This window comes from Pollicipes pollicipes, unplaced genomic scaffold (genome assembly GCF_011947565.3).
Source record: "Pollicipes pollicipes isolate AB1234 unplaced genomic scaffold, Ppol_2.1 Scaffold_2555;HRSCAF=2994_pilon_pilon_pilon, whole genome shotgun sequence".
NCBI classification, from domain to species: Eukaryota; Metazoa; Arthropoda; class Thecostraca; order Pollicipedomorpha; family Pollicipedidae; genus Pollicipes; species Pollicipes pollicipes.
The window spans coordinates 36,522,562-36,649,672 of record NW_023596136.1 but is presented as its reverse complement, the minus strand read 5'-3'; the positions used below and the strand labels follow the sequence as shown (position 1 = coordinate 36,649,672).

General features: G+C 48.7%; 2 protein-coding genes across 2 annotated transcripts; one reads left to right on the top strand and one right to left on the bottom strand.

Moving 5' to 3' along the window:
• The first annotated feature begins 52,978 nt into the window (after positions 1 to 52,978).
• LOC119100839 (nephrin-like) lies at positions 52,979 to 109,817 on the top strand. Its single transcript, XM_037224003.1, has 16 exons — positions 52,979 to 53,048; positions 69,903 to 70,032; positions 71,752 to 71,960; positions 75,703 to 75,816; positions 77,538 to 77,741; positions 79,084 to 79,380; positions 80,061 to 80,182; positions 83,395 to 83,584; positions 87,712 to 87,870; positions 88,116 to 88,287; positions 90,995 to 91,131; positions 91,582 to 91,709; positions 92,631 to 92,730; positions 93,491 to 93,580; positions 105,483 to 105,550; positions 109,500 to 109,817. Exons 1-16 carry the CDS (start codon positions 52,979 to 52,981, stop codon positions 109,815 to 109,817), a joined length of 2,508 nt encoding a protein of 835 aa, XP_037079898.1.
• A 15,123-nt stretch (positions 109,818 to 124,940) lies between these two features.
• On the bottom strand, positions 124,941 to 125,752 carry LOC119100831 (phenoloxidase-activating factor 2-like). Its single transcript, XM_037223991.1, has 3 exons — positions 125,663 to 125,752; positions 125,265 to 125,552; positions 124,941 to 125,114 (listed from the first exon to the last, which is right to left on the bottom strand). Exons 1-3 carry the CDS (start codon positions 125,750 to 125,752, stop codon positions 124,941 to 124,943), a joined length of 552 nt encoding a protein of 183 aa, XP_037079886.1.
• Positions 125,753 to 127,111: the final 1,359 nt, after the last annotated feature.

Here is a 127,111-nt window from a genome sequence, read left to right as displayed (position 1 = left end):
CATCTGCACTCCTGGTTACAGCGCTTTTCTCAAGTATTAAAGGGAATTAAGATTAAGATCCTCACACTAATTATGGCACTGACATCGCTAAGTAACTTATGTAATAAATGAATTTTCGGTCACAGACGTTAGTCATGGAATCAGAAAGTTCAGATATACGGCGGAAACCAGGTGGCAGCTAGTGTTGCCAGCCACCGGTTTTGGCCCGGCATACACGTTGTCAAATGGCACGCGTTTCCCTCACTTTGACCGAACGAATCGCAATATAGGACAGGTGATAAAGTACAATAACTTCGTACAATTAAAAGCTACATTATTTTCCAGTCAAAATTTTCGTTCTAGTAGGGGTTTAAGTTTGCATATATGATTTATTCACAAATTTTACGATGGGATGATTTTTAGATTTTTAGCCAAATTTTGACATCCAGAGATTTTCATTACGCCGAATCTTATCCTTTTGGTGTGCAGAAAGAAACTGATCGCCAAAGGCCAGTCTCAGGAGCTTTGCTTTTTGCGTCTAAGGCGTGTTCGTAAAACCATAGCCGAATGGGTCTGCTCGATTCGCCAACATGCGATATACTTTCACGCATACCCTCACATGTCGAACACGTTACACAATGCACCACCGCAAAACGAGAAGCGAGATCGGTTTTATCTTTACATTCGAAGCTTCATCCACATGCGGTAACATAAGATAGCCGTCCAGGTCTTGTTGGTGCTGATTTTGTCCCTGCTGATGTTGACAGTGTTGTTGTTGGTGTTGATGGTGATATTGCAGTTGTTTTTCGGCGTTGTTTATCCAGTCGATGTAAAAGTGTGGCTTCTTATTGAAGGCGACGCATAAGTTACCTGGAGCAGCCGTTTTCTTCGAAAAGGTTTTGCATTTTTGACATGAACGGTCCTTTGCAGTGGCATTTGAAGACACTTGCAGGGCTCGTCAAAATTCTGAATGGATGACGACCTTTTTGTCTACATGGATGGCTGATGGGCTAATTGATTGGCACTTTGGATTTGAACTTGTTGGACTCTGTAAGCACGGTTCGTGACCAAAAGCTCATAAAAATATAACCTACTTAACGAATATTACGTCTACAATTATTGTAAGGAGGTCATTTTAATTCTCCTTTAATACTTGCCATGCCTTACATTGTACTTGCACTGTACAGCAGCTACTATTACAGCTACAGCTATTACAGCTATTACAGCTAATACAGCTATTACAGCTATTACAGCTATTCTTAGCTTACTCAGCTTGCGGTCTCATGTCCGTCGTGACTAGCACCGTCCAAATGTTTGTATTATGTATCACAGCAGGCAGTTCGTGATTGGGGCTTCCATTCAACGCGTTCAACTGCTTGAAAGCCAACTGCGGCCCGCTGATGCGACGATTCGTCCTGACGCACTTCAGGCACGAATAAGTCAATCGTGATGTTTTTTGCCTTGAACGCCGTATGGTTATTGAGGAGGCGGAATTCGTGTGGCCTTTCCAAAAGCTTGCTTGTGACTGGCAACACGAAAGGATTTGGAGGATTTGTGACGCAAGAGGATTTAAAGTCTTAAAAAGGACATAACTGAGCTGCGGGTGGAATCTTGCAACTGTCTATGTCACCTCAAAACTCTACACAAATGTGTAACAGTCCCTAAAAAGCAATTTTCATCATTTAAAGATATTAAAGGAAGCATTATATGTGATAACATAAGCTCACTTATTACTGTCGGTATGCTTCTAAGAGAAAAAGGCTGCTCTGGACAACATCATTTCTGTAGCAAGCAATTGCGCTCCTCAATACGTGAATATTTGATTGCGTGATGAAACGTCTGTTTGACAATGAGGCGCTACCAAACTAGCCGTGCAAAACTGCCATCCTTGCACTAATTTGTAGTACTTCAAACTCGCCGAGAGGTAGCATTGTTGCGCCCGAAGTGCTCGCTGAGCCAAATATCGTTGTGAGGTCTTGTTTTGGCCCATTCTCGAGGTGTTCTTGCGTATCTATCCCGAGGTTTAAGAAGTTTGTTCGCATTTACATGGTCGGTTATGGCGCCACTCTTATGTTATTCCATAACAAGCCTGATTTTCGTAACAACTAGCAGTTAAGTCCAATTTCATATATTACATAGCAGAAAACGTGACTTGTAATTGAAACTTTTACGGATTGCTCGACACTGAATAGAAGCCAATCAACGTCCACTATGTCGGAGATTTGTCATCATGGACGCCAGATCTGAACGGCTCGACGATGATGTTCTTCCTGGCATTGACCGCCGCATGGTCTATGGGCTGACAGAATTTGAATGGCGCTGATGCGGTGTTATGCATGCCTAGATGGCATTGAAGTGGTTTGCGCGAAACTGCTGGAAAGCAAAACACGATACACGAAACGAAACGCTGTTCTTGAGCTTTGAGCTCTTGGCTTTGAGCTCCAAAAGGGGTATAGTGTCCATACCTCACTGGATTTTCACCTGAGTGTATTTTGACTAAACATATTCGCGCATGGGAGCCCGGGCCACAGGGCGCCTGCCAAGCAGCCGACACGCCGCGGAACCAATCACCGCCCGGGTCACAGCGCCCCGGCACCGCGACCTCTGACCGCCGAGCGGTCAGGACGCGCCGCGCGACCGGGACAGGGCGGCCAACACAAGCAACGTTGTTGCATACGACTAATACCTATTGTTCCCGCGCCCCTCCCGGACACTTAGGCTTTGGGAAAGAAGATTTTACGTGAGACATGTTAAGCTTATTGTTGTTCTTCTAAGCTGTCCGCATGCGCAGAAAACAGGTGGATCCATTATTATAAAAACGCAGCGACAAGACAAGACATCATTCTGTGCATCTCACAGCCCTGAACTTCTCAAGACCTCAACCGTTCTAGTTGATGAGTTACATGCCCGCAAAAATGTACAGACTATTCCAAAAAACTATTTCAACGCTACCCAGGTATTCATGGCGTCATAACAGCGCTATTCAAATCCTGCCATTTCATTGACCATGTGGCGATCAAAACTAAGAAAAATATTATAGCTGAGTTGTTCATATCTGGTGTTCGTGAGCACGATTTCCAAATATAGCGGTCTTCATTTGATTCTCCATCAGTGCTGTGCAAGGTACGATGACGTAATCAATCAATGAGGTGCTGAAGAGCATGTTAACGAAACTGAGAAATTGTGTTATCTCGAGAGGTCTTTTTCCACTTGAAGGCATACCCATAGTTATAAGTGAGATTATTTTATCATACCTGATGCTTGCTTTAGTATACTCAAATGTAGAGTGTTTCTTTGAACGTACGGGACTCATCATGGTCGATTATGTGAATGCAATAAGTGACTCGACGTGTGATGCGTGGTAGCTCAAAATCGTTAACATGCACGAGTGATATCTGACGCGTAATGCTCGATGCCTGTTTAATTGCAATCGTTTGCGTCCATACGTGATGCGCGATGCGTGATGCCTGTTTGCTTGAAGTCGCTTGCCTCCGTGAATGATACGTGATGCAAGATTGACGTTGTTTGTGTGTACATGCGTTTTTGAGCATTTTTATTCTTGATAAGATCTGCGTTGTATCATAGTACCGGCTGACAATTGCTCCTTATTTATTCTCCTGAATGTTGGTGACTTGTAAAAACCGTGGCTCGCCGTTAAAAAGCCGAGGAATTGGAAATGATTGGCAGGTTATTTTGAATTTGCTTCTAAAATTCGTTACGATCGAGACATGCAATCCAATTATCAATCCATCTAGCTCTCCATTCTCCCGGTTATTCTGCGAGGAATAAGTCTATTTGTGCTGTTTTGTATGTACATATACATACATATATATATATATATATATATACACGTATATATATATATGTATATATACATAAATATATATATATATGTATATATATAGCTAAGTGGATAAATAAATGAATATATATCTCTATATATGCTTAATGTTCTTCGCACATGCACTTGACATTGTTTGCGTAAATGGTCACAAAATGTCTGATTTACATGCTGCCGTTGAAGATGACACAATCTTACGCCCCATGTATGAAATGAATGTTCCACTAATTTTGTTTATGTGAAATATATATGTCTATCAACGCATAATTTCGATGAATGTTTTATACATCGTACAGGCTTACAGACATAGTTAATTAGCCGCGGCGTTTCTCCGTCGCGATTAACAGCCAACAGTGATGATTGATTTCCCATTCCTGGTTTCGAGCGCCCGACAGGCAAACTATCCCGCGTTACAGCGGGAGGCATCACACTTGTAGTGTGCGGGGCTGGAACGGGTAGCAGACAGGTACGTGCAGGCGGTGCCGTCGCTACATTCGCCACAGAATAGCTTCTTCCACTGACGTCATAGTTGCAAACAGCTCTTGATCACATCGATCGTAGCGTAGCTTGTAATCCTCGCTCTAATCATCAGCCCCCTCCCTGATAAAGGAAGGAAGCTGATGCGACCCCCAACCCTGATGCATTCCGAGGACGCCTTTCCGGCGCGTCGTCCAATCTGAGCCAGGTTTGAGAGCCTCTGATCCATTTATTGCGCGTACACTGACATCATAAACGTGCTCCTAACTTTTCTGGCTTGGGGGCGGCAGTCTTTGTTTTAGAAACATTGCACCACAGCCTACGGCCGGAGAAGGCGGCGGGCAGCAGCCGATGATTCCGCGGCTCGCCCGCGGTGGGCCCATATTGTTACATTAACGGAGAAACACAAAATAAATTGACGCTCAAAACACATCAAAAATTTATATCATTGTACCCAGTTTTGAACAAGAAACACGCCTGCCTAGCGTTGGTGTCACTACAAGGCATTTCCACCTACATATGAGTATGCACAACCGAAGAAGCTCGATTTTTTGGATAATTTGACCTTTTGCCCGGCATAGCGGGGTCAATTAATGACCTAGCAGCCAACCTATTACAGCCATTTGCAGGATATCGCTAAGACCGATTCACTGGTGTATTTTGCTAAGCTCAATCTTTCTTAGTTTGGAAACAACAGGCGACCCAAGGACCCCGTCCCTCTATCAGTCCCCGTTATGAAAAACAGAGAATCAGGGCGAGGGTTTAAACTCTTAAACCCTCAGAACATGTGTGGCGTCATTGCTTGTTTTGAAGCTATCATCGTGGGCAAAATAAGACTCATTCGTCGTGAGCAATAAATCTCAGCAGCTGAAGACCTTTGCTTGCAACGTTCGTCTGAGGAACGGCGCACTTTCGGTTTCATGTTCGCATCACAGCTGCCACCTCGGGTGGAAGCCCTTTCTCAATGACGCCCTGCTCTCTAAAGGCCTCATCACCTTATCCCTGACGACGGAAGGTGATAGACAGTGTACCGATGTACCGCTGCTGTACGCGACAGCTGAGCACGCGTTGCTCACGCTGCCGTCGGCATGATTCAGTCGTATTGTCACGGCACAGTAGCGGCCTTCCTTGAAATTACGAACTAAAGACGTCAGCAAGGAAAATTATTGGCTATGGCCTGATCGTAGCAACACATAAACTCCATGTGAATTGTAAAATACTGTAAAATCTTCGATTTACAGGCTTCATCTGAAAAGCTTTTAACAGAGGCGTTGCCTTGATCTGGTGACTGGGAACTTGTTGCCCACGGTAATGAGTTCACACGTGTTGCGTGAGATCATTGCATGTCAGGCAAGTCGCCATGACCTCTTGATGGATCATCTCAGGCTAAAGCTTTGCACCTTACATTCTAAGCCGTGTTATGTCTCCGCCTATACTGTGGTGAGGGATCAATCATCACTATAAGTATGCACCTTCTACTTCATTCGTCGAAGACTTTCAAGGACTAGGAGCAGCGGAATTATTCAAACCAGTAAAATAACTGAAAACCTGAGGCGAGCAAAGTAGCCAACTTCTCCAGCAGTTCAACTAGTTGGTTTGGATACCGGTGACATACTGGAGACATTTGGTTCGGCTTCATGTCACCAGTATGCTAGAAGTGACAAGGCCAATCTATCCGAAGCATGCTTAGAAGGTGACAACTATTGATTTCACAGCACATACGCCATTAATGATGAGATGTCTCGGATGTGTTCTTTGAGGTACTCGCCCATAACGACCACAACACAGACACACTTAGCCGATATCATTCTCCATGCGCACAAGTGGAGTATCTGGATGCAAAAGTACAGCGAATCGCCGCCAAGCAAACGTGAAACACTTCTAAGCTAACGTTTAAAGGCATCGACACCAGACATAAATAAGCCAGTGTTCCATGACCCTGCTGGTCAGTATCATCACCGAGCACGCTGCGAAGCGTTTGATCGATGAGTAAGCCCAGCTGGCCATAACAACATCGACGTCCGGTCGGATAGATGAGGCGAGCGGTAAAGCGTTTGATCCTGACAGCGGCTGATTGCCATTTCGGCAATTTATTGCCTGACAATTTTCGGCGTGAATTTGACACCAGCTGGCCAGCAATAGCGCTGAAATTAAAATCTGACCAGGGCCAATATCGGCGGCCAGATCGATGAGTGCCGCTCAGCGCGGAAGAAAGGCCCTCTGATCGGACGGAAACGCGGTGATGCGCCGTCATATTTGGGCCCTAATTAAGGCTGACGTTTTGGGTGGGTGACCACGAGCAACAGATGGGAATGGAAAGGTAAAAAGAGAGAGAGAGAGAGAGAGAGAGAGAGAGAGAGAGAGAGAGAGAGGAGAGCAGAGAGAGAGAGAGAGAGAGAGGAGAGAGAGAGAGAGAGAGAGAGAGAGAGAGAGAGAGAGAGAGAGAGGAGAGAGAGAGAAGAGAGAGAGAGAGAGAGAGAGACGAGAGAGAGAGAGAGAGAGAGAGAGAGAGAGAGAGAGAGAGAGAGAGAGAGAGAGAGAGAGAGAGAGAGAGAGAGAGAGAGAGAGAGAGAGAGAGAGAGAGGAGAGAGAGAGAGAGAGAGAGAGAGAGAGAGAGAGGAGAGAGAGAGAGAGAGAGAGAGAGAGAGAGAGAGAGAGAGAGAGAGGAGAGAGTCGAGAGAGAGGAGATGAGGGGAGCATGTTATGTTTGGACCTAAGGAACGTGGTAGCTTAATCCCCCTAATGTGTTTCCAGGAGAAAATTCTGAGCAATACGAGGTAGTGGTGCCAACATTTCTGTTAATAAAGACAGTTGAAAAAGGTATTCTTTGCAGAAAAATCACATTTTCCTCTTAAGGTAACTGACCCTCTAAGTTGAAAGTTGTATCATAGTGTCAACGAAAGCAAGTCATATGGAATCTTTCAAGTAAACTGGTAGAGAATCCTATACCGCTTCGAGATGGCTCCTCCGACGTCAACAAAGTCAAAATTGCAATCACAAATAATGCCATTACACTAGGTCTGGTGTGATGATCAGACCAATGTCAAAATCATAATTTGCTTTCGCTCGAAAACTCGTTTTATGCGATAGTTGTGAAGATGAGATGCTGAAGGTGCTGAAGATGCTAAAGATTAAATCCTCGAAGATGCTGTCTAGCAGGGTAGGTTGGCCTGTATGTGAGTTTACTTATGTCAAAATTTGAGGCTCCTAAGTAATGACCTTGTGGCCAAATAAGATAAAACAGGATCATGTCCAGATTGGTTTCCAAAGTGCGCCAGACCTCCTCATTCACCCGCTGTGGACTAAGATACTTGTTCCAAGCAAAAAGCCAATGATTTTCATTTAAGGTCACGGACTTTTTTGAGCTTGAAAAGGTCATGGTGACTAAACCTTCTACGAGGCTGTTTTGATTTTTTCATTTGAATATTCGTTAAGGATTACGCTACGCTATTCACTCATTGTAATTGCTGGGACGTGAAGCAGAGTTTCTTCACTTCGATTCAAGAGCTCCACAAATTGTCCTCCTCGGTTCGCTAAGCTGATAAAGCAGTGGAATCACAATCAAGAGGACCCTGGTTTGAATCCCAGGAACAATCCCAGGGAGAGAAGTTGGGCTGTGACTCGGAGGTGGCTGAAAGCCAAGCATCAGCCAGTCCTTCTCAGGAATTCGTAACACCTGACGACGGCCGAAGAGATAATCGGCTAAAATGCTGTGTAACTACCACACCAGATGAGAACAATAGTCCAAACTATCGTTTCAACCGTTGCATGGCATCATTGCGTCGCACGACTTTGAGTTAAATTGATCCTGTCCAGGCCTGACATTGACAAATGCCACTTCAACACCCTGTTATTGGAATGGGGCGGAGGAAGGCGCCAGTCCGTTTCACAAGTATGTTAAAGCTAAACGGTGGTGATTACCTCGAGATCGTCGGAGGACATCTTAAATCTTGCGGTATTTTGTAGCACCTGTGACGGTACCAGTGACGCTCCAGGACTGTTAGCCATCGTTTACATGACCTGAGACATTATTTGTCTGGTGCCAGGGACGAGTGATCATCCTATGGGTGACTGTGGGGCATAATGAGACCACTGTGTGTCCTCAGTAAATGAGTCAGAAAATGCGTTACTTTAAAAAATATTGAACGTCAAATTTTATCCTGAGTTAACGGGCAAAAGTCAAAATAGGCATCTGCCGGTCTCCCACAAAACTGACTTGGCTGGGCCAGTCTTCTTAAGATGATAATGTCCTAGTTAGAAAAAGGAACCTGGATCTGAGTTGTGCTGCTGGTTTATTTGTATGTGTAAACACATTCCACCTGCTACATGACATAAAACTTGTTCTATAACTTTTTGGCTAGCTACACTATATTTCATTCCTGTCAGGTGGTAAGCCTGCGATAATACCAAAGTGAGGAATAGTTTCAACGATTTCCCTGTACTGATATCACCGAAAAAGAGAGTGTGACAGAAAAGAACCACCCCCTGCTTTGTATACACAATACTCCCGTCATAAATTTTTCCTGTTCGTTCTGGGTACCAATATCATGTAAACAGTTCTCGCCAAATAATGCCTTAATGGCATGAACAAAGACATCATGTAAACACACGTGACGTGGCTTGCTTTTCGTGGGACTCGAGGCGAGTGGCAAGCTGACAGCAAGTGGCAAGTGACAAGCTGACAAACATGTGACAAGCTGACAGCAAGTGGCAAGTGGCAAGCTGACAAACATGTGACAAACTGACAGCAAGTGGCAAGTGGCAAGCTGACAGCACGCGGCAAGTGGCAAGCTGACAAACATGTCGCAAGCTGACAGCAAGTGGCAAGTGGCAAGCTGACATTAGCCACAGCTTGCGAATTGGGCACTTGCTGTTTCGAAGCAAATGTGACCAGGCCTTATGCAAAATTAGGAATATATGCGATTAAGAGTGGGTTTCACAGTAGGCTACTTTCCAAAACCAGCAACATTTGATCCCATTGTAGCATATTTGCCATGCGATGTATTAGGCTTTAAACATATATTGGGAGGTGTTGTGAGTTCAGGCATTACTGGGGTCCTAATATTGGGTTTGCCATTGTGTAGTGTATTCCCAAAAGTTACATGAATCTGTCCCAAAATGGAGCTTTACCCAGGCGCTATCACAATGTAATACTGTCAAATCCTACCAACTTTCCAGTGCCTGAACAAAGTAAATGGATTTCGTAGTGACGCCGTCTCCATATTGAGGCTTCATGTTAGAATTTACCCATCAGGTGTGAAACCTGCAGTGAACCGAACACCTTTCCGAAATGGAAGACTATATGCTCAGAATGCAGGGATATTCAGCGACATGACCCATTCCCAGCTACATACAGAGCAAAGATTGTTGGACAAACCCCTTTGCAAACTTGAACCCTGCAAACTTTGCACATCTTTACAAAATTTGCGAATGGGCAGACCAACATGCTTGGTCATCATAACCTTTTTCAGATTTCAGTCCTCGCCAGTGAATTAATTCTTCGTATCCACATCACAATCTACGACAAGATGAAAATGATAAATGAGCACTGGCGAAATACATCTCCCTGATGTTACATTCTAGTCTACCCGAACTTGTCACCTCCCTGCAATCCCTCTCGCAAAATGCACACGGGGATATGAGCCCATAGGGTTGCCAATGCCCAATGCTGTGATGACGCATTTTTACGTAACACCGCGTTACTTTTGCCAAGCATTAAGCTATGCACAGAGGCGATAGTGGCATCAATAGTGTTTAAGCCACTATCACTGCAACACGTAGTTCTTGCCACCAACAACATTTTTTTCAGGTTATGCTGACTGATTAATTATTTGCTTATTTGAATTCCCAATAAAAACAAAGCTGATGCCCAAACTCCGCTTAATAATCACATGACTTCATTGAAATGGTGAGTTTATATGACAGTAAACATCATTATCTTGCTTTTAGGAGACAACCCAGTAAGGACGAGGTGCATATTGAACTTGAACTGACATAACCCCCCAAAAACGGAAACAGTGCAATGTGCTCACGAAGTGCCCACGAGCTGCCTACCCACATTGCAGTCCCAAAAAAGTTACGGCCAGGTACGGAACATGCATCCCGTTTTCAGTGTTGCAATGCGCGTAATTTCATTGCATTCAACGTTTCGTGAAAACTTCCTTTCAAATAAAAAAATCCAAAGTTTTCAAAATTTTCAAAAACAAAAAGCAGCATTCTTTCGTGAAATAACATGTCAAACAGAACTCTGAAGCATGAGAGCTTTCACATCACTTTTTATCAAGTGCCAGCGGTTACATTTGTTGCCTGCGCCGTGGACGAGTGGACGCCTTTATACCTCGGCAGTATGAGTGCAAGTAATGGCGCAGACGATTGCGGCTCGCGGAAAAATGGTACCGGCTAGCCCTCTTCCCTTGCGACTGCCGTGAGCTAGATCTGTGCGGGGTGCTTCCAGAGTCATGGACAGACTGGAGGTGCGGAACACTGCGACCTTACATTACCCTGGACGTGCAAAGACAGATTCAGCGACTCACGAAGGCCCTGGTTAGGTTAGCGTAGGTTAGGTTGTTCAGTGTCTTGAACACCGGACACCGAGCACTACCGCGGTATCGAAGAATCATAAGGGTTGACCCTTTTCTGGTTTCGTTAAATTAAACCTATTCTCAGGCAACTCATAGCAACGATTGAATTTTGTCTATATTGTAAGCTGTTAAGTGCATTTGAAAGCAATACGATTACCATAGATAGCAATAGTCCCTCACAAAGCAGAAGTAATAGCCTTATTCCTCGGAGAAAAAAACAGGAGAATGGAAATATCTCCATTCTTTTGGGTTTTCTCCGGAAAATAAAGCTATCTATGTTGTTTTGCGAGGCATCTTTATTCTCTTGTTTTTTCGCAAAATAAAGCTATTACTGCTGTGTTATTTTGGCTTATTTTGCATTAGCTTGACACAAAGCGCTGCCCGGAAACGAAACCTTTGATGTTGATGAGCTGCTCACCTCGCTTGGTTTTGCGACAAGGCAAGGCTTTGTACCAAATAGCTTCTCTCCTTCGGTTGGCATCCTCATGAGTATGACCAAACCAAACATGGCGCTGCGCTATTCAGCTGACTAGCCCCCTCGGGGCTTCCGCGCGCCGCCCGCGAAAGAGAGCCGTCGCATTATCCGAGCGTGCGCCGCTGCGGCGTTCGGGCGTGTTTGCTCGAGCACGGCGCAACGCTCAGGGGCAAGTTAGCGGCCTTTGTCTGCTGGAAGTGCGATTGATCAATCTTTAAGCAAACTTATATCCAATTACTTTGTTTTCTTGCTGAGACGCGTCCGCGGCAGGAACATAGGGCGCACTATCGCAAGAAAATGATGCCCCTGCCAACCTGTCGCCTGAAGTCGTTGTGGGGGGCAAAACCACTAAGAACACGACAGACCCGTAGAGGTACAAGATCAACTAACTGAAGCGAGTGGCGCTAATCGATGATATGCAGCCGCCAATCTCGCGCATGTCGCTTGATAGGAAGATTCTTCAAAACCTCAAGCTGATGTGCCGCTCCTAGGCACAACGACAAATGATACCATCCTTCAGGAATGCACTTTGGGAGAGAACATCGTTTTTGGTGGCTTGTATCCGTCTGTGCGTCCAATAATGATAAATTTGATGCAAACGTAACATGTATGTGATAATGACTATGACTATGCAAAGATAGAGCAACAAAACTATTTTACACTAAAATTGCAGAACTTGTGTCTACCCGCACGTTTAGAAACATCAAACACCGTTGAAATCGACGCACACTTATTTCAATCAGCATTATTATCTGGTTGGACCAGGATCAGCCTGCTGAGGAAGTAATGGGAGGCGGAATCTGCTGTCTTGTTTTGCCGCAAAACCAATAAGAGCCAGGATCCAGTATTTTGTTTTGTATAAATATTCAATGGGAACCAGGATCCAGGACCTCATTATGTTGAAGGAACCGGCCGAAAACAGTTCAAGGTTTTGGTTTGTGGAGAGAGCGAGTTGGAGCCAAGATACAGGGTCTTATTTTGTCGAAAGAGCCAGTGGGAACCAGGAGCCAGTGATGGAAGTTAGGCATACCTCTGGCGTTTAGCCGTAACCACATCAGGCCTGTGAAGCCTTATTGTTCAGTAACTCACGTTCAAACATCTCAACCAGCTATCTTTGACTGCAAGAGGATGCATGGAGGCTGACTGTGGGAGCCTGGAGTAGTTGTAAGCCGCCAACTCCGCCGTGGCCACACACTGGCACTGGCCCACGGGAGGGTGCGAGATGACGAGCTGGAAACTCTGCCTGTGCTGTCTCATAAACGCAGTGGACTTTGAGCCCGTCGAACGGACCAGCAATGCGCCGCACGCGCCGCTGCCGCACTGAACGTGGCTAGAGGCACTTCACCTTCAGAGCGCCTGCGCCGTACTGCACACTCCTACCGAACGTGACGGAACGTTTCATTCAATCTTTTTTACCCTGCGCCGCAGCACCATCCGCGGGTGGCAGTGACGCTCACGTGAGGTAAATGGCTTCGCTGGGCACGGCTTTCGCGAACACTACTGTCAATGGCTTGTTTGTCCTTCGCGCGTGCACTGAGCCTCTGCGTCCAACACGAGTGGTCAACGAGAACTCGGGCTAGCCGTACTGCCGTAAAGATACGGCGAAACAGTTTGTTAAGCACCTTGTGCTTTGTAATAATTCAGGAGCTGGTTGAGGCTTTGAAGACATGAAGTATCCTAAACATTATGATAACTTTAAAAGTCTTATGCTGACGGTAACCGATCTTCAATGTAACAGGAGATACTGGTGAAACACCAAGCGAACGTTTGTTGTATTGTCCGTTTTCACGACGGATTACGGTGCAGCGCTTTTTAAAAAATGTAACCAATTTCTGCGTTTATGTTCTCATTATACACCTTTAATCAGTGATTTTTGGCTATAATTTTTTCAGAGTTTTCCATGCTTGTAAAAACGCATAATTTGATAAAATTGCGGTCAGCTGGCTACAAGTAAGATCATGCTTTTATGGACAGGTACGATACAAGTTTTCGTCGTACCGAAGCTTTTCAAATCTTAATAGAAACATTCAGTGGCAACTCTGACGTGCAAAACAGACTCATTCATTCTTTGTAACGTCCCCGTTCATGCGTATGCGGTACTTACAGAAGCTACCTTCAGTGCTTACAGAGCTTTTAGGGCTTACATACCTTGACATGATCTGAGATGAATGATCCTTGAATTAAATTATCCTCAAAGCCCGCTTTTCTCCACACAGCGCTGATTTAAACAACAATGGTGCAGCCGGCATCCAACACCCTTGAGCGATGCACATTGCTGATTACGAGGCCTATCTTCATAGAATTGGGATGGACTAAAGGCATGGACTGAAAAACATCCATGATGGGTCTCGATGAAAAACAATTATTGTTGATTGGATATACGTGATTTTCCTGTTGCATGCTGAGAGCAATGTTTCACGTTTGAAAATACTGAAAAAGCATCCACTATGATGGAGCAGGCTCAATTATAACTATTGGCATACATTTTAAGTGGAAAAGATTGCTCTAGACAACAAAACTGTTTAATACTGAGCATGCTCTTCAAGCCGCCATGGCTTCATCATGTCATTGTACCTTGCACGACATTGATCGAGAGCCAATTGACGGCCGTTAGGCCTGAAAATTGCGCTCACGAACGCAAGATTTGAACGCCTCGACATTTATATTTTGTCTGGCCTCGTTCGCTGTATGGCTCATGGAATAACAGAAGCTGAATGGCGTTATTATGACGCCATGCATGCCAAGATGACTTTGAAATATTCACCCCGATATCTTTCCCATTTCGCAGGCGTCTAGCTCAGAAACCGGGGGGGCTCAGGTCTTAACGAGAGCAGGATTGTGAACAGCACCGAAAGGTCTTCAAGATGGATATTTCAGTTCAAAACGCCATATAAATGTGGAACACTCCCTTTAATGGAATTGCACGAAAACAATCCTTTCCTTGACGGAGTGCGCAGTATATACTAAAACTTCAAGCAAGCAGTTTTAAAAATTTTAAGGAGTTTTCGTTGCATTTATTCACCATGAAAACGGCTCATGTCAAAACTCTACGTTCCAAGCTGGGCTCACCGTTAGCTGCTCCCAACACTGCGTAGAAAAGAACAGAAATCTGGCGGCAGCAAGGGGTCACCTTCGGTCTTCGCGGGTGTGGGGCCCAGCCCAGCCCAGCACGAGCAGCCAGCGAGTGGCTGTCTAGGCAAGCCCGCATATCACACAGGTACGACGGGACAGTCTACCAGGCGCCTAGAGGTTTAGCATCAGCGTGGAATGGGAGAATAATTTTTACGTTTCCGATCTGTCGGGCAACGTGGCGCAGATATGCGTCGCAGTCTATGACATGAGGAAAGGCCGAATTCACTGTGTTGCCGTGGGCGGGGAGAACCACAACATTACAGTTCATTCCATCTACCAATTTGAACGGGAACGTTGCTACTCTTCATGGGTACTCGCAGAGCACAGCGTGACCACGCGATGTGTTGCAATATTCGATCCCCCAGCCTGATACCAGTCAAGCCAGAACAGCAGAACCCGTTAAAGGTGGAACATGTAGTATTACTCTACACAAGCTGTTTTCATTTGGCGGCAATTCCCTACTCTATCAATGTTTTATTTCCCGGCAGCACGTCTCTCGAAAACTTAGCTACGTAACTAAAGCAGAGCATGTCGCGTTAGCTGCCGTCTGACAATCTCCAACCCCTGAACCGTCGCAGCTGCCAACCCTGAGTGCCGGCGTCTCCACCGGCTCCATTTAGGCCAGCGGAGACCACCCAGCTGTCAGCGACACCGCGCGCGTCACGACCGTCTGGCCCGCCCCTCCCCAGCCCCGAGGATTAGCGCCCGACCGTGAAACGTGGCTTGACTTGGAGTCCGGCCCGACGGACACCAGTCGCGGCCTGAGATGAAGCAGCGACGCGGGCGATGGGCCCGAACCGGGCCCCTCCGACGCCAGACAGGGCCCGGGGATCGTCCGGGGCTCGCCGTTGCGTGGCGTGGCCAGCCGCCCCGGCGGCTTCTCCAGTGTCAGGGTTGCATAAACATGACACCACTGCCAGCCGTGTATGAGGCAGGTGGGCCGTTTTCTGGAGTGAGGTTAAAGGGAATGTCCCACCTTTGGGGTTGATTTTGAAAACATACTCTAGTGAAATCTCAGGACCAGTTCCGTCTAATAAAAGCATTGGGTGGTGCCAATGCAGCACCGTCAATACATAATCAGGATATCGATTTCATTTTTTAAGTCCAAATTGCGATGTTAGAGGTTTTTAACAGCACGACGCTTCTTCCCTGCAGTCACGACCACTTTCATGCCGAAAACCGCCGTCGCACCTCTACTGTTGCGTATCTCTACACCCCTACCTCTACAAAAACGTTTGTGATTGGCCCAGCGGGCGGCAAGAGCCTGTTGCCGAGAAACGCACTGGTTGAAGTTTGAACCAGTGCCTTTTCTATGGACCATTTGATACTCCCATTTCCAAAGCCAAAGTGAGCCTCGAAAGAACCACTGTGGTAAACACCACAGAGAAGAGATCAAAGCCGTAGTGCAAAGTTTCTTTAAATTCATGGGATAATAGCCTCATGTTCGCATGTGTTGTTGCCTAAGCAGAGTGTTTCAAGCTTTTGTGTCATTTGTTACACGAACATTTTGACACATTAATATGTTGGACACATTACAGGACACGCACGTTCGAACGAGCAAGGCAAATGAAATGCATCACTTCCATAGCGGTGAGCACGGAGTTAAGTGAGAATTCTCCCGCAGGAGTGGCTGGTTCAAATCGAGGTCTTGAGCTATGCAGAAGGATTCCGAGGAAAATGGATCATCGTTTTATTTAAATTGCTGAACAAATCACACGCGTCTGATCTGACAACAGATGAAAAGTATAAAAAGATTGGATGCTCCCTTTAAACATGTATTTTGGGTGAGCATGCGTCACAGCTTAGGCAGCAGAGTGTGCTGGAGAGGTATAATCTATATGTAAGAACTCAATATGTGACTTGATGGATCAAATCCCTTTTCACCAGGCGAAGATCTTCACTTGAATACCAACCATGCATAATTCGGCGTCCAGCATCCCATAACCTTCGCTGCGTCACCCTCTTTGTCAGCTCCGTAATAACCTTCGGCGCCATTTTTGCTTTTTCAAGATCAGTTCCATAGATGCTATCAGATTAGCAGTTCTGGCGCTTGGCAATGCAGGCCATCACACTGATTTTAGCACGGAGGCCAACGTAAAATCATCATGACGCTTTCTGTTCCGGTCTAGGTGCGCCCAATTTGTTATAGAACGGTGAATGGCTATGTGCTATCTGTTTGATGACATTAGCTCACTGCAGTGGAATATCGGCTTTGAACCAGAAATAAACTGTTAACGCCTATATTTCTGTCATCGGCAAAGAGCTGCCCCTCATAATATGGTCACGATAATGAAACGCAATCTGGACTGTCTTCATGTTTGCGCTCGCCCCAACAGCCTTAGGACAAATGTGGAAAAATGTGGAAGCGATTTTGTTCGTGATGCACAGAATCAGTGAATCCCAGGCGAAATGGTAGTTGAGCGTAATCTTGCAGTCTATCTGAAGCTTAAGTTTCTCATCGGCTTCCGGTATATTGGCGTATTTTGGTGAATGTTTTGTCACTTTTCACTATCAAGTTCCTCAAACCATTTTGTGAAGCTTGACTCCCGCTAGGAAGGAATACGTATTACCACAAAGGAAAGTCTCAAGCTCGTGTCAACACGAGTGAGTGTGTCTTGGCATATTTAGTTTAAACATCGTGCCTGCATTCTTTATGGGTCGTTTTCTTTTAGCCTATCAAACCAAGCGAGCAAAATAAATGGGCTCATTCCTCCAGCTTGCTTCAAGTACAGTTTAGTCGTCAACAAGTGGTTCTGAAGTGCTCCGTTGCGGGAAGAGACCGCGCCGTTGGCACCAGTAGTGTCTCCTTCAGCCACGCAACAACACATTTCAAACCTGCTCAGTATGCATATAACCCACACAGAGCTTTGGAGTAACGTTTGCACATTCTCGGGACTTAAAATAAACTTGGGTGCATCGGTGGTCGCGCGAATGAAGGACCTCAATACGTGAATACTGGATCCATTACGGTAGAATTTAGGCCATTCAGCCATGTGCCAGTACAAAACATTCTCCCTGCTGGCAAGCGCTGTGACGGAAGCCAGTGGCTCGGGCAGACTCGATCTTATGCCGCGCCTCTACACGAGGATGAATAGATCGCGAATGTCAGTTCGCCACTATCCATTCCGCCGTCTGTGCTGTGCATGCAACTAGAATGAGGAAACATAACACAAGCGCACAGCTAGACAAGCTGGCATGCGCGAGTTCTTTAATTGGGGGCTCAGATATTTTTCTGACTTTGACAGCTTTAATTATGGGCTATCGTAGCTTGGCGTAGGCAAGAGTTGTGACGTCACACCATGGGCATATGCCCCTCGTGCTTGATAACCAAGTGCAAATGCTGACCTTACCTAGCACATTGAATGGACTTAATAGAAATGCCCACCATCTTTTCCAGCCACGGAATACAAATTTTGTCTCCGAAACGGAGCTCTTTAGACCAACAACTTCAACATTCCCAGAATACGACCGCTGTAACATTTCAATAAGCGGACCAGTTGCGGTATGGCTAAGGATGTTGTCAAGCTTGTGACTACCACTTTAGGTGATGCCATATTTGAAAATATCACTCCTATGTCATCAAGCTCAGCGTTCCATTTGAAATTTCGTGCACTTGATCCTGATCTTAGATCATTATATCATTTTTACCATCCGTGCATGCCTAAGGCGCGCACGGGCGGTAAAAATGGATGATATAGTACGGCAGACTCAATTTTCTAAGCCTTTAACGAAACAGAGACGTTTTCTAGTCGGGTCCTCCATTGAAAAACTCTGCCTTCTGGCGTAGCCTTAGCACTGAGAATGTTGGTAACTCTTTTATATATCAGGCTAATTACACTTCTCCACTCCAATAATTAACTGCCTTTGAAGACTTCACTCATGAAATAAATGGATCGCCCATTCGTATGTCATGTTGGCATGAACTGCCCTTATTCCAGCCGTATTTGCCTAAAAACATCCGCAATTGCATCACTTATATTAGCTTATTAGTGCTTTTATGCCTCGCCAGTGAGAAATAAATTTGGCCCGGCGTTCAGCCGTTTTCACCGCACCCAGTATGTTGAAAAAGGCCCTGGAATATGTACAGCATGCTTGAGGAAATGATAACAAGTTATACTGTTGGCGTACAGTGGTCGGTGTACAGTACCGTGCCAATGACGTCATCACTGTTCACGAACTGATGTTCCCGAAAGACCGCTCCCAAACTGTAAATCAGAAGCATAGACAGCGATTATTTGTTTAATCCCCACGAAATCCCTGAGTCCGTTTCTGAGACATTACGGGGCCAAATTACAATCTCTGCTGGCATCCCGGTCTTGAGCAGCCGCCCAGGATCACTGGTTAATCAGCGTCACTCTCCGAAGTTGCGGATCACGATTGGATTGCAAAGCTCCGGCAGCCTCGCTCTGAATTATCGAGTTGGAAGCGTCGCCTGTCAGCTGAGTTTCCATCACTTGTATGCTTGAATTCGTGCCTTGTCAACTGAGCTGGACTGCCTGCACAGTGTTGATTAGTTGGGCACGCCTTGCCTTTGACCGAATGTGCCGCGGTTAAGGACTCATTGACAAACTTTGTTAATCACTGGTAGCTCATACATAAAAGGAATGCCGAAACTTGCGTTGCAAACCCGGCCCCAGCACGGTTTTTGCTCAAGTTATCTTTTCCTAAGACTATTGCAGGTGAATGATATTGTATGATGGCATTACAACATTCCGCAACGGATGCGTTAGTATGCACATTGTGATATACGCAGTTTTTTTCAGTGGCCACAAACGTCAACAAACTATTGAAAATTTTGAGGAGCCCTTGCTGTTGCCTAACAGCGCAGCACCTTACATTCATGATAAACGCCAGTGCGAACCTGTGAGCTGTGTTTGTGTGCGAGCAGTGAAATATGACTTGTTGCCTGCAATTCTGTGGCGAAATAACAAAGAGTCACTTTGCACAGTGAGACAGCCACTCTGTAATTTCTCCTCGCAGCGCTCTAATGCACCAGCGCACATCGCGTGACCAATCGTCGGAAGCGCTGGCCGAAATGAACTGCCACTCGGACGGCGTTCATCTGGCAGAATTGGTCACGTCGCGGGTAAACACTAAACAGGCCCCGCAGGCCCGGGCCGGCACGCCAGACAGAAGAGCGTCCTGCTGTCGGTGCCAGCCGGGGTGGGGCGGTTATGAGGCAGGGGGTGCTCGGAGGCGATGTGTGCAGGGCTCCTGGAGAGACTTCCGGCGTTCTTGCGACAGCGTCTGGGTATGGCCAAGCACGGAAATAGGACTGTTAGCGCGGTAGGCTACCGGTTGGAGCAGTTCCAAGATGTGGCACGATTTCATTCAATTCTCTGAAAGCGCACTTGACGATGCCGAGGTGGCCTGCAGTCGTCACCACGTGGTCGGAACGCCGCTGGCGTCTATTTGCGGACACATTCTGGCCCGAATATCCAGACGGCTCTGTATGCTGTCTGGAGATGGTGCACTGTACCTTCCGTTGCCAGAAAGATGCTGAGCAATACTCAGTTGAGGTGGATCTAGCCAGTGACAGCGCCGATGATTGACTATCATGGCAGCTGGCGCCGAAGAGGATTGGAAACTGCAGCGTACAGCTGGGGAGGGGGGGGGGGATGAAGATGATGGAGGGTGTTTCGGGTTCATTCTCTCCTTGCAATGTTGCAGTCGTACTGAACAATTCGGGGGAATTTCTCAGGCAAGTCCCACTTCCGTGCCACGGCTCCGCGTATCTAGTCGCCTCTTGTAATGGAAAAACTTAACTTAGCATCGCCTCGCGGTCCATTACATTTTTAAAGATGAAGCTCTCCATCAACTTGCTGGCGGATTCTGAAGTCAGGCAGAGTCTCCAGCGGCTTCACGTCAACCTAAATTTTTCAGTGGACGTCTCCTGCATTAGCCATTCTGAGCTATGGCAGTGAGTCATACGTTTGCACCTGTAAAAGCAAAATTTTCGACTGGTGCATAATGCATCCGTTCTGATAGCGTAGTCTAAGAGCTCAGGTGTTGGCATACGCGAGTAACGCCCACAACGGGCTCAAGCAACGTCACCAAGTGGGTCTGATTACAGTTAAAGGTGCTCGTGTATCTTGGCAAGAATGGGAAAACTGTGCAAAAATCTTGTTTTACCTGAGTGCCTCATGTGTTCAGTTATTTCCTTGGGAATGCATTAGATAAGTTCCGATGATTTTCAGTGGCCAAAGCCTCGATCATAAATTTACGTTACCAGAGGCACAGATCCTCAATAAAATGCCCGGAAAACGACTTGTCGCCTCAAGGGACAATCTCAGCCCTACGCAGTACTGCGCCACCAAACATTCAGCAGCCTCTTCAAAACCTTACCTTAAAGACATCTTATATGAAGGGAACGAACTTTGCAATCCCAAACTTGAAGCGCATCATGACCTTGCAGGTACTCACAGATGCCCAGTGCCGTTCGGCTGCCAGGCTGGGGCAAATTCATCTCATAGTTGGAAACACTTGCAAAATGTAGTCTATGCCTGCGTGAAATGGTAGTTTGAAGTCAGCTTTCTCAAAATACCAGCCGCAACGTCACGCGGGGCACCTCTCGCCCGGATTCTGAGGACACCAGAAGACGTTTGGTCAAACTGCGCACATTGAGACATTTCATCTCCAGATTCAGAACGCCGGAATGGGCGTGCTCAACTTCCAGGCGATTGGGCTGATTGCTCGGGCCCTAGTACGTACTCCAGGCCTAAGAACCTTTCTGTTAGCTAAGTTTATCCGTAGTGCCGTAGAAGTCCCGAATTTCTCAGGGAGCGCTGTGATTAAGTAGCGCTTGGTCCGCTCGCTCATGACAGGCTGATTTATGACGACTTCTCGTCGGTACCGTGAGTTTATCTTTGTGGGTTCAGTGGGGCGAGTTCAAAGCCAGTGTAAAAAACAACAAATGTCATCCAACTCCTGGAATTCAGATCAGGCTTGCATTTCACCATTGATCTATAGCGTTATGGTTTTCGTTGTCTTGTTGGTGTTCGTTGTTTCGTTGCTTTCCTGTGAGTGGCAGCGACGGATGATCTTTGTGCAGTGGGCTTATTATGGCGTGGTGGCCCCAGGATACTGTGGCTTAGACTTGGTCGTTACGTAAAGTGCCCCGGGCATGTCAAGCGTCATTCGATTAAACTAATGTTGCTTACTGGCTAACTGGCTGTGCATTCATTTAGCTGTTTCGCAAACCAGTAAACACTTTCCGCGACAAGGGATGAGCAAAGCGATAAGATCTGCCTGAGTTGTCAGTTGTTATGATGTGGGCATGCTAAGACCAAAGCTAGAAAGCCCCATGCCATTAACAATCAATAACTTTAGCCTTGAAGAACTCTTTGCAAACGCTGCCTGTCATTAGACAGAATTTGATCAGACGCAAGTACGTTGTTTGATCATTCTTGCGCCAATTCAATCACAAAGTGAGGCTGGCGACATCGCTACCGAACGAACATATTCTTTGTTCGTGAGGAAGTGTATAAGACAACGTCATCGACGCTACACGAAGCAGCCAGGAAACCAGCTGCCATGAAACCGTTTTGACTCAAGGTCGTAAGGAGTGTGAGGTTTGAAATGATACCTTAAGCATTTGGCGCTCGACGTTACTTTAACGGGTTGAGCTAGGTAATAAATGCACCCCGAACATAAGAGCCAGTTATTTAATAGCTTAATTTAACTTGAGTTCATGGTATGTGAAATGGTATCTCTTTGGTGCTTGGCTAACCACCTTTTATCCAGACCGATAGATTTGCATTCTACATTGCGTGTCAGCTTACAACGGCGTGTCAGCTACGATGGACACAAAGTCACGTGTGCTTGCATAAAAATCATGATTTCTATGCGATACACTTTCCGGTCTGTGTTGAGCTTCCAAAGGCAAGATTGAACCATAGGAGCTCCGTCGGTGGGAGGCGGCGGCGGTGTGTCGTAGCGCGGCAATAGAGGCACGCGAGGCGGTGGTGGTGGCGATCATCCGTGACCGACAGTGGCGGTGACATGATGTGCTGCGACTGCGCCGGCATCTGAGCAGGCGTCGGTAGCTGTCGTCGTTGGGAGGTGACCGCAGAAAAGGGACGGCAGTGCGGAACTGGGACTGCACCGATAGCATTTTTTGACAGTGCGTAAATGGGGCTTTTAGTGATGCCCGTAAATCTTAAGCTGTCAGGAACGGCGACCGTCTACAGTGTTTGGTGGAAAAGAGCTGCAGGCGACACCGAGGTACGCCAGTAGTGTGACTCCACCATGTACTTCGGCGCTTAAGTCGAAAAAATTGCGATAGATTCATCAAAATTTTAATCAGAGCCCTGCATCCATTGATAAGTCTTTGGCACCGCTACCCCGCGGCATCGAGCAGCCACCGCCGCCTTCATCCCTTCCCATCCTCACTGGCGAGGGGTGGCGTGGAATACAGGCGCATCAGCGCTCTAGACGATGTGGAAGGGACAGCTGCATGCCGCTGGGCTCTATCTCGCACGCCAGGAGGTACGTCACGGTGTGGTGACCGGGCAGCGCGCTCGACGGCGCTCGTGTCTCTTGGCTCCGCTCGGAGCATTCAATGCAGGCGGGGACCCAATATGAGCAGCGCCAGGGGCGGATCCAGGACTTCTTTGAGGGGAGGGAGGGAGCACGCAAAATTTTAGGGCTCGCCTAGAGTTAAGGCCCCCTCTTTTAGACGGTATCGCTTTTCATAACGCAGACTGATGGAGGGTGGGGTTTGATGTTACCCCTTTTCCTTTGTGACCTGTATATAGACCCATGAAAATAAAAGACAGTAGATTAGTATTAACTAGGTCTCACGACTGGTGAGGAGTTTTATATTTAGATGTAAAAGATGTCAAGGGTCAAATTTTCATGAAATTCAAACATCTTTAGGTTTCAATGCTTTCATATACGAGCATATATCCAGTAGTGATACTTAATCTGAACAGTGTTTTTTCCTAATTGTGAATACAATGGCGTGTAGATCTATGTGTTTTGAACATAAATTTATCATGCAGGGCTCCGTTAACGTAACAACGTCGCTCCGACCCAGCAGTCTGTTCGTTACCATGCAGTGTTCCGAAAAATTTCGGTTAAAAAGGAACAGATTTGCTTCCAACAAGTTTTTCCCCTTCTCTCTATCAGTCTTCGTTATGAAAAACGGTGAACCAGGGTCGGAGTTATACGCTCTGCAGCTCGGCGCCAGTGCATCGGACACGCGGCTTCCTCCGAGCCTGACATTCGGCCTCTCCTGAGCCTGACACGCGACTTCTCCTGAGCCTGACACGCGGCTTCCCCTGAGCCTTACACACGACTTCTCCCGAGCCTGACACGCAGCAGCTCCAATGCCGGGCGAGCGCCCACCCCATTCTCGAGCATGCACCCTCTCCAGTGCTGAACCCATGGCCTCTCCTGTGTCAGACACGCAGCAGCTCCAGCGCCGAAGGCGCCCCCACTCCAGTGTTGAGAGGCCACTCCCGTGTCAGACACGCGGCCTCTCCTGCGCCGAGCACGCGGCCTCTGCTGCGCCGAACACGCGGCCTTTCCTGTGCCGAGAACACGGCCGCCCTAGTGCTGGATGGCTGCTATAACGGCGGACACACGGCCTTCCCAGCGCTTGACGGCAGCTACCGTCTCGGTCACGCCGTCCCTTCTGTGTCGGACACCCGGCCGCTCCTGCGTCGGACATTCGACAGTCCCAGTAATCGAAATAGCGATGCTCCATTGATTGGCTCACGGCCGTTGCAATGAGGTAGTGGCGCCGCACGCTCTACTAAGTCACAAAGCATTAGCATTGCACAGTGCAGGTTAATGCAATAAGCATTTCACGCTTTGGTACTGTTAGAGTTCGTGATACGTGACTATTGGGTCTTAGGTCCACACCTAGAAAATATAACGTGCTTTACGTGAATATGGCCGTAGCAGGAAGGCTGAGAAATGCTATGGGCAGTTGTAGCATGCACGCTGCCCAAAAGCTGCTTCTGAAAGTGTCGATTTTGGTCCATGAGCGACTCTGAAATCAGAATCACTGCTTAGCACTCAACAAGGTCGTCAGATAACTGAAAAGTCGCGGTGCCCCATATCTAGAATTATCAGCCGATCTCTCTAAGCGCGGCTCGTCACGAAGACATTGACTCTCCATCCTGGTAGCCCAGACCATGAAAAAGGTTACCCGGTGTTGGATTTCTGGTTGGTTTTCTAGATTCGGGAAAAGGTTTCTTAGACTTGGATTGCAAGTGCTAGAAATCCGAAGTTTGGACACTATTGGAAGCTATGGAATTTCATTTCAGACACTGCAGTAATAGACATAGGCCATAGCCGTGATGTGAAACAGCATAGCAGTTTTAAACCTAAGGTAACGCAGTTTGTAACATCAAAAAGAGCGTACGCTAACAGCAAAGCGGTGGGGGATGACTTTCATGAATGGATCAAAGCCTGTAAGATCTTTCCCCCCAACATGAATATTGCCCCAGTATGTCGTGAGATAGTGCAAGAGGGTTCTTTCTTACCTTTACCATTGTGATGCGCTGTCCAAACATATTCTTGCCTTTCTTTGTACAAGCGACGATTTGGTTTGAACAAAACCGACATTCTCACCAGCCTCAAAACCGCTGCGCCGGCCACTCATGCACTCAGACCTTACCCACCTTACCCACCTGCACCTTACCCACCGTGGCTTTTGGCATGGCCAGCAAATCATACTTAAGTGGAAATAAACCTTCAAAAAACGAAAATATTTATAATGTTTATGACCCATTGCACTTTAATTTATTTTCACTTTGGGTGGTTTATGGCTTTTATGGTTACATTGCGACGGTTTCTAAAATATCTCGCTCCGATTGAGGGCTTACGCTGTTCCAAACTTCGTCAGTAGCAAAAAAAAAACCTTTTCACTCGTGCACTGGCCCTCGCAGCGGTACACGGTAACCGATTATTCCACACAGCTAATTATGTGACCTCGGTAGGACCCAATTCTCAAGGATGTCTACCTGGACAGTAGTTTTGATAAAACCCGAGTGAACCTAAAGTGGGTAAGCCGTGCCCTGATCTGATGATAACCCGATCCACCCTGACAGATCCGGCGTCACATTCCCCTGTTTGCTTGTCTGCTTTAGTTTTCTGACATGCTGAAGTGCCTCGGCGCAGCTCAACATTGTCCTGAAGATTCCTGTTAACGACGTGCGAACAGTCTCGACACATGTCGCCTTCCCGCTATTTTAACAAGATTCTGTCGACGCCGCTGAGTGTTAGCGAAAGGCGTTGCAGCCGAACCTCTTCCAGCTCGAAGTCGGATTTTGTTCAAGGCGTTCCAGTGTCTTCAAGATTTCCTTCAGGATTGATGAGGGGGATCTAGCGTGCGTCAGTCGTTCTCTTCTTGGAACTCGCAGGTCCATTCACAACTGTCTCCTCTCGCCTCACGGATCCTCTCGTGTACTCTATTTCAAGTGCACATGCGAGGGCAATTTTCAGGAAAGTTGGCCTGATTTGCTTGGTAAATATTTGTATCATCTATTCTTGTGCTATCCTTAAATTAGTCACGCGACATCAGATCCCTGAACTCTACAGGTACGGACTTGTACGAGAGGTGCGCCAGGCTCTCAGTGGCATATGCCAGTCCTGGAAGAGCTTCCCTAGCACGTGTCATTCTAGTTCGGGACTGAACCTGAAGAGCCCCTTCCTTATGGACCACCCCAATAACTGGTTGAGCGCGGCGGTGAGTCTGGTAGAGCCCTGACACTATTCCTCGCGAACGTGACTAAACATTTTTGCAGCGGGTCCTTTCGGACTGGCGACCAAGAGCACGTCCATTTTTCAGTCCGCTCCTTGATTCTGACGCGCAGTGGCCTACGACGACGCGTAATACGCAGCCCAGGGTAGAGCGCCGTCAAACCCTTGTAGAATCAGTCAGTCTCCGGCACCCTGAGTGGCCTGTCATTCCGTGTGCCGCGGATGATCACAACCCGGCTGGTTCACATCACTGTCCCGCGGAATGTAGGCAGAGGCTGCGGGCGCTGCACAGAAGCCACGATGACACCAGTGAGGGTTTGAGTCCGTTCTTGAATGTGAGGCACCTGGTCCTTACACGCATTACGGGCACGCTCGCCATGCTCTTGTAGCTTGCTGTGTAGCAGGAAAGTTATCAGCTCACCCAGCTCACCCGGAGGATAGACTCTCTCTTCCTGTCCGTCAGCCTCCTGGTGATCCTCCCCCCCCCCCCCAATCATAAGCACTGTCGCAGTGCGAAAGGAGCGCTTAGGGAGGCATCATATCTTCTTCTGAGGCCAATGTCACGAACCTTGTCCACGAAGCTCCCAATGTCTGCTTGTTCTTTCCCAAGCTCAAACTGAATCCTAAACCTGGTCTATGCAGGCACATGCGCTTAGTCGACACATACCAACGGTGAAAACACCGCGAACATTCGCCGTCCAAATTGATGCTTCTCCATATTGATACAAGTGTATCGATCTATAATGCAGGCAACCCAACGATGAAAGACAACACGAAAGGGAGGAGTGAAATTGAGAGTAGAGCACCTCACCTGGCTGAATCCCGGCCCGGCCTGAACTCCCATCCCAGGGCTGCCCCTTGCTCTCTTTGGTCGCCGGCACCAGCCGCGCATGGCTGCTCGCGCACGTGGAAACCCACCAGAAGCGTTTTCCATCGACCGGACCATCCAAGTTTGGCTAAGACACCCTCAATCCTACAACCGCTGACTGACCGCTATTTGGCGCGCTATCGCACCAGCCAGACGAACTGGTGGAGAACTATCACGCAGAAGACAGGAGCATACGCTTAACCACGGTCAGCAAAAGAGGCGCGCACGTGAAACCGGCCGCGGGTGACGGGACGATAACGCGGGGTTTTAATGCTTTCATTTGTTCAGTGCATCTCGGTGGCAAAATTGAAAGTTATACGCCTGTACAGTTTTTATGGCCGAATCTATACCAGTCGAGGTCACAGTGTTAAGTATCGGACATATCCTTTATCTCTTCTGGTTGCCAAGATTTGACTCAAATCCTTAAAATTGCACCAACATGAACAGACACTTAGTTTGCGCATATGAGTCCGATACCATCTGCGTCACCAAATCACACGTTTGCACCAATCCAATCACCAATTGCACCAATCGAATCACACGTTTGGTAATCCGATCGTCATTTTTCTCCTTTGTTGCTATAAGCTGGTCCCTTGTCACGGCGTCACCAAATCGTCGCATCCGCACCCTGTTGATTTGCAGACGCGTACCACTCATCTTTTTGGTAATTTATAAAAGATAAATTTCATGTTCCCCATGTCAATCAATTAAGGAGGTAGGAGCATGGTAATATTGAAGTGTTACGTAAAACCCACCTGATGGAGACAGCTCGCATGCACAAAGCACATAACCAATGCACCACATAACCAATGCACATAACCAACGTAATGCTTAAAACGAGTGTTCTTTATCTGCATGGGGTGTTCAACTGAGATAAGGATTTTGAAGGTCATTCATTGCAGTTCACAGCCTTGTCCTTCTCTGGACTTGAAACCCTCTGGTTTCTGAGCTTGACACCCGCAACTCGTGCAGACTATGTGGCGCAGACTATTCTATATCGAGTCCGCTCCGGCATGCATGACGGAATAGAAACGTCACGCAGATGCTGGCACTTAACTGGCCATGTAGTGCTCAAGGCCAACACAGGTGTTATCAGGTTATTCGCGTCTAGCGTAATTCAATCCGATTTCTGGTATCAGCGGACATAAGATGGCCCCCAACCAATGTGATGTGTTTAGTGCAGCTTAAAAACACGAATGACCTTTTGCGCTATATGATGTAGGAATTTGGGAATGATACGAGTTATGATGGAAGCAAGACTGGGAATCAAATAACTAGAAAAGCACCATAACCAAGGATGTGAATGCAACAAAACAACATAAAGTTACAGACAAATAAGCAAGAACCACGAGAAAGGACAAAAACACGCGCACATAAAGATATTTGAGTTCCGAAACCACCGCACCAATGCGCACGACACCTCTCGACGAGTTGAAGCATGACAAGTGCGTTAGCCCTTTCGCCACTGTGGCAATTTCGCGCGGCCAGTTTGGCAGTAGCTCTGGCGTCTTACAAACGTCCCGTGACGCGATCAAGCGATCGCGTATTGAGACGCATATTTACTACACAGTGAAATTGTGCTGTCTGGAGCAGTTTTTTATATTTGAAGGCACATCAATAGTTACGAGTAGGCCCATTTTATCACATCTGATAACTGCCTAAATATCTTCAAATGTGCTAAATTCCCTTTGGGATTCAGGAGGCTTCCATTAGCTGAAATCCAAATATCTCCAGAATCAGTATTTACAAATATATTATCTTCTAGATTACGCGTCGACCTGGTCAGAACAGACATCTAAACCGAATTGAAAATGATTTCACAGTTCGTGGCAAAACATGTCCGCGGCCTCGCTCGTAACAAGGTCACACTTATGTTGTTTGCTCAACAGCTAATACCAAAGTTCAATGTGACCTTTTGACCTTCAATGTGACCTTCAAAGTTCAAAGTTCAATCCCTTTCAAGAGGCATCGACAAGACATCGCGTTTAAATCCATCCACCGCTACTGCAGACTCCCATCACCCAGCAGCAACGCGGCCAAGCGATTCAAAAACAGACAGTCCTCCGCGCAAATCCCGGCCCCCGGCGTGATCCACCGCTGCACCGATCGACCCAGCCGCGGCCGGGCCGCCCGACGCCGCTGCCGCCGGACGCCGTCGGGCCTCGAGCCGAGCTCCCGCGGACGGCCGGGCCGCTGACGGCTGGCCGTGCCGACTCAGCCGCCCTCGCCGTCCGACGGCCGGACGGTCCGATGCGCCCGCAGGTCGTCGACAGCGACGCAGCGGCGGAGTGACGGCGTCCCGTGAAACGAGGCACGCGCGGCGACGGTGACGAGGCTGCGGCCTGACAGCGGGACTGCAGGGCGGCGCGAGCGGGGCGCGCTTGGAAAGTGCCGCGTGGCCTCCGGTGACGTAACGCCATAACACGACCACTTCCGGTAAATGCAGACGAGCGTTCAGCATTACAAAGGCGTGAACTTACGGCGGATGAGGTTTGCTGCGTGCGTGCCCGATATTGGGTGGATTTGGCCTATATTGGTTTACCCGTTCAAAACAATCAAATGTCACTCGTCTACAATCTGGTAATGGTTCTGAAATGGTCGAAGTACGATACTTCATCACTACTTGTTTCATATTACTGCCAACATTTTCGCATGGAGCATTCCGGTCCAGCCATTTTTTCTCGCTTTCTAAAAGCTCATATCTTTCCAACCACTTACCCCAGGTTCACGATACAAAATCAAACTCCTTTGAAAGCTGCGCCGCATACGTTTGCATTTTCATGGAAATTGACCAGGCTGTTTTTATTCGCAAGACTGTAATGCCACTTATATTTCACATCCCTTTTCGAAAATAATGAAAAAATATAATTCTAAAACGGTGAACATACTGCAGAATGCGGATCAATACCACATCAAATCCAAGTCAAACAACTGGGTGTCACAGAGACATATGACTAAACTAACAAAACTAATGCTAACTGAGCAGAGCGCGGACAACTATAGTTGCAACATGTTAAGTCCAGAGGTGAAGAACAGGACGCCTAATCGTACGCAAAACACCTTCGTCCATTTATAAACATTTTTTATGGATTCATGTCAGATCTCGGCAAGCAGGGGAGATAAAGATGAGAAGGCAGCTGCACAGGGCAGGCAAGCCTTACACCAATACGCCCCAAAGACGTCCTACCCATAGACGCGTCAGAAATGTGGCAGGAGGTGACAAGGTCAACTTTTGTCCCAAACCGATTACATTCACAGTGCGCTGGGGCCTGAACCGAAAGAGTTTAGGCCACGCGCACGAAACAGTCGTCCAATACTAGTCACTGCAACCGACATGCAACATATTCCAATTTCGCAATAGCAGAATTACAATTTGCAGGATCAGCAGCCAGTGATATTTTATCAATTTCGTCGATCAAATTGCTGGGGCGCACCAAATTCCTAGCCGGAGGTTTAGCAAGTGCAGAGCGCAATGAACCTCCGTGTGTTAGAAACACGCGAAGAATGTTTTCCAAGCCATCATTTAAACCAGTCTGTATCAGTTACCGAATGTGTGTGGTACAATGGGTTTTTAGCATCAAGATGATCGCAGCTGACAGCTCTCACTTTTGTTATCGTCTCCTTCATACCGCGCCGCACGGAATGTCGTGCTGCTGAAATGAACGCAAGGATTGGCGCTTTCGTCCTGCTCGAAGAAAACCGAATGTTGTCCACATTTAGTGCACAATGCGCGACGAATCATGCGAATATTAGTTGCGATATAAACGTATCGCTAAACGGCGTAACGGGTGTAAAAGTCGATGGCTTTCAGGTAGCGTATCAAATAGCCCGCTGATTGGCGAATAAAACAGATGAAATTCACACCCAGATCGGTGCCTTTCCACAATGGCCTTACTCCCAGATCTGGTTCTCTGCAATGTCTTACCCTTCCTTAAAATCCCAAAATGAGCATTCATAATCAACACGCGTTTAAGGGGGAGGGGGGTCAAGCTTACCTCCTTCGAAGGTTTACCAAAATAACTTACTATAAAACTATCTTACTATAAAATAACTTGGGCGGCTTAGCCACCCTCAACTTTATTTAGCGGTAGGAAATTATATAGCCAGTTTTCTGATGCACAAATCGGGTTCACCTTGCAAGTTTTCTGACCCATGGCAGACTTGAGTCAGGCTATGGCTGAAAGCAAGGGCAATGCCGAGAGAATCGTTCAGTCTGATTGGACAGCGGAATGCCAGATGAGCCATACAGCATTGGGATGGTTTCGTAGACAATTAAACAATTGCATTTAGATTACAACTAATTCCATTGGCCTTCAGTAGGTGCGAGGGTCATACCCCGGTCAACATGCAACATTTTTTGACTTAATAATTTTATGTATTTGCCTTTATGGCTCTGTTTCTAGTTTGTGACGGCCATCTTGAATTTCCTGAGCAAAGGGACGTTCACAGATATCTTGTTTGAACTGTATGAGGTTCAGAGGCCACTGACATAGACCCACCCTAATCAGGCTGTTCTTTTGGGGAACATGTCGTCTAGCGGAAACTTTGATTTTTCTTTAAATTATACAATTAAAGCAATCTTGAAGGTTTTTGGTTATCGTGACTTTATGAAGCTCAAATTAGGCCATTAACCTGCAATGAACGGCAGGAACTTTTTGTTTAAAAGAGGTATGTGGGTTATAGGTGGTCGAGTGAGATCTGAGGGCACTGCGGACAACGATCTGGAACTTGACCTTATTTGACCTTATCTAATCCAAAGGTCTCACCGTAGGGATATAATAGGTTGACACAACCGAAGTATCGTACAGGGTTATGTACCATATCAATTCGGTGCATCTAGCTCTCTCAGTTTTTGAGATCTCAGGGTTCAAATTTCCTCCACCAAAGCGCGTCGGATTCAGCCGGCTTCTTGGGCGTGTGCTCCGGGCCACCGTTTTGACACCATGGTGAGGACCCAGCGTGAGTCACACATAGTGCCTAGAACGCTTTAAAGAACTCACCTTCAGTGAAGCTTCTCCGGCACGTCGGGAGCGCCGAGAGAGGTGGATCGCTGAGCTACATGACCATTTCGATGAGTGTGCCGCTCAAATTTTAGTCAAATGCGGCTACCGCTTTGTACTATCAAGTTGAAGTCTCATTTTTTTTTGCATTCCACTTCGTGCTTAAAGATCTTTCTTGTTGGATTCATGATCCATGTAATGCTGTTTTGTGCTTAGCTTTTCTAGCTTTGGTGGGCCAGAATGACCTGAGCGCTTTGCATCTCGGCGATATCGTTTGCTACAGGGAGCGGCAAATTTAAGACCATGCCATTCTGGCTGATCGAGGCCAGAATAGCTGAGAAAAATCACTACTTGCTCATGCTTCCAACTTGCTCGGCCGCTTTCGAGCTTCTGTTTTATTTTGATTCCCTCAGGTTTTCCTACTATTCTACTCTTTACTTCATTCACTACTACTACTACTGACAGTGCGATTAGCAAGAGGCGAGTCCCAGTCACTTGTCTGAAAAGTAAAACAAATTATACATTTAAGCGAAAAATTACTTGAGTCCGAAAACTGGCAGCATTCACCAATAACACTTGCGCTTCTCCAGTCTGTTACTGCTCTCGGCCATACGGAATTTGGTGTCGTAAAGACGTGCGAGAGCCTTTGAAAGATAGCAGATCCCCTTCTTTGACCTGCCACTAGGCGATTGGTTAACGTGATGTCGCTCAATGCTGCAAATAAATGACTCAGTTCTCTCTGTTCTCTTTGCATGTCGTGACAGCGATGACCTGGGCAAAGTACAATTTGGCTATGCCAGTCTTTTCTTACTTGCCTGTCACCCACAGACTTAGTGGAAAGTGAAGGTACCAGGAACCAGGATAGAGAGGGTGAAATGAAAAGTTCAGAGGCAACAGGAAAATAGCATTAGACCCGACCAAGCCCGCGAGGCAATTGAAATGGGGCAAGCAGAGAAGGCCTGAAACAAAAGGGAGAAATGACACTGCGCAGGAGACCTTGGGCTCTATTTGACAAATCATGTTGGAATATCTCAGACAAGTTTGAACGGAAGAAGTTTCAAATGACTGCCCGTGGTCGGAATTACTTTTTCATTCGGCCATAAACGTCAGAAAACATCAGCCGCACGAGTGGAGGCGGGCTAGAAGGAATGTGAACTTCTCGCTTCATCTCAATAGATGATTTGAATCTCCTAAGCTCTCCCGCGTCTGGATTCGCTGACAACATGGGGAGCCCAACATCATATATGGGAGCTAAGCTCAGATCATTGGGGATCCAATCTTGAAAGTCTGGAGTGCACAAAGAATATTCAACATTGACCAAGCCATCGCAATATAAATAGTGAGGTTTGCCCCACGTCACATTGGGATGATTGTGTCCAACTCTGTCAGTACCACGGACCAGTAGCGGAACACGAAGAACATACGATGTTTGAAGGGGCAAGTAAATAAGTCGAAGTGCACGTAAAAGAACGGTCTGTTCGAAATCGTAACGTAATTCTGAGTAAACCACTCTTTGTTTTGAACACCCAGCCTCCGGTCCTTTCCAGCCCGGCTAGTCCAGATTCAACCCGCTCGCCAATTTACTTTTCCCAGATTTTTTAAAACAAATCGGTCTCGTCCGCCCTTCCAGAGAACTTGATTAAATGGATGTGTGCCAAACCACTTCCTCATTAAAAAATTGTAATTTCAAACAGCATGCTTGTTTTATTTGAGTATTTTAAACTTAAAATTTTTATTGATTTTCATTAGAGAACAATAAGTAATAAGTTGCTATAAACTGGTTGGTGTGAAGATACTTATCGCAGCTTGCTGCCTGCTAGGCGTACTATTATGCATGACGATGAAAACAATCAAGGCTCACCTTATCATTAATCATATCGCAACTATTTTAGCCAACAATCACAAGCACCACCGCATCGCAGAAGCCAAAATCGCTTCGGGTTTCAGTAACTTAAGGGTATGAGCCTATTATCTAACATTTTTAGGCACCGGGTTACGTGCAATCTATCTTCACATACGGCTAGACAACTTCGATAGCAGCCAGTTCAAAGGTGCGGGATGATGCTCATCTAGCACACCTTATGAATAACTAGAACGACCATCTCACCTTATATACGCTACTTCAGGTGTGTATCCATTTTTAGAAACACCAAATAATGAAACGGCCCCAACTGCGAATATTCTGCTATGTTAGATTACCGGCTACGTCAACAGTATGATCAACGCGTGTGACTTTCCACCGCCTGGGGTACCTGCTCTTTCATAATGGGAATTTATTAGGGATTTGATCCGAACCCTTTGAATGGATGAATTTCTGGGATCAGAGCTACGCTAACAGCGCTTGCTGTGTGAGCCCTGACACCTACCATCCGATCGTGCAATTTCAGGCAACGGCAGACTTTAGTGGCGAAAGTACCACAATGCTCGGCATGGTCCGTCCGTCCTGCCTTCCGACGTAACTGACCTTTAGCGCGACCGCTGCCACCGGGCGCAGGCCATATCTGTTAAGGGTAAATAGCGAGTGCCTAAAGCGACTCGAACCTATCCCGCCAGGGGTAAATGAATCGAAAGCCAGGCGCTCTAACCACCCACGGGACGAACGGAGGAAAATAACAGGTGCGTCAATTCTGAATCCCATCGCTAAAATGTCATATGCTGCCAAATCATATTTCCATTTTTTGCTTATACTGCAGAAAAATGCGAACGCAAGTTACATTTATGATTGTGCATCACATAGCTGTAGGAATTCACAATTACGCAGTTAGAGACAATTTTTAACATGCATGTTAACAATAATACGTAACTCTGTGTTCGTTGTTTTGTTTTCAACGCACTTAGAGAGATACGCTTCATTCAATGCTGCAGCGGGCAACTCCTCTTATGCGCCGTGATTGCCTTAAACACAAATATAGTATCATCCTATGTCGCAGAATGTGGTATGAGAGTCAGGTGCTTGTTGATAATTGTCCGACATCTGTCATGATCGTTGATGCTTTGACGTCTCGTATACATACTAGCCACTTGCAAAGGACTTTGTTGCTCGCACACGATCCTCCAAATCTTACCAAATCTTTATTTGAGGTATAAATCGTGGTCTTGTTCTTACCAAGTTTTATTTGAGGCACAAATGGTAGTCTTGTTCTTACCAAATCCTCATTTGTAGAATGAGTGGCGGCCTTGTTCTTACTAAATTTTAATTTGAGGTATGAATGGCGATCTTGTTTTTCCAAATCTTCATTCGAGGCATGCGATCTCATCAAGACTTCATTTAAAGCATGAATGGACGAATGGCATGCTAATCAACGTTAATTTCCTGACTCTGTGTTAAGTGCGTTGGGCTTTCTAAATTATTACAAGCGAATCTCAGGCGTGCAAATGCATTGTTAACATCCAATCTGTGTGTAAGTTATGTACGTGGGAGCTGAACAGATAAGACATGAATCAATAAGTACACACCTAATATCAGGGTTTTTTGCTGGATGCAACGAGTACACAACTCACTTTTGGTGGAAAACTTACCTTTGGTCCACGGTTGTAGAGGACAACATGTTCATTCCTCGAGTACATTATTTGGGGAGAAGAGCTGGTGAACACATAATGGTGTGGGCGTATTTTTGATCCGGCAGATACCTGGAAATGATCGGTTGAAGCAGCATACTTAATTTGATGCTGGTGCTATGCTTATAAATGTGGCCGACTGACTAGGTAAACAGAAGCTGTACTAATGTCATGGAGTTAACCTGTTATTTTTCCTCAGACAGGGACTGGTATTTCAAAACTGTGTAGTGTTCTTTCTACCGACAAAACATGATCATGCCCTGTTTTTCAATTCTGCAACGCAGTGTCGCCAACTGGAATCAATGGGATTACTGACAGGATCGGGACGCATGGTAGCTATGCTATGATAAGGTAGGGCATTAGACCATCAGACATTTTATATACATTGAAATGAATGGAATGTCTAGTTATCCATAGCAGCATATTTGAGTGCCACTAATTCATATCAAAATGTCCGTGTAATCCGTTCATCAGAAAATTCGTTTGTGAAATATGTAGCTGACTTATATTCTCTGTACTCTACATGTGCATTGCTTGGAATTGACAAGATTGTACTTTACTGGTTGAGAGTTTATTTCCTGAGTGGATGTCTTCATTAAACATTTGAGTGACTATTAAGTGGTAATTTACATCGGTTTGGTTTTCAGTCGGTTCAAACTGTGCGAGCTGGCCAATTTAAGAATCTAGTCCGTTGCTAATCCATTGTTGTGTGCGTGATTAGTGCCCTCTGTCCTGCCAACGTCTTCATCATCCTGGTAGCGCGGTGGTTTACGGCGCGTGCGTTGTGAGCGCGTACGCGCTTCGTGTTGGGTTCGAATCTCATGGCCTTTCTTCTGTAAGGGGACCTTTTATTTTCGCGTCTGTCCTCGAGGCTACGTGGTCACGTGACCCGGCCAAACACAGGTCAGGGAGAAGGTCACGCCTGGGGTCGGGATCGGCAGTGGGTCAGTTGTAGTCCGGGCGGCGCTGGGGAAGGTAGTCAGCTCTCGTTGATATTCACGGCGTAGCTGGCTTCTCTCCCTCCGCTCCCTTTGACTCCGACTCCCGTTCTTCTACCCTCTGCTGTCGTTGACATACACGACGTCAGCATGTCCTTGCCAACATTGATATTCACGATGTTGACACATCTTTAGTGGCCGTTGTTGTTACCGACGACTGCTACCCACCATGGGGATTATAGTCACCGTGTGCTATTATCAAATATGTTCTAGCGATGTGGGAAATTCGGATGACTTCATGCTCATATCCTCCTGTGATTAATATACCCTATCTTGGTTAAAAAGGTCCATTTTGGTGTCCGAATAATGGCATGAATAGTTGACCTGAAAACCGTCTACTAGAGATTAAATCGAGCCCCCAACATAACACCATGTTTTGATGGAAATTTCTGACCCGGTCCAATCCGGGCCGCAGAGTGATCCACAATCCGTGGACTGATCTTATCCGTGAGGTTCTCTAATTTCCAGCAAGTGCACCTTTATGCCTTTCCCAGGAGCCGCCACTGCCAGCTCCACCATACGTGTCTGAAACACTGATGCCGAGGCACCGATAGTGTAGCGGTTACGCTGCGCGTTTGGGAAACCAGAGTACGCTGTACGATACCCCAGGGTGCCCGCTCTTCCTGTCAGGGTGAGAGACGGGCGGCGCCACATAACCTCAGCAGCTGAGGGGGTCGTAAAGCACCAATGGCTCACACCATTGGTGCGCTTGGAATCTGGCGCGCTACCAAAGAAGGCTAACGTATTATGCACTTCCTAGGAACTCTTTAAATTCATAGCTATCGCGTGAGGAAACACGCACGCGTTGTAGCACGGTAACAAACGTCGATCCAGCATGACACTAACCCCCTTGCGCACTTCCAGCATGCATGCACGGTAGTAAAAACTTTTATACGAGTGCTGAAAATTATTTTTTAGTATGCATTTCGTGAAATGAAGAGCTCGGTGTCCGAATGCAACACGTAATGTTGTGAAAAGGGAATGCTTGAGGCACGACAAGTACATGATGGTATAGCATGTTTGCTTGCAAAAAACATCTTCGCAAAACATTGTTCGCACCATCGAAAATATCACTGGCCAGAATTCAGGAATATGTTTCTCCAATTCTAAAGGTTTGGTGAGGATAGTTTGCTTGTGATTCAGTAATTTTCTTCTCTAAAATCACAAGATTACGTGGGAGCAATGTGACTCTGATGATGAGTATCGTCGATTTTCACGACACATGACACTTACCCTTACATCAAATTACGTCATGCTTCACATTTCCATAGGCTTGTGTTGCAGAGACGGGAGTCATCGACACTGGTAGGTGTAGTTTTTCAGTGTCCTTTTAGAAGGCATAGTCAAGGACAATGGAAACGATGACGAATCCAAATTTCTCGATTCCTGTGACCAAATGTTCCAGATATTTCCAGCCCGAGGCAAGCCAGTTTGTTTGCCATATTGCTGGAAAAGTAAGAGCGAGCACAAAACAAGTTCGCCTGTGCACGAGACACCCAGGACAAGGGATATTGAACCATAGTGATGTAACCTACGTGTACAGGCTGACAAAGGGAAAAGGTTCATTTAGAGAGGTTTTGGTATAACTTATGGAAATGCTGTGTTTCGTTCGTCACCTTGCTCGTTGCGCATCGCAGACGGCACCTTGCTCGCCTTTTCCGTGCGGAACTGGGGTTTCTACTTCGCTGCACATTGCCATCCAGTTAATTACGCCGCTACCATAATGCTAATTTGCATACGGTAACACGCACATCTGACGTCTAGGATAATCTCGGCCGGATCGGTGCTGGTCTCCGGACCGGTCTCATCTTTCCTTTGATCACCGACTTTGAGATGGTAATATCGACATTTTGCACCGCCTCGCCCGCTACCTGTAATTCCCGACCTGGCGAATCTGCGTCGCCTCGCAACAGCTGGCGGTGCGTTCCCCAGCAACCAATCAGAGCCGGGCTCGAGCGCCGATTATCTGCACCTTAGCAAATTGAATTGGCTTCATCTGAGCCGGGCTGTCGCTAGCGACGCACCGCCGTCCAGCGCGCGGCGCCTCCATGCGGCCTGCCACGTCTTGGGCTGTCAGGTGTCAGGTGTCTGTCTGTGTCTTTTGGGGCTGTCAGGTGTCTTGGGGCTGGCAGGTGCGAGTCGCGCCGCTGCAGGGGACGGTTGAGTCAAGTCCGCACGATCAGAGTCTGCGTGTCTTATGGTGGAAGTAGGGCGACACGGCAACGAACTTAGCTGCATGGGGCCGAGCTGAGCGGCATGGTGGGCGAGCTGAGCAGCATGGTCCCGAGATGAGCGGCATGGGACTGCGCTGAGCAGACTGGAGCCAAGCTGGGCAGCATGAGCCCGATATGAGCGGCATGGGACTGCGCTGAGCGGAATGGAGCCGAGCTGAGTGGCATGGGGCCGACCTGAGCGTCGTAGGGCGAGTGCTCACCGCGGGCCAGTTGGTGAGCAGTCGGCTTGTTTAGACCACTGGTGAGCGGGTGAACTCTGATGCGGGAAAACGTGAAAATGCCGAAACTGACATTGCCAGTGCAGTTGCCTGTGCTGTGCCGTAAGATCTAGAGGTAGGCTCGGCCGTTTGAATAAGTCCGGTCGGTTGAGCAATCAGCGCCGGAGAAATGCGGGCTGAATGAAAAACCCAGCCGATGGAAGGCGATAAATACTGGGGAAAATATGATATTCACAAGCCTGCGGTAGTAAGGGATACATGTCGAAAACGCTCAAAGATCCGCTGCTGAAAATGGTGACGGTGAACAATAGTCAGAGCTTTTGTAACATTCTTCAAGGGCATCTAACGGCTATTAAGACAATGGAGAATACGGATGCATCCGAAAAGAAAAAGCAGCAATAACAACAAAATATCGAAGAAACACTCTCATTGCAGTGAATGCTGCATTACGCTAACTTTGTTTGCCACAACGGTAAGTCGAGAGTAAATTGAATGCGCAATCAACACTGCCTGTAAACTGCTATGTAACAAGTTACGAGCATTAAAAGAAATGTTCCACCTTTACATGGATTTTGAACTGAAATAGCCATCCTAAGGAACTTTCGATGCAGTTTACGGCCATGCCCTTTTTAAGACCCTCAGGAACCCTCTGGTTCCTGAGTTATACGCCCCCAAAAGCGCGAAAAGGTTTATGGGGAGACCCCTTAAAAATCACCTTGGCATTGATGTCGTCATAGAAACGTCATGCAATCGCCGTAATATTACAGGCTGATTTCTGCTTATGGTCAAAACAGCATGGCTGCTGACATATATTCGCAAGAGCGGTGATGCGGCACGTATGATACAATCCGCGGAAGGTGATTTACTGTCACTAAGGTTTCGCTGCTGAATGCGTGTCGCGAACGTAAGCGTGAACACTTTCGGGTTGTGCGGCACTCGTCGCCAACGGGGCATTTTTCTTAATTCTAGACCATAGGTCAATGCTATAAAAAAACGCCACTGTCTGCAAACAAACGTACATCACCGAAAACAGGAACAGCGCTCTCCCGAATGTTTTAAAAAAGACGAGGCCACATATTTGCCTTCTTCTCCTGCTGGCGTTTTTTCCTCTACGGAGACATTTCTTACAGACAGCTCAGTTGGCGCCTTGTATACCAGAGCAAGGAACCTCGTACGGGTTTATGGGTTAGCAAAGCATTATAAGGTTAGGGAAATATTACAGTAATCTTAGATATATTTTACTTAATATCTAACACATGTTATAGAACAAATTTGAATTTGGAACACAAAAATTGTGTCCTTCAAGTACAACCTCTTGGGTTGCATTACCATGAAACCCCGTTGAGGACTTCGTTTTGAAGCGAGCTCACGGTGAAATGCGGTGTTATAACCGAAAACCTATGCGGAAATTGCGAGAAGACCTGCAGTTCGATAGTCCTGCGGGCTGTGCAAACATGGGATCACACTAATTTGATATTAGAGTGTGAGTCAGGCGCCTGAAATGGGTGCGATCGGTGCGACGGGTGCTGGTGGTGCGTGCCAGTGGCTTGTGTTGATCTTGATGTGATTGGGAACGTGTGTGCGAAGTTTATACTTTTGAGAGAAAACATTGTTGTGGTATTCTTTAAATCTCATGACTTCCAGTAAAATGTGATACATTGGTTCCTGCTTCTATCTTTAGGTTTGCATTTGAACATGACAGGATAGTGATGCCGACAAACTGAAACGCTGGCACCCGTGCTGCGGGTCTGTTCAAAGGCAATTTGCAACTTAACTATGATCTCGCCAAAATGTTAAACCTATTGAGGTATTACAGCATGTAATTAACCCATTGCATGTCATTATATTAGCGATCCATTTAGGCCGTAGGGACAGGTTGGCACAGCTCATTAATGCACATGCGTGGTATAAGGTCGCATGATACAGCTTTGCAAAACTGTCTTTCACGTAAGAATTCTGAAAATATAGCGTTTTATTATTATGGGCGCACATAATAGTGGCTTAACAAATTTTGTACACAGCCAAGCATTGCTTGTGAGCCATCATTGCCATGGTCGCTGCAACTTGTGTGGGATGCTGGGTGCTGAGAAAGGTGGAGAAGTATTGTTGTTGGTTTCTTGGATAGCACTTGATAATATTTTTATCATGAGCCTTACGTGTGGTGGCAGCTTCACCACTGCCTTGCATTTCGCCCATCTAACCACAACTACACGCACTTGTCATTTCTCCAGCGTTGTGCAATGTCAGCAGTTTTGCATTGTCGCTCTACATGTAATATTTTCCTGTTACACAGGTATTATTAATTGTGAACAATATTTTTCAGTGAAGCGACCTGATGCATAAATGTGGAAAGCAAAAGGCGTGTTTGCATCTTTGTCACCAAGTTTTGTGGATTCCCAAACAGGCTGAGCAAGTGATGTGACTTATTGGTTGTGTAGGCTGCTCAGTGATCTGCTTATTGTATCATGTGGTTTTGATCAGTCGTATGTCAGATGCGGAGTTAATACAAGGATGCAGGCTTGACCCAACTTTTCATGACGGAATTTGCCATGAAAGCAGCCGGGAATGCAGTACAAAAACCGTACCATTATTTATTATGCCATGCCAAAGTATAGCACTGTTGTAGTGCCACGTTGTAGTGCCACATTGGTTGAGTACTCTATTTCAAGCATATGAGAAAACAGCGTATAATCTATGAATGATTGGTAACAACTGATTTGACAACGCCAAAGGACTATCACCAGCGATAATGCCATTGCACCACTACGGTAAGATCAAGGTTCACTAGTAATTGCATAAATAATCCCAAACAAAACAAAAAAAATCATTGGTAGCTCAACCTTGCCATCTTTACCAGAGAAAAAATGATGCTTTGGCAGTTAATTCATAGCAATGTTAAAGATCGATTACTTTTTGCATGCGACTGCGTTTCCAGTTACAAATAATAAAGAAAGTAACTTCTGCGTACATCACATGATATCAGCGTCAGGACTACAGCACTGCAAGCAAGGATAAGTCGACAGAACATTATTCACATCCTCAACAGTCCTTGGTAGGTTTCGGTAAGAGATTCATGACGCTATGTGACAGTCTTCACAGCATATCGTGCTTTGATATTAATAATGTGCCCTAAACACTGGCGATCGCCACGTTGCGTACATCAAACAGCCCACCAAAGCTTCCCTTACGAACGGTACCAAGACCAAAAATCCCCAAGCAAGCCCTTCACCAATCCGCCACCCATCACAGCGCCCGCGATGTAGATGACTTGTTGGGTCAGCTTCCGTGTGTTTCGAGATATTCTCTAGGTCTGGCTGCCAGATGCTGCCAGATATTGTGTCACAAAACCATTTATGACGCCGTCAAACATTGGCCTAATGGGGCGCTTTTTACAAACTTTGAAATTTTGCTACTTGGGATCGTTTTTGAACATCAAAAGCTTACCAATGGTTACAAGTAAGTTTCTCGTACTATCTGATGCTTATCTCAATATCTTCAAATGTAAACATTCCCTTTAAAGGGAAAATTGGGCGTATGTGAATCACATCACAACCATACTGCCCGGCAGAAAAATGTACCGTATCGGGAAGGGTTCCCTCGAGCAGGGAAAGGCACCCGGAGCCTCCCATCCATCAGCAAACCATCCTTATGCATAACGGTCGTCTGCTTTGCATGTGATAGATGGACCGCGTTCGTATGCCCTCCATTAACGTCCCTAGACTGACCTTACTTTGTAAGCAATGAGCTCGGTGGGTGACGTGGTGGATCTGCTGCGTCGAGGATGCGCTGCCGACTCGGAATGTGAACTATGTTCAGCTTTCGGTGTTGGTGTGGTCATGCGAGTATCACCTACGCTTCGAAAAATGAGGTTTCCAAAATTTAGCTTAGGCGGTTGCTTTGGTGAGGAATTGTCATGCTCTGAAGATGCGCACGATAGTGCGTACCGGAACACGTGCGCTCAGACGTGCTGCCCAAATAGAACTGGTGATGCCATTTTACAGGCAAGGATTTCCTAACGGCATGAAGGAAAAAGTAGCTTGAGTACTTGCCAAATCATGTATAACATAAATGAACGCATAAATCGCCATCCCGCTGGGAACGTAAGCACCGTTACCACGCCTAAATGGTTTCATTACGTTGTGTACTTGGCATGATTCGGACCAGCCAGCACTGGTGAACTATTTAACAATGGTCTTTCGTGCCACTGTAAATTTACCGGCTAAGCCCTACCGGCGGGCCATTTTCAATGCTTTCAACCGGGAGATGGAGGGGGAGGGGGGGAGCAAGCCTGTTCTGCTTTGTCGGAAATTAAGCATGCTCGGACCACGTGTAAGACAAAGCCGGACAGCTCGCGCAACTCTGCATCATTTTCAAACATGACTTCGAGTAGACTGAGTAGACCCAACAGCAGGCCGGTGTGGTAAATGAGTGAATTTAGACCCCCTCCCCCTTCTCCAAACCTATACCAGCTGCGACAATGGGGAAAGGAGAAGTCCGCAGTCCTTCGCACACCGAGGCGTGCATTGCTATTAAAGCATCTTCTGGTGTCACCCGTGACTTGGCATGTCGAATCAAATCAGTACGAGTCAATCTTTTTATTCACCTGCCTCGCTCTGTTACTCCGATAACTGCGCCTCGCTGGGTAACGTAGCATACGAGGCTGAATAGGTCATGCCACCCAAGTAACCCATGTCACCCATGTCACAGCAACAGACGCCAATGGCATCACCCCCCAGTGCATCAGCACTCGGGACATGTGGACCACTCAGTGCATTATAACACTCCGGACGGCGATACCAGCCAGTGCATCAGCACACGGGGTAGTGGTACCACGTAGCGCACACAAGCAGACCTTGGGACAAGTGGAAGGACAGCCGCATTGCGCGCCAGGGTTATGAAAGTGAAGCCGTTCGAGCTTATCTGAATTCACCAAGCCATGATGGCAGTCAACTACCGTTTACAAAAGCTGGAAAGGTTTTCGTGTAAAGGTGGGACTCCTCGGTCTCCACCCAACGATTGTTTTAACTTTTTTTATAAATTTGGTCCGAATTCTTTGAATGGATGGATTTCTGGGATCAGCGCTCACGCTAAGCAGTGCTTGTTGTGTGAGCCCTGACCCCACCATCCGATCGCGCAGTTCCAGGCAACGGCAGAATTTAGTGGCGAAAGCTTAACGTGCCGCAATGCTCGGCACGGTCCGTCCTGCCCTCTGACGTCAACTGACCTTTAGCGCGACCGCTGCCACCGGCCGCAGGCCATACCTGCCAAGGGCAAATAGCGAGCGCCCTAAAGCGACTCGAACCCATCCCGCCACGGATGGGTGGCCCGGAATGCAGGCGCTCTAACCAACTGACCCACCGGGACGGACTTAACGGAACATATATTTCAGCACCAAGCAAATCTATGTGCCCCCGTCCCTGGACCATCACCCAACGCCCCCGTGGGTTCCTGGGGAATGAAGTTGGCGGCCAAGGGTCGAATCCGTTGGGATCTAGCATAAAAATAGAAATATATATATATATATATATATACATATTTGTATATACAACATGTATATATATATATATATATATATTAATGCCATTATTTATTTGATTCTTCCTGCAACTAAGTCATTTTTCCTTAGAGCGGCTCAGAGAAGAGATTGACGGTTTCCGTTTTTACGTATTATATTACTTTTTATCCTAGGTGTGATACCATATGTGCAGAACAGTACGTACAAAACCCTCGCGGTTTCTGCAGCAGAATTTGAAGCATGGAATAAAAACAGCAACTCGTTTCAATCCACGGCCCGTAACGTGCCTTCAGTATGTTATTTGGTGCGCCAACAACACAGCTCCGCTCTACTATCAAGCCACGTTTGTGTACAACACATCAACCCGCCATATTGCGCGTCTTTTAACGGTCTCGTGGGAGCAATGTGATTCGTCTAACACGCCATCCGATGCAGCAATTTCGCTCTCCTGCATAAACATCGACGCCAATGCACATAACAACGGTAGTTACGACCGTGGTTATAAATAGATGCTACCAGCATCTAGTTAGTGGCCTCGGTGTTATGTTCATTTTGTATGATCTGAATATCCTGTGTGTCGTCTCTGCTATGGGTTTGTCACTTGGGGGCGGAGCGGGGGGGGGGGGGGGATCTTGCCATCGAATTTCAAAATATGACCTTTTCATAGTTGTGTTGTGCCTGTGTGTGTGTGCACTATAGCTTTAGACAGTTTTAAAACCTACCAATAAAATGCATTATTTGCTTATGAAATGTTTTGACCCACAAGCGCCTGCTAAGCCTAACCCACAACCCAGTAAAGATCCCGCGGGCTCTTTCAGGTGAGATTGGGCGAAGTGACTTGTTGAAAAACTTGCTCTTCAGTAAGACATGTTTGGAAAATTCTAGGAAATTATGTGCGTTGGCAGCAAGGGTAAGCTGACTACCAAATCGGAGCATGGTATTTTAATTTCTCTGAAACGATGAATCAGGCAAACTTTTGCTGACACTTCCCATAGCGTTCACATGTCAAAAGCCTGCTTTTCCCAGAATTGTAGACCAAATTCTATCCCGCTAGATTTGGTAAATCCGGTACAAAAGAGTTCAAAGGGAATGTTTCGCATTTGAAGATATTAAAGCAAGTATCAGATATGATGAAACAAGCAGGCTTTTACCTATTGGTGTACTTTTTAAGTGTAAAAACTGTTCCGTACAGCACAATTCTCCGTTGAGTCGGACATGCGACAGCCCCAGTGTTCGAAATAGCAACGTTGCGGCGTGCGGCCCGCTGCTGCTGTTACGAGGTACTGGCACCGCACGCTCCGTCCAGACGCAAAACATTATAATGCCACAGTGCAGGCTAATGCAAGAAGCGTTTCACGCTTCGCTCCTTGTTACGTGTTCGCAATATGTGGTCATGAGGTCCTAGGCCCACAGCTGGAACATGTGGTGTGCTGCACGTGAATATGTCCATAGTGGGATAGCGGACAAGTGCTGTGGGCGGTATGCGCCCAAAGGCTACTGAAAAAAGTTGCGATCTTGTTCCACGACGGGGCTTAAATCAGCATTGCTCTAAAACGTAAGCAAGGTCGCTGTACGGCGAAAAAGTCTCAGCGCCTAAACTCTGAAATAATCAAGTAGCCTCGCTAAGCACAGTTCGTTACGTGAACATTGACCCACTATCCATGTAAATCGCACCATGAAATAGGTTATCCAGTGTTAGATTTCTGGTTGGTGGTTCTGGATTTGGGAGGAAGTATTTCCAAAGCGCGGACTATGAGGCCTAAAAATCTATTTAAGGAACAACAAAAAACTATGGAGCTCTATTTCAGGCATCGTAATATCACACACAGGTGATTGCTGTGTCTATAACAAAACAGTAATGCTCAAAGGACGATGGCGCAGTTTGTAACATAAAAAAGTGTGCAATGTAATAGCAAAACGATGAGAGTGCTAATGGAGGGACTTAACTCCGCAAAACTGACTTGCTCATTGCCCTCAAGCTCGCTGCCCCCGCCACTCGTGCACTAAGCCCTGTGTCCTAAACATCGGAACTTTTTGGCACGGCCAGCGAATGATACATTAGTGATGATACAACTCCCGAAACGAGAATGTCTCGTTTTTATAACGCACTGCACTTAAGTTATATTTGTTGTCTGTAGCTTATCGCATTTAGAGGTGTATTGCAATCGTTTCTGACAGACTTGGCTCCAGGTGACAATTATACGATGTCAAATTTTGTCGGCGACAGAACAGGCGCTTTCCACCCATGGTGGTCGCAGTTTAGCACATCACGTGATTGTGGCCATTACGCTTGTAAATATGACTGGTTACATGGATCGCTGCCTTTACAATAAGGTTTTCACTTTTGCACTGGCTAACACCCTCTTACGCTTGTTTTTGCCAGCTTAGTCACAAATTGATGGTTCAAATCATGACGTATCATTAGTAATTACTCACGAGCCCGCCTGTCGAAAGGATTTCCGGAGTTTTGTAAGAGGAAACAATGAAAATCCCGAGACCCCGAAAGACCCCGAAAGGCACTCGGGAATGGGATTCAGTGCAGTCGTGATGCAACGTTTCAACACATCCAGCAAAAAGCTGCGAATGCATAAATCAGCATTTTGCTTCACCTTGACATCCAGCCCACAAAATCTCATTGCATGTCACCAGGACACCTCCTTAAATTCACAGTTTGGTCGCAGTTTGGGTCGCAGTTTGCAGCATGAAGGTCTTGCAACTTTAAGAGCAGGTAAGCATTGGGAGATAGGGTGTTGGATGTGTTAGGAAGTTAACATAGCTCTACTCATGGCCAACCACACCAATCTCCATTTGGAATAACCGTCAGTTTCGGTACATTATTGCTGGTAAGTTATCAGCATGCATCAATTTCATGAGAAATTAGCTTTTCCTGGTCATGAATAATACAGTGGCATGGACAAGACCCGGTAATTTCCTGTCCCGTAGCTATGCAGTCTTGTCACTGCAATTTTCGTTTACTGCCTCGAATGTGCGAATACGTGGGTGTCATGAATTCCAAAGGTGGAGAATATTAGCGCCTGGCGACACAGGGCGCACTTCAAGCAGATTTATTGCCACATTTCGCGAAATAATAAAACTTGATTATCTACGGCTGTGACAAATGTACCAGACCCAAAACAATTATGCGACATGTTCTTGCTTAAGGGTAGCATGACACTATCGGAGCAGTTTAAAATGCAACGTTTGGCCCAGAGTTGCTATCGCGTGCGTTTCGCGCACCTATGGAATCTTCCTTCAACGAGGATTCTAAAGATTTTGTTTTGGTTTCTGCGTGAATCAGTCGCAAGCCTACACACGCAAATGGTCTTAGTGTGCGCTGTGTTCCCGTTTCAAGTATTTGACTGGATCGACAAAGAACTTCGTTTCGCAAACCTGGTTGACGCCTCGGGCTTGAGGCATAACGACACGATTTTTGTCTACTTACCAATCACCCACGAACGGGTGTCGAGAGATGCCCACCCCTGTCCAACGCGGCGCACCAAACCTTACGTTAAGGCCGGCATCGGTTGCTGCAAAGCTGAAGGTCGCGGCATTCCCAGCTAAGAAACGTACAACCTACCAAAACAAATAGGAATCAAGCAAAACCAATGAGGTCAGTAATTCGCCATTACTGCGGTCATGAAAGTACCTGCTAGTAAGAAATAATGAAGAGAGCGAGCTTACAGGACGAAAACTGGCAGGCCACTTACCTCTCTCTCTCTCTCTCTCTCTCTCTCTCTCTCTCTCTCTCTCTCTCTCTCTCCTCTCTCTCTCTCTCTCTCTCTCTCTCTCTCTCTCTCTCTCTCTCTCTCTCTCTCTCTCTCTCTCTCTCTCTCTCTCTCTCTCTCTCTCTCTCTCTCCTCTCTCTCTCTCTCTCTCTCTCTCTCTCTCTCTCCTCTCTCTCTCTCTCTCTCTCTCTCTCTCTCTCTCTCTCTCTCTCTCTCTCTCTCTCTCTCTCTCTCTCTCTCTCTCTCTCTCTCTCTCTCTCTCTCTCTCTCTCTCTCTCTCTCTCTCTCTCTCTCTCTCTCTCTCTCTCTCTCTCCTCCCTCCCCCTCTCTTCTGTCCTTATCCCTGTCCCTCTCTAATTCTCCCTCTCGGTCACACGTTCACGCACACGCACCCACACCCGCGTAGCACCCACGCACGCACATGTTCATGCTTTTCCTCTGATTCCTCATGCACATGAGTGGTTCTAGGGAACCAGGGACCCCACGCCACTAACCCAGTGGGGCCAGTCTCCAGGGCCCGTAAGGGGACGGGAAGAAACCCAGCGCCATCGGTCCCGTCGGGCCGTTCTGTAAGGCCCGTAATGGTTTTGAAACCAGCACCGAAAGGCTCGTTCTTTCCCAAGATATATACAGATAGACGGATCGGCAGGGAGACAGACTGATAGACTGCATGGAATATATATATAGGCTGATAATACCATGTGATGATGATGAAACATTTCCCATGTTTAGTCGTAAACACATTGCAGATATCCTTACTTAAGTTTGGATATGTTTCCCTTCCTGCACCACAAGTGTCCTTTTGAGCGTGGTCAGGAATATTAAAGACCTCTCTTGCCCCAATGTTTGCCGCAAAGTTACTCGATATCTGGAAAGCGCTGGCGTGACGCGACCAAAATCAGCGATTTGCACGTTCGGCTTCTTTGCGCTCTGCTCGCATCATGGTGAAATTAAAACACCAACAATGGGTGCAGCCAACGAAACCGGAGCGGATCTTTACGCTGAAATTAGGCAGCGTACTTTTAAGCTCAAATGCGACGACTCAGTGGGCCTGGAGCTGGCGCCTGGGGCGTCAGCTCATCCGAGCGCTCTGCGGCGCAATCTCCGCCGAGTTGCGGAAATCAGGTCATTTCTTTGCCGCTGCAAATGAGCTGCGCCTGAATGACGTCACCCCAATTGACTCATCCGGCGTGACGCCATTACGGGACAAAAACGGGATGTGCGACTAGCGCGGACCACTTCAGTAATGAATGCACGCGCGCTTATGTTCGAGTACGTTTTGCTGTGGGTGTATTGGACGATTTGTGAAAGAGGCAGAGTGCCTAGATTATCAGTGGTAGATCACAGTGTCGAAAAAGTATTGTGCTTGTCTGCTCATGCACGCATCGTGTGCGTGCGTGAGTTAACACAAACATATCGATTGACGGAAGTCTTTGCCGTGGAGCATGATAATTATAATCCAAACGTAAAATTCAAACTTAATCCATGCAAACGCTGCGCAAGATCTATTACATCCTTTACAAGATGGCGCCCAGATTTTACTCAGTGAAGAATTCGTCTGATCCGCTGCCTGCTTCCGGTCTGTGGGTGGGCCGTTCTTGGAGCTGCTTCCGGTCATCGATTGGTGTCGCTGCCTTTTCTGTCCGGCACAGACTGTCGAACCCGACCTTTCATCAACTCGGCGCCAACTAAAACACGTCAAGCCCACGTCAGACCCCGACACATGGAATTGCTGCAGGAATCACGGTCGCATTTAGCCATCCGGCAATACCTCGAACTGCACGTGCATAAGAGGTGAGGCGGTTCGCTATCATCTTGTTTTTTGGTCTAGCAGCGATAAGAGGAGTATAATTCACGACACCATCTCCATGCCAGAATGGGATGTGTTACCAGCATGTATGTCATAGCTACACACGGTTGACTGCTTGCAACGACCTGGTCGTACCATCTTAAAATTTCATGCAAAGATGAAACCTGATTTTCAACTGGTCATCTTCTGTCAATCACCTTCTTCTCCAAAGACCAGTGTCTTCACTGAGTGTCTATGCGTCCGTGTCCACACCATACCCGCCCGCCTGCTTTGGTATATAATCAACATGGGTTGGAAAAATGTTGCCAGACGGGCAGAACGTTGCATCGAACGGCTCGAGTGAACACAAAAGTATCTGAGAGCTGGGCGCGATGGCCGGAGAGCCGGTCGCGCTGGCATGAGAGCTGGTCACCATTGCCAGAGAGCTGGGCCCGCTGGCCCGAGAGCTGGGCCCGCTGGTCGGAGGGTTGGGCCCGCTGGCCCGAGAGCTGGGCCGGCTGGCCGGAGGGCTGGGCGTGCTGGCCCGAGGGCCGGGCGCGAGGCGTGAAATCATTCATCACTTCATCCCAGCCCGCGCCTATTCTCGCTGGCGGCGCGGGTGATTTGGCGCGAGATGCCGTGGCGCGAGACGGCCGTCGCGGGACCGGCGGGGTCGTAAAAGGCCGGAGGGCCGGCCAAACACCGACGCCAAGACAAGGAGACCATCGTCCGGCAGGCGGCTGGCCAGCCCTTGCGCGCCAGCCGGAGCTCGGCTGGAGCGTGTACTCGGGACAAAAGCTTGGCAAAGAACGTAGACAACGCTGACGTGCCCGTCCTGCCGACTCCAACGATAAGTCAATGTTTCAGCGCGTGGGTAAAATGCATTTTCAAGCGCACACACTCGCGATGCGTGCTAACCGGCTGTGAAAAACGCCTACGGCCTGCTGACAGCAGCCTGTCACAGACACGGCAGACAAAGCCACGCCCCCCCCCCGCCCCCCCCCCCCCTCAGGCTCTGCCTCCTCGGCGGTGCGTCCGACAGGTCACTGTCCGCTCAGACTGCACAGTTCCGTGTGGGCGGCCTGGATTGCAATCTCTTGCGGGCCCCGCGCCACTAGGTCGGGTGGCGTTGGACGAGTGTAAGCTTCCCAGATTCCACGGGTTATATAACCACTATGGGGCATAGCCCATATAACGGTGTCGTGGAGCTTGAACGCGCTGTGGCTTGGCGCATTGAGAGAGTCGGGTGATGTGCGAGTCTTTGACATTGCCTGAGGCGTGACAGCGATGCAATGCGCCTGCCTTCAATGCTCGATAGGTCATCATCAAGCGTGTGTTCGGAACAAGCTCCAGATCTCCCACGGTTCCGTTGTCTGAGACGTGCTCATTGTTGTACAGGACTTCTGGTCCAGAGCATCACGCCCCGCAACCCGCGCCTGCCCACGTCGGCAGGATGCGCCCCCGTCCGTGTCGTGGAGATGGCGTCACACCCACTCGACCGCGCGTGACGTGCCGCGCTGTGACGGGCGTCAGCGGCGCCTCCGCTCGACCCGACCGGCGGCGGGCGCATGCTGCACACGCGCCGCCCCTCCCCCTCTCCTCCCAGCGTCGGGTCAGACGCTCGCAGTCCGCGGCGGTGGTCGGGCGGGGCTGGGGCGGAGCGCCCGGAGGCGTCGGCGGCGGACGCGTGGGACGGGATCTGTGGCGCGCCACGGCTGACGGCACTGCGGCGCGCGAGACGTGAAGAGGACGAGCCGGAAGACGAGGCGTGAGGAGGACGAGACGGAAGACGAGGCGTGAGGAGGACGAGACGGAAGACGAGGCGTGAGGAGGACGTGACAGACGTGAGGAGGGTGAGACGGACGTGAGGAGGGCGAGGCGGACGTGAGGGGAGCGACACGGACGTGAGGGGGACGACACGGACGTGAGGGGGGTGAGACGGGCGTGGGGAAGGCGAGACGGACGTGAGGAGAGAGAGACGGACGTGGGGGGGCACACGGACGTGAGGGGGACGACACGGACGTGAGGATGGTGAGACGGACGTGAGGAGGGCGAGACGGACGTGAGGAGGTGAGACGGACGTGAGGAGGGCGACGCGGACGTGAGGGGGACGACACGGACGTGAGGATGGTGAGACGGACGTGAGGAGGGCGAGACGGACGTGAGAAGGGAGAGACGGACGTGAGGAGGGTGAGACGGACGTGAGGAGGGAGAGACGGACGTGAGGAGGGCGAGACGGACGTGAGGAGGGCGAGACGGACGTGAGGAGGGAGAGACGGACGTGGGGGAGCACACGGACGTGAGGGGGACGACACGGACGTGAGGAGGGTGAGACGGACGTGAGGAGGGAGAGACGGACGTGAGGAGGGCGAGACGGAAGAACGGCGCAGGGCGATACGGCGGAAGACGGCAGACGTTGGCTGATTCGGAGGGGTGCATGTGAAGTTGAGGGGCTTCACGTGTGTGGACACGTGTTACGAAATTGGCGGGGGCACGGAAAGGACATATACTCACTCGCGTGCCAGGAATAGCGCCGATTCGTCGTTGGGAGGTGGAAACGGAGCGCCGCCTGGTGCATCGCTTCTTGGACACAACGAGTTGCTGTGTATACGCGACGAGCGAAAGCGAGTGGTCACACTTTGTCGCAAGAGAAGGATTGCTTGTGGGATTTAATCCCGAGGAGAACGCTATACCGTGAGTGTGGACAATAAGAGAACTGACGGCTCCGGCAGATAGCAAGTGCGCGTCACGCCGCGACTCGTCTCACGCTCTCGGCGAGCGGAGACCGAGCCCGCGTGACACCGAGACGTCGACGAGCCGTCCGACCGTCACGGGGTGTGGAAGGCGTCCTTCGCAGCTCACGGACGAGGCGGATCATGCGGATCTTCACGCTTCTGCTCCTGGCGATGAATGCGTTCCTCGACGCGTCAGAAATCGATGATGAGAGTGAGTATCGGTTCGAGAGCGATGATCCCTTTTCTTTGGCGAGGCCGCTCTCCAGACGCATCGTAGAAGTGCTCAATCTTTGAGTCTGGCTGAGCACGGGTACTTTTCAGCAGCAACCAACCGGGGATATCACTTGGTAGATCCTGCGTAGGTTTGATGGTTTGCCTCACACGATTGATGTGTAGGTTGAGAAACAAATCGTTGAGTGCGGTAAATGCACCATTGGACACTTAGCATGAAATGCCTTTAACGCTTTCACATTTTTCACTTAAAGAATTACGAACTTCATGGGTCGCGTGCAGTGGCTTGGCGCTCATCGCTGTGAATTGTCTCAGCTGTTGGTAAGGAGCCTGACGAGAAACAATTGGTACTTAAAAAATAATTAAATCAACGTCGACAGAAGCTCCATAGGTAGTTGATGCTATGCATATTGGCGATTGTGATTAGATCTAGTCCAGCGAAGTTACACTCAATGCTGAGCTCTTTGAAAGCGATTAAGGTTCAAGGGAGTAAAGCTTATAATCATATTTAACTTGATCTCCAAGAGGAGAGAGAGAGGGGGGGGGGGGGAGAGCACGCGAACAGTTTGTTATACATTTGTTAGTTAGTTATAGTAGTTAATAGCATAGTTGGTCAGCTTGTAGTTAGTTAATTGGTTATACAACAAACTCTGAGAAATGTAGACTGCTGTGCATGTGATCCTCGAATGGCATACCTTTCACAGCATCTATCCAGTTTAGTCTTTGCATACTAAATGCAAGCTGCTCAGTAGTCGAACCATCGCAGATTAAAAGGACAGAAATTGCAACAGATACAAACCTTTGCTGCGACCCTACGCAAGCGTTTGTATCATTCACATGGACGCCGTATGACAACGCTCTACCGGCTGGGCGTATAACCGTGCGTTGGCGAGCGCCAGCTGGCAGCACACACACAGCGGCGCAGACCGCACACTCACAGACACTGGCCTGAACAGCGGCGGCAAACAAGCCGCGCCGCCGAGGACCCGCATGCAGGCATACGGGTGCTGCAGCAGCAGTAGTCTACTGCTGCCGGATCTGGAATCGTGGCTGTGATGAAATGATAGGCATTGCGCGGTGCAGCCGTGCCATGGAAGGTCTGAGCCTGGAGTGAGGGAGAATGGGCAACGGTGCATCGCTGTTGTAAAGGTGTAGTTTTATTATGATATGCTTCATTGTATGTTTCGTGATTTACGTTAAAAATCTGCCTTTTTCATGAGCGACCATGCCTTGTTTGAGATAATTAGGCTTTAAATAATATCTAGGGCAGAGTATCCCGAGCCGAGCTACAGATGTAATATATAACTTGCATTAGCGTGAAACAATCTAATAACTCAGTTGCTTTATGTAAGTTGTCAAGTGCATTTGCGAGGAACATCGTATGTATAACACGTTATTTATAGCCTTATCCCTGGTAGAATAACGAGGAGAATGGAGAGGTAGATGTGTTATTTCAGCTACGTGCCTTTTTGGGAACGAATATCAATATTAAATGCCAAGTAGTGGTTTGCCAATTTGCCACTCATGTCGTTTCGATAAATGCATGTAGACAAAATATCATATCTGTCTTTCCATTCTCCTGGTTAGCTTACGAGCAATAAGGCTATTGATACCACCGCATCTAAACCAAACAGGCTTCAATCAAGCCGAACGCATGTCCTCACCTCGTACAACATAAAATTGCAAATAAATTTGCAAGATAATCAGTGATTGCCTAAAGTATCACATGCACCAGGGAGCAATAACTCAGCTCCCTCGTAAACTCTTATCAACGCCATCTGGAATTTATCTTTCAGCTAGAAGCTAGGAGCGATGGATAGGATTCCCCAGTGGACAACTACAATAGCTAGGAAATGTAATGTAGCAGGCTGCTGATGGACAGCGAGGGCTACGCTTCCCAGCCGCATGGGTAAGATTTGCCAGTCAGAACGCCACAGACAGAGCAGACAGAACGCCCTTATGCACGCAGCGGAGTTCAATCCATTCGTATTTTGTAAGTTGGTCAGTGCATTGGCGAGAAACATTAGTCACACAGATTAGACGGTAGTGTTAGCTTTATTCCTCGGAAAACCAGGAAAATAGAGAAATAGGTTGATATTTTGTCAACATGCCTTTCTCGAAACAATAGCAGAAATGAATTTAAAAAATTGCCTGCCAATGTTCCTACTCCATTTTTCAGGTTTTTTTTTGGAAGAGCAAGCCATAGTTTTTACTGGACACCAACATTCAGGGTATTAAACAAAGAGCGATTGCCAGCCATTACCAAGATACAGTGCCTATCTAAGAATTAGAATGCCCGGACATATGTATACATGCAAACGAATTCAAGCAAATCAGCATCACGCATCACGCTTCATTCGAACATGCAAGCGAGCTGAAGTAAAGAAGCATCATACATCGCGCACCAATTGTGCTTGCAAACGATTTCAATCGAACATGCATCGCACATCAAGCGACTGACATCACTTACATATGGGCGTAAAATGACCCTAGAAGTCGACGCGCCCTAAAACCCCAATCGTCATCATCACTTACATATGTAAATGACTTCAAGCTAGCACACATCACACACAGAGGCACATATCACGTTCGCGTAGTGGGCCATAATGTGCCCTGCGTGTCAAGATTCGGTTGCCGACTTTTTATGAGAATAGATTCATTTATTCTACTGTCTGGGTGGTCCTGCGCTCTGTAGACGACTTGGAGTTCTAAAAGTGGCATAGGGTCCATACTTCCCTCGATTTCAGCTGAGCGTGTTTTGCCCAAAAAATGGTCACCGAAAGGAGCATTCCCTGTTTTGTTTTTAGCATCTCGCAGGTGTTCATTATATCTTAAACGAATAGGGCGCATGGACTCAGCAACATAGACTATGTCCCTTCCATGTTTGTCACACGGTTTATACTTGATTTCGTAAACCACTTTTTTTCCTCGTGCGAACCCATTGAAACCCAGAACTGCATAAACGATATTTGTTGCCTCACGGGCTTTTAGACGTTGAGATGGAAGATTTAGAGACTTTTTGAACTTCTTGTCGTTTTTCCAAGCCATGCGTACGTGCACTTTTGATTTTTTAACAATGTGTTTGGTTTTACAAAGCAAATGCTCATCTATGTAAGGTAGCGTCAAGAATCCGTCTTCCGATAGGACGTGTTCGCGTCTCCTATCACCCATCCCCGACGCGCTGTAAATTTGTTCACTTCTTCCAATGCTGTAACTAAAAGTCATGGAGAATATCCGTTACCCAACAGCAAAGCCCATATTTTGTTTGTGCTCTTTCTTTCCTTTTCACTACTTGATGGGTTGTTTAGAGCCCTATGAAACATGCCACGAATTATGTTGTGCTTAGTGAAAGTTGGATGCGCAGATTCGCACCACAGAATGATACCGGAGTTGGTGGGCTTGATAAGGAGCTCCGTTGGAAACGTTGTGCGGTTGTTCCTCCTTTCCACCGTCACTAGCGTACCCAAACAGGGGACCGCCTTCCCGCCCCCTGTATGCTCCATCGTAAAAGCTAGTTTTGGATGCTGGTTTGTCATGAACTCTAAAATCTCTTTAAGGGCGCGCTGTCCAATTATGGCCAATTATGACCAATTATGTAAACGTGATATGTGCCTCTATGTGTGATGTGTGCTAGATTAAAAAAAAACATTTACGTGTGTAAGTGATGCCTGTCGCGTGATGTGCGATGCCTTTCCAAATTAAATCGTTCGTATGCATAATTGGTGCGCGATGTGTGATGTCTGTTTACTTCAGCTCGCTTGCATGTTCGAATGAAGCGTGATACGTGATACCTATTTGTGTTGTATGTAAACATTTTAATTTAATATAAATTAATTCGTTTGCATGTAAACATATGTCCGAGCCTTATAATCCTTAGATAGGCACTATATATTGGTAATGGCTGGCAATCTTTTTTTGTTTGATCCTCTGAATGTTGGTGTCCAGTAAAAGCTGTGGCTTGTTTTTTGAAGGAGAACAAAAAGCCTGAAATATCGAGTAGGAACATCGACAGGCAATTTTTGAAATTATTTCTGCTATCGTTTTGAGAAAGGCATGTTGCCGAAATATCAACCTAGCTAAATTTCTGTTCTGGTTTTTCCGAAGAATAAGGCTAATGCTACTGTCTTATCTACATTCGTATTTTGTATTTAATGGTTATCAGATGTTGGCTGATGGTTCAATCGCGGCAGATATACTGACTGCAAGCATTGTCATCAAGAGCATGTTCCGATTCTGCCGTGTCGTGGAGAGAAAGGCTAAACGAAAAGTCATGCCCTGCAAAACAGCCGGAATGTCGAGCAATAATCGGCTCGTTCACGGCTGGCGCCTGGGTTGCGGCGTTTGTATTTTCGACATCGCGCGTTTGGAAACTGATCTTAAGAGCGGAGCAGACGATTGTGATCTGTAAATTACGCATGGGCTAAGTCGTTGAAACAGTTTTGCGTCAACTAGGTTTAAGCGGCACCATACTCAGGAGGTCACTTGAAGTGTGAAAAAACGCGGTTTATTTCCTGCATCGAGTCGAAAATAGGTAACTCCGCGCTGCAACATTCGTTTAGGCTGCATACTTGTATGGGGTGACGAACAGGTATAGGTGAACGTGACGTATGGGTCACTTAATGTGCGTTTTTGGTGGTCTAGTATTTGCAAAATGACCGTATAATGACGGTACTGTATCATGGCCACGTGAGGTACCGCCGCTTGCAGCGTTTTCCCTGCGCTTGACCCATCTGACCCGAGACGGGGGGGGGGGGGGGGCCCAGTATAAGCACTTCCCCAATGGATGGCCTATGTGATGAGTGGAGCGCACCCAGCATTTACGTCAGAGTTGCAGAGTTAGGAAGACTTCTGAGATGGGCGACCGAATCGAGTCTTATCTGGATATGCCACAAGACAAGGCAGAGAGCACTCTCGGCAGAGGCCGAGGGTAAGGCCGACTACGGAGGTCAGTTCATGTCTTGGAGAAATACACATGCTGGAACTGGCCGACGCATTTGTGATCTGATGAGTGCATCTTCTTTGCCGGACTGACTCTCAAAAGGAGATGAAAGAAAATGATAGCATTGTAAAGGATCGTTTCCTACGCGCTGTCGCTACGGCACTAGGTGTGGCACCAAAGCGACAAAGCGGCTAACCGCACTGGGCGTTCTAAGGCAATGCCAGATCAATATACGCGTGCATCCCCTTTGATATAGATATACATAAACCACATAATATGCGAACCTTTGCAGCTTGAGGCAGACTGTTTATTCATGTGGGAATCCGAGCGTTGCCATAATAGCCCCTTCGTCGTGGTGATTGCACGCATTTCAGTACTTGAGGGGATATGTTCACTGCGGCCACTTCACATGCAACTTAAGGCTGATAGGCTCGGCGCTCCGAACGTGTGACGCACGTGCTATTTCCGAAAATGTCGTCGTCTGGAGATATTAATTGGAGACAGTCACAGGGGGAGAGCACTTCTGGCAGATTACCGTATGTAGTATTTGCACTGCGTTAAATTAGTTGTTTTTGCCCCAAAAACTGTTGCCCAAAAAGCGGATGTTATTAGCTTCAAGGGAGCTGTTTTACAGCTACAAATAATGAGGCAAACATCAGATATGACGAAGAAGCTACCTGTAAATAAAGGTATGCTTTTTGTTGAAAGGGCTTCTCTAAACACAAAATTTATCTATCCTCATGAAACGTTTCTATGACGTTAGATGTGCTGCCAAAATGGCCGTGCAAAACTGCCACCCTAGCGCTCACTTAAAGTTCTTTGACTGAGAGATGGCGATGGCGGCGTCGGACGTGTGCACCGAATTAATGTACCGTTATGTGCCGAATGTACCGTTATGTGCCCCTGCTTTGGCGCTTCCTGTTGTGGTCTTTTATATCTGTCCATAAGTTTACACTGTTCACTTGCATCCATATGCTCAGGTATGGTGCTATTCCCAATTTATTTCATGAAAAGCTTGTTTCTCTGATGACTAGTAACGATGTCTAACTTCTTGTATTATATAGCACAAAACGGGACACGTAACGATTTACATTCATTCCATAGCACTGAAATGATCATTTCTAGTCGAAAGGACTCTAATAAAAAAACAATAAAAACCAACCAATCGTGTTTGAAGCTTTAACTGCCTGCTCAACATAGGTTGAGTTGCAGTTCAAATCCGTTACAATTGGAAGTCGCGTTCACGAATGTCAGACATGAACAACTAGGCAACCATATTCTTCTAAGCCCTAAACGCCGAATGGCCAGTAGGGGGAAGGGGGGGGAGTAATATTTAGCGACGTCTCTTTGGCGTCATGCATGTAACAGTGGCCTTGACAAATTGCGCGAAATAGTCCGCACATATTCGCGGGTACGTAGCTCGGAAACTAGAGGGATATAAGTCTTGAGAAAGGCAGGGCTGTGGACTCAATCGAATGATCTTCAAGATGGCCATTTCAGTTCAAAACCCCATGCAATTGTGGAGCACTCCCTCAGATCGCCGAGTGTAGTGCCCACCCTTATTGCTGAAATGGACCGAAGTTGTCCAGAAGATTTCAGACATAAGCCGAATTAAATTAAAGAAAAATTGAAACAGATGAAAGCACGTCAGATCCTAAAAGAGCTGAAAGAGAGAGCACTGAATCGAGTTTAAAGATTGAGGAAATTAATGAAATTGCACTGGATCAATGAATTTCCGTTTGTGAATCCCGTCTCCGAAAGGAAGTAAATGTTGACCATTCACATATCCTTCCAGCCACATTTCCCATACCCGTCTCCCTTCCATCGCCGTCAGCCACTGCAACCAGAATGGTAATACGCAACCTTATTCGCGGATGTGTTCACTGGCCAAAAGCAAGATCGGAAAGACTATACAACAGTATACGTTTAAAATCACTCCTCACTTGTTCACCCGTCCGGGTTGACCGGGTGAACCGGGTGAACAGCTGATTGCAGCGCATGTCTTTGCCTTCATCTTGCCGCGGTGGGGTGAGTTCGAGCCCGTTCAAGTGCTCGCTGTTTCCTTTAATGGTTTGCCACCGGTGGCAGCGGCCGCCGTAAAGGCCAGGTAATATCAAAGGGTGGGACGGACAGTGCCGGGTATTACAGCACGTTGAACTTTCGTCACAAAGTTTGCGTGTGACCCTGGAGTTTTCTAATCGGATGCGTTGTTGGGGCTTATGCAACAAACACTGATCAACGGGGGCCTCAATTCACAAAAATATATCCGATTGAAAGGTTCAGGATGAGTTTAAAAAAACACGCCTAGTATAGAGGCCTTAAGAGGAGGAACACGGCTGAATATTATGCACCCCTCATTTCGGAATCCTAGTGCCTGCTATGCATGTCTTCTTGGAAAGACTCTGGCCCCACCATCCCACTTCACGGACACATTGGTGTGTTTCAGGTCTTCGACACCATGGCAACGAGCTACAGGGAGGAAAAACCAACTTGTAGCCAAACCACCTTTTCAAGACCATTCTAAAGATCAGAGATTTTGTTTTAGACTGAAATTAAAAGCTCTACCGCAAAATGAGCATCAGGGATATATGATGGAAGCTACAACCATTTATTTTGCGAATTATTAACTTAGTTACGACCTAGCTGAATGTGCAGGACTCGCGTATAGAGCCACTCCACGGAAAGCCAGCTCTCAGAAAGTCGACCAACCAGCCTACAGTGCTGGAAGGCCTGAAGTCTGCCATTATTTTAACGGGTTTTCTCCACCCGCGTCTTCAATCGCTATGCAAGCCTGGCTGATCCTTTAATGTATTGCGCGCTTAAAGGACTGCTCCCGTGACAAAACTAATGAGGCCCGCTATGGGTGATGAATTCCCCGGTAAATAACCGACGAAGAGTTCACACGCTTGCTGCAATTCAGAAAGCTTTTCGACGGACCTGGAGATCAGAGGGTAAGCTTTAAAGTGGAATAAAAACTATGCTGGTTATCGATGCATGCAAACTTGTGTCACCTGCCTCACCAATGAGGGCAATATACGCTGCATTTTCCTTGCACGCAGACGAAAGCCGGTAAACCCGACGTTTTGCCCAATATAAGGTTTTCATTCACATTCTTTTCAAAAACCTGTGTTCACCACGTTTGGACAAAATATGTTACACATTTATTTGCGCTCATCCTAGTTCGGTTAAGCGGTGAGAATATCTCACTCAGACAGAGCAGCCTGTGCTGCCTACATGTTTATGATGTCTGTTGCCATATTAGTGTTGGGGATCAACACACTTCCGCGAGCATCTTTCACTGAAAACGGTCTTCCTTATGCATGCATATCTGGATGTAATCAATACCATTAGTGCATAAAGATTACCAGGCTTCCAAAGGCGTCTGACCTTGGCTTATGTTAACTTAGGCCGATTCCAAACTCACAAGGCAAAGTTCAGGTGATTCTGGAATCGATTCCGCCTTCAGGTGAAGGCAAGCACACGTCGCCTGTACCAGAACAATGTCCGTGTCAATCTCCAAAACTAGCAGCGTGCATGCACACATCACCATGTCAGCGTCCGTGCGCGCCTCGCGTTTTCCAGCCGGCCGCCTCTCGCTCCAGTGCTCCCGCAGTCGAGCTTCCTCAGCCATGCCGGCTCGGCTGCACCCAGGGCCGGGGCCGTGCGCCCGAATAATCCCGTTTCAAATGTAAATCAAACTCGGAGGCGCCGGGACCACACCGCGTCCCGCTGGGAAATTATTAGCCTAATGAAACCCGTCGGCGGCCGACGCGCAGGGTGGGTGAAGGGGCGGGCGGGGCGTGGGCTGGGGGCGAGGTGTGCGGACCGGGCTCTCTTGCAAAGTGTATCGGCCTCTTGGTGAATGGGGTAATGGCGAGGGCGACGGAGGATGGATGGCAATTCGGCGGTGAATGTGACCGTGGAATTAGTGAAGTAAATGTTACGACTGCTTTGGGGTTAGTCGGTTAATAAGGAGGGCTCTGCTGCACATCAACCTCTACTTAAAGGTAGTATTTCACGTAGGAAGATACTGAACCAAGCATCAAATATGATGAAAAAAGTCAGTTATAGCTACGGGCGTACTTCTAAATGAAAAAGAATGCTCTAGACAACACAATTTGTCTATTTAGCAAATATGCTCCTCAATGCATCGCTGTTTGCTTACGTCATCGTACCTTGCGCAACATTGATTAAGGGCCAAATGACGGTCATTATGTCTGGAAATCGTGCCCACGAACGTCATAAGTGAAGGACTCGAAAAAGTATCTATTTTGGCCTTGACCGGTAAATGGACACTGACGCGTCGAAATTTAACACGCTCTCGGCTGGGCGGGGGTTCAACCTGAGCCTCGAAGGTTTTTCCAGAATGGTTTCCGAACGGCTCGGTGTAGCCGTGCCAAATTTTGCATAGCTGCAGACAATTGAATAGCGGATCGTTTGACATAACAAATAATATATACCTTGTCAGGTCGCTGACCTATGGCAGGTCAAAGTCAGGCCATGGTTTCAGCGAAGGCAATTTCTAGGGAATCGTCCAATCTGATACCATAAGGGACAGTTTGACGAAGCCATACATCTCTGAGATGCTTTCTTATGCACCAAAAATATTTAATGAGCAAATTGCGTTGACTTAAGGCAGATATGAATGTCAGACCAAGGTCAAAACTAACCTGATTTGTTACTTTAGGGCTTGCTGTATGTGATTGTTTGTGGTGCTCATTTCAAATCTGTTGACAGCAGGAACCACATTGTAGTCTTCCATTGACTTCTTAGAGGTCAGAACAGATCATTGACCTAAGATGACCCGGGTCGTCATTTTGTTCTAGGAACATACTGCCTAGCGTAACCTTTGTCACTTATTCAACTGCAAAACTCAGAACGGTCTTGTATGATTTTGGTCACCATGACCTTCAAAAGGTCAAATAAGGTCACTGACTTTAAAGGGGCTTGTGAAATTTTGCGTAGAAACAGTTGCCTAGGATCTGGGGGCATTTTGGAGACCAACCTGTAATTGGATTTTGTTTGACCTTATTTAACCTGAAGGTCATGACTTATGAAGCTCAAACTTTGCTCTAAGTGAGTTCACGTACAGTTAAAGACACCCTGTAAATTTGATGTATCTAGCTCTCTTAGTTCTCGAGATTTCAGGAGGGTCAACTTGACCCCCACCCGAGCGAAGGGTATCTAGCCGGCCATCCGGGTGCGTGTTAAATGGCGCTATTATGACGTCATGTATTCTAAGGCGACTTTAGAATACTCTCTCATAAATGCTCTTCGACATCTCTGCGGTCTTTAACCTCAGGAACCGGAGGGTTTTGGGTCTTAAAAAGGGCATGTACGTGAGCTTCGTCAAAGGCCTTCAGTATGACCATTTCAGTTCAAAACCCTGTATAAATGTGAAACCTTTCTTTAACAAGATGCTCTTTTGGAAGTGCAGTGGCTGCTATTGCCATTTCGCTCTTTAAACATGCTTCATGGAGAATGACATTGAGGATCGTTCTCAGCATTGCTACGTCAGACTGTCGCATTGAAAGACGCCTAGCCTCACTAAGGGATCACTTCCTGTGTAACAGGTGTTAATGAAGCGAAGTTTGAGCTCGTTTCTCTCGGTGTTTGCCAGAACACCAGTTAGCTTCTTTATTTTCCGCAGATTTCTAGGAATGTTACATAGCTGCTTGTGAGGCGGCCAGGAAGCCTGTCAAGAAGACGGAAATGAGTTTGTAAGTTATATGGTGTTGACATGTGAAGAACACCAATAAAGCGTATGATCAGTCGCTGTAGTTAAGTGTACATTTGCAACACATTTTGCCTACACTGGCTGCCGAATTGTTGGCATTCATCTCTGCTTTTTATATCAGGATCAACGTAGGATTTCAAAAATGTGAACGGCAATAATTACCGGCATGTTGATGTAGAACTGCGTTGAGCACGCGCCTGTCACGTAATTGATGTCATACATCCTGGAAATAAATGACAAACATTCAAGGGCGTCTTACAACACTGTGACTGCAGCGCCAGCATTCATACTTCTATAAGTTCAAAACAGGATGAAAACAAAAGTTCCCTCTCTCTCTCTTTCTCTCACGTATATCTGATGAAGGAGAGTAAGAGAGAAGAGAGAGAGGAAGCTATAGAGAAGAGAGAGATAGAGAGAGGAGTAGATCTAGAAGAGATAGTGGACTAGAGGAGGAGATAGCGAGTATATCGCGATCCCTCTCGCTATGAGAGAGAGAGAGAGAGCTCTCTCTCGAGCGCTCTATACTCTCTCTCTCTCTCCTCTCTATCTCTCTCGCTCTCTCTTCTCTCTTCTCTCTTCTTCCTCTCCTCTCTATCTCTCTCGCTCTCTTTCTCTCTCTCTCTCTCTCTCTCTCTCTCTCTCTCTCTCTCTCTCTCTCTCTCTCTCTCTCTCTCTTTTCATCGTCAGGAACAGTGATGTTGACATCAAAGAACACCTGATATCAATATGACCGACTCGCAAAAAGTCAAGTTCAAGAGCAAGTCGGGTCAAGATCAGGTCAGCTTGTCACCGTCCATCTATCACTCACCAAGTCAAGCTCGTCGTACGAATAACTCCTGTATTAATTCGCTTGACCTAACGTCAGCTATAATAATATGGTCACCAGTCCTTAACTTTGAGAATGCGATAGGTTTCCTGACCGATTTGTCGCAGACAAAGATCATATGGTGACAAAGATCATATGGGTTAGACTGTTATAAATTTACGTGAAGCACTTTTGTTCGGTACGTGATACGAATTCGCATGTGAAGCTCGACCATGGCTGGAACGTAGTCAGACCAGTTAGTGTATTGCATAAAAACAAGCCAAACAGTATGGTTACCCATAGGCCTTTACAAAAAAGGTGCATGCCCGTGACTCGATAGCGCAATGAAATAATGAGTTGCCAAAACGTGGATGGGTTATGATCCAACAGCCGAAGTAGACATAATTTCTTTCAGCTTACGAAGGTGACTGAGCGATTCGTGTGTGAAAAATCCTATTTACAGCTCTGGTTTCTTTGTGAATGTGGGCTGGCTCGCGTACAAAGGCAGGGAAAACCTGGAGGAGAATTGGAAGGAGGTTTGCGCAATGCACAGCGCATGCTGTTAAAACTTTATTATGAGATGGGCAGAATCTTTATCTCAATGTTGTCAAAGAAGCTAACTAGTCCGCAACGTTGGTGATTCTCTAAGCTCAAGCATTAGCCTTGACGGTCCATTTCAATTGAAACAGCACGTTGACGAGAACATGACGTTCCGCCGCCGCCGTTTCCTTCGTCGACACCTTCCTGGCCAGACCAGCGCCCGGGACCCGGCCGGAGCTCCGTCGAGGCCCACCTAACAAATCAGCCGCACTCGGCAAGCGTAACGAGGTCGAACAACGATAACGACGGACCCGAGCGGCACTTTTCGTAATGGGCCCGCGGCGTCGCGCGCGCCGCCTCTACAGTCCGGCGGGAGGGGCCGGTGCGCCGCGGCGCCCTCTCAAACGGGCCGTTTTACGGGCGCCGCCGACGTAACGCCCCAGTCGGGGTCGACTGGGCGGCGCCAGCCGGGCGTGGGGCAGATGGGCGAGCAGCCGGCGGGCCCGCAGCTGACGTCCGCCCGGAGGTGGACGCCTCGGACCCGCCACGGCGCCCCCGAGCGGCGACGGAGCGCGCGCGCTGGCTGTTGCGCCTCCACGCGCGTCGCGGGCCTCCGTCGTGGGGCTGCATCGACGTGTTGAATGTTTGTCGGCTACGCAAACACTCCATAAAATGAGTGGCTGTCGTGAATGCGAACTTTCTGCGCTAGAGTTGCATGAAGCAGAGCGCTAACGAACTGGCATAAAGTTGTCGCATGTCCACGTGAAATTAAACTTTCTGCAGTGACGTAATAAAGAGTTACATGCAATGACGAAGTATATCAGTTGTGGGCACGTCAGCATAGTGATACAGCACAGCGCGGATGAGATAAACCTGCAAGCTGTGGACTTACATCCGGATCAAGTTAAATCGGATGATGAATGCTCACCACAACACGGATTACAGCCAGAGGAGATTAAAGTGGTCTCACACCGATTGAACCTATAAAAATCAATGGACGCAACCCATCACTAAATTATTCTTAAGATACCTAAAGAGGACATTAACTCAGATAAAATAACTCTGATCCACGAATAACTCTACAAAATGACTCACACGTACTTTCGTGGAACCGGAGAGGCTCAACATATTCATAGCAACTTATGCTGAACAACTTGCTTGACGAGCTTCTTTTACTATTGAGGTGAAGGATCCAGCCTCGCTAACTTGAAACAACATAACAGCAAATGCTAGGAGCAATCCACTTTGGACCCATTCTAAAGCTATTTTTTGTCATTTGTTTCCGCTTAAAGGAAATATCCCGCCTTTGGGGCATGTGTCACGAACATACCTAGGTGACACCTCAGAACCACTTAGGTATGATGAGAGCTATGTGTGGTGCCGCTGCAGCACTATCGAAATATGATAAGGGTACAATTCTGCATTGTTTTCGAGTCAAATTACATTGTCAACGTTTTTTAACTGCACTACACTTCTTTCTTTCTTGGAAGCCCCGGAGTGTGTCTCGAGTTCGCGACAACTGCAGTTGTCGCAACCGCCGCCGTTATAACGGCAGCAGAATCCGCTGAAGGCCGTTGCCAGCTGTTACGGGTTAGATGTACAACTTTTAAGTTGTTTATCGCTCACATTGCAGACCTGCGGACCCAACAGTGGCATATATACTGGTGTGAATGGCATCAGGACAAATGAACCTTGGTGTGACTGGCATAGCGAGCGGCAAGGGCAGTTACTGAGAGGCGCATTGGTTGAAATTTGAACCAGTGCTTCACCGCAGACCATGTCATACTCCATTTTCTAAAGCCGAAGTGCTCTCCGAAAGAGCCACGGTGGCAAACGCCATAGGGCGAAAATGAAAGCCAATGTATTACGTTTCGTTGAATTTGCTGCCTAATAGCCTCATGTTTGCATACTTTTTTCTCTAAAAAAGTATTTCAAGCTTTCGCAGCATTTTCTGCACAAACATTTGGACAAGCTCGTGTGTAATAACATAACAACACGCAAACGTTGAAAAAAACAGGCAAATTAAGTATATTACCTTCATTGCGTTGAGCAGGGAGTCCAATGAGATTGATCCCGCAGAAGCGGCAACTCACATCGGAATTCTGAGCTGCTCAAAAGGAATCCAAGAAAACTGGTATGACTGACCAAAGCGGGCGCGTCTGATCTGACAATAAGTGAAAAGTACAAGAAAGGTGGCCCCTCCCGTCAACCCCTCCCGCGGAACTTGGCTCGCGAAGCTCCACCTGATCCCTGCAAGCTGGGTTACAATGCTTCAGCGTTCCCTCACGGGCTTGCCGTTCTTACGGCTGTCATAGTGGATCCAATGTCACGGGGCAGCCTTGAAGGCAGCTATAGCTCAGCCGCACACACACACTCAGCCAAGGCTTTCCGCTTCGTATGTAATGCGATACGGCAGAAAATCATTACGGCGCCAATGTTCTTCACGATATCATTGGATCAATATGACTGCCTGCATGCAAGCAGTGAACTGATCGTGATCAAACACTGCGGAAAAGGCTGGTCAGCCGTGGTTGGTCCCGCTCAGAAACAGGTTTCTTTAGCCAGCCTCGGAGCTCGCGAGACGATTGGCTCTTACGCCGTTTATCAGAATTTTCACAGAACGGCCGGATGCAAAGTTTGCTCAACCTCTCGCCAATTAAAAGTTTGAGAATAGTCGGTCGCATCCCATCAGCTTAAGGAGAACGCCACAATACCTTTCGGGAACAAAAAAAGCTTTTCATAGGCGCCTGGTCGACGTTAAATAAAGGTTACAGGTAAGAGGTGGTGTGCACGTTAGTATTAGATATAATCATCGTGCTCTGATTGAAATAAGAGTTAAACCGTTATCAATAACATGCAGTTGAGCTGGTCAGGAGCGCTGATTCAAACGGAATACTAACGGGATTGGGTGCATCGCGAACGCTTTTTTGTATAACATATGCACGCAGCCTGGGCATGCTGTCCTTATTCAGCCAGTTTCAATATATGCTCGAGAATTTCCTCTCACACTACACTGTAAGAACTCTGTAACACTTTATCCTTGACCTGGGTCTAGTGGGAGAACAGTACCACATATTGCCGTGTCAATTATGGCGGTGTTTTAGCTCATTTTGGTACGGCCGAAGAAAAAACACACAGGGGGCAGCATTTCGGTTGATGGAGACTCTTTGGACCTGTAAAGCTGAGTTAAACATTTATTTTTAAGTCGGCGTAATCCCCGCAACAAGCAATAAAAGAGCGCAGGACGATTGTGTTCGTCGTCGATTTGCTTCGTCGTTTTGTTTTGAAGCCCGCTGCTCGGTCGGCTTGAACCTGGCCAACAATTGGCATTGACCCAATGTATGAGAGAGCTGGGCCAGTTGAGGGCACTTTGTTCCGGGGTTCCTTGTGCTGCCACGCGGGACCAACCAACTAACGTTTGGTGCAAGGCATGCACAGGGTGAGGTAACTGGATCATTCAGCGTTCTGCCTCGAAATTGCGCAGCTGGTGCCCCCTGGCCATCTCGTATGGCAGTATAGTTATTTGTTCCCAGTTTTGCAGTCGGTAGCATTAACACCAGTGTTATTAGTACGTGAAATGTGGAATGGTTGTAATGACATGCATGCAATGACATGCTATTCCAGGTCTGTACGGAAGGACAAAAAAAGGTAAGCCGCTACACAAATAAGGTGTTTAATCTCCTATCTCTTAAGCTAAACATTGTGAAAATATTGAGTGCTGCATGACAGATTTTACTCCAATTTTAGGGTGCCTTTTGATTAACGTAGGGGCTGCTTTAATTCGTTTGGTTTGTAACGCCATCACGACGCGGTGTAAGCCATCGTCTGTCAGAGTTTTCATCCCATGTAGCGGGAATTTGGTGCAGTCAGTGAACGAATAATGGCCGAAGGCTGACTCCTGCACTTGCACTGCACTGAAAACAGTGAAGTCACAACTTTATGAGCTGGTTTTATGACACCCAGTCTCTTTACACAGTTCCTCATTCTTCACCTTCATTTCCTTATCCCATAAAGCCCCCACATATGCTCATTCATCTCGATTGGACACGGAACTGCCACGCGTGAATGTAAATGCATTAATCGCTACAGTACAATGGTCATGGTTCCAGCGCAGCAGCGCAGACACAATCTCATGGTTTTCTATAGGGCAGCCTCACTCTCAGCTGATATTCGTGAAGCTTCCTTTTGTGTTTTGGGGACCATGGCCAGGGAGTTTCGAACATCTTAGAAGTGGTTAGGGCGTGGGTCGAAACTACCTTGGAAGCTCAGTTATTTCCACATGTCACTGCTAGCTTATGTTAAAGATTGACAAGTTCGGCGGGGGGGGGGGGGGTACACGACTTCTCAGTTTTCCCCACCTTCCCGGTTACGGACAATTCCATACTGACATACCTCCCAGAAAATGGCTAAAAACTCTGAAGCCGGCCGAAACTTGTGCTATTTTTTCAAAAATGTCTTTTAGCAGATAATACTGTAAAGCCCTGCCGCAGTGAGATTCCCCTCATTACAACCGTGCATATGGCAGCTGTTGTCCCTCGACGGATGCAGCCGCGGCGTTCCTCCGGCCACTGGTGTAGCCACCGAGGGGCTGTGGTAACACGTGCTATCTCGTGGTTACAAAATTTCGTCTTGCCCCCAGCCCAGCCTAAAGGATGTACGTTTTTTGCATTTTCCTCTTTCAAGCTGCCATTTTTAGGTAAGATTTTCCGCTCCCGAATTCAGTTTCATCCATCCCCAACATGCCTTGCTCCTCCGCCCCCCCCCCTCGATCTCAGACACGTGGTCATACCCATGCCACTGACTGTCCTCTCAGATCGAGTCAGCCATGTTTCGGCCGTGGAGGGCCAGCTGGCAGAGCTTCCTTGCGACATCGCAGAGAGCAACGAGGAGGCTGAACTGCGGCTGGTCCTGTGGTACTACGGCTCCGGAAGCACCATTTATACGTGAGTTGTGGCCGCGTAAGGATGAGGAACGTCGGCATGATTTGCCGTTACGATGGCAGTCATGGTTTATTTTGTCAAGTTTCCGCCAGCAGCAGTTTTGGTGCGCGAGGCATGGTGTAGGCCTCAGTGGTTCGGAAAACGGGAGGGATGACGGGGCCGTCATATAGATCAGTGTCGTCCTGTTCAGTTCACCGGGACCAGCCACTTCTTCATCCTGCATAATCCCAGCTCATCAGTCCTGACATGCCTGGTGAAGAAGTGGCAGGCTTAGTTCGTGGCAAGCAGCTCCAGCGCCGCCTCCTCCTTCCAGAGAAATGGCGGCCATTTTGGGCCGGGATTGCCCGCAGAAAAATGTGATAAGTTGGGAAAGTGAGAGCCCACCGCCCACCCGGTCGGCGACCATTTTCGATTACCCGGGGATGGTCTGAGTTACTTTTATACGGGGCTGCCTTTCGTGTGTCGCATGAACGAAGGGTGCTGCATGTATCTGAGCCAATGAATAGATGGTTCTCTTTTGCACTCATCAGCTGCCATGACGTAGATTGCTTCCTCAAGCTAAGCCCGCCTAGTCCTCAAGATGTGCACAAGTCCACACGCGCGTCATACACATGTGCGTCTTTTGCCAGCCAAATGAAAAGGCTTCTTTTTGGAAAACCGAACCGAGCACAACGTTTAATAAATGCTCACTTCTTACACACCGGCCGTGCGTTGCGCTCTTGGGGTTGAAAACAATTGTTGCGACAATTTGTAAAGTGAGAATGATAGCTGTAGGAGAGCCTATTCCGATGGTGCCACAATATTGTCGACACTCACGCATTTGCTCGGAATTTGCCGGTTGGCTTGTCAGCAATGGCCTTGAAACTTCAGTAGCTAGATTAGTTATCGACGTGTGTGAGGCGAGGCTTCGACGCGAACAACTTTTTACATTGGCTGTTGCAATGGAGTCCGATGAAATACAATATGAGGTGCTTCTTCAAAACTTGAGACCGCTTTGTCCGGTTCGAGCAGTTCGGATAAGAATTAATATCGCTCTACCATGTATATGGAGATCTACGTCGGCAGATTTTGGTGTTGCTACATATCTAGTTCGAACCTTGCCCTGATCAGGACGTCTTGACGTCCGGGTTTAACGACACATCCAGTAGCTAATGCAATTTCACGTCGAAATATCTCACACCAATTTACGCAGGGCCGATGAAAATCCTCCCTGGAGCCAGGCACGAACCCCGCGTCTTAAGGTTGTGAGGCGAATGCTCTTCCGGCTGAGTTATGTCCGCTCCCCTCCCCACCGCCGTGATGGAGACACCGGGACGGTAAAAGAAAACCCCAGACACGGAGATATTCAACGTGGATCTCAATCCAGATCAATAGCAGCGTCATCTGGGCGAGCTCACCCTTTCACTCGTACCGCATTCCCGTGGGCTCCCTTTTAATCGGCGACGACATGATGCAGCCACGGCCGCCGGAGCCGCCCCCGTACCTGACGGAGCACGCAAATCTGACCTGACCTCCCGTACCTGCCTCACCGGAGCACGAGTACCTGACCTGACCCTGTTGCTCGGCCCACAGGTGTCTGACCCGACCTCCCGTACCTGCAGTACCAGAACACGCGTACCTGACCTGACCCTTTTCCTCGGCCCACAGGTGTCTGACCTGACCTCTCGTACCTACCGCACCGGAGCACGCGTACCTGACCTGACCCCTTTCCTCGGCGGACAGGTACGACGCCCGCGGTGAGCGGAGCGAGGCGGGCTCGCACTGGGACAGCGGCCTGCTGGGCCGCAGTCGGCTGGAGTTCGAGCCTCACAGCCGTCCGGCCACGCTGCGCATCTCGGCGCTGAACAAGTCAGACGGCGGGGTGTACCGCTGCAGGGTGGACTACCTGCACGCGCCCACCAGGAACTGGCGCGTCAACCTCACCGTTATAGGTGGGTCGACGGGGCATTGGCGGGTCAACGCCGCGGAGGGTGGGTCAGCCGCACTGCCGTAGGTGGGCCAGACGCTGACTCGTGGGTCAAGCTCGCCGTCTGAGGTGAGCCGGCTGGGAGCTGATAGGTCAGCCTCACCGGATTGAATGGGTCACGTGACCGGCAGGTGTGTAGTAATGATAAGGACGCTTTACCGCCTTAGGTGCGTTGGGGAGGGCATTCCCATGGAGTTGCCTCGGCAGGTGCTGTTAGGGAGTGATTGGCTAGCACAACCGTCTCACTTGGGTTGAAAACGTAGTTGATGATTGATCGGCTTGGTAATTGGCTACGTTACGGTCTTCAGTAGTTGTAATCACCATCAGCTGGTCAGTAATGGATCGGCCCCATGTATCGCAAATAAAACTCATTTTGTATTTTCCGCGCCATTTGCGATCGTGCTTGTTCTGAGACCGGAACGGCATTACCGTCGACTGCAAAAATACTGCAGATAACGTGCCGCTCACTTGTTTTGAGCCTTGGCTTGCAACTTTGCGGTGTCATTAGCCGTGAGCGAACTCGCATATCGAAGTATCTGCGAACGATGCCAATTTCACGCCTTAAGTCCGTGAGCTTGAATTCAGTTTCACTTATGGCGTATTCTGAAATGCTCAGGTCATATACGTATGCCATGGTGGTCGCGTCTCAGTATACAGCACATGCTAGTTCGGTGTATTTCTACGTGTAGGCGCATGCATACCTGTCCTTTCGATGACAAGTGCAGTAGGAAGGAGAGACCTCTATGGGTACGATTTTCTTTACCTTATGCGCCCGCTAACCGTGATGCTGTGCCGATACGCACTTAATACGTGCCTTGCCTATACCACTCCAAATCAGTTGTAAGTACTCGTTACTCACCCGCTAGAAGTTTTACAGAATTTGAGTTTTAATTGTGGAATAGTGTCACGAAAGTCTATAACCAGCTTATCCTTTTGTGTTCATAGGTGCATATTTAATAGATAATCAACTAACGCTAAAAAGGCACCCAAGCCGGATCAACATGCGGTTTCTCTTGACACCATAAACCTGTCATTTCGTATGTGTCTTACCCATAACTGCACCCTTGCCCGTAATTCCACACATTTTACACCCAAACGAGCCCGGCACTGATCCCTCATGGATGCCCCTCGCACCTGCGTTTACCCAACCCGCGGAGTTCTGTGGTGGAGACTTATTGAAGGAAATGGTAGCTCCTTTAGCTGTCCATTTATTACACTGAAGAGGTCATTAGAGTTTCACAGCCGAGAAACAGTTAGGCAACATTTCCTCCAAGCTCTAACCAGCAGAGTGGCAAGGCTTGTTATTTGGCTGACTTTGCGGTTGCCGGCAGCACCAGAAGCAAATTAATTAGCCAGATCTGGTGCAGACAAACAGTGAAGCCGGTGAATTTCTCTGAGGTCGCGCATTACGTCCGTCCGCTTCAAAAGCTGAGTTGGCTAAAGGGTCTGTCTTCGGATCTGCTCACCCATGGCGGGGTGGACTCGAGTCGCTTTCGGCTCTCGCTATCGGCCTTGACTGGGATGGGCCGCGCCCGGCGGCAGCGGCCGTGTTAAAGGTCACGTGGTCGCTAGGGGAAGTATGAACCGTGCGGCGCATTGCGGCGTGTTGCAGCACTTTAATCTCTCGCCACCAAAGTCAGCTGTTGATCTGGGGCTGCACGGCCCGATGGTAGGAGTCAGGGCTCAGGCCACAGTGAGTGTCCAGTAGCCAGCAAGGAGGGCCTTAATTCCATGAATCCATCTCTTCAAGGGTTTGGGGTAAGAACCTTAAAAAAAACACCATGTTAAGATCTAGTCCGTGCTGAGACACCTGTGCACCTATGTGGTATTTGCAATGCTTTTCGAGGCGTTCATGCTTCCAATAATCTTTGAGGGTAGATTAGCTGGCATAGAGTGGCTGGTGCAATGTACGAGGCTGGAGATTAAACAAAGTGACATTAGCCCTTCGGCCTGATCGGCTTGAAGTCCGTGTTTTTGACTAACGGCATCCAATATGACTATCAATTTGGTGCCATATGATCCACTAGACTTTGAATGGCACGTTCGGAAATGGAGGTATCGAATAAACACAGGTGTGCTCTTAGCTGCGATGGCTGCGTTGCAATGTATCAGTTGAACTCGATGTGAGACAGGATATCTTAATCCAGTACCGCTCTTTTTCTGTTGATGGGTTACTTGGCACAGTAAATCAATGTTTAGTCCGTTGTCTATTCATTTTTACTTAATGTGTGTTCTAAAGCTTACTCAGCTCCAAATGTGCTCATCCACCCGCATGCTTTACTACCCTGGCGACCCGTCCACCGACATTGCCCCAGATTGTGAGCTTGAAATTGTGAGCCATAACATCGCCAGCAAACGCATATGTTTCAGCAGCGCGGTCGAGGTCAGACCGCTATGAAAAGTTTCTGATTGGGGGTAATTGAGTTGGTCGCCTTGTCAGCAGCCTGACGTAGGGTACAGCTCTGTCCCGGTCGACCGCCGTCCCTGATCACAAGTCCAGCTAGTTGTGCCCAGACAACGTCCAGACAACGGTCAGCATCGTCCCGCAGTTAATGGTGCGTAAGAAAACAGGCTCATCTGTCGCACACCAATCAGCTACGCAGCCAGAACAAACCGTCGCATCATATAACCGAAATGGGCGAGGCCTGCCGTGCTCATCTGGGAGCGTTTCCCCCAAACATGGGCTGTTTGCTGGCAAGATATGCCGGCAAGATTCCGCGCAATTTATGTAGATCGTGACCTAGAAGCGCTGAGGAAAACTTGAAACGTCCTCCCTCTGAGCTGCGCTTGAATCGTCGTATGTGAACCGCGGCTTTTTCCATGTCTGAATGGTTATATGCTGAACGGCCGTGTTTGGCATGCATGGTCCAAAGACCGACAATCAGTGCCATAGGCGAACAAGATGGATACTGAAATGAAGGCGGACATGCGGAGTGGAACGCGGCAAGCGAAAAGATGAGCACACGAAGCGGAAGAGGAGAGAGGAGAAGGGGATGCAGGTGGACTGAAAAGGACAGAGTTGGAGGCTGGGGTAGTAAAAAGTGGAGATGGAAAATATCTAGCAGGAAAGAGAAGGTGGAATGAAAAGAGACCGACCGCATCGCGATGTGACAATACAGGACAAGGCAGGACGGGTATAAAGCAAAATTGCAACGGAAGGGAAACCTAGGCATTTATTGGGCATGGAGATAAATAAGGAGCGGGGCGCACTGACATAGACGTGGACGAATTCAGTAGTGTGTGCTTTGAAGAGAGCGAAGTAAATCCATGGTTAATGCGCTTATGTAGGCATCTATCTATCTATAGCTATATAATCTATCTATCTATTTGTCCAAGCACCTAGGCATCTATGAAAAGAGAGAGAGAGAGAGGAAGAGAGAGAGTGAGAGAGAGAGAGAAAGAAAGAGAGAGAGAGAGAGGGAGGGGGAGGGAGGGAGAGCGAGGCATATATATATATATATATATATATATATATGACTGCATGAAATATATAGATATAAATATATATATATATATATATATGTAATATATATATATATATATATATATATATATATATATTACATGCGGTCGACTGGCAGCTCCACGCCATCCATTCTATCCGTTACACATTCCACCTGCACAGCATAATGTCTGTGACCCCTGACATTCGTTGTACCGCCAACCTTCAGCCGGCGACCTGACCTCCACTGGGGATTGCGTTCCAGTGCCCCCTCGCCGGCTGGTCATCTTCGACGAGCTCGGCCGGCAGACGGTGGACGGCAGGATCGGCCCGTACCAGGAGGGCCCGACAGTGAACGTCACGTGCGTCGCCTTCGACGGTGAGCTGGTGGTGAATGCAGGCTGGGCTCAGGGGCGGCGGAGGCTAGGCTGCGATGAGTCGATTAAGCCGAGTGGCGACGGCATTGTGCAGAGGAACACGTCCTGCGCACAACCTTAAGGGCCGTTGGTAAGGGGAAAGTGCGGGTGCAGGAATGATGAGTGAGAGAGGGAGGGGAAGGAAGTTAGGGGGCGACAGCCACACCTGTCATGCGTGTGGCGATGGTTTCTCAAGCAAGTGGAAAGCACTTAAATGTGTGCCGCTTTTGCTGGATTTCTTGCTGACATCACTTAACCTGGAGCTTGGTCGCCGAACCAAGCTTGCCGCTGCCGTGGCCCCATTCCGTATCAGCCCCCGGCGAGATCCATTAGTTTATATTTGGAACGCGTCAGCAAGGATCTAACCGTACTACGTTTAGAGAAGCTGCCGCGATGGAAGGATGTGAACGGTATCTAGCAGCTTCATGGAGAGACATATGGGCATGTGGTCCACTATAACACCGCGGTAAATGAAATGCGAAGGCAATTCTGGGTTTCCTGGTAAGCCCTGCAGTGCCGATTCACTGGACATTTGTTTCCAACGACAGCTCTTGTAATAAGCGACTTGAAGCGCACATATCCAGGTCAGTTGACACGCTCTTAAAGACCATAAACTCAAAACAGCATCTGTAGTACGGTGTAATTGACCGCTTAGGTCGGCAGGCTGTCTTGTGCGTTCTAATAAGCGATATGCGATATCTAGTATAGCGATATAATAATATAATAATAAGTGATATCTAATAAGCGATATGCTGTTCTTAGAAAAGTGATGAGTGGCGAATACCAGGCCAATTCTTTTAATGTAATGCACAGCTAACATCTTTACGGCTTAGGCGGCCATCTGAGTACTAATGTGCAGCCGCATAATCAGCAAGTTCGCCGCGAACTTGATGCAATAAGTGGTGTGGAAACGAGATTAATTGCATGGAAACGCACGACATCCTGGCGCTTTTTACGGCGCAGTTAACTTAAAGGCTGGTTACCACCACCACAAAACTTCCTCAATGGTTTTCGTGCCGGCAGCTTGTCCCAAAAGCAGTGCTCAACCCCGCATGCGAACTCAAAACTACTTGCCACTCACATCGCCTGAGGCAGCAGACATAGCTCGGTGCGTTATCGGAGCCACGGCCTGACGCGCCGTCGCCAGTCGCCTTCCCCGCCTCACTCAACAATGCCCTGTGGGCTTGCGGCTGTTCCCTGAGTGTGCCATCGTTATCCGCTTCCTTTTACCTCCAGCGCATGACTTATTCAAGTGGGCGAGACGGGTTTGTCTGTCACCATCCTCGCAGAATGAGACCCCAAATAGGCCGGCTGACACGTGTGCCGCCGCCACCCGGCTGGCTCTCCGTCTGCTCACGTGACCTGGTGGGTGTCATCGCCACCCGGCTGGCTCGCCGCCCCCTAATGTGACCTGGTGGGTGTCGCCGCCAACCGGCTCCGCCCCCTAACATGACCTGGTGGGTGCCGCCACCACTCGGCTGGCTCTCCGCCCCCCCCCCCCCCCCCCCAACGTGACATAGTGGGTGTCGCCGTCACCCGGCTGGCTCACCGCCCGCTAACGTGACCTGGTGGTTGTTGCAGTCACCTGGCTGGCTCTCCGCCTCCTAATGTGACCTGGTGGGTGTCGCCGCCAACCGACTCTTCCGCCTAACGTGACCTGGTGGGTGCCGCCACTTCCCGACAGGCTCACCACCCCCTAACGTGACCTGGTGGAGGGACGGCTCGCGCTTGGGCGGCGGCTGGTACACGACGGCCGACGGCTCGTCACGCAGCGTGCTCTCGCTAGGCCCACTGACTCGCGCTGACCTCGGGTCACGGGTCACGTGCGCGGCCACCTTCCACGAGTCCAGCGAGCCCCGGCTGGCCAGCACGGTGGTCGACATGACGTGTGAGTGGCGCGCGCGGTCGGCCACCGCGCCGGTGTGGAGAGACTGAGCCCGGTGCGACTCTCCGATGAGGCGAATTGTGCCGCGTGGGGAACGCAACTCAGTGTTAGGGCAAGAAATAAATGTTACGAGCTCGTCGTTTGTCGCAAAACAGCCTCGGGGAATACGCATGGGCGCGTTTTAATTAAAGCTGTTTAAAAGGCAAGGAACATATATGGCTTGGACGGATTTCTTTTCACACATCCCGTGCGAAAAATGGCAGGCTTGCTGTCGGTGGCAAACAGAATAGTGCTGCATAGAGCGATGCGAATAATTCAGATTTCTCTTGCCAGTTGTGATGACTTAGCAGACCACCCAATAATTCAAAACATGTTAATGTTTTCGATAACGCTTGCACACATGCTCACCCCACACAAACACCTATTCACACACAAACACGTGCCCAGGCATAGGTAGACGCTCTCACATATAGGCTGTTGCCTATATGGTATGCTTGGTGTTTATCCCGTGCTGTGTCGGTGGCAAAATGTTATTCTCTGGAGAGTAATTGCAGTGCAGCCAGCCGTAAATTGCAAGCAGCCTGTTTTGCATCTAGGCCAGGGAACGCCTCCTGGAACAAAGCAAAGTCGGCCCGCAAAAAGAGCTGATGAAATGCGATCGAACGGCTACGGTTTTTGCTCTGGCGTCGACGCTGGGGACGGCACTGCAATTTTGGTCGGCGCTTTGTTTACTTTATGGAAACATCACTGATTGGGCTGTTGGGTGCCACGTGATTGACTTCTTCGAACGAAATTGGGATAACAGCCTAAAAGAAAGGTCACGAACGCTCTGGCAGACTGTGCCAGCTATTGGCTTAGCGGACGTGATGCATGTAAGTGAAGAAAAGCGTGTGGTTCATCATCTTGTCTGCTCATGGATAGTGAAGTAGAGACAGGCGGTTGCATGCGATCGTGCTGAGTTCTTTGTTGTGATTGCCAGCTGCCCTCTATCGATCGGTGACACATTGTTCAACGGACAAGTTCCGGGTGCGCCCAGGCAGTACATTATGATGATTACATGTTGTTTTACAGTCACCGATAGAAATGCCTGCAGAAGTAGCGTTGGTGGAAGCTTAAAATGTTAAATGTCGACATTTTCCCATCGTGTCGTGTCTTTCCATAAGTGCCCTTGGAACCTTGCTCATCTCGACCTTTCCATCCAAGTCCAGATCATGTCCAGCTCACTCCGCAACCAACGGTGCGTTGCGAAGCTTGTGAAGATTTCCCGCGAAGGACCGGACTTCGAGCCGCGCCCGCTCTGTGCCGCGCCTCTTCCAATGGCTGACTGACTGTCGTCTTGTTCCAGTGCCGCCCCTGAGTGCAGAGCTGGTCGGAGACAACCCTCCGCTGCCGGCCGGCGAGAGGGCCACAGCGACCTGTCGGGTCACGGGGTCACGACCTGAGCCAAAGTTCACCTGGTGGCTGGGAGGCCTGCGCCTGTCCGAGGCGACGCAGGTCACCGGCCGCGACCCCAACGTGACCACGTCTACCGTGACCTTCGTTCCCCAAGTCAAGGACGCTGGGCTGCCTCTGCGGTGTCGCGCGTTCAGTCCAGAGCTTAGAAGACGGGTGGCAGAGGATGTTCGGCAAATCACTGTGCACTGTGAGTAGCACTTCTGCGACTGAACACCGTACCCGCTGGTGCTTCGCAGCGACATTGAAATTGCGAGTATTTTTGCAAGTAGTTTTCAACCAGGCGTGTACAAGCGGCTAACAAATTTTGTGGCGTTCAGTTTTTTTCTGAAGACGACATAGGTTTGATAAGTACTGCTGTCAAGCTTTTTCGTGGGTTTCAGTGAAGTTCGATGGCATTTTGCAATACAGCTAAAGCATCTAGTGATCCATTTCTTTCAGCAAGATATCCATCGTTTGGTTAGCTTTTAAAATTTGATTATCTTGTGGGACGCATTGATGAAATGCTGAGATTGCTCAGATCGGGATTTTTAATTATTCATTCGGCATTTAAACGCGGACTGTTCCTAATAGCTCGTGTTTCATGGGCGAGGATTTGGTTTTTACAAGAAATGTTTTATTTCACGGTATGCCAAAAGGTACCTGTCGTGGGCATTCACGAGTGCATCTGATTAAAACACTCGGAGTGCAAAAATGCTACCATGCCCATCGTGAACGAAACACGATTCCCCTGTGTTCATCTGTGGGGATCTATTCACCAAAGCCTTACCTGTTTCACGATGTCTTGTTGTCATTCGTGCCGCTTCCCAACGCCTCAAACATACCACGGTGGCCAGTCCGCACCGCATTGGTCTGTTAACGCTGCGCCAGACGCGCCGATCGTTACGCTGAACTACTGGCCGAGGGACAACAACTCGGCCGGCAGCACCGTCCACATGCGCTGCAACATCAGCGCCAACCCGCCCGTGACCAACATCACCTGGAGGCACAACGTGAGAGTTGGCTGCCGGCTGAGGCGTGGGGGGAGGGGGGGGGGGCGATGACACCGGCCGGTGGGTAGAATGGGGCCGGTGGGTGGACGGGGCCGGTGGGTGGACCGAGGTCGGTGGGTGAACTGAGGCCGATGGATGGACTGAGGCCGGTGGGTGGACCGAGGTCGGTGGGTGGGCCGAGGTCGTTGGATGGACTGAGGACAGTGGGTGGACTGAGGTCGGTGGGTGGACCGAGGTTGGTGGGTGAACCGAGTTTGGTGGGTGGACTGAGGCCGGTGGGTGGACTGAGGTGGACAGACATTCGATGCTCGTAGAGGGTTTGCGCGGGTACCTTTACAAGCTCACTGTTTTGTTGTTGTTGATTGGTGTTTTAGGGCGCGCCGACTGCGGTGGTCATTTGGCGCCCTTCAATGTTTGTTCAACGCGGCAAGTGGTCGGTTGTGTCTTGGTCTCGTCGCCGTGGAAAGAAATCTTGGTGATGTTTGCACAAGTGTTACTTGCTTCCTTGCGCGCGTGTTATTGCGCTGTTCGAGATGGGGGCAAGGGGCAGTGCCCGTACCAAGGTAACTTGCAGACAGTATTGCCAGATTTGTAAGATTGTTTTAAGATTGGCAGATTGTTCACAGATAGGTGAACGGTACGGCGGTTTGGCATAGTCTGCGAATTACGTTTCATACCAGGCCCTCCCTGAAAATAGGTCTGAAAATGCAATTTTTCATTTGGTCCACTGAAGCCTATCGTAGTAGCATGTACTCTTCACGGCAGTAATTTAGGACAGATTTGTATATGATTAATATGCCTTTGAGATGTTTCGGTGCATGTAGAGTTTCGTTCCTTTGGTGACCCCTTGTTTCATGGTGCGACATGCTTTTTCCACGTCGTTTCAGCATCTGGTAAATGGATTAGAGCATGTGCATTCTGGTTGTTAGACTTTTTAGAAGTCTTCAACTCGACCTCTGTCACCACACCGATGAGGGCACAAGTGACTTGAAACGCCTTTGAATCACCTTAAAAATCGTCTGACCACTTTTGGACCATGATCCACCGTGTAGCCTTAATATGGAACCAAGTGAGGTTGGTACCAATTATAATGATTAAATCTTCCCTAACAGTCACTCAACAGCTGCTAGGATTGAAGTCGACCCACCGAAGTAGCGTCAAATGTGTTCCTATATCACCGCAGAACCTACTGGTACCTACCAGCAGTCACAAGTTGACACTCCGGTCACTTGGGGACTTGCTTTCTCTTCGGTTCGGCTGCCTCGTGTACAACAGTCAAATCGGAAGACAGCATCAGAGTCAGCTATCTTTAAATAAATATCTTAGAGATCGCATTGAATAAGTGAAAGGCTGTGCCAATAAATGAAATGATGGTCCAACATACAACGCTGTTAACACTTCTTTTGTCACTTGAAGTTATCCAGGCGTTAGGCGATACTGTCGGGTCAAAATGTTATGTCAGGTCAAGGTCGTTGCAGTTCTGACCCATACGGAAATTTCTACACTTGATCGACCTGACATTTGCGCTACTAAGGCGAAGTATGGAAGATGCTATCAGTTATAACAATTAGAAGCTAAGTTATGCAAGTTTCTCTGGTGCCCAGGTTTAATTACGTGACACTCGCCCGGGTCGCTGGTTGGACACCCTTCCCTCTGATCTTTTGGTGTTGTACGTAAAGAAAAGAGTACTTACTCACATGGACAACCATTGTGTGACCACAAAGCACCTGCCTTTAACCTAGGTTATTACCTACCTCTACGGGTGTCTCCTGCGAAACATATCATTAGCTTAAAATTGGCAGTTCTGAGTGGTTAGTTTGGGCGCACAATTCGAATGTTCCACTGACAACATGTTATTATGCCATTCTAATGCATATTGAGGTCACAATAGGTCGCGTGAGAAAATGGAATGTCGTATGAGGTCATCTCAGGCCAATTACCTATGCTGTCTACAGCGGAGGGCTAGATGAGAGTGCGACACGTGTTACCACCTCGTGTTTTTGAACAAGATGGCGGATAATTGCATGTACCAACGTGCCTGTTCTCAGTGCATTACAAATACATTGCCAAAGGTCTAAGAGACTATGCATAAGGTATAAATGCCATGCTATCTTGAATGCGTGTAGATGTGCAACATACTATTTCTGACCACAGAAAAACATAATTCTGATCACTTACATCCGGCTTGCATTTAACTGAGTCTAGTTATTTAGTTAACTTAGTGTAGCGCAAGGCCAATTTTTGTTTCTTGGATACCTTTGTCCCACGGCTACATTTAATAAAATAAACTTGTAAGCACATTGTGAAAGAACATAAGGCCGCATCGCTCTTGTAGGCTCCTGGTAAACCAATTTTGAACGATGACCTGACCTGAGCTGACTCTTGTGGGGTAACAAAAGTGGTAGGAATGGACTCCCCACGGTCCTGACGCTTACTTCTGTGCCCTTGATATCCATCTTGACGTGTCAACGCGTGTTTTGACCAAAGGTCAAATATTTGGTGTGAAGGTCAGATATTTGGTGTGCATTCATGAGTTGATCAGGCACTCACCGCGGCATCTTTCTTTTTTCGTACGGCGTCTGAAAGGTGGACATCCTGTTCGGGGGGGGGGGGGGGGGGGGGGGGGGAGGAAATCAACCGCCTCCCCCGGCCGGGCGCGGTCGTTGCAGGTCCCCAGCCGGGCACAGGTTAATGCTGCACTACCGCGCTGGACACTGCCGCGTTTCTGGTTTCCAGTACAATATTTGTGTTATCGGAGCCAGCCAACTGCTATAACCTGACCTACAGCGTCGTTTATTACCCTTAATTGAACACAATTTAAAAGGGCTTGATAAAAGTGCTGGAGCTACCCATTGCGCCACGTAATTGTTCATTGGCCGCTAAGATAGAAAAGACGGTAGTCCTCCCCCCCCCCCCCATAAGTTGTGTGTTAAAGCACTCTCAGTGGAAACCATGTCAAGAATTACACGTTGCAAGACACCTCTTTGAATTAAGTCAACTGTATGGAGTGAACTCCGTCGCCGTGTGCCCGGTAAATAGTGCTTCGGATCAGTCCAGGCGCTCGGTAAGTTCGCTGTGCAGGCTTCTGATGCGGCGCTCCACAGCTGCGTGGCACTCTGCTTCCCGTTGACCTCTGCCCCTAATGAGCTTGCCGAACTTCTTGCGCGTCGTTTGTCCCGGAGCGCGCTTGACTCCAGCCGTCGGTGCCCCAGGGGGCGGCGGTGCGGCGGCGGTCGGCGGTGGGAGTGTTCGTCAGAAACGACACGGAGGTGGGAGTGTTCGTCAGAAACGACACGCTCCTGCTGCGTCCTCTGGAGGTGCGGGGCGGAGGCATCTACTCGTGCTCGGCCACCAACAGACAGGGCTCCGTCACGAGCAACGCCATCAGTCTCCAGGTTCACCGTGAGTGCTCCGAGTAGGGTCAACGTCAGGCATGAGAGTCAGAGGATGAACTGTGCGACTGGAACACTAGGCACGGCTGAAGGGCCTCAGGTTATTCACGGGTACGCCGTGAGCGCCAAGTATTCGAAGGCTGGGTGTAAATGTACGGAGTGCTCGGATGCTCAATGTGGGTGCCAATTTCCCAGGCGTCAGCCGTCAGTCCTCTCGCGCTTGGCTAGATTGCCTTGGGGCCAGGCGTAACTGGCGCGAACAGTAAAGCCTTTTTTAGATATATCTACATGTGACATGAATTTGCTTCCACCTTTTCTTAACTGAATGTGAACATGTAGGTGAAATAATGCAACCGATTTAGATAAATGATAAATATCACGTCATAAAAAGAAGAAAGAAGGCAATAGCCTTATTCCTCGTAGAATATCTCGGAGAATGTCCAGATAGATGTATTGATATTTCGGCTATATGTCTTTATCGAAATGAATATCAGTAATGTAGCCGAAATATCAACACATCGATCTTTTCATTCTTCTGGTTATTCTGCAGGGAATTGGGCTACTACTTCTGTCTTTTTTTCAGCAAGATATCATTTGAATGGTAACCAACAAAACATCGTCATATGACAGAATTGAGCATGTCATGAAATCACGAGAAACATTTGTTCTTGTCTCTGAATGACCATGCGGGCTAGGCAGCAGATGGTTTAGCTTCATCTACATCGCTACTCAATGCCGTAAAATGATAACATAAGTGTTTAGTTGGAGGCATGCGAGCAACAGCAAGCTTTTTTCGCAAGCATTAGATGTCGTGCTTGAAGTTGATGATCTCATAAGCCAGATCTTATGTCATGCGGGCTACCGTAATTCAGATGTGTTGGCGGGACTTCTCTGGAAGTGTAAGCCACTCGGAGGGCGTGCGGCCGTCTGGTATGCATACCTTCTTTTTACGAATATGCTATTCTTACAATATTTGCTGGACCTGTAGCGATTTTGTACACGGGATACGCCGCATAATGGCTGCGCGGGATCATTAACCAAACCGCAGACGTAGACCTATGGACATAGTTGAGCATTCATATAGCAGTGGTGTGCACACTGCGTACGCGCCAAGTAGAGCGCAGGAGCCTCCTTATCCTTCAACACCCACTTTCGACAGCCGCCACTCCCTATCCTAACATAACGCCGGCGCGTCCTCACTCTCGCGTCCTGCACCAGTCACCTTCGTCTTCTTCCGCGCGAGTCTTCTCCTCAGCTGTCACCTGATGTGTGACCGACGCCAGCCCCGGCAGCGTGATCACCACTTGTGAAGCGAACTTGAGCGCAATCTGACTCAATTACCGAACAACCCAGTGGCCGTCTGTGTCCGCGTCCTGGTGCCGATCTCATCAGCGTCAGCCGCCCTTCAGCCCGGCGCCGACGCCCTCTCATGGCGGCGGCGCGCGTTCCAGACCGGCCGGTCTGCCGGCCGCCGCGGCGCCGGCCGCTCGAGACGGCGCGCTGGGCGACGCTGAACGTGACCTGCGGGGTCAGCGGTCACCCGCAGCCCACTCGCTTCCGCTGGAGCCTCGTCAGCGCCGGTGAGCGGCCAGCGGCCCACGCGCGGGGTCAGGGTCAGGGTACGCCGCGGCTGGCTGTACGGGGTCACCTACGGGGAGGAGACGTGTGCATGACTCTCACCGGTGGTGCGGTGGACTTCGCACATTTACTAGCGTGTCGTATGGGCTTGATTCAGAACAAACCTTCCCGATTCCACACCCGACGTGCACGCGCCAGGTAAAAACTAACCAATGACAGGATGGTTCGGCATGACCTCTGCAAGCTCTACGCAGGCCACTTTCGGCTACTTGTTATGCTTGACTTGTCAGCGATGGTCAGATGAGGTGATGAGGTGCGGAGTTCGCGTACGCGCCCTCTGCGTGGCTTGTCATGTGCCCGCACAGTGAAACGGACTAAAGTCAGAGCATGCCGCCAACCTTGGTGGATATCTAATGCACTATCCGCGTGTGTGTTGATGGTAGGCATTTGTGATGCGGAGAGGCCCCACTAACACTATTTATGGGCAGGCTCAAAGATGCACCGGCTGCAATTTACAAATGTCGAGGTGTTATTGATGCTCATTGTGACCACTTTGCACAATGAACACCCCGATACGCAACAAAAGTGGTAGTGGCGGCGTCAAGAGTGCATCGCAAAGCGGGGTTTCGTGGCTTTCGGCAGGCAGACCGCTTAAAACGAGCTCATAGGTCGCTAATGTGACATGTTGAGAGGCCATAAATATGAAATCCGGTCCAAAGGTAATATACACGGCTGTCTTAACCCGTGGTCATCTTGCCGATACGAAGGGGAAAAGAAAAGAAGGGCTCCGAGTTTCGAGAATAAGCTTGCAACCACGCAAGATAGGTCCACCAAATTTTCGATGCCTAACAGGGGACCAGCTTCTTACATTCTGCAGCAAAGACGTATGTATGTGTGGGGGGGGGAGGCTCCCAATTTTCCCAAACAGGCTCCCCAATTTTCAAAACAAATTGTCTTTTTCAATTTTGGCGTTCAAACTGCATACTTTTGACGTTTTCCAATTTATCGACCCCTCTAAAGTTACACGCATCACTTAACGAGTGCTCAGGCGAAGATCAAGTTGCCCCCCCCCCCAACCAATTTTTCGGGGCGCGGTATTCCACCTACTACGTGGGCGCGTGTTAACATGAGCCCAGGATGGACTCAATTTGACACCCTTATTTAAGGGCCGCATAGCCTTTAATAGCTGTTCGTGCAGTTCAAAACTGAAGATAGCTACAGAGCTGTGAAAATTCAAGCTCATCGCCCTTGTATTGGTCAAATTCGGGTCATAATTGCCAGTGAAGGCAATTCTTAGGGCAGTTTTCAAACTTATGGAACAGAAGAGTTTCAGAACTTTGATCTTGCTTGCGGCTATTATACAATTCAAATCAGGACTACAACTAAGTTTGTTGACCATTGATTAGCCATTAAGGTGGGATCGATATCAAACTATAACACTTTTTAGACCGAAAACATCATTGTATGGGATGGTGCATGAGTTTTTTCCCAAATTTATTGATCAAAAGCGCATGAACATATGCCTGATGTGTAATTTTGAAAGTCAAGGAACGTCACTGACCTAACATGACTTCCGGAAATGATTCAGGGCTTGACCTTGTTACACCTATGTTGACCCGAAGATCATAACGTAGAGAAAAAAAAACACCAACAAGGTCACATGGAGTCCTACCTACTCGGCGAATTTTGCGTGTACTCACATTTCATATATTAGGGGCCAATTTGCCACAAACCCCAAATTCCATACGAGCGCTTTGCATTCAACCACCAGCCGGGCGCGTGTTAACGGTGATTTGCTTGATGCATAGATTGTCTCTTATTTTATTTCCTTTAAAGGGAATATCTCACATTTGAACGTATTGAAGAATGCATCATATATAATGGCATAATCTCGTTCGAAACTATTGGTATACTTTTAGATAAAGGCTGCCCCAGACAACACTGTTTTTTGTCTGATAAATATGCTCCTTAATACGTCATTGCTTGATCGTACGTCACCACGTCATCGTACCTTCCACAACATTGCTTGAGAGCCAGCTGACAGCTGTTATATCTGGAAATTGTGCTCACGAACGCCAAATATGAACGACTCGGCAATGACATTGTTCTTAGATTTGATCGCCGCCCGGCCAACGGAGTGACAAAATTTGAATGGCCTTATTAAGACGTCATGGGTGCCTGGGCGACCCTTCAATAGTCTCGCCGACATTTCCGTGCATTTTTGCGGGCGTGTAGCAGTTCAAAACCCCATACAGATGCGAAACATTTTCCCCTTAAAACGGATGCACACAATCCACGGTAATTGTTTGTGTGCTGGTTCTTTGCAACCGAGACATTCACATGCCACATCGTTATCTAAATCTTGCTGGAATGCAAATAATGTGAAAGTGCGGGGTTGACGACGAAGATAATACACAGCCGTTTTTTTTGTCAGTTATTTGTCTAGCCGAAGCAAGGTTTGTGCAATATGAGATGCGTGTTTTTGTTTGCACGAAATCAAGCATGCGACACAAAACATGTCTCTGCACTAACACATGGCACGGATCTCCCCTTCCTCAGGTACCACCACCCCCCTGAACCACAGCGACCACATGATAAACGCCGATGTCCTGAGCTACTACCTCCAGTCCGACCTCAGCCATGGTGCCCTGCTCTGCTGGGCGACAAACGCGCTGGGCGAGCAGCTGGAACCGTGCCGATACGATATATCCCAGGCAGGTGGGTGATGACGGAGCCGACTCACTGGACCCTGATGGCAGGCTACAGACGCCTCTTGAATTTGAACTCAGAGGTGTTGCTTGGTCGAGCTGTGATTCGCCGCCTGTGCGTTCTGAAATGTTTTTAGAAGGCGAGAACAACTGGGGCACTCCCAATGAAAAGCTACTTTGTTCGTTTGTCGATGGCTTCTGCCCGTGTCTGCCACCTAACATGCCATTCTGTCTCTCCGCCCCTCTGTGTGGCAGACGTCCCGGAAACGCCCTCCTCGTGTGACGTCACGAATCGCTCGTCTGAAAGTCTGCACGTGCAGTGCGTGCAGGGTTTCGACGGGGGCCTGAGGCAGACGTTCCGTCTGGAGGCATTCGTCGCGTCAGATCGCCACCATCAGGTCATCGCTGTGAGCTCCATCAGTCCCAGGTTAGCCATCAGTTCCAGGTCAGTCCTTCAGTTCCAGGTCAGTCCATCAGTTCCAGGCCTGTGCATCAGTGACAGGTCGGTACGGCGGTCCAAGGCCAGCGCGCGGTCTCAGGTTATAAATTCCTGCCAGGCTTTTGTCCGGGCGTCTTTTAAACTGTGCCAAGAAGTGCCGGGCGCACAAATAAAGAAATAACCGATTGGGACGTTTCAGCCAACTACGCCAGAACAAGTTTGCGCGTTCCAAGACTTGAGGGTAGAAATAGCGAGTGTCTGTATTGCTTAGTGGCCCTCCTACATTTTAAAATGGCGAGTCTTTCATTCACCATCATCCGATATTTATCTGCTCGGCGAGTATGATACACTGAACTACGTCGTTCCAAGTACTTCAATCAGAGGTTATTTAAAGGATCATGTGGAGCAAACCAGAGTTTCCGCACGACTCTCCGGCAACATTGGCTGCATGCTCACAGAGTGATTTTAGACTGACTTTCAATGAGCCGAATCCGGCGGCAAGGTTTGCCTGTCAGTTCGATAGCCCACCAGAGTTAACACGACGCGACACGTCTCGACTTCAAATCTTAGTAAGACTCGTGTGAATGCATGTCACCCAGCAGCGTTAGTCGAAGGTCTCGTCTATATTCTTGAGCGCAGAGCTACCCTCCGCTTTCATTGAATTTTAACACGACTCCTGTCTAGGCCACTGCGTTGCAAGAACTGCCAGACAACCCTGTTGCATCACAGGCTGATTTTCAGAAATATCCACCTCCGCCCAGCGGGGGGGGGTGAAGGGGGGGGGGGGTGAAGGCGTGACACCCCACCCGGGCGCGGTCATATTGTTTCCGGCTGACCGACCAATCGCTCTGGACTCCGCGGCGCGCGCCCAATCAATATCGCTCTGTTTGGCAGGACACGCACGTTCGTTATCAGTGTGGGGGTTCGGAGAGCTGGGAGGCGTCGTTTCCAATTATTTCGAGCCAAACCACAGGTGTGCCACCGCCGAAGAGCTGAGTCTGTCGTTCCGCCGGGCAAGTCTCTTGGCCGCGCCGAAGCATTGCACGCGCGCCTGTGGAGCCGTGACAGAAGTGGAATGTGCCACCCGCTTGGCGTCCGAACAGGGGCGACTCCCAGCGGAACGACCGTGGGGACAGAGTGCTGCTGGGCTTGGGTCGGGCTGGGCCACGACAGCGTTGGTGACCCAACACCGGTCTAATGAGTACCCGTCGAATGTCTCAATGGACATGCCTCATGAGCAACTAGCGAGGCTGCTTCACGGAACCCTTTTGAAAACCCGCGCCCGTGAGAGCCCGCCAGTAGTCTGGTCAGGCGACACAGGACCACGCCGTGTTAGTGACCAGCAAGCGGGGGTTTGTGCCGTGCTGGTGGCCAGCGAGTGTGATCTGATGCCATGATGACAGCGTCTTACTTCTAAAATCGATGTAGGGTGAGACCCAAACAGCATCAAAAGGTTGGCGCGATCCATTCCGCAGACACTGGAAAGTAGAAATTGTCATGGGTACCCTGTCCACCGCATCCGCCGGCCCTATCACTGAGGGCCTTAATACAGTTTGACAGGCGACGCCCAGTTTCGTCTAATTCGCTGTTACGCCGCGTCTAGTGCTCTGGAAAGCGCGGTGAGGCTTACGTAGACTATGCTTGATACGTTCGAATCGATTAGACACGTCACACATCAACACGTCACATGCCACACGGTCACACGACACACGCGCACACGTCACACGTCCGCAGGTCACATGTTCACACGTCACACGTACGCAGGTCACATATTCACACGTTACACGTCCGCAGGTCACACGTTCACATATCACACGTCACAGTTCACATATCCACACGTCCACACGTCACACGTTCGCACGTCACATGTCGCATTTCACACATCCGCAAGTCACACGTCCACAGTTCACACATCCACACGTCCGCAGGTCACACGTTCGCACGTCACACATCCATACGTCATACGTTTGTAGTTTACACGTCCACGCATCCACACGTCACACGTCCACCGGTCACACGTTCACACGTCACACGTCCACATGCCATACGTCCGCACATTCACACGTCACACGCCACGCTCACGGTTCGCAAAATCGTGCAGTCGGCACGTTCTTAAACAGTGATGTGTTACTGTACGTGTGTGATTTAGTGTTCCAATGGTTATTCATGGATGCTCTCCTCACTAACACGGCACGCGTATTTGGGAAGACGGAAAGGGCCTAATCAACTAATCTCACATCGTTCGCCTGCTTTGATCACTTAAAAGTCACTTACATGGACGTCAATGCGTGCGCCTCCTGCTGTTTGATGTGCTGTTCGCGCTGTTTACGATGCGGTTTCACGTGAGATGTGTGATGCTCCTTACCGCTCGCCCGTAACCTGCTCAGCTTTCGAATAACGTCTTGGCTACGACGCCGGGTTCGCGGTGAAGGTAGGGAAGGCGCCCACCCCGCGAGAGCTCAGGGCCGGACGGCAAATGACGGGTGAAATTAATATTGCGGTCGTCCAGCTCATCGAGTTAGATAAATGGCACCCAAGTCTAGAATAAGCCAAGATAATGAAACAGATGCTTTCCTTCTCGCAGCTGATCGCGGTTGATGGAGAACAGTTGACACAGTTGACAGTTGACGGCACCCACTTTTGAAGGGCTCGTTTTGTGTCGCCAACTCGTGACTCTTTTCACGTCGGCCGACAGTTTCGTGGTGCGAGGCCTCGTTCCGGATCGGCCGTACACCGTACACGTGTACGCGCTCAACACACGTGGCGTCAGTCCAGCGGCGACAGTCCTGGCGCAGACTCTACCGTCAGACGACGAACATGACGCGGACACACGTACGTGCCCGCGCTCAGGGCCGCCGCCGCAGCAGCTGCGGTGCTGGGAGCTAGCTGGCCGCGCTCAGTAAGCTTACCGTAACGACTCTCTACTGGGTCCGCCGTGAAGGCCCTGTCATTTTGTTTTCAGGCTGCTGAAGAGTTAGATAAGATCATCACGCCTTCGGCGTCTGTTACTGGACCTCATCGCCGTTTGTTATTCTGACCGCCGTGGACGGAGGCACGTGCTCTCTTAAAGCTCATGGCTAATCCCCAAATACACGTCGTTCTGAGCTCGGTCTCATCTGGCATCACCCTGGCATCGCATGGGTTACCATAGCGATGGCGGTTCTCTGGGATGAGAGCTACGTGACTTCACCTGACCTGGCCATCTCATGGACAATGATCTGCCGTGCGCCTGTTGGGTGTTGTGGCACGACCTGACCTGACCTGACCTGATCTGGCTGGCAGTGTCACCGTCCGCCCTCTTGCCTGCGGCGGGCCTGCTGGCTCTGCTGTTCGGTGTTGCGGTCGCCGTTGTACTGGTGACCGCCGCGGTCGTTGCCACCAGACGCTGTAGGAAAACGCCTCCCATCAAGGTAAGACTGTTGCCTTAAACTGCACATTCCCAGCTCCCAAAGTGGTAATACATGGTAACGTCATGTGACCGTCCTGTTCCCAGCAACGTATCGTGGGCAGTGGCACCAGGCACCTTTCGACTGCTGCTTAAGACGACGGTAACATTTTGAAGTTTGGGATGCGCATGGGTGCGATCGCTTACTTTTCCAATCACACATCGCATAGCAAACAGCCGATTAGCACAGTCGCAAAACCCGGCTTTGTTGCCAGCGGATTCCAGGCATTCTCCGCGCTCACATGTTCGGAGAACTTAGTACAGTCGGAAACGAATTCAAGACTTTGGACTCATTTGTAGGCCGGTCACAGGCTCCCTTTTGGCAGGTGATCCAACACAGCATTGTTGAACTGGTGTTCAACTGTGGAATGGAGCTCGGGTCCCACGAGGCAGCTGTGTTGAAATACTTGTCAGCCGCGTTTGGTTCTTCGGAGGTGTAGAAGGTGTCGAATATATGAAATTGGCCGCTAAATTTACTCCCAAGTTGTATGTCGAATTGTGCAAGCTGTCCGACAACGCAACTATGCGGCTGTGCTTCCCTCGCGAGAGGCGGCGGTAAATGAAATTAACTTGTACCTCTCTGAGAACCATAGCCACACCGACCTCAGCCACCAAGCTTAATTGTTGGTAATTTTGAAGAAGTGCGTCGAAGTTCCTTGCTCTGGGCGAAGTCAGGCAGGGGTTTTGCAAAAACATGTCTCGGGCAAGTTTGCCGTCCGTTGTGTGCCCGCTTACAAGTCTTGTTCAGCCAGAACTTCACATCGACGTGTTTTGTCTTCCATCGCCCGCGAGCTAACCAGCTTTAAAACGCAGCTCATGCTCAGAACATCGATCTTGATGTGCGTCCAATGCTTTCGCCTGTCGGTTGACCCGCCTGCTCTTGCAGGAGAGCCAGCAGGAGCTGTCGCACGCGATGACCAACTCGAACGGAACGGCGAGCGCGGATGACCGCCATGGTCCGGATCTGATCCGCCCCACCAACACAGGTACGCCTCTCCAGGCGGTCCCTGAGTAGCCGGCAGCCGCACTGCACACCCGCTCACGCCTCGCGGACGGGCTGTAGAATCCGCTGCAGATTCTGCAGTCGTCAGCTGTTGCGGACTAGAGGTGCCGCATTTAAGCCCGCAGGCCCGCAAAGCGCGCGCAGACGGGGCTTTTAAGTGGTACTCCTGCGTTCCACATCACCTAACGACTGCGGAAACTTCTGGGGATTTTGCAGACTTAGGCTGTTGTGGACTAGGGATACCACTTTTGAGAGGTTCTTTTAAGTCGCGCTTTACAGTTTTCCGGGCGTACTGTGTGATACCTTCAGTCCGCAACAACTGACGACTGCAGAACGTGCAGCGGATTATGCAGTCAGTCTGCCATGCGTGAACAGGCATCAAACGTGCAATGATTGTCTCTCCAAAATGGGCGTTTTTCACAGTGACACAAAGCGCATGCAAATCATCGTATCACACAGAACGGCCACAACGGTCACCGAACTGCCACACGGTCTCATCACGCGTCACAGACAAAAAAGCGTTCCACACCCACCACGTAGTGTGCGTAGTCAGTCTTCAAGCAATGCGTTCTGCCACTGACAGCTCGACACTTGACCAGCTCGACCAATGTGTCTCCAACAAGCAGCTCTGCTTCGATATCGGCCAACGCGCGTGCAGCACGTGCGCGGACATATCGACGTCGGGGTCGGCGTGCCCGCCCCGCGTCGGCGGTCCTTCCGCTCAGACCCGCCCCCTGCTCCAGGGCGGGGCGGGCGGCGGAGCGTGCCCTGCACCGCGACGGTCGACCGGCTCGATCCCGAGGAGAAGCACATGCTGGAGCGGCTGCGGCCGGGCCGGTTTCCGCCGCCGCCGCACAGGTTCGACGACCCGCCGCCAGGGGCGCTGACGTGCAGCCTGCCGCGCCAGCCCCGGCCGCAGCTGGCTCGGCCCGAGGCGCGCTTCAGCCGAGCGCAGAGCGTAATCGCGCCTGGCGCCGGGGATCAGAGGGCCATGGTAAGTGGTGGGGTGGCCGCGCGGGGGACCAGGAGTCTCGAGGAGAGCAGGGCGGCATGGCGAACAGGCCTGGGTTTGATTCAGGGGATCCGTGCGCGAGTCCAAGTCTGGGCGTCTTGAGTGTGAGTGCGGGTCTCGAGTCGCCCTTGTCGCCTGACGTGAGTCCGAGTTCGAGACCATTCGTTGCACGGCTCTTGACTCAGACTCAGGGTTGGATTAACTTGAGATTGAGTCCGTGGCCAAGTCGTAAAGTATTTAGTTGCAACGTATCGATCCATGAACGGTGACACAGGAGAAGCCCCCCCCCCCCCCCGCCCCGAGGTTTTGGAACTAGCTTTCAAGCAGCGCAAGCAAATTCCAAGAAATTTACACTACGTATCAAGCAATTAGTTTGACATGCTCTGGGGAAACTGTGGCGTTAGGTTTGGCTACTGGGTTATGGACTGATTTGACGTCATTCATTGACTGATCTACTGTCTGCCTGTTATCATTTGTCACATAAAATGAGGTTACATCAAGTCGTCATAGGTGTCATGTGAGTTAAACTTATAGCTGCCGAACAAAGTGCATTTTATGCCAGCGATGGATGTATCGATGTAATTAGCCATTTTCTAGATAATGACTTGTGCCGTGCCAACTGTAAGAATAAAAACAGCATGCCAGATGAGGCGACCTGCCCTTGACCTGCTAAGACCTGAAGTGACCTGACGTTGGTATTGTATCTTTTTTAGCACTGTGGTCATGACTCAGAAGTGCAAAAATGCGCTTATAACTATGGTGCCTGTTCCAATCTCAAATGGGTGTTATTACATGAACCAGGGCCACTGAAATTGTTCGAAGATTAGTTTGAGATATTTCGCGCGACTTGTGACGTCATTAGTCTGGTGACAGATGATAACTCGACGGTTCCTGGCAGCGCTATTGATTTCCGTTTAAATTTCCTCCAATCTGACAACTAGATCCTGAGATTCCTGGCAAGGAGGGATGCTTTTAGCCCGCCGCTACCAGACGGTTGCGGGTGGCCAACCACCTGAGCGTGATTCCGGGTTATCGTTTTTTTGTAATGGAGAAGTCAGGTACTTTTCATCGGTAAAATGGACAGATCACCTGATTCGGAGTCCCACCAGGTCATGAGTCGGAGCCAGAGTCCGGCGGGACTCAGAACCCAACGCCCGATGGTCAGCAACAGTGCTGTCGGCCTAGCGTGGTCTTCGGCTGACGTACCTAGCACCGAACCGTCTTGAAGAAAATGTCTGTCGTTTTACTGATATGTACAGGACGGTGTGTGTGGCTGTAGAACATGGGCGTAGGTGTTCCCTGGCCCAAAACTTATGCCGCTCACGATACTCGCGTTACGGTATCACTGGTCATTCAGGCTGAGTGGTATCGCAATGCCAAGAGATCGAAATTGCAAAATCGCATTTTTTGGTCCGAGCTACAACTTTCCCATTGCATGTTGCGTAGCAAACATGCGGCAAAGCGACCAGTTCGATCCAAGTGCATGACCAGAAGACGCTGTACTAATACGCCGCTACTAATACGCTGCTTAGCGTATTAGTAGCATCCTCGGTTGTTGTTAGATGCTCTACGAATGTGAGTGACCTGGGAAATAGTCAGACAGTTTCTCGGCTCTACTGTCGTTTCTAAAGTTTTTATGGGCAAAACTTACTTGCTTTATGATTTTACAAGCTGGCGAGATGGGTTTAGTGGGCACTTAGCGAGTGACCGTTTTAACCCGCTCGAATGCTTTGATATTGCAATATGAAAGCTTACTTTCACCGGTATCACGTTATCTGCAATGAAGGCACCGTCGTCTAGAGTGAGTTCAGGTTGGTGACACGATCACTTGTTGGGTCGGCCAGCCAGCTGCCAGCTAGCTTCGTAAATACGTGCTTGCGGAGTGTCACTGGATGACATCACACGAACCAAGTGTAGGGTGAAGGATAGTATGGTATTGACATACCAGTCGGAGTAAGTAGGTATTCCTTGCCCTTTATGTGGAATCTTCAATGAGGTGGCATGCGTGCTGCGGATTACAAGGGAACGGTCGGAACCTCGATCTCGCGGCGCTGTGATTTGAATTCCATCCGAGCTTTGCGCAGAAGGAAATTACGCGTAAACCGCGCCGTGTCCCCTCTTCGGCTTTTTGTCCAGCCCCAGCTTTTCCAAAGTTCCACCACCAAAACCGAAAAAGCAGCAGGCACGCGAAACAGCTTAATGGCAGGAAGACTAAACCGAGAATAAATCACATGACAGGCACCTGCACACAGTGACATGTCTGCAGTGCTCAACAACTGTTTGAAAAGACAGATGGAGCCTTCGCAAGTTATGTAGCTCCCCTCGCTAATGGTCAACTAAATCCTCACAAATGGTTTTCACCTTTACCGCCCAGCAGCCGCTCGTTTTTTCCGCCTCTGTCTTTCAGCGACCCATTATTAAACCCAGTCCAATGTTCGGATTGGTGGTCGGGCCACGCACCAGGTAGCACGCCGCCAAGCCTGCCTTTGGGGTGCCGTTTCACATAGCTCGCTGACGTGTTCCGGCTGTAACTTCAAGTTTTAAACGGTCTTGCGCCCGGCTTCGGAGTCACGACCGTTTTTGTCGTCACTGCTCTTCGGCTGCAATTGTTCCCCCGGGGGCACAATTCGAGTGAGATCGTCTGCAGCCACTGGCCCCGACAGGCGCCGCCAGCCGGTGCGGGCCGTGAGCGGCGCTGATTAGACCCCAGCGGGCGATTGCTCTGTTGCGGCGGAAGACCGCGGTATGGTGGTCACCAGCTTACCCGGCACTAATTGGGGCGTTTAGTCGACGGCGAGGTACTTTGGGCGGAGCATCGCTTCGCAGGGTATCTCCGGAACCAGAAGACAGATCTCGACCGTTCACACTAAAGTCAATGACCTAAGGGTGACAGGTGACGTTGTAGATCAGGGAAACGGAAATCATTGCTGAAATGCAATATGTACTTGCTATTTGCATGTAAGACGTGGTTTTAATGTCAACGTCATGTAGGTACAGACACGATGGTTGACTAGGCTAGGTAAATCGAGTTGGTGTCGAGAACTGAAATAAAAATGAAACCGAAAATTGGTATCACATGACCAAGCATGTTTGCCTGAAGACGCTCATAACTTTTCGGGATCAACTAGTAAATCTAATGATATCAGAAAATTTTGAGCCTACGTGCTCGCAATCTTCAGGAGCAAGAACATCAATGCCCGGGTTGCAATCGCCGTCAGACAAAACGGTGCTGGTCGCTGTAGTTAACACCAGATAGTGGGGGCTGCCGCGTTAGAACGAGCATGTGTCATACAACAATGCCCCCCTCATGTTGTGACGGAGCTCTCTCATAATCAATTGGCAGCTTTCAAAAGCTAGAGTAGACGTGTCGTTAGGCTGTCATGTTTGCGAAATGTCCTCTGAACAATCCAGCAACACGAAAAACAACACGAAAACGGGGATTCCGCCATTATGCTTTAAACTTCACAGTGATGTAAATGCTAATCCATCCCATTATGTATCTGAAAATTGCACAGGTGAAACACACTGCCTCAACTGTATTTTAATGTACGAATTGATGCACAACACGTTGGAAGGTACTTCTCTCAGACGCGTGAATGCGTGATTGTCTAAAGTCCGCTTGTTGGCTGTTGCCTAGTGTTAGGTGCAAGGCCGACGCTGTATGGCTGAAGGAGACTGCAGCACCGGGTGTTGGGGATTTTGTGGGAGAATTTTTAGATTTTTCGAGGTAGTACTCCACATTTTATGGGGTCTTGAACTGAAATAGTCATCTCGAAGAACTTTTGGTGCTGCTTACAATCCTGCCAGCCGTGAGATATAAGCACCTCTAGTTTCTGAGCTGCACGCCCGTGAAAATGGGGAAAGGTATATCGGGAAGATTATTGCAAAGTAACCTCGGCATCCATGACGCTATAACAATACCATTCAAATTATGCCATTGCAGAAGCCATGCGGCGATTAAAGCCAAGAAAAATGCAATTGTCGAGCCGTTCATATCTGGCGCTTGTTAGCGCGATTTCCAGCTACAACGGCCGTCAACTGGTTCTCAGTGTTGTGCAAGGTACGATGACGTAATCGAATAATGAAACATTGAGCGGTATGTTTACTAAACAGAGAATGGTGCTGCGTAGTGCAGTCTTTTCCACTAAAAAAGTATACCATTAGTTATAAATAAGCTTGTTGCACCCTATCTGAAGCTTGCTTCAATGTCTTCGAATGTGATACATTCCCTTTAAGGAGACTGCAACGCTGGGTGTCGGTGATTTCGTTTTAAAGTCTTGCGGTCGCTTCTATTGAACACTGATATTCGCGGACATGGGATGGCGTTGTCAGCACATGTGTTTGACCCCATTTCAATCGAAAATTTACGCTCAATCCACGGGACCCTTAAAATATCTGCAGAATGCCAAAAAAAATCCGTCGTAGTCCTTCAGTTCCATCAGTTTAGAAAGAGTCCACTGATCTTGTGAAATGAAGTCGGTGGTGTATCCGATGCACTTATTTGACCTCTGTGTTTTCAGTTGATTCGCTTCCAACACCAACAGAGCTGCATATTCCGCTCACTTTTGTCCTCTATTTCAGTTTAAAGATAGTAGAAATTAAAACAAGAGGAAGAAAATCATGCCCGCTCTACACCAAGTGCGCCACATTCGGTGGCTTTTATTTGGGCAGGGGGCTATTTACCCACGGTGTCCCTTTGTCAGTCCTGTGCCCACCCAACCGCCTTAGCAAGACATGAGCAGCACCCATTGCGGTGGCATATGTACTGACTGATCTTTTTTACATCTGTCATAACCTGGCATAAGTCCCAGTACACCCAGAAGCTATTGGTTTGCTGGTGCGCTTATAATCTCAAGACTTCCTTAACGCTTGTTTGTACCTCAGAATACTGAGAACGCTGAGAAGGCACAGACACAGGCGGACGTGGAGACAAAACAATCATGAGTAGAAAGAGACGTCCCCGACATGTACAAAAAAACAGCGTTTGCGATGAATTTTGACAGCTTTGGCAGTTGTTTCTGTGTTTACAAAGGTCACTACCAAGACCAAGCTGGTAAGAATTCATGAGTCAGAAACTGGGTTCTGGCCCACGAAATTTTGCCGCTGGTTAGGTCCAACGCTTCCTTACTATTGGTGAAAGTTGTAAGCTACCGATGCAACTCATTAGGACATTATACCATAAAACCCTCAAATTTATCCGGTACCTTGCTCGCTAAGTGGACTCAGGAGTGATATTGGACTATCCGTCTGGTGAGTTCCCGAAGGCGTGCCCGTCTCGGCTAATAGGGTCAAAGGTCCGCAGCACAAGATCCAACTTCACCAAGAAGTTCAGTGGCGCATGAAATATTCAGGAAACGGATGCAGCCAACGCGCGTCCATACGGCACCGCGGCACTTCTAGCTTAGCCGTGTCCAGCCAATGTTCGTGACTGCATCCTGGGAAGCAGCCAAGGCGACCGCACCTCGGCAGCGCCAAGGCAACAGGAGCCCGCGGGCCTCATTCAAATGCTGGAGACACATGGTGGCCAGGGCGGGAAGTCCGAGCGTCCCAAACCCCATCAATTGTACGTCCGGCCACTTGACATTCGATAACCGGCGCTAGCATGAATCTTCGGCGACCGGTGGCCGTCGCTGCATTACGGCCGCGGCTGTTTTATGACGGCTCGGAAAAGCGACCGAGCGCGCGCTCAGAAGCCGACGCCACTTCCGCGGCGAGAGTGACCTCAGTGAACTGCGGACGGATAATCCGGGGGAGCTGCCGGCCGAGAAGCGCAAAAACCAACTCTGGGCCCGGCTTCCCGTCGTGAGGAGACTGGGGCAGTGCTTACAGCACGAGCTGCATGGGAGCGGGAAAGCGTTGGTGCGGGGCGGCAGAGTGCGGCCGCTTCGTAATTTTGTTATGCTAACCGTTTTTGCCAAGGATTTTCACTCGTGATTGTTTTTAGATGTTTGTTAAGCGTGGGGGCGCTCATTGGAATCTATTGTTTAGCATACGGATATTTTCTTCTATACCATGGCAGAAAATCATATATTTGCGTTCCTCAATCCTCTGCTTGGCTTGTGCGCTAAATTTGTCTCCATTCTTTGCGTAAATGAAACAGTTACTTCCACTTTCAAATTATAATGAACTCAACATGCATGTAAGCTCTCGATGTTCTTGAAAACAAAATTAAGGGCTTTTGACAAAGTTAATCTGTACGGCCATTGATTAGGACGTAGATACATGGCCACTGGCATGTGGTGTCTGACAATGTGCTATGTGCCGTAGCCAGGCGCGTGTGCAGGATATCACGCTGGGAAAGAGACACAACTCGCGCAATTGGTTGCATGACTTAGAGCCACAACGATCGTTCCGATGTGCTTATATTTACGCGTCTTCGGTCGTAATTTTTTAGCGTTAATATTTATTGGTGCAAATATTCACGCGTGTTATGACTTGTATAGGGGGAAGACGGCCCCTGCCCCCGGGGTCATTGTGTACGCATGTTCGTGACCGTGCGCATAAAAGAGCATAACTTCTGAAATTTTCCCGGCCCCTCTGCAAAAAATTAAACCCCGTGACTATTTTGTCGCATCCGATGGGCAACGTCCGAAACATTTCAGCAGAAATCCAGCTATCTTGTGCTGACCCCACAGCGCTGTAGTGTTTTGGACTACTTTTATGAAAAGTAAGGTATTTGAGGTTTTGTGCGCACTTCTTTCCACGTCAGTAGATCACAATAAATAGCTCCTGTCGTCCTAAGCATTACAATCATCCTTAACGCTGCGAATGCAGCGTTACAAACTTAAATCCTGCGTGAAACTGCCAATGTTTCGGTTCAGCGCCGGAAACTGACGTCATGGCGGGGTATTCAAGTAACAGGGGCCGGAATTTTACTTAAAATTGACATCAATTTTACCTCAGACGGACGGAAGAAAGCCAGTAAGACATCATGCAAGCGAAGATCCTGCCTGGCGAGAACAAACCGCGGCAGTGTTTTAGTGCCCTTTCCCGTAGCTGGTTCTAATGGAGGCGCCACCCTGCCACCGTCGGACCGATTGGCACGTTCATGGCTCCTGTTTCTTTTTTCAGGACGTGATCCTGTCCGTGGGAAGCAGCCGGCCGGGGTCAGCGCACTCATCCAGCCATTGGGCAGTGGTGTCAGCGTCCGATCTCCAGCTGGCCACGCAATTTTAGTCGGTTGCGTCTCGAACAGCTGTCAGTTTATTGAAAGGCGTCGGTTTGGGAAGTGCTTGTGATTCTGGCACTGCGCGATGATTAAATGGATTTTAAACTGAAGCGCTTGAGGAAAAAGTCCAGAGAACGCGGATTCGTGTTCACACGATTGGCATGCTCGTGCGTGACGTAAGAATCTCAAATCGTGCATACATGACATGCTATAGCACTGCAAGTGGCATATGCGCAACAAGCGGCTGGTGAATGGAGACAATACTGGTGACAGCGGGTGAATGTTTGATTGTCTGTGCCCGACTTCGGTGTCATCTCAAGCCGGATATCTCATTCTGATACCATAGGCTCTGTGTTGCCGTCGCAGCTGGCAGTGTGACTGAACCGCCAAACACTTGTCCACACTGCTTTGGTGTTTGTATTTGGTTCAGGTAGCATCTGGCAGACACCGCTTGCTATGTTCCGTTAGTGCTTTTGAACAAATCGTGTATATATGGTTCACCCTTGGCCAATGAAACAAGAGCAGTCATCGCAATATTAAACCAAAGCAACTAACGTGACGACCTGCTAAGTGATAAGTCCCATTATGGCACACAGACATATAGTATATATGTTAACATATATACACACATGCATATATATATATATATATATATATATATATATATATATATATATATATATTATATATATATGTGTGTGTGTGTGTGTGTGTGTGTGTGTTTCTTGACTTTGTTCCATTGACATCCCGAACTTCTCTGACCTATTTGCCTACCGGTTAGACGTTTCACTTTGAGGCTAAAAGCGACACTCCTGTGATGTTCCCGTATTTTGTTCTGACACTTGAGTTGAACGGGGTCGCGACCGTGCATGTTTCGTGTCTTGCATGACTTCAGTGCTGCTGCCCGCTGTCGTAAGCTGGTAGGCTGACCCTCTCCAGTCAAAAGCTGCTGGCTGTTTTCGGAAATGGTCTCAAGCTCAAAATCGCTCACTATCCGTGGAAATCGAACCTAGCGCTGATGAGCCCAAATCCTCGAGCATCATCTCGGCTACGGAAATTTCGTCGCGTCTGTGAATGCTAAACGTACTCTGAATGTCCTGCGGCTGTCAGGAAGGCACGAATTGTTTTCTGAAATTCGTAGCACATGCCTGAAAGTGAAGGTCAACAAAACGCACGTCGAAGTAGCGTTCAGATTACGAAGCTGAGGTCGTGTACGATCCTCAGATCATGAACCACAGATATTCGCTGTAAGAGACTGGTACCTTCACTGGCCATTGGCTGTCGGTCTTCTCGGTCACTGATGCGGATCCCTGTCACACCGCAACCGCAGCCCACGTGATGCCAATTAAAGGTAATTCGTCTCCAAATTGCACTAGTCGTCGGTGAACCGTTACCACCAATCATGAATCATCGGCCAAGATCACTATATAACTATCGGCCCAAGCGCTCTACAGTTTTTATATTGTTCTTATTTTTGTGTGTATATTTTAGATATTATATATATATGTATATGCACATATATATACGTATATATATATATATATATATATATATATCCTGGTTTCGTGGTGAGTGCGAAAAGATGTTTAACAGTTTTATACCTTGCCCTGCACGGTTTCATGCCGCGCATGCATTGAATCCTAGACCCATGCGAGACAATTCAACTTTGTCATTTTTCGTCGGTGCACAAAGTAAGCAATGAATGGTCAATAGCGCAACTGTATCATTATCTTCTACTTTGTGTGTGTTTGTGATGTAAGTGTGTAACATATGCCCTATACGATATCAACAAAGTGTATGTATTTTATTAATATCGTGAATAAACAGCAAACCGTGACACCGGGAGCACCAGCACCGCAAATGGAGGAAGACAACTGGGGCATCCAGCATTTATTCTGGAACTTCGTGGACTGTATAGTTCATATACAGTGGGCTCGTGCGATATATGTGCTTGCTGGCTTGCCTTTATTCAAATAAGAGGCAGTGAGGGAGAGAGGAAGAGAGAAAGAGAGAAGAGAGAGAAGAGAGAGAGAGAGAGAGAGAGAGAGAGAGAGAGAGAGAGAGAGAGAGAGAGAGAGAGAGAGGAGAGAGAGAGAGAGAGAGAGAGAGAGGAGAGAGAGAGAGAGATAGAGAGAGAGAGAGAGAGAAGAGAGAGAGAGAGAGAGAGAGAGAGAGAGAGAGAGAGAGAGAGAGAGAGAGAGAGAGAGAGAGAGAGAAGAGAGAGAGAGAGAGAGAGAGAGAGAGAGAGAGAGAGAGAGAGAGAGAGAGAGAGGAGAGAGAGAGAGAGAGAGAGAGAGAGAGAGAGAGAGAGAGAGACGGAGGGAGAGAGAGAGAGCCGGCCGTGCGTCGTGACCAGCTCTGATGGACACTTCCTGCTTTCGAAGTGGCGCTGGGCCGCTGCGAACTTCTGCATTAGCTATGACCCGGTGCGCGGAATGTCTGCGGCGGCCCTGTCGCAGGGGTCTGGCGACTCCCAGCGGGGATCCAGGCCGGCCGTCAGGCTCGCAGTTGGCCCCGGCGTCGCAGGACCTAGTGCTTGGAAGTGGCCAGTCATCGATCAGCAGACGCGGCGTCCAGCTAGAAACGGCCGATGGCTCCTCGTTCGGTCAGTTACAACTGAATGTGAACGGCTGTCGTCGTGTCGTAAACGCGAGTTTGCCGTTATGAGTTCAGAGTTTTTTGCTGAGTTATCCACCTTTATTGTACCAGGAGGTACCGGTTAGGGGACGCCATAGTGCAGACTGATTGCATTGAGAGTGCTGAAGGTTTGTCTCAAGTTTGTTTGATGATGTTTTAAGCTGAACTGATGATCACTCATGCACCACGAAATGACCCCAGCAGTCGAAGCGTTGATGAAGGTCAAAATCATCATAGGTAATGTCTCATGATTATACGTTTCGCTTCAAGCGTCAAGCAATGTTCACACTATAACGTCGTTTCACCAGTGCTTCCTGATATACTGAAGATTGATACCTCAGCATTAGAACTCTGAACTGATAACGCCGAAAAATCAAAAGCCGAATGCTTTACTTTTTATATCAAGCCCACGTATTTGTATGCACTGGTAGTGATTCAATCAGCGAAGTGCAGTGAGAAATCTGTAAGTAGTTCCCTGCTTTATTAATAACTGCACAACTTTTATGAATGCGTTTTCTCACAAATATGTGATCCGAGTTGTCGTGTGGGTACTAACATGTGATGTTGCATGGAAATTTTTCTGCTTTATCAATGGGCAAACGCGAAGATATTCGCAACCGTTTGCTCGGCAGGACCCGCCCGCGAGCGGAGAACGAAGTCATGTAGCTTGTTGCCCATAGATGTGTTTTCATTTTCATTCCACAAGCAATAACAGGCGACAAGGAACTCTGCCGAAATAACGTGCTAGCCTATCAAGTTCTTGGTCCCACTACAACGCTCACGTTTTCAGTATCCTGGATGTGCTTCAGATCCGTAAGATGAGAGAGAGCTCTGGTTTTCTGGAGATATTTCCTTATGCTCTCGTTGGCCCGCGACCTCATTATTAACTCTATGAGTCGTTCTCTAAGTGGCCCCAATGAGCTTTTCATGCTCAGTGCTACCCGGTAGCCAATTTAAAAAAAAAACATTTTCACGCAAGATCAGCGAGCAGACAGTCATGAATAGGCCACAGGACGTGCAACGTCTCGCATATCCGATTACAAATGCAAACAGTGCATGGGTTTTGCTTTAGAAGTAGTAATACATTACATTGCACCTGTTTTGCAGTAATACATTTTAGAAAACGGTCCTTAATGATATTAGTGGGATTCAGAACTTCAACGCGTCTCAGTTTTGATTTAGCCTTTGAAAGGTATGACAATCCATATAAAATAGCCACAACCTCTTTCTTTGAACGATGACTTCTATCTTAACACATTACAAGTATGCAAACAGGAGACTTGTTTATAAAAAGATATTGGTGTAATGCAATACACCAGAACATTGTAATCGCCTTTTGTCCCGGCATCCGTTCAGATTAGGATGTGTCTCATATGTGTTACCACGTTTTACCAAGAGGACATGACAGGCCTACTGGACCCCACCACCTGACAGCGCCCCTGCAAGACACTGTGACAAGTCGTTCGAACCTATAGGAGGAAACACTTGACACGACTTCTTCAGCTCCATGTTTCGCAGCAGCTGATAAAACGAGGCCCCAAAGCCGGATAAGTTAATGATACAAGCTTCCACATGCATCCGGTATTAACAATTTAAGGGCTTCAATTCATCACCGCCTGATTTGTCTGGGTTTAATGTTGGTGCAGTAAGTCTGACCACCTACAAACACATATACCCGGAGCACCGCACGCTACAACGTGTTATCCCTGCGACTATTCTGGCCCACGTGACTGCGGGACGCCTCGTGGCCTCTCCCCTCCGTGCGTCATCACATTCCGGGAGGCGACTTGGTGCAGCGCTGTACCAGGTTGACTCCGGGTTGTCTCACATCAAAGCCAATCCACTCCACTTCGCTGCCTGGACTATGGGAAGCCTTGACGAGCAGTCGTCCGTAGTGACCCCGAACCCCCGCAGGCAGACGCCGACGGCGGTGACCTCCGCGGCGTCGACTCCGGCGAGTCGCGGGCGGCGCTGAGAGGCAGCCTCGCGGGGCGAGGCCGAGCGCGACGAACGCGGCGGCGACGCCGCGAACGCCGCCGTACCCGGTCCACGGGCGAACAGCAGCTAAAGGCGGGCTGGGAGTCGCGCATAAGTCGTGGTTCGGTTTTACGTGACAGGAGTTTGGCGGTGCTGTTAAGTCACATGCAGCAGCATGATAAATGATGGTCTCTTAAATTCAGACGGGTGCCAAACAAATCACCGCATCGGATCCGTGAGATCTAGACCTCAAAACTTCTGGAATCCTGCATCTTGTTTGCAATTTCTCGAAGGATCTTCTGCCCGTGGCTGTAGCCCATGCCAATGTCCATAGCCCCGTTTGCATCGCAAAGAGGTCTCCCAGCTGCGGTTTGAAGCGTGACTCCCAGCGTCTCCTGCCAGACGTAGATTGAGACGTCTCCTGATACCTGACGTCTCTTGCTTGTGCAGTTTCCTAGTGCCATTTTCTGACCACGTGAAATAACTAGTGCAGTCTTTGAGAAAGCACCATGCTTTCAAAACAACCTGTAGACTTTACGTCTTGCACAGTGCCCAACGACACTACGCTTTTAAAGCTGTTTCGCCAGCAGCTGGTTGGTTCTGATGACAGGATGCCGCTGCCGTTCCTGGATTGTGCCACCCCACGTTAGAAGCGATTCAGTATTTCTGAAAAAATAACGGTGCGGGATGAAATGGCGATTGGTCGGAGAAATGGCGATGGAATCGGCCCGGGTCGTCAAGGATAAAGGTCAGATGACATGGACCAGCCGTGACCATGCTCCACGACGGACAGCTGTAACACATGTAACGTGCTTATTTATCTTACTTTATTACGGCGTTTCATGACGAAGTAATTCAGCATGCCAATATGTGCTCGTAGCTAATTTTTCCTGGGCCGAGCCCGTCACGTCCGTTGCCGAAGCGTCTTATTGGAGACTCCAAACCATGCTATAATCTAACAGTTATGTTCACGCCTCATACGATGTCGCACTAGCCCTTGCAGGCACCTTCGCCGGCATCCCTGGGCGCGGTCCTGGTGCCAGACGGCTGAGGCTGGGTGACGTTGCAGTGCCTTTGCGCTATGGCACAACAGAGCCGGCGATTGTGATTCCATTTTTCCATTATCAAAATTCGACCGTGATGGAAAACGCCTGGGGGGGGGGGGGGGGGTAAAGTCCATCCAGGAAATAAGAATCCCCGTCCCCTCTCCTACTCTGAGCACCGGATATCACTTCCGAACCGGGTCAGGTGGGTAACATCAGTATGTTTGAGTTTCTGCATCGCTTTATAAGTGTCCAACCAAAATGTTGGCTACTCCTGGTTATGTTGAACGGGTTAGTATAGCTGGCACATTTTTAGATCGACGTCTTCTTTATACATCACGTGAACCGGAAAGGCAAACAAACGATGCCGGATTGTGTGACCTGAACTCGACCTGGCGTGATGGTGACGCTAACGTCATGGCGTGATACCAAAGCGCAAGGTCACAGTCCTCCGTTCGGTACCGGATGCAAGGGCGTAGAAATGCTTTTAGGGATGCGGGAGTGCGCTGAAGCTCTGCCACAATCTTCGTTAATTTAGAGGAAGTGTTCCACATTTTGTGGGTTTTGAACTGAACTGGTCATCTTGAAGATCGTTTGGTGCAGTTCAGAGTCCTGCCCTTCTTAAGACTGAAGCCCCTCTAGTTTCCAAGCTAAACGTCCGCAAAGTTGTGTGGACTATTTCGGGAACACCTAGGCATCCATGACGCCAAAATAACGTCACTCAAATCTTGCCATACCAATATCCATGCGGTGATCAAGCCCGATACAAATTTTTTGCCGAGTCGTTCATATCTGGCGATTGTAAACACGCTTTCCAGATAAAACGGTCGTCAATTGACCCTCAATCAATGAAGTGCAAAGTACGACGACGTAATTAAGCGGCGACGTATTAAGGAGCATATTTGCTACAGAATATTACGCCATGTGCGCCATACGCCATGTGCCATGTGCACTCGGTCCGCCATCGCCGTCATCGGGTTGTAACGACGCCCTCAGATGCCGGGGAGACATGACGTCATCCGCTTCTCGCCCGGGCAGGAAGGGCGGACACGGGCAAGCAGGGAATCGAACCTCATGCCGTTGTTTTGCCAGCCGTGTAGCTTAACCACTACACTATCGAAACAGCGTGGTCGATCCGGCTCCCATCCAAGCTAGTCGTCACCAATATCACGCCGCTCAGTCTGATAATCATTCCGTAAGCATTCAGGCGCCAGGTTAGGAACTGTGTGAAGACGAGGAGCAACGAGACAACGAGTGACTAGACAAATTCTCGTAAAGCGAATTTTCGCATCGCAGGTGTTCGCAATCCCTTTTGTTCCTGCCGTCATATGTTCGTGCCGCAGCTCTTTGTGCGCGCTCGTGCCTGTTGTAAATGTTTATCGAGGTAATTTGCGTGAGCTAATAGGCAATTCTTCGCTGGTGTTCACATCTCGTATTTTCGTGAACACTTAGCAGATGTACTTGGCTGAAATGGTCGTTGCGTGGATGTATGCAAACCCGAAAATATGTGAGATGGAATACCGTGGGGAAGGGAAGAGGGAGGGAGTCACAGAAACTGACCGAGTGAAAGCAACGAGGGTGCCTGTACATTAAGAAAACTACTTAACGTTATTGCGACTGCGGTACTATGACGGCTTTTAACTGGCAATCTGGTCACACTAGTGCTGACGGCTACATGCGTTGGCGCAGACTGAATTCCGTCATTTGCGCACTGCCCTGCTGACGAGCTGAAACGCAACACATACACAATTTCCTCTTTACGTACCACATTATAACAAGAGTTCCTACATATATTAAGGGACAGTCAGGGACTCGGTATAACAACATAGTCACACGTGCCAATGGGACTCACGTTGCAAATATATGTAATACGAAAATGGCATCCAGCTACACAGCTGTGACTAGAATACCTCTGATATGTCCATTTAACACACACTATCGTCTCCGATATCCACATTTGTGCATGCGCACACAGGCGCGTCTGATCATTTACGACACGGACATCTATGCAAGCATTGGTGCATATCAGCATCAATGTTTACGAACAGCCGCGTCACAACCATGTGTCGACATGCGCGCGAGAACGCTGCCTTACCAACATCTCTCATGTTCAGAGCGGCGGCATGCGCTCAGAGATACACGAAGCCACCTCGTTACAGCCACGTCAAGCCCACACTCACCCACGCAAAGCGGCAGCGAGCCCCGCTGGGCACCAGATGGCGAAGTGTTGCTATCCGCCGCCCGACTTGAGTGGCAGCCGATCCAGCGCAAACCACGCCGCGGGCCGCGGCACGGTCCGTCAATTTACGGTCCAATATCATGGTGGTTCGCCCAGTGAATAGTGCCGTCTTTGTATCGATTCTGAGCCGGGCATGGGGTGGCGGTCGCTCGTTAGAACGGCGCCTGTCTCTTTGCCACAGGCGGAGAGGCCAGCGATGGGGAGCGTGCAGGATGTCATGGCTCTCACTTCTCATGGAATGTTAACATTGGCATGTGCTAGAAAACATCGACCTCCAACTGAGTTCAGCCATCGCGTTGTTGAGATGTACCTACGCCCCACGTGCCGCGCTGCACAGGCCTGCGCTGCCTGGCGGCATTTCTGGGGCATTCATCTGGCGATATTTCTTTCTTTTAAAATTGCGCGTAATGTCAAGCATGGAGGAGCGATTAGGCTCACTTGACACCACGTGCACACGCTTCGTGGCAACAGGTCCTTGCATAACACGCAACGCAAGAACACGTCACGGTTGTTTCCAAGGCATCAATGTCATACCCACAAGCAGCCTTCGATGATGATGTGTCCAAAGGAGCGTTCAAATGGATCGCAGCCGGATGGTAATAAGTGCTGTCAGCTGCAGTGTCCGCGCGGCCGCTGCGAGTGATCGGACTCGGCTCGAGGGTGACGGTCCCCTCAGCACGGCCCCCCGTCTGAGCGGGACACGTGCGACATCCCCGGCTGCATCGGAGGACGGGGCCAGGTGCCGGGCGTCCTCGGCGGGCGTGATGGCTATGGCATGGCGTCCAGCTGGGCCGACCGCGGCAAGATGAAAGGTGCCTCTGGGGTCTCCCGGGCTCGGCGCTTTCGGAAAGCTGCCCCATCAAACATTCAAATTGGAGAGCTGGACACCACCACGCCGCGGCGCTTCCCACCGCTGACCTTCTGGCGCTGGCGGGGCACGCCGAGACGGAACATCGCCGGAGGCTCTCTGCGCTTTAAGGCGCGCGTGAGATGAGGTCATTTCCGCGGCCCGTTCTGCGCGTATTGAGTGTATGGACATGAGGCGACGATTGCAGGAGATGAAATTGCCCTGATAACGTGGGCCGCACCGGATCAGCCCCTTGAGGCGCAGGCTATCGGCTCAGCTCTCGCTGTCGCCCGACGGCTCGACGCTATGCGATCGCGGAGTGAACGCATTGGTAGGCTCAGTCCTCTCCACAGCTGCCGTCCTCGGTCCTTTGCCCCGCGATCGGGTTTTGCCGAGCCTGCTGATCGCGGCTTCCTCGCAGGACGGGCTGGGCATGGCAGCTGCCGGATAGCCATTGCTGATGCGGTGCAGCTCATCTGATTGGCTTGCGTCGGAATCGCCTCAAACCCCGTCTGCACCGCTACAACGCATCGACAGGATGGCGCGGGCGGTGAGGCTCCGAATCCAAGACAAAATTCGATGTGCGACAAGGTATGAAGTATGCCATGAAATGAGCACCTGGACGAGTGTGAAATACATTATACGCCCATCCAATGAGCCATATTCTTGTCAGGCCATCACAACTACCACCCGATCTCCTCAAGGATAGGGAGGATGCTGATTGGAGGATGCTGAATGTTAGACGATATGGATGCTGGTTTGAGACTCATCACTAAACGGGAATAGCAGATTAACGATGTGATACGTCTTAGGTTTTTGAAAAGCTTGTCGTTTGCCAGTGCGTGACGAGCTAGGAACTATGTTTTTATTGTTTGGACGTCCATTTGGTTACTCATTGTATCATGGATTACCCGCTTTGAAAGCGCCTGGAGTTTGAGAGTGGAAGTTCGGGGATTCGTTCGTAATATAATGCGACTGGCTGCGCCTTCTCTGTATACATGCCCTCTGACATGTTGACGAATCCCTTACATGCAATTCACGTGTGATGCGGTTTTATGTAAGGTGTACACTTAGGCGTATGCTTTTTGAGCACGTCAAATTAACATTTGTCAGATATTTTGTCAAAACTTAGAAGCGTGCAAGACCCAGGGCTGAAACATCGTCTCCGTTATCCTTAGTCTTATTCTTAGTCTCAGAGTTTGAGATCATAAGACTGCTAGTTGTTCAGTACATTAGCGAGGAGCATTAGTCACATAGCTAAGACAGCAGTATTAGCCTCATTCCTTGTAAAAACCAGGAGAACAGATATAATGTTAGCTTGATATTTCAGCAACATGCCTTTCTCGAAACAAGAACAGAAGGGAATTCAAAATTGTCTGCCCATGATCCTGCTCGATTTTTCAGGTTTTCTTTTGAAAAAGTAAGCCACAGTTTTTACATGACACCAACATCCAGGGGATTAAACAAAGACCAGTTGCCGGCCATTGCCAAGATGCAGTGTCTATCTAGGAATCTTATCTAAGAATTTTAACATGCAGGGCTCATCACGGCCAATTATGCCAACGTGACATGTGCCTGTATGTGCCGTATGTGCCAGCTTGAAGTCGTTTACATGTGTAAGTGATGCCTGTCGCGTGATGTGCGACGTCTGTTCAATTGAAATAGTTTACATACATAATTGGTGCGCGATGTGTGATGCCCGTTTACTTCAGCTCGCTTGCACGTTCGAATGAAGCGTGATGCGTGATGCTTATTTGCTTGAATTCGTTTGCATGTAAATGTATGTCTGGGCATTCTAATTCTTTTAGATAGACACTGTATCTTGGTAATGGCCGGCAATCGCCCTTTGTTTAATACCCTCAATGTTGGTGTCCTGTAAAAACTGTGGCTTGGTCCTTCAAACAAAACCCTAAGAAATCAAGAAGGATCATCGGCAGGGAATTTTGAATTCGCTTCTGCAATTTTTCGAGAAAAGCGTGCTGCCGAAATATCAACCTGACTTTATCTTTATTCTCCTGATTTTGTCCCGAAGAATAAGCCTTATGCTACTGTCTTATCATAAGACTGTGGTTTATCATCAGCTAAGCTGCTATTCACCAATTGGGAGATTATCATCAGCTAAGCTGCTATTTACCAATTGGGAGATTATCATCTGCTAAGCTGCTATTTACCAATTGGGAGTTCTTTTTCGCACGTACGTGGCACATTTGTTAGCAGATACGACACAATGTAATGGAAATAACTCAGAATGCATGTCCTTCCATTTTTTCCTTTTCTCTTTAGCAAGGTAGATCTGAGTACAATATCTTACTTGGTTTGGGTGATACGTCATTTCGGGGCGCTATTTCACACACCGTCAAGCATTTTTGTTTTCATTTTGGCGCTGATTTGCAGCATTCTCCCATCAGATGTAGACATGGGCTATGGTTACAGGCATGGCATGTGCTATTCTTAACACGCGCCCGGGTGGCCGACTAGATACCATTCGCTCGGGTGGGGGTCAATTTGACCCCCTGATATCTCGGGAACTAAGAAAGCTAGAGACCCAAAATTTACAGGGTATCTTAACCTGTACGTGAACTTAATGAGGTCGGAGTTTGAGTTTCCTAGGTTATCATTTTCAGGTCAAATAAGGTCAAACAAGGTCAAATTCCAGATTGGTCTCCAAAGTGCCCCAGAACCTAGGCAACTGCTTCTTAGCAATAGGTTACAGTCCCATTTGAGGTCAGTGACCTTGTTTGACCTTTTGAAGATCATGGTGACCAAAACTATACAAGACTACTCTGAGTTTTGCATTTGAATAAGCGACAAAGAATATGCTAGGCAGTAGGTTCCTAAAACAAAATGTCGACCCGGGTCATCTTAGGTCAATGACCTGCTCTGACCTCAAAGAAATCAATGGAAGATGTATAATGCGGTTCCTGTTGTCAATAGATTCGAAATGAGCACCAGAATCTGTCCCATACAGCAAGCCCTAGAGTAATAAATCAGGTTGGTTTTGATCTTGGTCTGACCTTCATACCTGACCTTAGGTCAACTCAAGGCACATCTAATTTATTATGTGAAACGATCCACTATTTAATTGTCTACAGCCATGCAAAGTTTGGCCCGGCTACGCCTCGCCGTTCCGAAACCATTCTAGAAAAACCTTAGGGGTCAGTTTGACCCCCACACCCGAGTGCGTGTTAAAAAACTGATGACTTTTGGCAACAACACCTCTTTCGAGTTGAAGGTGCGCGGGTGGGTCGGCGCGAGGGTTTGATGAGAGCAGGGCGAGCGTGTGGGGCTGGCTACGCTCCGGAAGACCAGTGGAGCCACGCCCACGTGACCCAAGAGGAGATTGTAACTGTGGAAGATCATGGTGTGTCGGCAGAACAGATAGTTTAGAGTCTCGGTATGACTGACGGAAAAGCCCATCGTAACATTCATGATCGTAAACAAGATGAGGAAACAAGCATGAGTACATATCACTTTTCGGCCATCGTCGAGCCCGTCCATGGAAGACACGCGGCCGTTTCATTCTTCCCCACGACAACTTTCCGTTCCATCGGGCCGCTGTTACGGCTGAAACTCTGGCTGACGACAACATCGAACGGCCGAAGCAGCCGCCGCACGCCCTGGACCCCTCCCCAAGTGGCCGGGTCGCTCCGTTAAATGAGGGACCATCAGCTGTGGCGCCGCTTTCCATCGCAGGCCGCACCAAGATCGGCCATTGGCAAACGTACCCCACTCGCAGCTTTGGTGAGGCCATGAAACGCATGGCACGCCCCGGAGGGCGCTGAAGGAAAGGCTGTGACGCTACATGAAACAGGCACTTTTGGTGATAGCCATAAGTTGTAAATTTTGTCTCTTTTGGCAAGACGGAGCCCCTCTTCGAATGCACAGTCGTTGTCTGCATTGCCCATTGTGCTGGATAGGTGTGTACCGATTCCGGAGTGCCAACTAAGTTACCAAGCTCTTAAAAGTGCTATTCCACGACAAATCGATCGTGAATGGGTGCATCTCAACGCGGCATCTGCTTCGAATTGAACAAGAACTTTTCTATGAGGTATTTATATGACCAACACTTGATTCAGCCAGTTTTGGAGCCATGTGGTTTAGTGAGAATGAACTACGAGCATATTAAGATACGTGATGGCGTCACGAACCCCATTTTGCAGCTTTCTGTTACGAGATAAGTTTGCGGAGTGAATCATGTTTGGGAAGAATGCAGCGGAAGGCTTAGCGACCATTCTTTCTGAAACGAATTCAATATGTCTTTCAAGGTCAACTTGATGCAAAAAGTTACTAAGTTTTATATTTTACATCCTTTTTCTAGACAACATGGTCTTTCGATTTCCTCTAAACTTACGTCCAATCAAGGACCAATTTTTCACCGATCAGATTAAAACAGACCTGATGGGATTTCCTCTAGATCGATTGCAAATCGAATGTGACAATTGGGGATCACGCAAAGCGACACTTCATGAACCAACCGGCCGGTATTGGGTGACCAGGCACGATCGGTTCACTCCGTCGGGAGCGGTAGCCGCGACCTTGAAATCATTCATTTCCATCTTGAAACCAGTCATCAAGACATTCTTCTGGAATTCAGGAACAATGTATGAATGACGAGTGCGTGTTAATCGACTGTGCGCACTTGTCGTCCTTCACACGAGTCCTGTAGAGGGCAACATTGTGCGTTCCGAGTCCCTACAGAACATTTAGAATTATTATACATAATTAAGCTGAAACTCAACAGGAGAAGCAACAAACAACCGCTCCGACATTGCAACATCTTGCCGATGTAGACCTAAGCCGGAGCACGGTCACCTTGTGTGCAGCGCGCCTGGAACCAACGCACCTGGAACCGCACACGTGAAACTTGATGCCGTACGCATCTCAGTCGACGCCGACTCCGAGCAGACCCGCCGGGGCCCATGAGAGGACCAGCGCGTGCAGAGCCGTGTTGCAGGAAGGTGGGGGAAATGATGACCTGCGATTTTTCCGTTTTCAGCAGGGGCCTCCAGAGAATGTTCAAAAAGAAATTGGATGAAATTAAATGGAAGAAGAACAGAAAAGATGTGGGAGGCACAAAGCTCCTACGGCGAGTGCGATGCAAACCATTTAATGCCACCATCACGAACAAGAGTTGTTAAATGGCTAAGTTGCTACAAATATGCAGAGATATCGTGCCAAACTGAATACATTTGCGGAGCCATTTGAACAGAACCACAAAGCAACAAGCAAGAGGTTCTTCCAAAGCACCGGTAAATATCTAAAGAAGAACTCCGCTCTAAAGGATATAGTAGATGTTCTTGATAAATTGCATCAGCTTGCAGGATTAGACATCGACATCCGCCGGTTAAAACATTCATGCAACCCGTTAAAGATTGGGCGTGACGGAGTCACATAACCTGTGGGCATAAACTTTAGATCGACGACGTGGATGAGATCGCTTCAGGGGTAGGATCCCGCATCGTGGGCTCACCTTGGAACAGTTGTACACAACAATGTCTACGGTTTAAAAAATCCGTCTGTTCAGTTGGAAGCAATTTGATTTCATTTTCTACGCGAATGCTCAGCGGGTGGGCAGATCGTCGCCTCTCACCACGATCTCACGATCTCACGATCTCTCACCACGATGAAGAGTTTCCACCCAAGTGTAAAACAAGTTAATTGTTTTACGTATGGCTACCTGATCCAATAAAAAGCCACTAAAATTTCCGCAGCATGCCACCGTACTGGGAATTCGACATGAAATGTTCATTGCACTTCCAAGCGACCTTTCATGGAAAGCCTTATGCAACGAGGTGAGGGGCACATTCAACACGCGCTCGGTTGGAGGTTAGTTTGATCTCAACCCCGAAGGCTTTTCCAGAAAACCCCACGAACGGCGAGGCGTAGCCGCGACAAATTTTGCATCGCTGTAGGCAATGAAATGGGCATTCTTTCGGTAACAGCGAGTAGATGTACCTTGCAAGGTTGCTGTTTTATGGCAGGCCAAATTGGGGCTATGTCTGTCGGCGGTGACGATTATGAAGTGCATCTTTCAGGTTGATCGGACAGCAGTGTGTCAGGCCAAGTCATACATCTCCGACATGGATTCTTAAACAATTACACAACTGAATTCATGATTACGACTTATATTGATCTTGGGTCAGGTTTGAAGGCAGGCCGACGTTAAAACTAGCATGCTGTTACCAGAAAACCGTGCTTTAAAAGGGTAGTTTTCGACGATTGTTACGACTTTGTTTGCCACAGGTACGTCAACAGACCTGTTTTTCGCGTGTCATGAGGATCAGAGGAGGTCAATGACCTGAAAGAAACCTTGTCAACCCTTTTTTAGGATAATATCGCGTGGCGTAGTGTTAGACGCCTATAAGAATTTGTATATGATAATAATCTCGAGGGCTTTAGTCACCGTGACCTTTTATAGGTAACATAAGGTTATTGATCTGCAATGAGCAACACTGACCTTTGCCTTAAAACAGGTATTTAGGTTAACGGCGCTTGCATGAGGAAATCAGAGTACCTCGGATATCAGTCTGGAGTTTGACCTTGTTTGACCCGAAGGTCACGCTCAAGGGACCTTAAAAGCTGGCATAAGTGATTTTACATACAGACCTCCCTATCCTGTGGATGTGCTGTCTCTAGCTCTCTTAAATTTTGATATCTCAGGGCGTCAACTTGACCCGGAGCGTATCGCATTCAACCGGTCACCCGAGCGCCAGACAAGATGTGGGACTCTCTAACGCCCAGCACAGGATCAAATCCTGCCATTACAGGATACGTTAGGAGCTGCACCGAGTGCATCACGGGTTATCGAACACAGACATTGTAGACGCAGTTTATAAAATGCTGTACGAAACGCAGCCTGGAGAAGCACAAAGTGGTGCGTTTCGCTCAAAGTTCATCTGTCATGGATATGTGCGCGCACTATGTTTTTACGCATAATTCCGCAGTTTGTTTCGTAACATACACAGTTTAGTCACTCCATTTTGCTTCCATTCGCGTGCACACTTTTTACCTACGTGACAGCTGCTGAAGTTCGCAAGGCGCAGCAACACATAGGCGGCAGGTTTAAAAAAGAAGTTAAAACGCTAATAGCATTGCAGGTAACACCCAGCTACAATCGTAATCAGCCCTGGAGAACGTACCAGTCACAGTTGCCTCGATGACCAGAACCGCTTTGACCACCAAGACAATGCCCTGACGGATAAATGCAGTGCGAATCCTTAAAAGTAACGACATAGTCGTTCAAAGCCCACAGTGTAGAATAAACAACCCCGGATTTGAACCCGCTCGTTTTAATTTGCGTAGTCGCACCAGCCGATATAAACAATCGGGGTCATAGCTTGTAATAAACGACGACCTTGGAGTTGCTAATGGAGCCGACTGCGCCCCGTCGTCCGACACCAGCCGATTGGTCCATGGCATGCTGCTGTGCGTGATCCGCCAATGTTCAAATTCTATCTGCTTCCGACTCAGAAGAGATATCGTGTGCTTTTGCAGTTCGAACGGCAGTAAGTTGGTCTTTACTTGCATAATGGCTTAGCAAAATCAAGGTTCTATGTCGTCTCTCAGAAAATGAAATCAATGGTCAGACTGAGTAATTGTGATCGTGAAGGTGATAAAAGCCTATGTCTCAAACACGTATGTTCAGTTTGCTTTCCGACGGACTGTTGTTCAGCATTATGATCTGCAAACTATTTCCGTCATAACAAGCTGAAATATAGGGTTCGTAACGCCATCACGTATCTTCATCTGTTCCTAGTTCCTAATCGATAAGCCGAACAGCTCTTAATTTACAGAATCTGATTTTGGTCGTATAATTCCCCAAAGATATGCTCACGAAAAATGTGAAGGGTTACCGTGTCATCCTCCGTTCGAATTGTCGTCCAATGGCCCAACAGTAATAGCGTTAAGTAACAGCGATGCCGCCGAGGTTAGCATTGCAATTATGATAAAGATATCGGGAGACGTATTTAAGTCGAGTAATCGCTTATTAAAATCGCATTTCATTACCATCGTGCGCTGCTTGAACAAGCGCTGTGCTGAACACTTTTCGATGAATCTTTCACCTCAACAATTTTCAGCTTCCATGCTAGATTTAGCGTCCCATTTAGCTGAGGATGCCATCGCATGCTGAATCCCATTACTTCCCGGTCTGATCTGGCTCATCTGGATCTAGTAAATCTGGCCGGCCCTGCTGGTGGGAACTGAATGCTCCCAGGTGAGATCAACAGCTCGGCACTGTTACCCCGGGAAATTTACAGCACTTTGCCATGTAAATACCGATGGTCTGTCAGCCTCTGGTTGATTGTTAAACAAACTGACCCCCTATGCGACTCAGTGTAAAATAGACAACATAACCTTTACAGACCGCAAATGTCGTGACTCGGCAGACACGTGTCCCCGCTGTCCATACAAGATCCCCTCCCCCTCCCCCCCCCCTCAACCTCATTCCCTATCAGTTCGCGTTCGTTATAAAATCCTTATTAAAAGGGCAAATCAAGGTGGGGGTTAAGCTTGGAAATCAGCCGGCAAAGACATTTACGAAATGGTCGGGTCAAATTCATGTGATATGAAAAATCGCCTATTGACAGATTTTTTCCCATCTGTCGCGGTACAAAAGTTTGTACGGGAACTTTGCGAGCTGGCCGAATGTCCAAACGTCTTAACACGTTCTCATCACAACATAGGACATGCATGCACAGAATGCCTTGATATTGCATGAATCCAGCTGAAGTATCAGACCCATAGATAGTGACAAAATGCAGTCTCGTGCCTCATGAACCGCGCATAGAGCAGCTTCCCATGCCGTTTGAAAATAAGAAATGTTAACTCCAAGCGGAAGACGACTTCTCCTACCCACTGAATGTTTTAAGAACTCAATGATTATTCGCGTCTAGTCCAATGCCTGCAAGAATGATGAGAAGGAGCTTGGGTGCTGACCACTATGACCGCCGCCGGGCTGTAACAGACCCGATGGCTGCAGTCGTATCGTAACCTTTCTATCTCTCGTGCCGTCATGACAGTTCGCCCAGAGGAAAATGTCATCAGTTTACGTCACAGCGGCCTGATAAATTGTCATCTTTTTCACGTTTAAGCCTGCTGCATTTAACGTTTTCTTTGTTCTGAGTCAGCATGTCATCACCTCAGAGCACGACAACCTAAGCTTTAGATTATTCTAGGCCCCGTCGAAATGACGCCAGGCAGCCGGACGTTGAACCCGGATGTTAGTTTAAGAGCCTGTCGGATCATTTTGTTTGTGCAAGGTTATTGTATGTCATGGGCCTGATAGCGGTCATGTCTGTTTACATGCCAACTGTTACACCAATTTCATGCACAACGTAATGACTATTCGCTGTGGACACACAGGACATAGGCGTCTTAGAAGCTGCCCACGCCAAGTGGCAGATCGTTCTGATCGATCTTCAGTCCGCACGCGTTTTGATAGATTTTAATTGATTCATTTTTTCATAGCAATTGCTCAATGATTTAGGCTAGAGCTAGCTCAAATCTAACCTAAAAGTAACATACCCATAGATAGTGAAAAATCTAGCCTGACACCCAAACACCATTCTGTCTACGTTTGTGTGTCTCGAAAACACTCCCAAGACTTTCGCGATGCAGTACAGACATCTCGCAGCAGACCTTCACTTTCAGCTGACTGCATACCTCGCCTAATCCAACTGCCCTCAGCGCCGGACCAGCCTCACACTCAATCGGGCATGATGCTCACTGCAATCATCTATGAAAGATGATTGCAGGTTAGCAAGACAAAAACAAAACAACAGTGAATCTGTGACAGTGAATCAACAGTGAATTGCAAGCGTTCTTCCTTGCAACACAAAGTGTTACAAGTTAAAGTTAACATACGTTTAACTCGGCGTCTGAACCAAGCACGTCGGCTTTGCTTGTGTTGTGACTGATTGAGTTATGCCTGAAGTGTTAGCAGCTATTGTTTCCTTAATTGATAAATAACAACCCACAGCTTCCTTGCTGAAAGATACATACAAAACTCCGCCTGATCTTTTATCTCAATAACCATGATTTCAAAAAGATCAGCCTGGACCAGTGGCAAGCAATCCCATTTCAGCACAAACAAACAAGGGATATTGGCCTTCCACGCTCCAGCTTACCTTAATCTGGGTACCTGGTAATTAAGTGATAACTGACAAGCAGATCCATTCGTGCCCAGGCAATGTGGATCGGCTCATTTAGCCTCCATGTTTACTTTGCTTGATTCATACAATTTTTTTGGGAAAGCCAATAATTTGATTAATGATTTACATTTCATTTGTGTGTGAAATCATCAGTTCACTTGCGGCTGATCAGCAAATGATGTGGTTCATGACTCATTAACCAATTCATTTAGAATCAAACACAGGTCTGCTTAAGAAACGCAGATAATCTTTAGTAAATTGCGTAAATAGTTGATATATTTGGTTGATGCTGTACACCTAAATGTCTACGCATAATTGTCAAAGTAACGAGGCGCGTGGGGCGTGTTCATCACAACCGGCTACAGCTCGCTGCATCCTGACCTGAAATGGTACCGAGCTGGCGGAGGCACGCATATACACATTTAGCATGTAGCAAACAATATAATTTGCCGATTTTAAGTCATTTTTAAGAATGCAGTCCAAACATCTTGAATGGATGGATTTGTGGGATCAGAGCCCACGCTTAGTAATGCTTGTTGTGTGATCGCTGACTCCTGCCTTTCAGTCGTGGAATTCCAGGTCACCTGCAGAATTTCGTGGCGAAAATTTAACGAGATGCAATGCTCCGGTCCGTTCTGTCCTCTGATGTCATCTGACCTTTAGTGCGACCTCTACTACTGGCCGCAGGCGATAGCTGTCAAGGGGAAATAGCCAGCGCCTAAAGCGACTCGAACACACGCCGCCACGGTCGGAAGGATCAAACGGCGGGTGATCGAGCTGACTGAGCTTTCGTGACAGACATTTACTCGTTCAAAGGCGACGAATTTCAATCTTTGCGTGATTCACAATTTCCAAAAATCGTCATCTCGTACCCGCACTGCGGCGTTGGCAGATATTTGAGGATCAATACACTCGCATGTGATGAGCGTTAACTAATCATAAGCACATTTGCCAATTAAACCGGCCTGATTGGCCGAATCATCTCCGAAGCAATACTTAGTAGAGGGAGGGGGAGGGGCACTGCCAGGAGGTAAAGAGGGACTCATCCTCAGGATGCGCTGGGTGAGCAGCCCCCAGCCGAATCGAGTCCATGATGGTCTCGTCGCGATGCGACCCGTTCTTCGCGACGGCTCGTCGCGATTCGACCCGTTCTTCGCGACGGCCCGTCGCGATACGACCCGTTCTTCGCGACGGCTCGTCGCGATGCGACCCGTTCTTCGCGACGGCTCGTCGCGTGCGACCCGTTCTTCGCGACGGCTCGTCGCGTACGACCCGTTCCTCGCGACGGCTGACGCTCAGCTGGCCAGCAGGCCTCGTGGCCTGTCGGCGGCCGGCGCCCGTTACCGGCCAGGCTCGATCATTCGGCCGTCTGGACCGGCGCGAGACGCTCCGAAGGGCCGACCGGCCGCCACCCAACTGCCGAGTGGCCAGCCGTGAAATCCGATTGCAAGGGTAACTTTCCTGCGCTGCTACGGCGCTTTCGCGACAATTCAGCCGAGTTTTGGTGGAGATGTTGCTTCGGCCAGCAGCTGATGGCAGGGCTGAAATGAAACAGAGCGCGAGGAGGAGCCAAGAAGGAGGGACCCGGGGATGATGATGATGAGAGAGAGAGAGAGAGAGAGAGAGAGAGAGAGAGAGAGAGAGAGAGAGAGAGAGAGAGAGAGAGAGAGAGAGAGAGAGAGAGAGAGAGAGAGAGAGAGACCTCATCAGTGCTTCATCAGCCATCTGTTGCACGAGATGGTTCTGGAATCGCAAGACGATCCCACGCTCTGTGCTTAGCCTAGCGGACCATCGCACGATGTTGCACCCGCTTTGCATTGGTTGATTAACGCATAAGTTCCGTAATATGTGACTATGACTCATTTCCAATGGACGTGGTCGCATCGTTTGTGACCGTGTCTATTCATACGCTCACTGAATTCGAAGACGCCGGAGCTGTTCGTTGCGCACGTGACATTGTGGTTTTGTGTGAATGTTGGCGAGTGCGAGTTACTGGGAAATAGAAGCTGTACACTGACATGATCTTTCTTCCTCTGACTCGCGAGAACGACTGGCACGAGCAAAGTCATCACTAGTTTAAGCTATCATGCAAGCAGTAAGAAATCTTCTGCATCCTGCGGCCGCCACAGCCGGCTTGTAGCGAGGTTTCTCCGTCTTCGGCTGGGACCGATGAGCATTACCACCGTCCTTGGGCGGCCGGCCCGTATCAGCCCTGTACCTAAGCCGCCAGCGACTGAGATCAGCGTGTCAAAACACATCTGCCTCGCCCAAATGGGGAGACCAGAAGCAGGGGCAGGTATGGAAAGCCTGGGCATAGCGTCGGGGACTCCGGGCCCCCACGGCGCTTTGAGACGGACGTGGACGTTTTGTTTACCAAGACGCCATGGGGAGGCGTTTGTGGGAAGGAATGTCAGCCACAAAAGCTGTAAAAATCGCACACGGGCAGGAAAGGACAAATTATCACAAATGTACATACCCACTACGGAAATCGCATTCCGCTCTGAAGTATAAAAGCGAATGTCGGTTGTGCGAGGTCAAAATGCCTAACAGCCAAATAGCCCGACAGCAGAAATACCTCCGTGTAGGTGGATGATGGCTTGGCTAACGACCGACCAATCAGAGGTTCATTTGAATCATTTGAAATCATTTGATTTGCTGCCATTTATTCTAGTAGCATAACATTACCAGCTTAGAATGTTGATGGCTCACGGGTGGTCGTGTGTACCTTGGACGGTGTGTTGGGAGGCCAGTTCATTAGCCGCTTCAGTGACAACATCCTTTGGGATCATTTTGGTATTTGCATTTGAAGTGGACTTACAAAACTACCCTATCCGGTAGATTCCTGAAAGCAAAATATCATTTTAGGTCATCTCAACGCCCGTTAGGTTCCGTGGCTTTCATCACGCTAAAAGATAAGATGTTGAGATCTCCGGTATCATGCAGGTTGGAATGAACGCGCACAAATGCTCCAAATAGCAGTTTTGTTCAGCTAATCTGTTTGGTTTTGACTTCAATCTAACGTCCATATCTAACGAAGGTCAATACACTTAATGGTAATCCTTACATGGCATATCATGCAATAGCTTGATACCTGTCGTGGCATTTCCTTCACTGTACACCATGGCCTTTTTTCGGACCGGGTCAGTCAGTTACTTTAATTGGTTAATGATGTATTTCTTGGTCCGCGTGTATTCATTTGTCCCAACATATGGGTTTCCCGGGCGCCGCTGACAGCTGGAAATGCTTGTGTGTGGGGGGGGGGGGGGGATCTTCCGGACTTTTCCGAGTGAGCAGAAAACATGCCGCGGCGCGACCGCCGACTGCACTCCCGCCACCCAGTAGCGCCATGCCGAAGACTCAGTTCCGACACAGGTAGCGCCACCTGACGGTGGGCACTTGCGTCACCTCAGCGCTATGGCGCGAGCTTTTGCCGACGGGAGTGGTACGATATATATATATATATATATATATATATATATGTATGTATACGTATATATGTATATTTTTATGCGTATGTGCATATGTACACTACATTATGGCATGTGCATATATGCATATGCATATATATATATATATATATATATATATATATATATATATATATATATATATATATATATGTGCGTGCGTGTGTGTGTGTGTGTGTGTGTGTGTGTGTGTGTGTGTGTGTGTGTGTGTGTGTGTGTGTGTGTGTGTGTGTGTGTGTGTGCATATACAGCATACATATATAGCATAAATGCTTTGCTGTTACTTCTACTGCAAGAGCTCATATACGACATGAGTGTCGCACGACAAAACTTAGACTACAAAGACTTAAACTCGTCATTACTTGTAAAACAAAGACTTAAACAGTCTTCACTTACATGTAACATTTTTTCTACCAAAGCTCATGTATAAAAAATTATGCTGCAACAACACATGCAATTGATGAGTTCTATGGCAGAAGCCTGACCACAAGTAATGCAGCACTAACGTCGCGCATAAGTCTTTGAGCAAAAATGAAGTCGCCTTTCAGTAATGGCTGTAAATGGTTTTGCAGTAGATGCAATGGCGAGTACCAAGGAAGCAGAGAAAGTTTTGTCGCGTAGCACAAATGCCGCGTGTAAGTTTCGGCCGTAATATCGTAGTACTAGTAACATCGTAGCACCACTGTGCGTAGGAATTTGTGTTGCAGCACTGATGTGAAGCCGTGCCGGGCTCCCCTCATCAGCGCTGGAGATCCTGGTGCGCGGCCGTCTGAGAGCGTCAGCCTTGCAGCGCCGGTGCGAGCGGGGAGCCGGGTCTCCAACGTCGAGCACAGTCAACACCAAGAAGCGCCCAGGTGGCCTGCTGAATGTCACGCGCCTTAAGGGCTAACAGAGCTAGAAACACAAAATTCACCGGCAGCTTGACCTGTACCTGTGTTGACTTGATTTCACTCTTGTCAAAACTTGAGGTTCCTAGGTGATGACATTTGGCTCAAATCAGGTCAACCAAGTCCAAACAGATAAATGTCCAAAGTCCACCAATTTGTCCAAATTTGGGCAGATTGATGTCCAAAGTACTCCCAGACCTCCCCCATGCAACCGCCTCGAACTTAAATACCGCTTCAAGGCAGGAAGTCAGTGGTGTTCATTTCAGGGCAGCCGCCTTGTTTGACCTTAAGGTTATGGTTACCAAAAACCTGCGAGACTGTTTTCATTTTTGAAGCTAAGTAAATTCTTAGGATTACGCTATGTGATATGTTCCTCAAAACAAAAAAGCTTATCTGGGTCATCTTAGGTCAGTACCTAACTCTTACCTCTAAGAGCCCATGCAAAACGTCTATTGCGATGTCTGTAATCACAAAATTCGAAATGAGCATCAGAAGCTACCCCATTAGCAAGCTCACCCGCAAAAAATAGGTTGGTTTTTGAGCAAGTTTGACCTTATAACAAACCCAAGGTTAATGAAAGGTGTAATCCTAAATTTGATTTTTTTATTGTCTTAAAGGCATCTCAGAGATGAATGGCTTGGCCTAACGCTTCGTTACGGCATCAGACCGAACTTTTCTCCAGATATTGCCCAGCCATGACCTAACTTTAGCCTGTCAGGTCACCTACCTTACAAGGCACATATCAATATATTGATTGTTTTCTCTCTAAACAATAGCCGCTGTCACCGGTGTACGTGCCCCTGCCCGCAGCCTGGTCTGGCACAGCGCGTCCTGGCACGAAGCGTGAGGCACCAGCGGCAGCTCTGCATGCTTCAGCACCGCCTGTAGCTGCCTGTTTTGAAAAGCACCCCTGCCCCAACCGGCAGTGACGTATTCGGCCTGCTCGCACCCCAATCCCGGTTGGGGCAGGCAGGGCGTGCCGATGTGCTCTTGTAGCTGGACGAGTTACACCTGTAAGAGCAGCGCCACGTCGTTACTGAAGCGCCGCTGGTTGAATTCATCATGCGTAACGAAACACAGCACACCCACGTCCACGTGCCGGGGGTGTTCGCTCCCCCGCCGTGTTTCCCACTCGCCAAAATGCACAAGCAGTCGCGCCGACCTGGGAAGGTCGTGCACGCAATGGGTGGCGGTCAACACCACCTGCGGGTGAATCAGTGAGCCGCCGCACACGCAGAAGTTGCGATGGTCGCCGTATGCCTCCCGCACGCGCAGCACGGCCGCCATCCAGGGGAACTCGCCGAAGCGCGACTCGCCGTCTTTGGGGACGACGGTACGCGTGCAGAGGCCGGCCTGGTTGCGGCGACTGCACTGTGGCTGATAGGGAGGCTCCGGGGTCGGCAGGTCCGCGGACGGTCGTGGCCGGGTGCGGCAGACCTCAGCAAATCGTGTGCGCTCCGAGTACGTGAAGGTCCAAGGTCTTCTACGTCCTGCTGCGGAAATCGATCGCTGGTGATGTCGGCCTCGTCGCAGCGGATGAAGGGCGTGCAGACGTGCTGGTCGCGCTCGCAGCGCATCACGGTGGGTCACCGGTGGGTCACCAACCTGATCGGGTGGCGCCGCCGACCCGCCGGCGCCGGTGTCGCGCCGGTCGGGAGCCCTCGCGGCGTCGCCTCGGGCAGTGGTGTTGGTGTCGCCGGTTGAAGTGCGAAAGATTGCGACGGTGTTTTTCTGTGATCTGGCGAGCCCGCCATTGCGCAGTAGCAGCGCCGCCAGCACAAGCATCTGGCATGAGCACGAGCATCATCATAGCAGCGACATCATCTGGGGAGAGCGGTGTCTGGCTTAACGGTATGGTGAGGCTACAATGGAGTGGGAATATTTGAGGCCAGTGGCAGGGTGCTCGGGGAGCCATCAAAACGTCCAATATTGCAGTGTCCAGTGCTCATATCGTCCAAGACCACAACATCCAGCGTTCATAACGTCCAGCATGCGTGCAATTCCCTACACATTGGATGTCTACAGGGCCCAGGCGCGCAACGTCCGGAGTCGCAAAGTCCAGAGTCGTAATGTCCAGTATAAAAAACGTCGAGCATCGCCGGCACTCAGGTTAGTTTGGATTCCGGCTGCTAGATGACGCTATGGAAACAGTTTGGCTCCTGTCGCTAATTCCCTCCTTTGTCAACAGATGGCACAGTCAACGCGGCATTCCACTGTGACGCGTGCGTGATTACTACAAATTACCTGGACGCCTGGCAGCCGTGTCCGGCCCGGGCGCAGCCGCGCCCCGGGGCTCACTGGCGGACCGGGCGCAGACGCGCCGGGCGGCGCCGCGGCGGTGGGTGAGGCGTGCGGCGCGGGCTCGGCGGGGACGCTGCCCTGCGGGAAAGGCGGGCTCTCCCGCCCCGCCATGGCGGCCTGGGCCCCATATGCCGGTGCGCGCTCAGTTTTCAGAGGCCGTTCATATTGGTATCGGTTCATTCCACTGGCTTGGAGGACCCTGTCGTTTTGCTGAGGCCCATATAAGGAAACGCATCGATGTACTCGATGCTCAGAGGCCCTCTTCACTGATCTATGGCCCTTTCCCTGTTGAGCTTATTTGCTCAAGACTCTTCACTTGTCAGAGCCCTCTGTTCACCTCCCCGGACATTCTTGATCACACAAGGGCATTTATTCATGTACATTGATCTTGGGTTATTTTGCTCAGAGCATCCTGTGCTCTGGCCGGACTCTATGTGTTAGCATGCCGAGATACTCCCGATCATTCAGGGGTCCCACCACATTGGTGTAAGGTTCTTCTCGCTTGCTATGAGGACCCTTCACTGTTGACGGGAGCCTCGTTGTTGGCCTGCCGCGGCAGTTTCGATTGCTCAGGTGCCGTCTCTAGCAGGCTCGGGTTTTCCCACAGTATAGGAATGCCAACGCCGTTGACGGGG

Excerpts from the sequence above, each read along its gene's own strand:
- LOC119100831 (XM_037223991.1), bottom strand. The coding sequence starts at position 125,752 with ATGCGCTGCGAGCGCGACCAGCACGTCTGCACGCCCTTCATCCGCTGC. Across the intron at positions 125,553-125,662 it reads ATCGATTTCCGCAGCAGGAC|CCACAGTGCAGTCGCCGCAA; the intron begins GTAGAAGACCTT and ends CCTCCCTATCAG. Across the intron at positions 125,115-125,264 it reads AACACCCCCGGCACGTGGAC|GCCGAATACGTCACTGCCGG; the intron begins GTGGGTGTGCTG and ends GGGTGCGAGCAG.
- LOC119100839 (XM_037224003.1), top strand. The coding sequence starts at position 52,979 with ATGCGGATCTTCACGCTTCTGCTCCTGGCGATGAATGCGTTCCTCGAC. Across the intron at positions 83,585-87,711 it reads CATCAGTCTCCAGGTTCACC|GTACCACCACCCCCCTGAAC; the intron begins GTGAGTGCTCCG and ends CCCCTTCCTCAG. Across the intron at positions 87,871-88,115 it reads ATACGATATATCCCAGGCAG|ACGTCCCGGAAACGCCCTCC; the intron begins GTGGGTGATGAC and ends TCTGTGTGGCAG.